Here is a 140,279-nt window from a genome sequence, read left to right on the forward strand (position 1 = left end):
ACAAAAGCAGGGAAGCTTGCTGTCTGGAATGCAGCACAAACATGTTGGAAAGCAACCAGGGGCAGGTTACCCACTCCCAGAGTGTCTGGCAGGTGGACAATTACTTGCCAAGTACCCGTGGAGTGAAGTCCTTTGCTTTTTAAGTAGCAAGGAAACTATTCAAAAGCAGTATTATAGTATAAATCAAAAAGAAATTAGCAGTCAAAAGTGACCAAGTGAGGTCCTTTTCTGATGACCCCTTGTAGTGATAGTTTACCTAGTGTGTACCTGTTCCTCATCTTGACAGTACACACACACACACACACACACACACACACACACACACAGAGAGAGAGAGAGAGAGAGAGAGAGAGAGAGAGAGAGAGAGAGAGAGAGAGAGAGAGAGACAAGACAGCAATGACAACTTTTAACACAGCCATGGGGAGGTTTTAAGGAAATGAAGAGGCACAGAGCCTTCAGAAAGTCCAGAGTCCTCAGAAAAGAATCTGAGAACGGAGTCTTCCGCATGAAGGCAACTTTGAACAATGTGGCCATTAGCACTCCCTCTACCTGTAGGTAGCAGAGTGCACAGTAGAGTATGAAACAGGAAAAGCTTGGCAGCTCCAGTGAAGCCGAAGAAGAGTGACTCTACTGGACCTCCACCTGAGAGGCCACAGATGGAACACTGAGGTGGCCATATGCTTATACTAATGGACACCGAGGGTTAATCACAGGCTGGTGAGGTGTGCTGAGCATCAGCATAGTACCTGCTTTAGGAAGAGCACCACATACTTCTCACGTGCATCCTTGAACACCTTTCAGTTGTTAGAGACACATATGGAAAGCTCTTCAATAATTAGGTATTCCCAGAACCCAGCTTCCCCTCACTCCCAGGAAGCACCTATCACCAAACAAACTGTCTGAAGCCACAAAAGCAACAGATTAGCATGGTATGGAGACTACAGTCCACAAGCCTGGGCGAGTGTGGTCTCCAAACCTGAGCACACTTGTCAGGCGTCCACTTTCACCACATCCTAGGGATTAACACATTCTGTCCAGAGACTTGCTTAAGCCGGACCATATTGCTCTTAATCTATCCTTTTAACTAAATGCCCTTCCTCCAGAAATCCTTGAAAAAGAAGCTGAATGGACAGACTTCAGAAATGTCTAATCCATGTAGCTTTGTACTTGTCATTTAAGTCTCAAAATACTGATACAGATAGTATTCTCATTTTCTAGTAATGAAAGTGAGACCAAGGACCACTTGGCATTTAAGACAATGACCTTGTCTCTAAGGTGCCTCACATGCCACAGCTGCTGGGGCCAGACCTAGGCTAGAGCATGGGACAGCACAGCGTTTCCCACTGACAAAATGGAAGCATGTAATGAACACAGGCAGCAGCTATGCTCACAACTATGCCACCAACATAGAAGTATGCTTGGAACCCAGGACACTGAGTGTTGGTGTGACCACCTCCTGTCTATACCTACCTGTATGGGCTTTGCTCCAGTGAGAGGCAGAGCAGGTAGAGAGAGAGCAACTTGCCATGGAGAAGCACAGGGATTGGATTTTGACTCTGGGGAGGCCTGCGAAGCAACGGGGCACATGGTGTAAACAGAGGTGGGATGGAAACAAACCTCTGTTCCAATTTCAACATAGACCAAGGACAAGTATGAAAAAGGCCCTGAAGGAGCTTAATCAGACCACATCAAGTACACAGAGAAGACGAAGCAGGTGTTCAAGCAGTGCCAGCAGTTTGAAGCACTTGCACTTCATCTGAGAGGGCTTGACACGCCACATCACAGATGCCCAGAGGGCCTGTTTGCAGAGCCAGCATACAGCATAGCCTTGATAGGCTTAAAACAGGGAAGGCATGGGGGACTTGATGCTGCCAGCTCAAAATGGGTCTGGGCAGCAAGTGAAACTGTTCCGGTACCACAGCCAAGACCAGCATTCTGAAAATCCACTTGGGCTGGTGCAGCATTGGCCAGGCCTCAAGTCTTCTGCCCCCAGGACAGTCCCTTGTAGACGTCTCATCCCTGCTGCCAGCTTGACCATTGACATCTTGGTGACTGTAGGTCCTGGGGAGGCCAGAACGGAAAGACACTCCAGTTTGACTTATGACATGGTGTGCCTGCATCAGGAGAGACCCAGAAAGCAGGACAGATGATGGGATAGAAATCTACTTCCTTCATCCATCTGACAGAATCGTTGAGAAATGAATGTCAAGTTAAAGCTTGTTGTCAGCAGAAAGTGACATCCCCTTTGTCTCTTCTAAAAAGATGGTGAAGTCATGGCTGCTCTGCTGTTATTTCGTCTCTGTGACATCCTACAAAGTAGGCAGAACTGAGCTGATGAGGAAACTGAGCTGCTACATAGCTTTTATGGGACAGGAAAAGAGACAGGGCTTCTGTGTGTGAGGTACCTTCCACTGTGTTTGTACTTGGCTGTGGCAAAGGCCTGAATCAGCACAGCCTGTCTCTGTTCCAAGGCACGGGGAGAGGGATGATACACGATGTAGTCACTCCTAGGGCTGCTGTAACAGAAACTGGGCAGACAACAAGGGAAGCTCGCCACTCAGTTCTAGAAGACACAAGTCAAAAACCAAGGTGTGCCCACACTCCCCCTGAAGGCTAGAAGTGCCTCTTCTAGCTTGTGGGGTCTGCCACAGTCCTCAGCTTTCCAGACAGCTGCCCACTTCTCTCCAGTCCTCTGGCCATCTTCCCCTGACTATCCAGTGTAGATTTCTCCTCCTTTATAAGGACTGCTGTCCTTATAAAGGGGCTGATTTACTGAACCTGCTTTAAGTTGTTTTCAGCAAAGGTCACTCCCCAAGGTTAAGACTTCAGTCATTGTTTTTGGAGAATGCAATTCAATCCCTAGATATTCTGCACTGAAGGAAATTGAGGCTCAGAAAAAGTAAAGACCCACCTATGTAGATAGTAAGTGACCTATCAGGTCCAGCCAAGACCATGTTTTTGTTACAGGAGGCCGGACCGGGCCTTGTAGTTCTGCCCTCCTCCCATACTACCTTTCACTTGGGGAGGGAAACCTCCAGCTCTCCTGAGAGCAATGGAGGAGGGGACATTCTGACATTCTCCTCTAATGGCTTCTTCCTCAACATGACCTGAGCCAGTGGGACTGCGCAGTTGCTACCCACATAGCACTCCCAGGATCCGACGCAGGGCAAGTCTCAGTGTGCCACCTGGTTTGGTGTGAAACTTACTTGTTGGTGGGTCCCAGGTTCTGGAGGATGGTGTCTGCATCTGTACATGTGACAGCCCAGGAATGGCATTGCTGTGTCTGGGAAACAGATTTGTGCAGACGGCAGAGACCATCATGCAGGCTGTGAGAATGATGGCTGGGCCCTGCCTTTTGTAGAGCTGCCTTTCTGTGTCTGATTTAGCTACAAAACCGTTTATCAAAAGCTGGGAAGAGCATCAAAGCAGCTGATGGCTCCTGCTGACCCCTGCTTGGCTGCAGCCCAGGCAGCAAAAGATCTGCTATGCTGGCCCACTAATATCCTGGTCCTACCTGCCTCTCTGCACACTGATGACCATCTGCCAGCCACTCTGGGTGTGAAGTGAGTGCTGGAAAGCAGGGTACAGAAGCTACTTCAGCCTGCAGTTCTGGCTTCCTGGTCCTGCAGCTCACATCTGTCTGCAGAGCCTGTGTTTTTCACAGTAGTCTAGGTGTCTTGCCTGCTGTCCTTCTTCCAGTAGGAATGGCACTGTCATCCCAGCTACAAAAGGAACTGCCTCTTGTCTCCATGGGGTCATCAACACACCTGCAGGAATAGGAAGGAAAATGATGATGGGGTGTTTATTTTAGGTCCTAATCTGGGTCTTGTTTCTGGGTGTGCGGCACACGTCTCCTCTGCCCAGTCATGCACTGAGATAAATAACATCCACATGATGTGGCCAATAAACAGGGACAGATATGAGGTGTCATTTCCAAGGTCTTTGAAGTGACTGTTAAACCCAACCTATTTTCTCTTTTGGGGGCTGTAGGAAAGAGAGTACTGTATCATAAGAGTTGCAGTGCTACACAGAAGACGGGAACTTTAGACCAGTGGTTCTCAACCTTCCTAATGCTGCAACCCTTTAATACAGTTCCTCGTGATGTGGTGAACCCAACCATAAAATTATTTCATTGTTTCTTCAGAACTGTAATTTTGCTACTATTATGAATCATAATGTAAATATCTGATATGCTGGATATCTGATGTATGACCCCTGTACGGGTTGCAACAGTCACATGCACCCAAAGCTAACTTGCTAGACACAAGAATAAACTGCTTTATGCTGAGCCCCCGAGACTTTGAAATGCTTATCAGAACATGACCTGGCTTATATGCACAACACAGGTCCCCCTCAAGTCATAGACTTAATTTTCTTCTAGTACTGTAAACGGATGCTCCTAGGATCTAGCTGCCAATCTCTTCCCTGGTCACTGTGTTCAATATGAATCATGTAAATGTCACTCACTGACTTTCTGGAGTTGATACAAAGCTACAGACCATGGACCACTGGACCCTTCTCCAGAACTCTTGCAGTGTGGTCCGAAAGTACCCTTGAAGAGATGCTGGGCCTCTGGGTTGGTTTGCTCCTTGTCAGCTGAGCATCATTAAAGGAAAGTATCACTTAGAGAATGGTACTCAATGCCGCACTCCATCCTGTGTGATGAGGGAAAAAGATGCCCCAAGAAGTTGTAGCACTGTTAGCCAGGATAGAATGGAGGCAAGAGAGATGTTCATGAATGGTGATGGTGGTACCATGACAGTTTGTGATGGAAAAAGAGCCCAGGGGGATGGATGTGTCTCCAGAAGAAGATGGATTTCACAGGGATCTGAGGAGAGAGACAGAGCCCAGAGCTGAGGGTTTAGGCAAGGAAGGGTGATAGGAAAGAATGCAACTGAAAAGACTGGAAGTTCACAGGAAGCACCAAGCTCCATGTTATAAAGGGTCACAAGAAGATGGATGTGCTAGATCAGAAGGGCAGAGAGCCAAAGACAGACAAGAACCATACCAAACCTGGAAGAACCTGGAAGAACTAGGTCAGGAACCAGATGGGCCAGGATCATGGTAGAGGTGCTAAGAACAAAGACATTCTTTTCCTGGCAAAAAAAAAAAAAAGCAACAAACAGAGGCAGATAAACCCAATGTCTGTAGCAAATAGGGGATTTCATAAGAAGCATGGAGAGAAAACAGAACTGCTAAATGTGGCCACGTCTTCTGTGGCAAGAACATTAAGAACATGTCTGTTACATTATTCCCATCCACCCAAGTAAGAAGATGTGAAATTTGGTTTTTTTTTTTTTTTTTTTTTTGGTTTTTTCGAGACAGGGTTTCTCTGTGGTTTTGGAGCCTGTCCTGGAACTAGCTCTTGTAGACCAGGCTGGTCTCGAACTCACAGAGATCCGCCTGCCTCTGCCTCCTGAGTGCTGGGATTAAAGGCGTGCGCCACCACCGCCCGGCTAAGATGTGGTATTTGAAGTATCTCTGGCTTTTAGCTAGAAACCCACCAAATACTCCTTTGCAGTTGAATGGATCAGCACCTAGGCTCTGGATCTATCTGAAGAATAGAGACAAGAATTATTGTTCAAAGAACAGAAACCAGGACAACCCGAGGAAATAGAAGTAAAATCAAAGAAGGGTTCCCAAGGACCGAGTAGTTGCTGACTTTCACATGTATCAGGGCTTTTCTTTAAGGGCCCACGAAAGGACTAAGACCAATTCACTGGCAATTATACAAGCTACTCAGTAAGTGCTTTCTAGGGGTCAGAACTAAGATAGGGGGTAACAGGGAAGGACAAAGCTCCTGTCCCTGTTTATGAGACAAACTGGTACACAGAAGTTGTTTTGGGTTCAGGACCCCATAGACCTTCTCAGTGAGAGGCAAAAGTCTAAGAAGCTGGTAGGCCCCTGAAGGGCATAGAGGAGGTACTAACACTAATAGGGGGTGGAGTCGGTGGGCTGGAACCTCTGGGCTCTTTAAGACTGTTCTCACACCGAAGTGTGTAAGTTTAGCATCACTCCAAGGAACAAATATTCTTCACTTGTATGAGCTTATCCTGGAATGTAGGGAGCATTAGGATCCTTTCAACTACCCTAGAGAGAATACCACCTTGTATAGGTGCCCTGAGCAGTCCACACATGAGTCTTCCCAACTCTTCACTCATCCACGAGAGCCTTTCTATGCTCTGGCACCGCACCCTGTAGGAGATAAGAGGCAGTTCCTTTTGTAGCTGGGATGACAGTGCCAATTCCTACTGGAAGAAGGACAGCAGGCAAGACACCTAGACTACTGTGAAAAGCACAGGCTCTGCAGACAGATGTGAGCTGCAGGACTAGGAAGCCAGAACTGCAGGCTGAAGTGGCTTCTGTACCCTGCTTTCCAGCACTCACTTCACACCCAGAGTGGCTGGCAGATGGTCATCAGTGTGCAGAGAGGCAGGTGGGGCCAGGATATTAGTGGGCCAGCATAGGGATACCTAGTCACTCACAAGCAACACTCTATACCAGCCAGCCTGCGCAGCCATTAGGCCCATGCCAGGACTCAGCAGCTCTACCCATCGCTGACCTTCACCCAGCGTGGGCTTTGATTTCTGGGTCCATTTTTCCTTCATGCTCGTCCTCACACTGCACCTTCCTCCCCTCTGGACACATTGCTACAGGTCCCCAGGAAAAGCCTCTAGCAGCTAGCACGCTGTCTTGTCGTCAGGCACGCCCCCACCAAAGGCCATTTGGACTCCATGGGGCTCAGCAAACAGTCCAGTTTCATTATTTTGAATGCGGTATTATAACAATGCATCATTTATAATCTGGAGATAATGGAATCCACTATAAAATATGTCCCCTTGCTTAACAGAAACAGCACTCTTCCATAATTTATAATATGCAAGTTCTAATGGCTGATGAATAATTTGGAAGCAGTAAAAGCACTCTGTGGCACTGCCATGCTGGCTTTCAGAGTGTGTTCACTTCATCTCTGGTGCCAAATCAGCCAATCCAATCCTGCTCTGTCCCTGTGGCCATCAAGTGAACTAGAGCGATGCTTCTGTCCCTAAATAACCTGCAGGTCACCATCTACGTGGCACCAAAATCTCTCTGCTCCACATCCAAACACCCAGGTTTCAAACTGAAACTGGTCCCTGGCACAGTGGCCTTTGGGGCTGACCCTTCTGACTGAGCCAAGAAGAGAAAGGTTCCTGAAAGCTCCAAGGCAAATACAAAGGTTGACCCTGACTGCGGACAGTACCATGTTATGGGACAATGCACATAAAGTTAGGCCAGTGCCCATTCCCTTTATGTCCCCTCTGTCAAAAAGGGTTAAAAAGCTTCTACCACACTCTCCTTGCCACTATGATAGTCTGCCCAAGCACGTAGATCAAGTGACTATTGATAAAACACACTGAAAGGGGCTGGAGAGATGGCTCAGCACTTAAGAGCATTGCCTGCTATTCCAGAGGTCCTGAGTTCAATTCCCAGCAACCACATGGTGGCTCACAACCATCTGTAATGAGGTCTGGTGCCTTCTTCTGGCCTGTAGGCATATACACAGACAGAATATTGTATACATAATAAATAAATAAATATAAAAAAAACCACACTGAAACTGTGAACCAAATAGCACTGACAAAAACAAACAGACATTCCTATCTAGCAATTCCACTCCTGCCTATCTAATCACATTAGATATCTGTGCAACTATTTTCAAAGCATTATTACTAAATCATGGAAACAACCAAATTGCCAATTCCTGGATGAAAGGATAAAGAAAGGAGATGATACATGCAGTGGGACTTTACTCAGCCTTCAGATGGAGGGAATTTTGGCCTCTTTCACATAAGCATGAAGCGTGAGAACAAATACTTGAAAGAGAATTAAGATGTTAAACCATGTGTTATGAACATTTATCACAAGAAGAAAAAACTGGGACAAATAAACTTGCACCAGCAACCAAATCTATCAAAATTTTAAAAAGAGACAAGAAGCCAGACAGTTGTGGTGCACACCTTTAATCCCAGCACTCAGGAGGCAGAGGCAGGTGGATCTCTTTGAGTTCAAGGCCAGGAATGAGCTAGTTCCAGGACAGGCACCAAAGCTACAGAGAAGTCTGGGAAAACCAAAATAAATAAATAAATAAAAAGAGACAAGAACATGACCATGCACTCCAAAATCCTTAGACCACAGTCTCAGACAAAACAGGATGACTAATAATCTTAAATGAGTAAGAATATACAAAATTGCTACCCTTTCTTAATAACAACCTATTTAGTTATATGGCTATTTATCCTACCACACCTTTACAGTCTTCTTTTTTTAAATTAATATTTATTTATTATGTATACAATATTCTGTATATTTTGTCTGTGTGTATGCCTGCAGGCCAGAAGAGGGCACCAGATCTCATTACAAATGGTTGTGAGCCACCATGTGGTTGCTGAGAATTGAACTCAGGACCTCTGGAAGAGCAGGCAATGCTCTTAACTACTGAGCCATCTCTCCAGCCCTACAGTCTTCTTTAAAAAAAAAAGTCAGGTGTGATGGCATGTACCTTTAATCCCTGCACCAGGAAGGTAGAGGGAGGTGGATCTGGTCTATATAGGGAGTTCCAGGACAGGAGGCACTATGTAGAGAGAACCCGTCTCAATTCAAAGCAAAATTCCCAAAACAGGGTGACAGAAGTTTTAGTTAACAAAAAGGAAAATTATGTTGTAACTCACTAGTTTTCATGTTATCATGTAAAAAGTCTCATCAGTTTTTATCCTATGGGGACAAATGCTCCTTTATGGTAATCACATTGTGCCAATATTCCTTAAGTCCTAACAACTACAACAAAAGAAATTGCTCCCACAGTTCTAAACAGCCTGTCTACCAGGTCCATTTCCAGGAAAGGAATAGAGACAGGCCAGCTGCTGGAGAAAGAGGCACCAACCTGCACTCAAGGCAGCTGATGCAGACCTTGCTGGCCTCAAACCTGACTAGGGTCCTTTTACTATTATTTCACTTCACTTCGGGGGCCCTATTCTTCCCACAATGGGGCTGTCTGCTCAGAGGGCAGCAACTCTGTCTGACATTCAATGTTGTGGTTTGAATGAGAATAGTTCTGACAGGATCTTATGTTTGAATGCTTGGATTCCAGTTAGTGGAACTGTTTGGGAAGGATTAAGTGTGACTTTGAGTGGGTGTGACCCTGTTGGAGGAGGTAACACTGGGGATAGGTTTTAAGATTTAAAAAGCCCACATGAGGTCTCTCTCTCTCTCTATCTCTGTCTGTCTGTCTCTCCATGATTTAGGATGTAAAGCTCTCAGTTTCTGCTGCAGCACCATGTCTGTCTGCTTCTTGTCATGGTCATGGACTAACTTTCTAAAACCATAAGCAAGCACCCAATTATATACTTCCTTTTATAAGAACTGCTGTCTTAGGATTTCTATTGCTGTAGAGACACCATGACCAGAGCAACTCTTATAAAAGAAGACAATTAATTGGGGCTGGCTTACAGGTTCAGAAGTTTAGTCCATTATCCTCATGGCAGGAATTATGGGAGCATGTACTACACAGGCATGGTACTGGAGGAGCCCAGAGTTCTACATCTGGATTGGCAGGCAGCAGGAAGAAAGAGAGGCACTGGACCTGGCTTGAGCATTTGAAACCTCAAAGCTCGTCCCCAGTACTTCTTCCAATAAGATCACATCTCCTAATAAGTGCCACTTCCTGGTGATCAAGCACTCAAATCTATGAGCCTATGGGGGCCATTCTTATTCAAACCACCAGTTGTCTTGGCCATGGTGTCTCTTCACAGCAGGAGAACAGTAACTAGGACGTCTGCAGAGGTCCACGGTGTCAGAGTAGACTCAGAGTTGCCAATGCAGTTCATGCCCTTGGTAAAGAAGACCTTCACATCACAAACATGTGACACCACCAGCTAAAAGCCAAACAAATCCATCCACTCACACTTTTGTCCTGCAAGAGGATTATACTGAACGCCATACCTGGTATGAGGACCCCACCTTCATGTGAATTCTCAACCTTGTATGGTGTGTACAAGGAACCCCCTTCTCTCTTGAGTGTTTACTCTGCACTCTAACTTCTTATAAGGCACTGGAGGGAAAGGAATTGTTGCTTGGCTATCCCGCATCAGGCTTTTATCTTTATTATTATTATTATTTTTTTTTTTGGTTTTTCAAGACAGGGTTTTTCTGTGGTTTTGGAGCCTGTCCTGGAACTAGCTCTTGTAGACCAGGCTGGTCTCGAACTCACAGAGATCCACCTGCCTCTGCCTCCCAAGTGAGGCTTTTATCTTTAATATCAGAACTTTATTTCTCCCAAGACTTCCACACAGGCCTGATAGAAAATGGCTCCTTTTTCCAGGTTATTAATTTATGAAAGATCACATTCTAAGATTTATTTTTATAGTTATGTGTATATGTGTGAATATGAATATGTGCACATGAGTTCAGGTGCCCATGGAGACCAAAACAACAGAGGCACTGGATGCCCCTGGAGATGGTGGTCCACACAGGTGGCTGTGAGCTGCCTGATGTGAGTACTGGGAACTTATCTTGGGTCCTCCTGAAGAACAGCATGTGCTCTTAACCAAAGCCATCGTTCCAGCCCCAGTGATGCAAGGTTTAAACCCTGCTTAACTGTTGGTCTGTCATTTTACTTGATGTCAAATCAACAAAATGCTGGGCGAGGTAGAGGCAGGTGAATCCCTGTGAGTTCGAGGCCATCCTGGTCTACAAGAGCTAGTTCCAGAGGTGCTGAGGAGTTCCATCTGGATAGAACCTTCATCTGGTGATGGATGGAGATAGAGACAGAGACCCACACTGGAGCACTGGACTGAGCTCCCAAGGTCCCAATGAGGAGCGGAAGGAGGGAGAAGATGAGCAAGGAAGTCAGGACCACGATGGGTGCACCCATCCACTGAGACAGTGGGGCTGATTTATTGGGAGCTCACCAAGGCCAGCTGGACTATGACTGAAAAAGCATGGGATAAAACCGGACTCTCTGAACACGGCGAGCAATGAGGGCTGATGAGAAGCCAAGGATAATGGCACAGGGTTTTGATCCTACTTCATGTTCTCGCTTTGTGGGAGCCTAGCCAGTTTGGATGTTCACCTTCCTAGACATGGACGGAGGGGGGAGGACCTTGGACTTTCCACAGGGCAGGGAAACCTGACTGCTCTTTGGACTGGAGAGGGAGGGGGAGAGGAGTGGGGGGAGGGGAAGAAGGGTGGGAGGAGGGGGAGGGAAATGGGAGGCTGGGAGGAGGCTGAAACTTTTTTTTCCTTTTCTCAATAAAAAAAAAAAGACAGAAAAAGAAAATCAATTCTTGCTAAAAAAAAAAAAAAAGAAAGCTTTGAGGATCTGTCTGTCTCACTTCCCAATATCATGGTACTAGCACATGTATCTATGTCTATATTTTTATGTGGGTGCTGTAGAACCAAAGCCACTTTCTTGCCTGCTAAATCATCTTCCTAGCTCTCTAGATACATATTTAAATGAATGTAAAAATATACTGAAGGAAGGAAAGAGGAAGGTGAACTGTTACAACCAGGAGTACGAAATCAGATAGCAATGGAAAGTTGGATTACAGAAATGAGATGTAAAGAACGTCTCTGCATGAACAAAGAAAGTCTGAAGAATTAAGAAGTCAATAGTCATTATTTCACAATGTATGTATGCCTGCTTCATCCTAAAATAAAATGGATAGTTTGTCAAAAAAAAAAAAAAAAAGAGCTAGTTCCAGGACAGCTAGGACTGTTAAACAGGGAAACCCTGTCTAGAAAAAAAAATCAAGTCAACATAATACAAAAAAGCAAGGAAAGCCGGGCGGTGGTGGCGCACGCCTTTAATCCCAGCACTCGGGAGGCAGAGGCAGGCGGATCTCTGTGAGTTCGAGACCAGCCTGGTCTACAGAGCTAGTTCCAGGACAGGCTCCAAAGCCACAGAGAAACCCTGTCTCGAAAAACAAACAAAAAAAAAACAAAAAAAAAGCAAGGAAAGACTCACCAGATAAAACTCTAGTGAACACAAAGTGACCCTGAGCAACTGATGAAAAGAAACATCCATTGGTTATGCTTGCCCCGTTGTGATGTTGTGATTTTTGGCACTGCAGTCAAAACATACCTGAAATAAATTGTTACATTTTGTTACATATTGCTAAGAATTAATTTATATTAACAGGATGGGTTATCTTATATAACACAGCACACAACTAGCAGCCGTCTAACATTCCCACTTTAAAATCTGATAACTAGGAAACATGACCTATTTGTTTGGTACTGTGGCAGCAAGATAATCCATCTCCTTCTCTGCCTGCTGTTTTCCCCTGTGCACCTACTTGGAACAGGCCATTAACTTTCAGCAATGACTTCCTGACTCCAGGTATCACTATTGCCATCTCCTACAGATGACTGTGTCCCTCATCAGGCAAGCCAAGTTGCTGCTGAAGGTATGATGTCTACCCACCAGACCAAGGCTGATAAACAGTACACAGGCACCATGAGCTATACTATCTGCATCTCCAAAGAGTAGGATGTACTGTTTTCCTGGCCTGGCAACCTGGAGAATGTTACCTGCTACTTCCCAACACGTTCATGGTCTAGGATAAATACAGGTATATCTTCCTGGGGGTATGCACAAGCACACCCACATCTGGAGCTGGTGTGACAGCTACTGGCCTCTGAAGGAGCTCCCCATTTCACCTCCTGGCTAGATACTGTCAGAACTTCCTAGGCTGCTGACAGAGAAATTAGGCACAGACCCTGCCAGTTTAAAGGTCTGGGAGACTCTGGTGAAGATCACTAAATTAAATGGAATCTACTGACTTTAACAAAGCTTTGCCATCTCTGTTCAGGGTACCATAATATACTTCATGGAATAATTTAGTATATACGACATAGCTGAGGGACACAGACATGGCATAATTAGCTGATCACACAGATGGTTACGGCCAGTGTCACCTCCCATCTTACTCACAAATGGGTAGATTCTGATGCAGTCTAAGGAGCTCCATCTTGTATACAGGCAGTGTCTGAGCTCTTTTTTTTTTTTTTTGGTTTTTCGAGACAGGGTTTCTCTGTAGCTTTGGAGCCTGTCCTGGAAGTAGTTCTTGTAGACCAGGCTGGCCTCGAACTCACAGAGATCAGCCTGCCTCTGCCTCTGCCTCCCGAGTGCTGGGATTAAAGGCATGCGCCACCACCGCCTGGCCGTGTCTGAGCTCTTTTACACAGTACTGCTAAACTGTAAGGGGAAGCTTTTGTTTGAAATAATGTCTAACTCTGTAACTCAGGCCAACCTGAAACTTATTTAGCCCACCCAAACTAGCCTTGAACTTGTGGCAGTCCTCCTGCCTTAGCCTCCCAAGTGCTGAGACGATAGGCATGACTCACCATGGCATGCTCAGAAAAAGACTTCCAAAGGTTTGCGAAGCCTTCAAAGGCATGTGGTCCAACTTCTATGGCATGGGCAGGGCTGAAGAAAGTCACCTAGGTAGGTCCTCTCAACAGAACCAGAACCAGGCATATGGAAAAGCGCTCCACTATTAAGTATCACAGATGAGAAAGTCCAGTCTTGGTCCTGGTCAGATGTTTGGGAAGGAATCTTGTAAGGGAGCTAACTCTGACCATGTTTCATCATTGGCACCTCATTTCATTACTGGGAGAGTAATGGTATCATGGTGGTCTTCCATCACGAAGACCTAAGAGTCCAGTCACTTGTAGGATGTATTTATTACATTGTATTTACTTAAAACCAAAAAAATCTTGTCTTTCTTTTGTAATAAGTGCCATTTCTTCTTGTACATCTACTTGTACAGCTAAATAGTATGTTCAGTCATATCCCATGCCAGGATTGTACTGCAAAACAATATAAAAAGAAGAAAAGTGTCATCTAGGGTTTCAGAAATCTAAATTTTTATTTTGTGTGTATAAGTGTTTACCTGCATGTATATCTGGGCACCCCATGTGTGCCTGGTGCCCGTGGAAGCCAGAAGAAGTTTGGGGTTTCCTATAATTGGAATTACTAAGGATTGTGAACTACCTTGTTGGGTGCTGGGAACTGGAGCAGCTACTACTCTTAACCACTGAGGCATCTCTCCAGCTCAATTTTTTTTTTAGAACTTTAAACATTTGTAATAATATTGGGGCGGAAGAAGAAATGGCTCAGCTGTTAATAACACTGGCTGCTATCAGAAGACCTAGGTTTGGTTCTCAGTAGCCATGGTGGGTCACAAACATCAAATTCCAGAGAATAGGATGCCCTTTTCTGGCCTCCATAGGCACCAGGCACACAGACATACATGCAGGAAAGCACCCATACATTTAAAATAATTTTTTTAAAAAAAAACTGTAATATTATAGCTATAAATTGGTTAGCATGTTTGATACATTGGCTTTGCACTTATGGCCCCAGGTTGAGTTATCAACACAATTACTGTACTGTAGTAACAATACACTATTGTGTATGTAGAATGCATGGCAAGGAGAGCTTGGGTCTGTAAGCCACACCCTACACTACTCAACTCTTAACATCCAGCTAGGAACCTAGCACAGAAATGAGTGTAGAGCAGGAACGTAGTCCCTCTGGGACACTGTCCCTTACCATCCATCGGGCAGTGGCTCTATCTCTTGTGCAATTTCTGCCTCACTTTTTACCAAGGTGCTCGGCGTGACCAGTAAAATGTGGCAAAAGCGACAGGATACAACTTTCAAGATGGTAAACTGCGTACCTAAAGTCCCAGGACTCAGGAGGCAGAGGCAGGAAGATTTAGTTCAAGGTTAGGTGGGCATTACCTTAAAAAAAAAATAGCCGGGTGGTGGTGGCTCACGCCTTTAATCCCAGCACTCGGGAAGCAGAGGCGGGCGGATCTCTGTGAGTTCGAGACCAGCCTGGTCTACAAGAGCTAGTTCCAGGACAGGCTCCAAAGCCACAGAGAAACCCTGTCTTGTAAAACAAAACAAAACAACAACAACAACAAAAAGTACTGGCACCGACTTCTCTCTTCAGCGGGTCACTACTAAATAACCATGAATTGAAGACACTCAGACTGTGAGAAGCTCAAGTGACCAGGAACTGGATCGCGACCAGCTCGCGCTTCTCAAGTGAGGTGCCTTTAGCTCTTCCTGGGGAGAAGCCACCAAACTCGGCGAGAGCAGTGAGCGGACCGGACGTCTACCGGAGCACAACCGAGGGTTGCTCACAGGCGTGGGCGAGCGAAATCACTTCGATCCCTGCGCTAAATTCGGACGTTTACCAACTGGTCGGCTCCGCCTCCCACGCCCGCTGCGCGGTCCAGAGCTCGCAAGGCGGCCGCTACCTGGTTGCTAAGCACCGAGCGCAGGCGGTTGAAGATGGCCAAGATGTCCTGATTGTCAAGGTCCCCCATGGCCACCAGAGGATCGACAGGTAGGGTGCCCTGAGAAGACCTGAGAGGAACTGCCGACGCCTCAGGGAGACCAACGGCCGACAGGTAGCACGTGGCAGCAAACTCCGCCCACGCCCCGCCCACACTCGGAGCTCCAGCCACTCTCTCCGCCCCTCAGGCAAGCTGAGTCTCTGGCCCCGCCCCCTGCATTACCCGCGAACTCCTCGTTCTGCTCCTTGCCTCGTGGCTGCCAGCTTGGCACGCCTAAGGTGCCCTGGTGCGCATGCGCCAGGCTTCTTGGCAACCCCGGGGGAGGTTGTGAGGTAGCTGACTTAGGACGCTCCCCTCACACTGGATTGTCACTATTTTATTCTCAACTAAAGCTAAACCCTGAATCTGGTAGAAAATTGTTTGGTTTTGGTTTTGATTTTTGTTTTTTTTAATAAGAGAGATTTTTTTTTCCGAGATAGGATTTCTCCGTGTAGCTTTGGAACCTGTTCTGGAACTCGCTCTGTAGACTATGCTGACCTCAAACTCACGGAGATCTTCCTGCCTCTGCCTCCCGAGTGCTGGGATGAAAGGCGTGCATCACCACCGCCTGACTGTAGAGAGAATTTGGCGACTGAAGAGAAGTCTCAGTAAGAGTGCGGGGTGCTCTTCCAGAGGACCTGGGGTTCGATTCCCAGCATCCACATCTCAGGGGACCGAACATCCTCTTCTGGCCTCCACAAGCACGCTCAGGGTACATAGTATATATTATATATGTGTGTAGTGTATGTATAAATGATTTTTATTTGCTGCAAGAGTGCTTTGCATACACACACACACACACACAATGAGGCAGCGTTTTATGTAGTCAAGGATAGCATTATGTATTCATAAACTCATGTAGCCGAGGATGAATTTGACTTTGTGATCCTTCCATCTCCACAACCTAAGTGTTGGGATGACAGATATACATCAATACCCCTGATTTTTTTTAATTAAAAAAACTTTTCATGCAATATATTTTGACCATGCCCTCCCCAACTCCTTCCAGATCATCCTCAGTTCTTTCCACCCAACTTCATGTTCCTTCTGTCTTGGAAAAGAAAACAACCCACCCAAGATCCACAAAAATGCTATTGAGTTTGTTTCCTGTTGGCTACTGTTTTCTGTTAACTACTCCCAGGCATGGGTACAGTCTCTGGAATGTGGCTGATATACTCAATGAAACATTAATTATACATGTCTGTGTGTATGCATGTGTGTACCCTGGGACTCCTGGAGCTAGTGAAAAGGAACTCAGGTCCTCTGGAAGAGTAGTAAGCTTTCTTAAACCATGAGCCAACTTCCCAGCACCCCCAAGCTCACCTGGCTCTTGGGGCTCCATCCCAGCCTTACACAATACAGGTAGCCTGAAGATTGGAACTCTGGAGCAGGTGCCTCTTACCAGGGTGAGTACAGGGTAGTTGAAAAACGTGGCCTCAGGTAGGGTGCTGCCGTAGCAGTAAAACAGGTTTGAGAGGCAAGTTCAGCACTGCCCAGTGGCAGCCCCAGTTCAGCTGGCTGCTTCCAGCATTTTCTTCTCTAGAGGTGCCCTTTGCACATCTGCACCGCTCTCTTAACTCTTCCTAGAGACACGTGTTACGATGACAACATGACTAGACACAACATCAGACCCAAGCTTCACCCAAACCTAGCAGACCAAACCAATGACTTCAATTAGGGTCACTGACAGGAGCACGGTGGTGGTGGTGGTGGAGGGTACAAAATTATCTCACAGCAAGTGAGCAATTATGGGCAGCACCCCCAGTAATCACAGACTGCTGCCCCAGCCCCTGGAAGAGACTGTGCTTAATGGGCTCTGAGAAGTTGGGAGAGGTCTGGGGAGCCACTTTGTCAGCTGCACACAGGCCTCTTGTGGACCAGCTCATGGGGTTGCTCAGCCCTCTCCCCTTCACCCGGGACTAAGACAGCAATAGCCTGTGTCATGCCCAAGGACAGACAGAGTTTGACAATACATATAAAGGTTTAGCGCTGGAGAGCAGTTTCCAGCAGCCTATGCCGCCCCCCCCCCCCCGTTTCCACTTCAGAAAACGGAAGACTCACTCAGCCTGTTCAGTGACCAGTTGGTCCAACCGCCACCAGAATGAAAGGTGAATGTGTCCAGTTATAGACTGGATCCTCGGGAAGACACTACCAGGGACGAATGTTGACAGAGACCACAGGAACTCCTGTGTGGGTCAGACACATTGGGAAATAAACTCACTGAATTATGAGCCGCCTCGTTTGGCTGTTAACCTCTGTATCTCAGGTGGTGCACTCTTAAGACACAGAAAAATACAGTGATTTGCCAGGCAGTGGTGGTGCACGCCTTTAATCCCAGCACTCCGGAGGCAGAGGCAGGCGGGTCTCTGAGTTTGAGGTCAGCCTGGTCCACAGAGTGAGTTCCAGAACAGCCAAGGCTACACTTGAAAAACCCATCTTGAAAAACTCAACAAATAAACAAATTTAGTGATTGGTTGCTGGATTAAAAAAAAACACATTAGAAACTAACACCATTACCTCTTAATGGTATGAACAGAATAGCTTCATTAGTATATTTGTAATTTGAGGCAAAAAATAATCGACATAAAACACTGACAGAAAACCCAGTACTTTTCCTTGGCATGTGAGTGCATGCGTGCACACTTGGTTATGGTAGCTCGGGGCATTTCCCTAATAACTCCCCATCTTTTCATGGAGGCAGGGCCTCTGCTTTGAACCTAGAGCTCCCAACGGCAAGTCTAGCTAGCAGCCTGCTCCCTGGATCTGCTGTCTTCACTGTCTGAACACTGAAATTATAGGCAGGCTGCTATGTCTATCCAACATTTATATAGGTGCTGGGGATCTCAACTCAGGTCTTCGTGCTTGCAGAACAAATGCTTTATCCACTGAACCATTTTCCAAGACCCCAAATTCTGTCCTTAAGTGCGTACAATAGATGTATTTATCCTCAAATACTAAAACAAACCAAATAGCCTTCAACTGGATGAATAAATCTGTTTTTCAATGGAAGTTTCTTATGCATAGTTATAGTTATCCATAAGAAGGAACAAAGCACTAGCACACAAAACTACATGTGTGAATCTCAAAATAATAACATGGAAAGAAGACCAGTTTTCTTTTTCATAAATATGTAGTATACATGTGTATGCAGGCTCACACGTGAGTGCATGCACACGTGCAGATTGGTTGTCTTTGAATATATGTGCATGTGGAGGCCCAACATTAACATCAGGAATCTTCCCCAATTGCTCTTCTCCTTATTCTTTGAGGCAGGGTCTCTCAACCAAACTTAGGGCATTTTGACAGTTCTAGTCCAGCTAGTCACCGTGTTCCTACCTTGCTCAGAGGAAGGATTCTGCCTCTGCCTTCCGAGGTTTGAATACCTGTAGGTGGGACACCACACCTACCTGTTATGTTCTGGGAGCTCTGGACATCTTAGCTCCAGTCCTCTCAACCCGTGTCTCCATCCCCAAAGGCTACCTTTTATATGATCCTACTCATAATACATTTTGGAAATGGCAAGAACTATAAAGAGAAAATAGGTCAATACATGCTGGGCATGGCAGCTCATGCCTGTGAGGAAGCTGAGGCAGGAGGACTGTTTCTGAGGTTGAGGCTAGCCTGGGCTACATAGATAAGACCATGTTCAAGAAACAGTAGTAATTTCCAGGAAGTGAGGGTATAAAGAAGTTGACTAGGAAGATGGGAAAACTTGAGAGTTCTCTATTTTGACTGGCAGGGGCAGCAAGGGGAGAGTTGTACTGACGGGCTGTAGAGAGGAGAGGCGTTTCAAATCAGATGGCTCTGCAATTGGGGCCTCTTGGCCTAGCTGGGCGACTTTTTTTTTTCCAGACAGGGCCTCACTACGTATCTAGAATTCACCACGTAGATCAGGTTTGCCTCAAACTCGGAGAGATCCCCCTGTCTCTGCCTCCTGAGATTAAAGCTATGCCCCCGCCATGCCAGGCTCCGATTGCCATGGGAACCAGTGCATACAGGCAAGGGGCCGAGTACTGTGTCCTCCGAGGCAGGTGCTACCAGGCCAACAATACAGTCTAGCTTGAAGGAGCCTGGGCTATCATGCCTGATCTGAAGCTTACTGTTGGGTGGCAGCTTTTATACTTTGGTCAAGTTGCTTCCCGGTGATCCAGTCTCCTTATCAATACAATAAAGCTAACACTACCTAGTGTGCTGGGCTGCCATGAAAATGAAACGAGTCAGTAGATGTAAGAGTTTAGGATAGGGTATCACATGGAGTGAGATACAGATGTCTACTCCTAATGCTCCATCCTAGTGACAAGCAAAGCAAGGCTCAGGGAACTCCAGAGCTTTCTGCAAGGGCTCAGGTGATTAGGATTCATGCTTGGGCACAGGATCCTGTTATACCCGACAGCAAATCCCAGCCACTTCCTAGATGGTGCTTCCTAGCTGTGTCCTCACAGGACCTCTCGGGCCTCCTTTATAAGGGCACTAATCCTAAGAGCTTCCTTTGCCCTCACCTTTGCCAATATCCCCTTCTGAAAAACCATCACTGTGGCAGGATGTCAGAAAACAGGCATCAGAGACATATGTATCCTGTAGTGGTGGTGTTCTGGCCCTGAGTCTGGTACTCACAGGCTAGGCCAGATTGAGCTCGGCCTGGTACAGCCTGCAGTGTTTTGTAGCCATCTCTATCTTGGCTCTGGTTCTTTCCAATGTGGTTAATTTGGGTCTGGTTCCATCCTGGCCCCAGGGCCCTTCTGCCTATTTCTACTAGAGGGAGGACCACACAGGTATGTCTGAGAAGTCGCTACCCACCCATTTATATGGGTGCCCAGGGTCCAGAAAGGGGCCTCTGTCTCCCTCCTGTAGGTATGTGGAAAATGGATTGGGAGGCATAGAACTGCCCTGTCTCCCAAAAAGCTCTATGGTACGGGAACAAGTGTCTATATTCTTTCAATTACGTTTTAAATAAACACTGATTGGCCAATAGCCAGGCAGGAAGTATAGGCATGACAACTACATAGGAAGTAGAGGCAGGTCAATGAGAACAGGAGAATTCTGGGAAGAGGGAAGTTCCCTCTGCAGTCCTATCCAGACACAGAAGCAAGATGTGACTATGCTACTGAAAAAGGTACTGAGCCACGTGGCTAACATATATACTAGAATAACTGTAGACCTCTGTGTGATTTCTTTGGGACTAATGACTGTGGGAACCAGGCAGGACAGAAAACCTCAGACAACAGCTCTGGGCAAGGTCTTGTGCAACAGAGCAAGGGGGAGAGTGTTTGACCTATGCAGAGGTGATGGCGGTAAAATAGGCAGCTCAAAGAGCAGGTGTTACCCAGGGAGCCAGCCTGGCACCCAGTCATCCTAACGGATGACGCTTTACAGAAATGAGGCTCAGGTACTTGCCAGGGTCAAGGTATTGTCTGTCTGCAGTCCAGCTTGATCTCCTAATGGGAGAGTGGTGAGGGGACAAAGGACTCGGGATGCTTGGTACTGAAATTGGGGGGAAACAGTGTAAGGACCAGAAGTGCTTTGCCTCATCTGCTTGTCTTAATATCTGGAGACTTCCAGAATCATCTATGACCAGGGACATTCCCCCAGTATAGGGCTGATTTGGCATCTTCCCAAGGGTACCCACTGGTTGTTCTATACTTGGGCTATTAAAGCCTAGTACACAGTAGGTACTCAATAAATGCGGGGTGGGCCGGGCGGTGGTGGCGCACGCCTTTAATCCCAGCACTCGGGAGGCAGAGGCAGGCGGATCTCTGTGAGTTCGAGACCAGCCAGGTCTACAAGAGCTAGTTCCAGGACAGGCTCCAAAACCACAGAGAAACCCTGTCTCAAAAAAAAAAAAAAAACCCAAAGAAAAAGCAAAAAAAATAAATGCTGGGTGTGTATATTTGTGAATAACTACTTCGTGGATAAATGAGTTCATCTCCTTTCCCAGCAGGAGAGGCAACCTGATTCATATGCCGTGCGTTTGTTGTGTCCATGAGCAAGTCTCACCTTCCTCTCATGTGGCCTGTTTGCCCTTGAACCATGGGGTCTTTTACAAACCTTCTTTACCCATCCTTATGAGTTATGAGCAGTCCCCTATAGGCTTCCCCAATAGCCTGGTATAACCCAGCCACATGAGCTTCTTAGGGCAGGGTAGGCCAAGCCAAAGCTCATGGTCCCAAATAGCTGTCGTCAATCTGCAGAGACCTTTGAGGACCAGTGCTTTTGCTCTGGCTGTAGCAGGACCCAACCCAACAGGTCACTGGACCATGTTTATATTACAATAGGGAGGAGCAGAGCTGGGCAGATAAAGAGTTTTCTTGTTAGCTCCCATGGAGCTCCTGCCCAGGTAGGGTTTGGGGCTCCCTACATTCTACCTAGAGTCAGCTTGGGGCCCTAGTGCTCTTCAAGAGTAGTAACAGCTCTGATCCAGTGCAGGGGCTATGGGAGGCCAAGGGGATCCCAACCTGGGAGCTAGGGAAAGGGCAGCCAAGGGTAGTGATGGGTCCTGGTCCTCAGCCTATGTGATCATAACCATGACAAGGACTTTCTATCTAGACTGATCAGGGCTACCAAGTCCAGCTTTATTTCCTCAGTTGATCCCAATAGAAGACAGGATTCTTAGAGGTTCTCTGTGCACCTAGCACCAGCTGGGAAGGGACCTGCACTGATCACATTACACCCAGAGAACAGTTATTGGGAGAAAACAAAACAGTGGCACACAGGGGTCAACACATAGTAGGTACACACAGGTATGGGGAAGAGTGGTTGCTGGTCTTTTTGTTAGGTCAGGGGAGAGAGTGGCACCAGAATGCCCTCCACACAGGTGCCTAAGGTGCCTCAAGTCCTCAGTCTCTGGTGGCAGGAACGCTGAGACGTGGCCCTGAGAAGGGGTCCTGTGTACTCGATCTTGCCCAGTTCCAGTTGGTGAGACCCAAAGGAGACAGGTCTCGTCTATCAGCTGTGTGAACATGAGGGTGGATGCAAAGCAAAGGGCCTGTCAAACGCACAAGATCAACTGTTTATTGATTTTTTTGTTGTTGTTGTTCTAAAATACTATACATTTAAAGGAATTTCTAAAAGTTAAGGACTATAGCTTAGGAACAAGGATTTCTGCTGATAAGCTGTCATGACAAACATCCACAGTGCGACAGGGCACTCACGGCAACACTGCCCACTGTCTGAGCTAACAAAATAAAGGCCCTCCCTGAGCTTATCCCTGGGGCTCAGGACAGTCCCACTGGACTTGAGAATAAGGGTACCCACAGGGATGTGTGCTGGGGGTAGAAAACCCTCTAACTCTCCAGTGAGTGGCACAGGGACTGTGCAGCCTGTGACGACTGCAAAGACCTAGGAGCTGGAGCTCTGGCCAGGGAGAATTAGTCTTCTCAGCAGCCTCCACTCAGAGGCCAGAGCCACATCTTAACTGAAAGGAGGCTGTCGGCCAGCCATGCCTGTGCCTCAATGTCATGGGCTTCAAGCAGTTGACAATACCTGCTGTCAGAAGCCACCAACTCTCATTTCAACAGTAGGTGAACTTTATAGATCCTCTGATATCAAATAATATACACAGATATACATCAAGACATGAGTCTAATGTAAAGCATCTTAATCTATAGATGCAGCTGCTCTGAAAAGTTAGTCTTCTTTTAACTTTCCAAATCACTAATAAACTGTTAACTTGAAAAACTGAAGCAAGAATACAGTGAAAGTAATTTCTAAATATGGTGATGCTGGGGAATGCTGCATAACACTACCCCTGGAACTGGCACTGCCATTGATCCCTGCTGCAGCAACCCCACATCTGGACAATGCAGAGAATTGAAGACACCTTACATGGAGAACATCTCAGATCAATCTAGGCCATAATTTACATGACTGGAAGAGCATATAAAAAAGTGTAACTGTACATTGCCTTTAAATTAAAACCTCAAACTCTTTACTCAGAAAATGGCGTTGAAGTCTGTTCACTGAACTTGCAGGTAGGGACTCATCAGAGAAAACAATCAGTGGAACAAGAATCAGTGTGATCCATCATTGACTCAAGAGAGGCAAGGGCAAGAAGGTGCAGATCCATGATACAGAGAGCTGGTAGGGATAGGGAGGGGCTTGGCTTTTACTGTTGGACCGTGTTTTCCTGTGCCTAGATCTGCCCAGATGTGCTTGGAAAGGGGCCAAGTCCCCAGTGAAATCACCAGCTCATCTGCCTTCAAACCACACCAGGAAGCCAAGAACAACAGAACCATCATCTTTTGCAGGTGGAGTGGATGCCTACATGGCTGCTGGGGGCGCTAGAGGTATCACTGCACAGGTCAAGGCTAACGGAGCTCCTAAATTGCCCACTTCCATCTCTCCGCCAGCCTGCCCATGCATGGCCTGTCACTGGATCGCCTCGACATAGTTGGCTGGGTATAGGCCAACCTGGCCGCTGTCCAAGCGTCCCTTGCACCAACCCTGTTCATCTTCATCCTCTATCTTGGTCAGCTCATCTCCTGCAAGACAAAAAGAGGGTAGCCTTAGTGACAGGGTGGGTGACACTGACCACAGAAAGTCACCTATGCATCCAAATCCTGTGTGGATATAGAACATGCTTCTACAAGAATCCTCAGAGGTTCTCCAGGGTAGAGGGTCAGGGAGCCTCCTGAAGGTGGGACAAGACCATGGATATTTCACTACTAAACTGTACTCGTTGCTTTTGTTCCAGAGACCACTGTGATCTGAAAATGGCAGCTCTCAAAGTAATCCTGGAGCAACTAGCAATCCAGGTGGCAATAGCACCAGCCTTGCACCTATCCTGTGTGCTCCAGGCTGCCTTGCTTAGCAACATGTCCCCATGTTTTCATTTTGTGTGGTGGTTCAAAGTATCCTCTGGCCCTGAGGTTCTTCTTCTTGAGCTACTGCTGGCCTGGCAGAGTCCTGGATCTTCTCCCTAGATACTTCCATCCACAGATGAAAAGACCACCAAGGCCTGAGTGCTAACACACAAGGTGCCCAGAATGCAGAAAGCATGAGTGAAGGGAAAACTGTCTTGGCTCACAGTGAGGATACAGGCAAGGGGCTAAAAAGATTAGCACAGCAAAGTCTACAGTAGTGAAGAGGATAAATGGGAGGACTAGTAGGGAGCATGAGATACCCAAGGTACACGGCTAAGAGGAGGGACAGAGTTCTGGATCAAGGATGGCATTCTGACTAGACCCTAAAGGCTTTGAAGGACACACTTAAGTCACTATTGTCCTTTCTTATAATCTTGCTTCTAATGACAGGCCAAATTGCAAGCATGGCTTCTTGCAAGAAGATTCTGCCTAGAAAACCAGAGACAACGAGCTAACAATAAGGTAAGTATCCAAGAGGGACTGTAGCTATAGTTTGGTGGCTTTGATAGTTAACCCTCTGCCATGGCAAAGAGACAAGTTAACCATATAAACATCAAAACACAGAGATATTAATATAATTAACAGCACACAGATACCTATAAAAGCTAGCAGACAGTGAAGGGCAATGGCTAACAAAGCACAAGTCAGACAGCCTTCAACTGGCCCCAACATGAACAACACACTATCATCTCCCTGTTGGGACAAGGGTTGTGTGAAGACCTGGCAGGGGGAAGGTACTGTAGTTAAGACCCACACATGAAACTAGAAGGAACTTTACAAGACTTTGAGAAGAAAAGACACCAGGGTGGGTACCTGGGAACGTCACCTACCAGCCTTGAAGCTCAGCTCATCGTGTTCCTGCCCCTCGTAGTCATAGAGGGCCCGAACTCGCACTTCTGTTCCTGAGGTAGTATCCTCGTCAAATGGGTTAGAGTCCCCGTTGGCATCCGTGGACGAGAAAGGGTTATTGGACTCATCGTCAGACCAGTCAGTAGGGTAATTCTGAGTCTTCTCATAGCTGCTGACACTGCAACAGAGAGCACATGAGGCTCTCAGCACGCACGGGACTGAGGGAGGATATGAGGTCCCCACCCAGAATTCCTGCCCCAATGGCAGGTACAGCAGGACCCTGAGCCTTCATGCCATCCACACTCATCCTGGGCCCTAGAGAAGCTGGGGAGCTGCCAAAACCCCAGAGTAATGCCTGCAGGTAGACCTCGACCCCCTTCAGCAGGTCCCCCGGCTTAGACTGCCTGTCTGTCTTCCTGTAATAGTGCTGCTCGGGCCTTAAAGGGTTAACAAAGGACAGAGGAAAAGCAACCAAAGAGTGTTAGCTGTGCCCTCCCAGAGAGGTGGAGAGGCCTGACTGTCCCAGCAGGTCTGGAATGCAGAGGGCAGGTGCCCAGGTCCTGCAGGACTTATGCATTGCTGAAGTGCTGAGGGGTGAGACCCCACGAGACCCCTGGATAGAAGAGAAAGGAGACACACAGAAAGCGAGGTGGAAGTCAGAGCGAAGTGTGTGTTCACCAACTTTTTGGCCTTAATGTCCTCCTTCTCACTGACGGTGCTGCCCGTGTCGTCCTCATCCTCGAAGGGGTTGTAGCTGGGCTGTAACTGCGTGGACTGGGCAGGGTTGCTCGGGACACTAAGGTTGCTATGGGGGAGAAAGAGAGCTTTCAGGGATCACAGTGTGGGGCCCACTGGGGGCCCTGGTGACTCCAGCTGCAGAAGATAGTGACAGTCTCTCTAGAGTTATAGCAGAGCCTCCCTCATCTGATAAGGAGGGTGCTGTGTGACTAACAGATTATTTTAGTAGGACATGTGGCTATATTTCGATGTGTCACTATACTGCGATCATCTATAAGTCTACCACAGGTGCACAAGTACTTCCGGGCTCAGGGTTTCTCCAAGTCTCCCATCCCCTCATTCCCACATAGGGCTTAGTCAGTAGGAAAAATTGATGGAGGAGCTCCTAGGAAGCAGTAGCCCTAGAAGGACTGTATTCATGGGGTAGTGCCCCCCCTCCCCCCAGCTCTCCAGTGCTCCTTTTAACTACTAACTAGGCCAATGGCAGCTCCCTGGTGCTGGAGTTTCCACGGTCAGCACTAAACTTTTTTGCACACAAGGCCCTCTAGTGCTCTGGTGTCAAACCTTCCTTGTAACTTTGCCAACTATCTCCCAGCTTAGTGTTAACCAGAGAGACACTAGATGCTAGGGAGCGGGCTGTTGGGGCTGCAGAGTGTAGAGCACTATCAGGGAGACATTACAAGAAAAATGTACAGAGTCACCCTGGGCTGATGTACTGGCTCCCTCAGCTACAACTGCCACCCACACCAGTGACCAGGGCTTTGGGCAGCATTAAACCTGAGCAGCTACCACCCCAGAGCCACCACGGGATGGTGGAAAACCCCTCAGATACCAGAGTGACCTTGGCTGGCAGTGTGCTGGATACCACCTGACCCCTCTTGCCCTCCTGGGCTCCTCATTCTAGCTGACTTTTCTGAGGGACTTGGTGCTGTGCACTAACTAGTGCATTCTCCACAGGATCTCCTCTGAGTCCCAGTTCCTTCCTTCCTACCCCTAGCACTGAGCACACTGAAGAAAATGGTTTGGTTCTGAGGCTGAGCCCTCAAGATAGAGCTCTCACAGACTTCAAACACAGCAGCTGAGCAGGGCCAGCCATGTGTGACTGGGGAGCCTGGGATTGTAGTGTGCTTAGTGCCTTAGTTATACTCTAAGCCTATTTATTAACTAAAACCTGAGCTATGGTGACGATTACCTAAGCACAGAACAGAGGCCTCTAGCCAAGTTCTACAGCACATACTCTGCAGAATGTTCTAACAACAACAGTTGGTACTCCTCTTATCCACAAGTCTTTTTAGACAATGAAGTCAGAGATTTCTGTCTTGAGGACAAGGGAGTGTTCTGTTCATGATGCTGGAACTGAACCCAGGGCCTTTGCTTGCCTGACAAATGATCTGCTGCTGAGTTACACCCCAAACCTATTCAGAAATAACTATCACTAAGTAAGGGGACATGTAAGCACTCCCCATTGTCCTACATCTACTGGCACCTGAATACAGCAGTCCCAACAGGATGAAGCCACTGGCATCGTGTCTCTATCTGCTGTTTCCATCCAGGGCTGCACCATGGACATGAAAACAAGCAGTTAACACTGGCATCTCCCTTACCAGGACAGGCACAATGAGCAAAAGGCATTCTCTAGATCTTTCAGGAACTCCAGCAACGAGCAGAAAGAGAATCGAGAGATGCTTCACCCAGAGCTCAGAGTTCCCAGAATATTTGTTCTTGGGGTCTCCGTCCCATGTGAAATCATCCAAGTGTTCAAGCTGGTGGCATCCCAGGACCAGCAGATCTCAGATGGTCAGTTTTGGACTGGAGCTATGCCTGACGCTCACCTTTCAGGCTTGTTCTGCCCAGACTGGTCCCCTGTCTGGTTGATCCCCATTAGGGTGACACCATCAGCAGCCTTCTTCTTCTCTCTCCGGCTGAGAGTTCGATTCAGATCTGCAGACCACTCCTAGGCAAGCAGCAGGCCACGGGAAAGAAATGGGAGGCTCATTTCTGGGAAAGCATAGTGGTCCAAAATATCTGCTGAGCCAGCAGCTGCCCACCTTGAGCTATTAGTAACATTCAGTCTTGTGACCTCTGCTCTCCTGTTTCCCAGCAAACCTCAAACTGCCTCTTGGGCCTAAAGGCTATGAAAATCAGTACCCATTTAACCACAGGACCCTGACAGGAAATAACAGACTTTATAGGACATGACAGTGACAAGAGAACCAGGTCTGAGGCTAGGGAGGTAGTTCAGTAGTAGAGTGCCTGCCTAGCATACAGGTAATCCGTATGGTCATGGATTCTATCCCTAGCAACACACACACACACACACACACACACCACTGAAACATACAACCATGGCTGATAATGCTTACTGTCCTGAAGAGCCTTCTAATCCATTCCCTACTCACCACGGCTCTTAGGAGCTATCACCCCACCATGCCATGGGCTCTGGGGGACTCGAGCCTCTCATGCAGGCAAGCCAACCCGGTGGGAAGCCTGAATAAGGGACACAGCTTAGTCTTTGAGGATCAAGGATCTTTTCCATTTATGCTCTCTGAAGGGTCCTGAGAATGCCTGCCACATAGGAAAACTGAAGCCAGAACTACAAATGAAACCAGAGGCTAGGTGGCTATGGCACAGCAAATGAGACTGACAGGTGGGCACTGAATGCTCAGGTCTCCAAAGGGGACCTTTAATCATGTTTAATCAGAGTGGCATGCTGGCAGCTAGCAGAGAAACAGAGGGTTTGTGTCCCCACAGGTTTTCTGTTTTCCTAACAAGGGACTTTCACCAACTGTTGAAAAATATAGGTGAAAAGGGGGCTAGGTCTTGATTTTCCAGAAAAATCCTGTGGATTTATGCACTTAATAATTTCTCCTTACACCCCATCTCCATTTATCAAACAAGTGTGATTATAACCCCGTGAGATGGCTGATCAGGTGAAACAGAAAAGTATTTGCCTTGAAAGAGTAACAGCTCAATTTCTATCTCCAGAATCCATGTAAAGATGGAAGGGGAAAAACCAACTCTACAAAGTTAACTTGTGGCACTCCCCCGAACCCTTCCCCCCACTCCCCGCCACCACACACATACTTTAAATTTAAAATTTTAAATCCAATTTGCCTTAGTGTACAGCTTTGTTCCATCTTACAAAATATCAAGGTCACAGGGCATTTTAGCTACATTAAACCAACCTTTTGATTTGTCAGGTGGGAAAATAGAGAGGTCAAGAGAGATTAAGGTCCATAAAGAGTGGCTCATAGCCTTGGGCCACTGACCTCAATCCAAGTCACCTTATCTATTAATGGGTGTACTGATAGAAATAGTGGGATAAGAACTCAGATGGAATCTCAAGTTCTCCAGTGACCTCTGAATATGAGTGGACTCTCACAAGGCAGCTCTTGGGAACTGGTGGGATCAGTGCCAGAACCTTTGGAAGAAAGGACTAATGTCACCCTCTCTGCCCATAGAACTGGGGCCTCTACGGATTAAGTGGGCTGACAACATGCAGCAGAGAGCTTGGCAATCTATAAGTTAATCATAAAACAGAAACTTACTTCATCCTTGTGGCATGAAAAATGAAAACAACTTCATTAGAGAAAGTCAGAGACAACCCAGCAACAACTATCAACGTGAACACAAGGAACACAGGAGGGTTGGTTCCCCAGCCAGGGACCACAGAGTGGTCCACAGACTCTAGCCAGGGTACTCTCTCCAGGAGGACAATTAGCCCCATCTTCCTCACTGCTGCCCTCTTTGAAATAGTAGCCACCCTGGAAGGAGCAGGAAAGTATCCTGTGCCACTCTACAGCAACAAGCAGACTGAAGCTGAGTAGGAGCTATACCTCAGGTATCACTCAGCATACTTCTTCCCAGGGCTGTGCCACTAGAAGAGCTGTTTCCTCTATGGCCATGCCTAAGAGAAAAGATCCTGGACTCAAGTGTCTCCTAGGGACCCTCACCGTCTGCAGCCTCTTGTCCAATAGACAGATGCAGGGGATGCAATTTGGAAAAATCATATGAATTTCTAAAAAATGTTAGAGTGGGGGTGAGGACAAATACTGGTCAAAAAGGGCTGAGGAACTTGCAGGGAGCCTAGGTCTATGTGATAATCCAACACAGATCAGGCTATGACTTTCAATAACCCCAGGTTGCTATTCATACTTTAACATGGAAAAACTAAGCCACACAAAGGGGTAGTTGCTTGCCCAAGTCCCACTGCTGCTAAGGGGTAAGGACAGATGCAGTCTAGGCTGTGGCTACTATCAGGCCAGAGAAGCCACAGCCACCCTAGAGGCATGTGCCCAGCTTGGAAGACTCCTACTAGCAGTTGCAAGGTCAGGGCTCACACCACACCAAGTAAATGAGGAGAGAATGCCTTCCTTCAGAGAACATGGCTTGAGGGGCTTCTGGCCAATTTTACACAGCTGTCAGGGAGCTGGGTGGGCCTGGTGATCAAACCCTAGCCTAAAGATACACAGACCTTTGGATTTTGTAACATAAAGATACTGCAGCACTAAGGCCCACAAAATGGGAGAATAGGCAAACTAACTTTGAGACAAGCTTCGTGGATTTACAACCTAAGGCAGGAAAAAGCCACCAAAAAATAGACAAGGAGAAAACCTCAGGGATATTGGCAGCACCTGTGTGTTGCGGGAGGTCCTCTGCTCCTCCAGCCTATAGCTGCTGAGATACCAGCCCATTGGGGCGTGGTCTCTCTCCCTTTAAAAAAGCGGCCACTTCCCTTTCCTCTCTCTCTTCATTTCCTGCTCCGCTTCTGGCAACTAGACTCCCTTCCTGGTTGCGCAGGGGGCTGTTGTCTGGGACGGTGATCTATAAGTTTTTTCCCCTTTAAATAAATACCACCCTATTAATCATAATTCCAAACTGGTGTGGCATTGTTTGTGCCTTACGCCTTCACCTGTGGTCCAACATTTGGCCTGAGGGACAGATTGGGCACTTCAGTTCCTGGATACGTTGGCTGGGGGGTAAACACAAGTTTTTGTCTGGGACAAGAGGGGACGCCAATGGTGAGTGAGAGCAGCTGAGGACTTCAGATACAGCACTGGGACACTAGACACTGCTCCAGTCATGACTACTGCATAGACAAAGTAGGAAGTGAGAGCAACATTCAAAGCTCAACTAGAGGGGTAACGGTCACTTCCCAGGTGGGCAGAGTTACAGGCGTACAAAACCTCCTTACCTCAAACTGTGGCCAGTTCATGGCCATGCCTGGCCCATGGTTGGCTCGGAACCACCTAAGGTCCTCTACGGCATCAGCTGCTTTGATGTTCTGTTCCAGCTCTCGGTAAATGGTTTTGTAGCTAAATCAGAGACAAAAAGGCAGCTCTACAAAAGGCAGGGCCCAACCATCATTCTCACAGCCTGCATGATGGTCTCTGCAGTCTGCACAAATCTGTTTCCCAGACACAGGAATGCCATTCCTGGGCTGTCACATGTACAGATGCAGACACCATCCTCAAGAACCTGGGACCCACCAACAAGTTTCACACCAAACCAGGTGGCACACTGAGACTTGCCCTGCGTCGGATCCTGGGAGTGCTATGTGGGTAGCAACTGCGCAGTCCCACTGGCTCAGGTCATGTTGAGGAAGAAGCCATTAGAGGAGAATGTCAGAATGTCCCCTCTTCCATTGCTCTCAGGAGAGCTGGAGGTTTCCCTCCCCAAGTGAAAGGTAGTATGGGAGGAGGGCAGAACTACAAGGCCTGGTCCGGCCTCCTGGGGCAAGAACACGGTCTTGGCTGGACCTGATAGATAGGTCACTTACTATCTACATAGGTGGGTCTTTACTTTTTCTGAGCCTCAATTTCCTTCAGTGCAGAATATCTAGGGATTGAATTGCATTCTCCAAAAACAATGACTGAAGTCTTAACCTTGGGGAGTGACCTTTGCTGAAAACAACTTAAAGCAGGTTCAGTAAAGCGGCCCCTTTATAAGGACAGCAGCCCTTATAAAGGAGGAGAAATCTACTCTGGATAGTCAGGGGAAGATGGCCAGAGGACTGGAGAGAAGTGGGCAGCTGTCTGGAAAGCTGAGGACTGTGGCAGACCCCACAAGCTAGAAGAGGCACTTCTAGCCTTCAGGGGGAGTGTGGCCACACCTTGGTTTTTGACTTGTGTCTTCTAGAACTGAGTGGCGAGCTTCCCTTGTTGTCTGCCATGCAGCCCAGATTCTGTTACAGCAGCCCTAGGAGTGACTACATCGTGTATCATCCCTCTCCCCGTGCCTTGGAACAGAGACAGGCTGTGCTGATTCAGGCCTTTGCCACAGCCAAGTACAAACACAGTGGAAGGTACCTCACACACAGAAGCCCTGTCTCTTTTCCTGTCCCATAAAAACTGTGTAGCAGCTCAGTTTCCTCCTCAGCTCAGTTCTGCCTACTTTGTAGGATGTCACAGAGACGAAATAACAGCAGAGCAGCCATGACTTCACCATCTTTTTAGAAGAGACAAAGGGGATGTCACTTTCTGCTGACAACAAGCTTTAACTTGACATTCATTTCTCAACGATTCTGTCAGATGGATGAAGGAAGTAGATTTCTATCCCATCATCTGTCCTGCTTTCTGGGTCTCTCCTGATGCAGGCACACCATGTCATAAGTCAAACTGGAGTGTCTTTCCGTTCTGGCCTCCCCAGGACCTACAGTCACCAAGATGTCAATGGTCAAGCTGGCAGCAGGGATGAGACGTCTACAAGGGACTGTCCTGGGGGCAGAAGACTTGAGGCCTGGCCAATGCTGCACCAGCCCAGGTGGATTTTCAGAATGCTGGTCTTGGCTGTGGTACCGGAACAGTTTCCCTTGCTGCCCAGACCCATTTTGAGCTAGCAACATAAAGCCCAACATGCCTGCCCTGCTTAAGCCTTCTTAAGCTCTACAAATAGGTCCTCTGAGCATTCAGAAAGTTGTGTGAAAAGCCCTCAGGGTGACTGTCCCAACCCCCAAGGCTGCTATGCAACACCTGAGTCTATTCAATACCAGCCTCCCCGTGTCTCACATGGATGGAATTTTTTTCTCTCTTTTTTTTCGCCTCAGGGAAACTTACCTAGCCACATTGGACAGGTCCAGGTGCTTCTGAACCTCCAGTAGAACCTCCCGGAAGAAGCGCAGGCGCTTCTCTTCAAACTGCTGGCACTGCTCGAACACCTGCTCCATGTTCTCCATGTACTGAGGTGTAGTCTGATCAAGCTCCTTCAGGGCCTTCTCATACTTGTCCTTGGTCTATGTTGAAATTGGCACAGACAGAGGTTTGCTTCCATCCCACCTCTGTTTAACCACGGTGCCCCGTTGCTTCTCAGGCCTCCCAGATTCCAAATATGGAAGCCGGAGTTCTGAGCCTAGCATTCTCCATCCGGGAACTCCCTGTTATTCTCCATGGCTAGTCACTCTCTCTAAGCCTGCTTTGTCTCTCACTGGAGTCAAGTCCAAACAGGTAGATATGGGCGAGAGATGGTCAAACCAACATTCAGACGGGATACTGACTGGCTTATAAGGGCTCTAACTTCATCAAAAACTTCACAGCTGAATGGATTATTGGGAGACAGGGCCCAGTTTGAAGAAGTAAGTCTCAGAGACCATGTCTCTGATGGATCTGTCTTGTCTCTCGATCCTTCCTTTCTGTGCTGTTTCTGCCTGCCAGAGGTAAGCAGCCTTCTCTACCACATGCTCCCACTATCATGGTGTTCTTATTTGCCCCTAGAAAGTACAGAACAGAGCCAGGTAGACCTTCCTAAAGCCTCTGAGACTGAACAAACACAAACTGTTCCTCCTTCAAGTTGTTTCTCATGTATTACACAGAGCGACAAGCACTGACTACCTGAGTGGTCAAGTGCCCGTGTGTGCTGCTGACGGGTACCTTCCAGGATGAAGTGAGGAACTAGAGTCTAATCACTGATTTGTCACAAGGTTTTACATCATGAGGCTATGAGAGCTGAAGACAGTTATTGGTCTGCCTGAAACTACTTTTGCTCTACACAAATGCGCACACACTTTCAGGCAAACACCCAAGCCACTGGAACAACTTCCCTGTCTTCTTACATTGGGCAACAAATCTACTCCATCTACCCCAGGACTCAGACACCCCTTTCTGTACATCCTAAGGAGACTACTCTTCTGGGAACTTTTACTGACTTCCTGAGGCAGGTTCCACCCACATTTGGGCCCCATTCCCATTTCTGCCCATCTCTTGGCATCTGGTTCCTTGCTCTTTTATGAAAAATGGTCAAGCTGGGTCCTCTATAAAGAAAGGAAAGGTCACTTATGCAAGAACATACAGACCCTCTGGCTACAGCCTGACATTTTTAGCACTATCCTGTGCTCTAAACTGGAAGCACTGTGTAGGAGCCCTGGATCATAAACCCTCACTCAGTACTGAGGAGCAGGAGCCTTCAAAGCACAAAGCTTCTAGAAGCCTTTGGAGAACCACAGACGTTCCTCTTACTGCATTCCCCTCTTCCCACTTGATTATACTGAGGCTATGTCCTGTCCACAACATTAAGCAGGGACCAAGCAGGGTCATCACTATTGAGAAAATCCACTAGCAGAGATGTACAAAGTTCCCAATGGCCCCTCAGAAATGCTGTACCCCTGGTGTGATCCTCCTCTCTGACAAACACTGCAAGATACATTTCCTGCCTAGCCAGGAAGGAAGTCTGTGAGCAACAGCTGTTGTTAGCTGGCATCCCCTCCAGCATTCTAGGGCTACACGGATCATTCAGGCTCTGAGACCACCTAGGGAGAGTGAATTCCAAAAGGGAAGTCACTACAAGTGTCTGTCTCCTTAACTGACACTTTCTAAGTTAGACCTCTCATACTCTAGGTCTGTTCTGAGAAAGCACTGTACTGAGCAGAAGAACCTATCTCTGTATGGTGAAAAACAACAAGGCTTCTCTCCTTCCTTTACATAGAAAGACAGACATGCACACATGCACGCATGTGCTTTACTTTTCTTCTAAACACCTTCCTGGGCAGCAGATTCCCTGTGATCCTAACAAGGGCTTTAAGCATTCCCCAGGCCTTATGCTTCTTGAGCTCAAGTACCCACTCCATGGAGGTGCTGATCTCTCACCTGAGGCTGTTCCAAAAGTTCCTCAGTTCCTGACCCCCAGTGGGCTGTGGGCTACTTGAGTCACAGACCCTTATGGAGATGACATTTCCCCTTGCTAGGAGTGAAGGTTTTGAAAACATTAATGCAGGCTCTGGAGTCAATCCCTGCTCTCACATTAGAGAGCAGCATAGTGTTTGTCCTCGTTGATCTTGGCTCCTTATTCACAAAGCAGGAATGCCATCACACAATCCAAAGGGATGCCAAGCCTTATCAAGTACGGCAAGGGTATCAGGTAGGTAATCTGCTCAGCACTCCCACCTGCCAACTGTTGAGACAAAGCCTGCTGTGAACCCCCTCATCTGCTCCTATAGACTCAGGCTGAAACATGGGCCCTGCGCCATCACTTTTAGAGCAGTGGCCAAGGGGATTTTAGAAGTCCAGCCCCCAGGAACTTCTCAATGACAAGATGCCAGCTGGTATTTAATTCCTGTGACTCGGGGATCTTCGAAGTAAAAGCTCTCTCTGTACTAGTAAGGCACATCAGATTAGAAAGTGCTCTGACAAACTCATGTCTGTGTGACCTTCTCATTGACCCACTGAGATAGGACCGCCTCACAGCAGAAGAGGAGGGCTACCAGGACATGACACTGGATATTAAGACATATGCTCTCTTCTTAGCTAAAAGACACTGTCCTGTCAAACCTAGCTCTTGTGACCTTTGCTATCAAGGCTTGCTATTGGTGTGGTCACAGGACAACTGCCTCTCTCTAATGTCTACCTGATGTGGGAAGGTCATTTGTCTATCTGTTGATTTCATTGGTTAATAAAGAAACTGCCTTGGCCCTTTGATAGGACAGAAAATTAGGTAGGTGGAGTAAACAGAACAGAATGTTGGGAAGAAGGGAAGTTAAGCAGACGCCATGCCTCTCCTCTCTAGGGCAGATGCCATGGAGCCGGCTGCCAGGTCAGACATGCTGATTCTTTCCCGGTAAGCCACCAGCTCGTGGTGCTACACAGATTATTAGAAATGGGTTAATCAAGATGTGAGAGTTAGCCAGTAAGAGGATAGAAACTAATGGGCCAGGCAGTGTTTAAATGAATACAGTTTGTGTGTTATTATTTCGGGGCATAAGCTAGCCAGGCGGCCGGGAGCCGGGTGGCAGGAACGCAGCCCGCTGCTTCTTCTACATCTGCCTTCCTTATGAATTCCCAGACATACCCTCCTTCCAAGCTGCATCTAATCCTCAGATCTCTGCAACCTTCCCTTCACATCTCGAACCTAGTCTGACCAGCCTTCAGCCACACTCTTCCCTTTTCCTTGGCTCTAGGTCTTCCTCGGTATATGCAAAGCTCCTAGATCTGCCTGGTTATGAAGAGCAATGGTCATTCTATGCTCTAGCTCTGGTTATGTGCTCATCCTCATTTCTGCACTCTGAACAAGCTGCTCTTCCCTCTATCATCCCAGCTGTTCTCAAATGTATCTGCTGGGAAGCCACCTAAACTAACTTGTTCCCCTGAACACAAAGACCACACTCTCCCACCTGTCTGGCACTTGGCTCTGTCCTTAGCTGAGGCAGATACAATGCCTATGCTAAGATGAGGCTCAAGTGCTCATCTGTAAGGACACAAGGACAAGGATGCTTTATTGTCATTTATCCTCATCTAGCCACCAAATCAAACAGTTCTAAAAGGCTCACTATGTGCAACATGGGAGAATAAGCGACACTGACATCAACATGACAGACAAAGCGAGGGTGGGGTTTACCTTCAGGACATCCTGCTTGCATTTTTCTATCTTGTCTTGCAGTTTCTTCAGCTGTTCGGGATTTAGAGATGGATCTGCTTTGCTGTTGGCTTCTCGAGAGATGGCCAGTTTCTCCTCTTTGCATGCTGTGTGGTGGGCTTTCTTTGCTGCTTCTACCTACAGGGAGAGTAGGTTCTGAATGCAACACTGTTGCAAGTTCAGGTCATCAAAGACTGCACAAGCTATAGAGCTGCATGTGCTTTAGGACAAGAGGGAAAGGCAGGGACAAAGTGTGCTTTGTTACAATAACAACTGGATGGAACAAAAGACCTCACTCTGTAAATATTTATCCATATGTGGTTCTAGATACTGGGAACACAGAACAGAAGTTGACCCATGACTTAATTTGGAGATTTAAATTAGGTGGTGAAATGCAGGCATAATTAAGTGTTGGGGTAAGTTAGAAGGGGCTAAGTGTTATGGATGAAAATCAGGCAGGAGGGAGATACTGGGAACAACAGAAGTGTAGGGACAGAATTCTATAGAGAACAGTAGTAAAAAAGCCTGAGATTGTTTGGAGTAAAAGGAAGAGGTGTGGATACCCAAGAAAGCACATGTCAGGGCGGCCAACAGAAGGAAGTTCCAAAGGAACCCTTGCCTGGCGTGGTGGAGCATGCCTTTAATATCCAGGCAGATTTCTGTGAGTTCCAGGTCAATCTGATCTACATAGTGAGTCTAGGCCAGTCAGTTAGACCCTGTCAAAAAAAGGAGATCCTCGGTGGGAGGGGGGAGAGAGGGAGGGAGGGAGGGAGGGAGAGAAAGAGAGAGAGAGAGAGAGAGAGAGAGAGAGAACACACTCTCAAGAGACAGGAATGGGTCACAATTTCTGAGGATTCTTCTTTTGTTTTTGTGTTTTATAGTTGTTTGGGCTTTTCTTTTGAGAAAAGGGTCATGATACAGTGTCCATCCTGATCTCAAGGTCATGAGCTTAGAGCAGTAGCAGTGGTTCTCAACCTTCCTAATGCTGGGACCCTTTACTATAGTTTCTCACATTGTGATGACTGCAAATCATAAAATTATTTTTGTTAGGATTGAGCCAGCGACCTGACACAGAGTCAGCGATCTCCACCAGAACCAGAGTGGAACAGAACCAGCTACCTAGGACAGAGAGCGAATAAGCTCCACCGGGAGCAGAAGCCAGGAGCAAATCCAGTTCTGGGAGCCAACCCAGTCCAGGGACACTGGCGGATCAGGACTGAGCCAACGAAAAGATCCAGAGTCAGCGATCTCCACCAGAACAAGTACAGGAGAGTAACTGCTGAGCGAGTGAGCCAGAGACTTCTGAGGGTCGGCGTGAGTCTAGGACCTCATAGGAACTAGGCCTGAGCCAGGACCTCTGCCAGTCTGGGTACGAGTGAACCTGGGATCTCCGATGGAATAGGTGGGAACCAGACATCTTGGTGGGGCCAGGTGTTGAGTCTGGGTCCTTAGAGGGAGCAGGCCTGAGCAGGACCTCTGTGTGTCTGGGCATTGGTCTGAGACATCAAAGGGAATAGGCAGGAACCTGGAACCTCTGCGGGTCCCAGCACAAGTCTGGGACCTCAGAGGCCAGAAACCTTTCCAGGTCCAACTCCAACCCAGGGACTTCTGCAGGAGGGAATCCAGATGAAGACTTACAGATACAAGTCAAAGCCTATAACCTAAGCCACATTTGCCACGAGGCAAGGAACTCTACCTTGGGAAACAAATTCCACAGGAGTGGCTCTGAATGAGCTACCTAGGACAGAGAGAGCCTGAGGAAACAAGCTCCACTGGGAGCAGAAGCCAGGAGCAAATCCAGTCCTGGAAATCAACCCAGTCCCGGGACACTGGTGGACAAGAAGAAGTCAAACTCTCACTGTTTGCTGATGATATGTTTACATAAGTGATCCCAAAAATTCTACTAAGGAACTTACACAACTCATAAACACTTTCAGCAGTGTAGCAGGATACAAGATTAACTAAAAAAAAATAAAATCAGTAGCCCTCCTGTACACAGATGATAAAAGGGCTGGGAAAAAAAAATCAGAGAATCAACACCCTTCACAATAGCCGCAAATAGCAGAGCAACTCTAACCAAACAAGTGGAAGACTTGTATGACAAAAACTTTAAATCTTTGAAAAGAAATTAAAGGAAAGATTTCCCATGCTCTTGGGTAGGCAGAATTAACAGAGTAAAAGTGGCAATCTTACCAAAAGCAATCTACAGATTCAATGCAATACCCATCAAAATCCCAGCAAAATTCTTCAAAGATCTTGAAAGAACGGTACTCAACTTCATATGGAAAAAACACAAAAACCCCAGGATAGTCAAAACAATCCTGTACAATAAAAGAACTTCTGGAGGCATCACAATCCCTGACATCAAACTCTATTACAGAGCAACAGTACTGAAAACAGCCTGGTATTGGCATAAGAACAGACAGGAGTCTGGGAGTTCGAGGCCAGCCTGGTCTACAAGAGCTAGTTCTGGGATTGGCACCAAAGCTACAGAGAAACCCTGTCTCGAAAAACCAAAACCAAACCAAAACCAAACAAAAAAAAAAAAAAAAAAAAAGAACAGACAGGAGGACCAATGGAACCGAATAGAAGACCCAGATATCAATCCACACATCTTCGAACACCTGATTTTTGACAAGAAAGCAAAAAATATCAAATGGAAAAAAGAAAGGATATTTAACAAGTGATGCTGGCACAACTGGATATCAACATGTAGAAGAATGAAGATAGACCCATATCTATCACCATGTACAAAACTCAAGTCCAGATGGATCAAAGACCTCAACACAAAGCCAGCCACACTGAACCTCATAGAGGAGAAAGTGGGAAGTATACTGGAACGCATTGGCACAGGAAACCACTTCCTAAATATAACCCCAGCAGCACAGACACTGAGAGAAACTATTAATAAATGGGACCTCCTGAAACTAAAAAGCAAAGGACATGGTCAACAAGACAAAACGACAGCCTACAGAATGGGAAAAGATCTTCACTAACCCCACATCAGACAGAGGTCTGATCTCCAAAATATACAAAGAACTCAAGAAACTGGACACCAGAAGATCACATAATCCAATAAAAAAAAAATGGAGTACAGACCTAAACGGAGAACTCTCAACAGAGGAATCTAAAATGGCTGAAAGACACTTACGGAAATGTTCAACATCCTTAGTCATCAGAGAAATGCAAATCAAAACAATTCTGAGATTTCATCTTACACCTGTAAGAATGGACAAGATCAAAAACATTGATGACAACTTATGCTGGAGAGGTTGTGGGGGAAAAGAAACACTTCTGAATTGCTGGTGGGAATGCAAGCTGGTACAACCCCTTTGGATGTCAGTGTGGTGATTTCTCAGAAAATTAGGAAACAGCCTTCTTCAAGACCCAGTAATACCACTTTTGGGTATATATCCAAAGGATGCTCAATCGTGCCACAAGGACATGTGCTCAACTATGTTCATAGCAGCTTTGTTTGTCATAGCCAGAACCTGGAAACAACCTAAATGTCCCTCGATCAAAGAATGGATAAGGAAAATGTGGTACATTTACACAATGGAGTACTACACAGCAGAAAAAATACTGACAGCTTGAATTTTGCAGGAAAATGGATGGAGCTAGAAAACATTATTTTGAGTGAGGTATCCCAGACATAGAAAGACAATTATCACATGTACTCACTCATAGGTGGTTTTTAAACATAAAGCAAAGAAAACCAGCCTACAAACCACAATCCCAGAGAACTTAGACAACAATGAGGACACTAAGAGAGAGAGTCTTACATAGATCTAATCTACATGGGAAGTAGAAAGTAGAAAAAGACAAGATCTCCTGAGTAAATTGGGAGCATGAAGATCTTGAGGGAGGGTTGAAGGGGGAGGGGAGATGCAGCGAGGGGAGCAGAGAAAAATGTAGAGCCCAATAAATATCAATAAAAAAATTTTAAAAAAGGAGCAAAAAAATTATTTTCATTGTCGTTTCATAACTGTAATTTTGCTACTGTTAAGAGTCTTAATGTGTGCTTTTTAATGGTCTTATTTGAGCTCTGTGAAAAGGTCATTTGACCCTTAAATGGGTTGTGACCCACAGGTTGAGAACCACTGGATACTCCTCCCAGCTCAGCCTTCTAAGTATCAGCAACAGTATGTGACTTCCAGGGTTCTAGCAGCTATTTCTCCCCACCCCCACCCTCTTTCTCCTGCCTTTCCTTCCTCAGAGATACATACATACTTAAAAGTGACTTACATATTTGAACCAAAGTCATAGATTAATTCACTCTAGGAAAAAGAGAAGAGTGTAGTAATGGACCCATGGAGGGAAAACAGTTCCATTTACCAAGGTTCATGGGCAGGAAGAAAGAGATGGAGACGTGGTAAAAGTCAAGATGTAGAGAGAAGGAGAACAAGCAAACATGAAGGCATGTTCTGGATGATTCTGAGCAAAGTAGCACAGCTCCTGAGAAAGGTAGAAGGGGCAGCATTCCAGTGAGAGGTGGAGAGCACACTACAGGCAGGAAGTGAACACGCTGAGGTCAGAGTAGTCAGAAGACATCTACCAGTTAGTTAGCCAAGGCCATACAGGACTCATTGAGTTTGACTGGTGCTTTTGAAACAGTGGGGGATCAGTGTTGTATGCCAATTTGGGAGAAAAACCCATATAAAGAAAAGGACCATTCTGAATTAAACCTTTATACTAGTCCAAAGGTCTCCTGAATCTCTGGCACAGACAAGTCTCTAGGCTGCGGAGAGAAATGGAGCTGGGTGAAAAGTGTGAGCTTAAGGCTCTGCCAGTAATATGAAGTTCTGGTCCTGTCTGCACTCTATGATGAGCTGCTATGGATTCAATGCAAAGAAAGCACATAAGGCAGGGTCTTGGCCCAGAGATAGCCTGTTCTCCACCAGCTATGCTCTCCTGTGGCTAAGGTGAGTTTCTGGAAGTGTAGAAGGGAGCCCTGTCAGTGGAGAGAGGCACAGCAGGGCCAGAAAAGGGAGAGAGGCACCTCTTTCAGCTTCTTGGCCCAGGGCTTCTGGGCCTTCCGGAAACCATCCTCTGCTTCCTTGGTCTCCTTGAAGCCTCCCATCATCTGTTTGTGAAAGGCTTCCTTCTGCCAGTTCTTGATCTTCTCAAAGTCTTCATTCATCAGTGACGTCTTCACTTCTAGGTGCAGCTCACTCACCTTCTCTGCTTCGGACATGACAGCCATCCAGGCCTTCTCCACCGTCCCATACTGTGGTCCTGACACAGGAGAAGAATGTTAACTCAGACTCTGCTCACAGCAGGATTTCTGTCACCCCCACATCTATCCACCTGGGAGCAGTCCAGCTACAAACAACTTTTCTAAAGCCTTTGAGCTCTCGTGTGTGCGCACAGATATGTGCATGTACATGTGAGTAATGTGTATATGTAAGAGCAGTACAGGTGATATGCATACATATTTTACATGTAATTGTGAGTGAATGTTCACATGATGTATGTACCCATTTTACATAGAGAACAAGGCTCACGTTAATCTTCCTTAGTCACCGCTGTTTTTTTGAGACAGGGTCTCATGGAACCTGAAACTCATGGATTCAGCTTGACAGGTTGGTCAGCAATCATCCACCTCCTCTCCTCTAGTCTCTATTACACAGAACGGGGATTACAGGTATGTAGTGCTGTGCTTGTCTTTGTAGAAAGATTTACTTTTATTTTGAACATATGTAAGTACTTACATATATGTACGTATACTTTGTGCACACCTGGTACCCAGGAAGGGGATATTGGCAACCCTGAAACTGGGCTAGAGGTGTTTGTGAGCTGCCATGTGGGTGCTGGAAATGAAGCCAGGTCCTCTGAAAGTGCTAACTACTAAGGTGTCTACCGAATCTTGCATCTGACTTCTATGTAGAAAGGAGTTGGGAATTAGGCCTTCTGTGTGCACATAAGTGTTTGTACAGCTGAGCTAGCTCCCCTGTTCCCTCTGCGGTCTTTTAGACAACCCCTTCTGCATTTTGGAGATCTCAATTTGTTTAAGGTGGCCAGCAAAGGGTGAACTCTCTGAAGTGAGCTGCCAGCCTCTCAACCAAGAACTCTTTTGCTCCCATGACAGCCCAGGATTGTGAGTGGCCTCCCTCAAGATGGAACACCTTTATTCACTCCCATGAGCCTAGAGGACAATAGTGCCAATGAAGACAGGACAGGGAACATCTTGTAGTCCCCAAACCCCACTCCTCACTGGCTCAACTCAGATCAGAGAGTGCTGGTTGCTGTGAACACTTCAATAACGCAACTGGGTTTCACCTATTTCACCAATGGCTTTCTTCTTGTCCTTCCTACCCAGACCCCTTATCCAAAGTGACAGTCCTGATTAAGAGTTCCCTTCCTGAGCCTTGGGGAATGAGAACAAGAAGGGAATGAACTGACATAGTGTCCCTATACCATCCAGATATTTCCATGTGGGCCTGTGTGGTTTCTCTTTCCTCTCTTCCCTCTCCCAGCACAGACTTCCTTCCTTTCTGCTGAGGCCAGTCCTCTATCCTACAGGCACTCTCAGGCCCTCAGCAAGATGCATTCCTAACCCACTTGTGAGCAATTCATCAGGGGATCCCTGGAAAGTGAGCAGTTAGTACCCATGCCCAGGGTTACCTTACCTTTCTCCACAAGCTGCTTCCAGCGTCGGGCCCACTCAGTGAGCTGCTGTGCATATGCCTTTTCAATGCGTGCCCGCTCATGCAAACAGTTCATGAGGTCACCACACAGCCGGTGCCCATCATCAATCCGCTTCACAGTCCGTTTGTAGTTCCCGACCTGTGAGACAGAGCTTAGTGTTACGGTTAGGCACATACTTAGGGTGGTTGTCCACCTGCTATACCCTCTAGCATGGTTAGCCTATCTGTTGCTATCATCTATTATATATAGGGTCCCCTCACATCACTCTAAGGGCCATCCCATCTCCCCACCCTGATGGCTACCCCTGGTTGCCAGTCAAGATCCTCTGTTTTATTACCAACAGGAATAAATAAGTCAGCCAACTGGAGTGTCTGCGTACATACCACCAGGTCAGGTCCTGTGGCAGAAACCAACTGGGAGATCAGGGAAGGAGGCAAATGAGAAAGATGCAGGGCTGAGTGAGGCTGACAGGTCTTTAGACAGATGGAGGAGCAGGGGTGGCTTCCTAGAGCAGGTAACATGCAACTAAATCCTCACGCAGGATTATTACTACTTCCCAATGACAGTAGCACATATTTTTTCCCACCCACTGAGTGCCTACTATGTGCCAGGCACCTTGATAGGTATTTCACACAGTAAGTGGCAGCAACTGCCCCTATTTCACAGATGAGGAAACTGAGGCTTAGAGATGCTAAGAACTGGCTAAGACTGCATGGTCACACTGGCTGGGATGAACCTCAAGGGAGTTTTCAAAATATTTTCAGGTAAGACAGCCTGGACGGCAAACCTCAGATTCTAATCTGCTTTGTAAAGGGCAAGTTTTGGCTACTCCTTTTCACATACGAAGGGAGAAACTAGATTACCTAAACTAGAAATAGCTATGAAAATATTTTTAATCCTGTGTGTGTAGTATATGCACACACGTGCACATGTGGGTGGAGGCCAGAAGTCAATGTCAAGCATCGTCCTCAATTGTTCTACTTTTTGTTCTTGTTGTTGTTGCTTGTTTTATTCTTTGAGACAAGATCTTGATGAACTTGGTGCTCACTCATGGATCTGGCTATATTAGCTGGCCAGCAAACCCCAGGGATCCTCCTGTCTCTACCTCCCAGCACAGAGTTCCAGGCATGTGCCATCACACCCAGCTTCTTATGTGGGTGCTGCAGAACTGAACTTAGGTTACCATGCTTGCCCACCAGTACTTTACCAACCAAGTTAACAACTCCTCAGCCTGTTTCACCCTATAGCTTCAGCAGCAAGTCATAGGGGAAGGCCCATGGAGAACAGCACAGGAAAAGGACTAAAAATGTTTTCATCAGTTGCCTACCAATGTGTTCAAAACTCTTAAACCACTATCTTATGTTTTCTAACAGTCTCTCCAGTACGTTGTTCAGTCTGAAAGCCTCCAAGGCAGGCATGCCTGCGCCTGCTCTACACAAAGGGCAGCCCTCTCTTCAGTGTTGAACTCCCAAGTCCTCCTTCTCCAGTGCTGAGCTAGCTAAGGGAAGAGGTGCTGGAGATGACCTGCAAGAGTTTGGAAAAGGATAACACCTTTGGAGAAGGACAAACATGCAGGCACTGCATGTAGATGCAAAAGAGTGAGAGATGGTGGCTACTGTACCTAGTGGGAAAGGCTGTCCCTTGGGCCAGGGCTCTAGGCAGGCCTCCTAGATGACCTCCTCCTGCAGGGCCCCGAAGCCTGCTGAAGAGCTAAGACCCCCAGGAAGTCAGACAGCCTAGGGATGCCAGAGGCCCAGCATGATTTTGGCCACCTACTAAAGGGCAGGACTTTTAGATCCACCATTAATCGTGTGCCCTCCACAGAGCCCCTGCAGCCCAGGCAAAGCCTGACTCTTCTCAGCAAGGCTGGGAGTTCAATACATACAGCTGAAGCTGGGCTGTGACTTAATCCCCCGGCTTTTCCTTTTTTCTTATTGCAAAATGGAAAACAAAAACAGTCTCCGCAACCCACCCTGAGGCACTGACACACTTGCTCTTCTTCAAATGGGCCTTTGTGGTCACTTTCAAATTTATAAAAGAAAAAAATAACAAAACTCAACTTAGTACTACTGGGATGGTGGCAAGAGGAGAATCAACCTGATTGAGTCGCAGTAGCCACATGGAACCACACAGAGACAGTTTTCATCTGTCACAGCAGTGCTCAACTGGAGACAACCATCCAGATGTATATGTTAGCATCTGGAAACCTGTTCACCTCTTCAGTGTTCAAAGCCCAGGGGAAGACTTCAGGAAAGGAAAGAACACCTGCTAAGGAGCCACAAGCTGTGCAGGCCAATGGCATGCAGCAGCTGCGACCATGCTGAAACAAGAACTCCTGTCAATTGAAGGGCAGCCTCAGCAGGCAGACATTTCAGGTTATTAATGGGCCTTGAGGTGGCAGAGAAAACTGAACTGGTTCTGGGATTGCTTCTGGGGACAGGTGGTCATCTAGTCAGGCAGAGAGCAAAGGGAAGAAGGGAGACAACATTTAACAGTTCAAAGACTCAGGGAGAACCTGTGGCCCTAGTATGACCAGAACCACCTGTCAAGCGCATGTTCACCTAATTTGCCTTGGTCCTGAGATACTGAGGAAATTCCTACCTCACATGGAACCCAAACAGAAAACATTTCCTGAAACCCCAGAGAGGCTTAGCTATCACGAGGCTGACCCACTGATCCCCAAATGAGAGGGGTGGGAGGCAGTGGTCTGGGACTCATGTCCCAGACTACCCTGTTCTCCTCTGGCCAGACAATGGCCATCCTTGTCTCTGCCACAGCCAAACTCACTTCCTGCACATCAGGCTTGGGTAGATCCAGGCAACAAAAGCTTTACCATGCATAAAGCACCTACACCCTACAGCATGTGTACTGATGTCTCTGACCATTTTTCTTTCTCTAGGCTGTCCACACAGCAGGCTTTTAATGAAAACATGAGCAGTACAACCACAGAACAACCAGAAGAGCATGTAGGCCAGTGCACCTCTGCAAGTTAAAGTGACACTCTTTAAATAGCATTTCACAGATTTAAGTTACATGAATGCACATCCACTATCCCAACAAAAACTAAAGATATCTGTTCAGAAACAGACATCCTAAACAACTGCAGACTTTAAAAACTATCTCCTAACTGTTACATCTAAAATCAACAGGGGGCGCTGGAGAGATAGCTCAGCCATCAAGACCTTTCCAGACCAAGTTCAATTCCAGCACTCACTCACACCAAGAGGTTCACAACTAACTCACTCCAGCTCAGAAAGAGAGAGGAGAAAGAGACAGAGACTATCTCTTAAAAATCTGCCAGCGATTTAAGCTGAGAAGCTGTCACCAAGTCCTAGCCACCATGATGAAAAAGGCAGGACTACTGCAAGGAGCACTCAGGGAGCTCCTTACACCCAGAGTATTAAACCTCATAGAGAAAGAGAAACCTCAAGTATAGGGTAGGGCTGGGCAAAGACTCTTGCTGGATTAACTAGTAGAAAACAGACTTTTTCAACAACCAGGAGGTATTGAAGTCATTAGGGACTTCAATATTCTGTTTCAGGCTAATACCCCGACATTGCAGGCAGATAGACTATTCCCTACGATATGAGAAGATGTGTGGCACAGAAATGAACTGGAAGTGAGGACTTACCAAAGATTAGAAGCTGATATAAATCACAAATGCTTGTACACAAAGCAGGGATAAAAAGCTTCAGAAATGTGACTATCAAATCTGCACCACTGGAAGGGAGGAAGCAAACAGGTTTCCTCCTGTTTGGGAAGTAGAAAAGTGCAGAGCGGGATCTGAACTGCCCAGCCCATAGTACCTTGTCTGACAAATGGCTCAGCCAGTCTTCTCCACCGATGCCTCCCTGGCAAGACCACCTGCGAGCACTTGCATCACCTGCATCCTTCGGCTGCTGGAACTGATTTCTCCAACATGGCTCCTGCCAAATGTTCCAACTGGGGACCACATGTGCCCTTGAGAACATGGTGCCCATAGCCACAGCTTCTCTGAGTTACCCCAGGCACATTGGCCTTGGCCCTTAGCTGGGCTAGACTCTCTTAGCAACAAGTGACACATCCTGTCATTATGCATTACATCACAATGTTTGTGTTTTGCCAGGCAGGGAGTGATAACCCATCCCATGCATTCTCAGTGGGTGGGAATATTAGTGTCCCCATCTAAAGGATAAGGAAATAGGACTGAGGAGCTATGGTCACCCATGTTCATACAGATAGAAAGAAACAGAGACTTACATACCACGTCCCCCCCTCTTGGGTCAATCAGAGAGGGTAAAGAGTTGCAGGCTAGGGCCAGACCCCACTCCTGTTTCCACTGTATCCCAATGGCACTTCATCCCAGGAACCCTAAACTTATATGCTACTAAGACAACTTGCCAAGGGTAACCTTGGTTTTACCCTTGTAATAAAGGCCTAAGAACCACACTTGCCCCCTCTCAACCCTGGAAGAGGAAGGCATCTGTGCCAAGTTGCTCAGCAGAAGGCTGAATGTCCCTCCAAGCAAGTCCATGCTCTGGAACTCAAATGTCTAACCCAACACACTGATAAAGGATGCCTAGAAACTGCAGCCTTCTCTGCTGGGTTGGAATACACAAGAAATGGCAGGCCTCTGGAGGGCGGTGCTTAATCACAGCTCTGTAGGTGGCCACAAGATGGACTAAAAGACCTTCTGACTTTGTGTTCAAGCCCCTAGGCTCTTTTGACCTTCTTTCTACTCTATCTCACAAGAGCAGCAGTACAGATCTGGCTCTGGCCCAAACATGTGATCTGGCCAGGCTTCTTCTCTGCATTTCTGACTCTCAAGCTGGAAAGGGGGTGGTAACAGAGCACTTATGTGCCAAGTGTCCTAGAAGCTTACACTCCAGGTTGGGCTTCCTCCCTGCCAGCTCTAGTCTTAAGTTACATGGCAGGACCTAAGTTGTTTTCTGGCTATTTCTTCATCTTGTCCACACAGTAAAGGAGTGAAAAGCAGCTTAGGTGACCTCAAGAGGCCCTTCATGGTTCTGGAATCTTGAAACGAATCGTATCTGCCACTGCCATTAGCCAGCTAACTCCAAACAGCCAGTCAAGCATTCCTAACTCTCAGCTTCTGATGTTCTGGCAACTCCCTCTTGCCATCCACAAAAATTTAATAAACATCTGCTGTGAGGCACATATAATATCACAGTGAGCAAACCATCACTACATTGGCCTGATGGGACTTATGGCTAGATGAATACCATAGTTTTTTTGGAAAGGAATATTCCTCAAGTGGTCAGAGCTGGCCTGGAAACATGTGAGGTGAGAATGAAGGACCTTAGACTTCTGGAAGGCTTGGGACAGGAAGTCACGACCCACACAGCACGAGCTATGCACAGCACCACTCCTCTGACATCTATCCTGCAGCTCAAGCCACCCTGATTACCTTGAGTGGACATCTGCTGCATACCAAAACAGTGTCCATACTCTCTATTCTCCACGCCTATAGACTGGGCACTCCATAACGTATTCTCAGAGCCCAATCTGTCTGGTACCTAGATCTGGATTCTCTTTCCACTTGGAGAGGTAGAGGTCTCAGAAGTTGCTAGGATACTTCCCATCATGGATACTGAGGCATTCTGGAGTCCTTTTTCCACAAAGTTTTCAACCCAGGAGAGCTATAAGAGCCCTTCCCATCAACAGCCCAAAAGAATCACATTGGCAGATGGCAATCCCAACTATTGCTGTGATGAAACACCATGACCAAAACAATTCGAAAAGTAAAGGGTCTGTTTCACTTACAGATCCATATAACAGTCCATCATCAAAAGCAGTGAGGGAATGAACTCAAGTAGAGCAGGAACCTGGAGGCAGGAGCTGATGCAGAGGCCATGGAGGGGTGGTGCCTACTGGCTTGCTCACCATGACTTGTTCAGCCTGCTTTCTTATAGAACCCAGGATCATAGGCACAAGGGATAATACCACTCACAATGGGTTGGTTCCCCCAGAACCAATAATTAAGAAAATGCCATCATTATTAGGGCATCCCTGACAAGATAGCAATGCCCAATAATGGGTTGGTAAAAGGCATGTAGATAAGATACCAGCTACTCAAATTACTTCAGAATTCAGTGTTGAGACTTCTGGGGTATGGTATGCCATGCGTTTTATATAGAAACACAGTATACCAAGTAGGCTAGTTGCCAGGTCATGCCTGCATTTTCTCCTACAGATCCCTCTTCTACATTATTTTGCCTTCCTAAGAGCAGATGAGCTGATCAATGGAATATGTCAATCAATATATTACAACTAAAGAGATAATAACAAAGGTAAATAGATTAAAACCATTTCAAAAGTAAAGAAGGCATCTGGGGGTGGGAATGGTTATCATTCCAAATTATAGAATTTTCGCTTATAGGACCCTTATCAGGAAATAGGTTGGAGCCACTGGCAAACAGTTAAGGACAAGGTCCTCTGGCCTCCACCCCAATAACAAGGGAGGGTTAGGTACCAATGCCCAGTATTTTCAGTGCAGACAATATTTAGAATCAATAAACAGCAGAGCAGGATAGGTGTTGGCTGCTGTCTCTTGCAGATGCCCAATTTCATCTGCTTAATTGCTGGTCTCAGCTGTCCAGGGTTTGGTGAGCCAGGCTGGGGATCCAGATGGGCTGCAGAAAACCTCTCCCAATGATAAGTAATGGGGCTAGTGATTGGCATTTACCCATTATTACATCTTTCCAGGTCACAGAGGTAAACTTGTAGACCCTGAAAAAGGTGCTCAATGTGTGTGTATTGCTTCTTACTTAGAAACGCCGCATGCCAAGAAGACTGGCCACCAGGTCGTGCCTGCATTTTCTCATATAAGAAAATGCCTTCCAGCTCTATCTTATGCAGGCATTTTCTTAATTGAAGTTCTCTCCTCACAGATGATTTTAGTTTGTGTCACGTTTACATACAACTCTCCAGCACATCCACGAAGGGGAGCGAGCTGCTCCTTAGCCTCCACACTGCTAGAAGAGAAGCGAAGGCACAAGTCAGCAGAAGAGCTCTGCTGATCGCTGCTCTGTGCTCCAAGCATTACACAGTAAAACAGACTAACTCATGGGAGTAGTGAGGAACCCGATCTGCACCTGTCTTTTGAATAGTCGCTGTCATTTCTGTAAAAACCTTGTGAAGCCATAGCTTTCCTCCTTTCCATAGTGGGATTCATCCCAAATAACTCCAGTAGTGTACTAATTACTAGGCATAACTTCTTTCTGTATTGACAACTGGATGACCTCTCCCCACACTGTGGGGCCCTGGTGTGAAGTATGCACTCAGTCAAAGGAACCTTTGTTCTCATAGTCAAATCTACATAAAGTTAGCCCCCCACAATTATCCTTTATGGCAGGCATCTGACAAGGAAAGGAGCCTTGCTAACAGACCAAATGAGAACCTCAAAAGACAGGCCTTGAGCAGGAGAGAGAGCATGTCTACCCTTACTGATAAACAGATCTGGGAGGCCCTAAGATCTCTAACAGCTGACTCAGGAGAATGTAACCTACTGGCCTGTGCTCTACACTAAGAAGTTATTAATATTCTGTATTTACTTTCACCTCGGTTTCACTGACACAAGATCTTGGTCTAGAAAACTTTGTGCCTTTACCCATAGAAATACAGGGGAAAAGCTTAGGTTACTAAACAAGCCCCAAAGGAAGGAATTCCTTCCCGCCTGGGTATCAGAGGATACAGCACCTGTAGAGCACCCTGTTGGTTAGCCCTGGGAATTGGGGGGAGGGAGAGAGGTACACAGTGCTATCTGCTTCCCTCTTTGAGGCTTACACTGGTTGCCATGGATACTAGAAGTGCTGTGTTCCCAGCTGCTGCTTAGAGAGTGCACAACAAGGTACCGTTTTTTCTTCCCTACTTCTTTACATTTATCAATTACATACATCTAGCTTAACTAGTTACATTCAAGAAATGCAGTTAGTATACAAAAAAAACCCTTTCCCCCCTCTTTTTAGAATTCTGTACTGATGTAAAGCCCCATCCTTAATTAATCCTCCCAGTATCTGTCAGGGAGCTTCACAGCCACGCCCCCTCTGTGACATAAGTAAGACAATTGGCCACTGCTTCATCAGTCTTATCCATCTTGTTGGCCCTAAGAAATGCATGCTTGATATTATTGTTATTTACCAAGAATTTTTAATTATGTCTGTGTGGATATATAAACTAAAAACCTTGTGGAACATCAAGAGAGATCACTGGGAGAACATTGAAAGAGCATTAAAGAGAACACTGGGGAGAAGGTAGGAAGAATAAATGGGACATGATGAAAAAGGTAAATATGAACTGACATTTCTTTCACACTAGGGAAACTTTAGTCAGTCTTTGCTTTCCTTCCAAATCCTGAGAAGTTTAGAGGAGGTTGGTACCCCAACATAAATCTTGATACATTGCTGAAGCCTATAGAATCTTTGGTGATATCTAGGGCCTGAATATTTTACCCCAAGCCCGCAGTATCTCAGTGAAGCTGGGAGGATTGTAGAACATTCTTTCTTCCTAATACTACAACCTGCAGCATCAGTCCCTGTCACAGATACAGCATGGTATATACACCTACAGGGAAACCTCTGGTAAAGCACAGGGCCTCCATCTCAGCAACTTCCTACAACCCATTAAACTCCCACTGTGACCCTTGCAACAGGGATGAATCTTCTGGGTCTTCCATTCCTATCATCTTCTATTGATTTTTGGGTTTTTAACTCTGGGGCACTTGTGCTTAAAGAAACCAAAATGTAAGGGGGTATCTCTAAAAAAACCTTTCATGTCTGAATCTTGCTTTTCAGGGGCCAGATAGAGCTCTCTCATCCTCATTTCTACAAGATTCTGCTGGTTTCACCCTGAACTTTCTTGTAGTTTCCAAAGTGCCTCTACCTTGGAGAGGAGAACCTAGGGGCACCTTGGTAGGATGTTTTCCTGAACCACTGGCCTGTGTCATACCTCACTGGGTTCCCTATCTGCATGGGATGATGCTCCTTGCCTGCAGAGCCCTAAGACAGCCCAAGGCTGAAGCTTATGCCTGGGTCTGCTGGTGCCTCTACTGCTTTATAAACAGGCAGTTTCTGTCCCAGCATAACAAAGTCTAAGACTTCACTTCTGTCCCAGATCCCAGTGTTTGGTAACAGCCATACATTGACTGCTGCCATCCTGTTTCTGGAATTGGTCTTCAAAGGAAGGGAAAGACAATGGGGTTTGCTACCCAGCAAAGGAAAGGAAACAGAGTTCACTGTCTAGCAAAGGAAAGGGAAGGAAATTGGGTTCACTGCCCAGTAAAGGCATCACTTGCTCTGATTGTTTATACAAAACATGAGAGAACAACTTTGCCAGGCAGTGGTGGCACACGCCTTTAATCCCAGCACTCAGGAGGCAGAGGCAGGCAGATCTCTATGAGTTCGAGGCCAGTCAGGTCTACAGAGTGAGTTCCAGGACAGGCTCCAAAATACAACAGAGAAACCCTGTCTCAAAAAACCAAAATCAAACAAAACAAAAAGATAACTGAATTATCAATCTTAAATCAAATGTTCAAACTGACAAACTTAAAAATGGATAAAGTGGAACCCTCTTTATTCTAGTTGCCGGATCCAAACTCTAAAATCAAAACACATGAAATAATAGGGAGGAAAGATGCGTTTAAATAAACCTATTTAAAAAGCTCTTTACATTTATTATTTATTTAGTGGGGGAGGGTTGTATATGTGCATACTCATGTGTGTGCGTGTGTCCGCACGCGCCTACAGAGGCCAGAAAAGGGCACTGGATTCCTGGAGTCAAGAGTTACAGACAGTTACCCAGAGTGGGTACTGGGAACTGAACTTGAGTCCTGTGGAAGAAGAGCCAGTGCTCTTAACCACTGAGCTTCAGCCCCAATGAACCTTCTCTTAACTGAGTTTCTCCACAAGGCTGCTGGCAAAGTTTGCGGCACACCATGTCCTCGGTGCATGTGGTGTGTATCATACAGTGGAGGAAGGCAGGCATCTGTGCCCATAACATGGACCAGATTTGCATGCCCTGCTCCCAAGGCCCCTCCTTGAACTCCAGGCTTCCACATAAAGAAGTATGAGCCCTCACTCACCCTTCAGCACACAGCCTAGAAAATGACAAGAGTATGTGACAGCTGTTGCCACTGGCTGCAGAGTGAGAGGCTCTTCCTGGTATTAAGTTCTCATGGAAGACCACAACCACTCCAATGTAGGAGGGACAGACACCCTGAAAGTTCTGTGACCCCTGGGATCCAAGTCAAGAGACATGTGGAAATGGGTCAACCTGTCATAAAAAGCCAAGCACCCTGAAGGAAATCAACAGACTTAAAAGTGGGGTTAGGAGTGGGATAGTAGTCCCTTTAGGAACTCTTACTCCCAGTCCCTTTACCCCAACCCTGATTGTGATCCACTCTGGCCCTGGTCCCTCATGTCCAAGCCTGGTTTATAGTTCTCACTGCCTGCCCTCTCTCAGGCTATACCTGGCCACTCAACTACCTTCCCGCTCTCCCAGCCCAAACCAATAGTCCCATGGAGCCAGGATGCTATGAGGGAGGAATCAATACCAAAGACCACTGAAATTCTAAAGTTTCCATGTGAAAAAAAAAATGTGCCCCCAACAGCTTAAACAGGTGACTGAAATCCAAAGAAAAACACAAAAGGTAAATAAGCTTCTTGACAAGCAACTGAGGGACAGCTCTCCCATCCCCTAGTAGCTGTCTGGCATTGGGAACCGTGTCTAGACAATGAAGAGACTTGTCAGCAACAAGATGGAGTCTACTTCCCCCATCTGTGTGTGTGCAATGCTCACATGTGCAGCTGAGGATCAGGGAATGCAGAGAAACAATGGCTTGGGAGGCCCTGGCCCTACCAGTGAAGAGCCCTGTGACCCTAGGGATCCAGGTACCCTAGGCACACCAGACAGCACCAACAGTGAGGAAGCACCCGGCATTGGTACACTGTTGTAATCAAAGAAATGCTATCACTGACTGGGCATCATGATCTATGACCATGCACATTAAATTCCGCATTAGATTGCATGACTGGATTGCTCCGACATCAGCAATGAGTGAGTGCGGGATGATAATGGTATGGATGGTATACATAGCACGCCTGGTCCTGGGACTAAAATGAGACAGTTTCATCAGGTGGCACCCAGCCAAACACACTACCCAGATAGCACCCTGCAGTCTTCTTGAGGGGGAGGTAAACAGAATTGGAAGCAGCTGCAATTACCCTACCCGATCACGTCTACTAAGCATGTGGAATAGCCAGAGATCTAAAAACCAGCACCAGATTGCTGAAAACAGCCAGTGCTCAGCTACCAAACTCAAGTTCCTATAGAGGATGTGCCAGGTTCTGCAGAATGGTAACTCTTAGAAGACCCTCAGCCATTTATCTCACTATCAGGCCCTCAACTACAAAGTCCCTCCATGCACCATGCCCAGTGCTAGGTGCTGGGAACACTAGCTAAACAGAGTCACTCTGACTCTGCTAGGTTACAGAACAAAAGGCGCCAACAGGTGTGGCAGGTGTGCTAGGAGCTGGCACAAGAGTACTGCCATCACTAATGTGGGACCAAGAGCTCTCTGACAAGAACTATCCTTGTCATTTTCATCTTCACAGGAAAGCAGCAACACCTCAGAGTGCAGAAAAACAAGGCTCTTCAGGACAGAGTTCCAGGAGGCCACAAGCAGGGCAGGTCTTGGAGCTTGTTTTTCTACCCATTTGAAGTCTATCTGTCTGTCTGTCTGTCTGTCTGTCTGTCTATCTATCTATCTATCTATCTATCTATCTATCTATCTATCTATCTATCTATCTATCATCTATTGGTTTTGGGGGGGACAGGGTTTCTCTGTGTAGTTTTGGAGCCTATCCTGGAACTAGCTCTTCCAGACCAGGCTGGCCTTGAACTCACAGAGACCCCCACCTGCCTCTGCAGCCCGAGTGCTGGGATTAAAGGCATGTGCCGCCACCACCCAGCCCATTTGAGGCTGTAAGCAGAGCTCACACCAGGGAGACAGCTGTGAGGACTGAAAGCAAGGCTTGGGTAGTCACTCATGATTTCTAAATGTTCTATGGGAGTTTGCCGTGGCTGTAGAAAAGAACAGAGATCCTAACTGTTTCTGGGTACATGCATAATGGGCCGTCAGAATGAATGCAACCCAGCACAGAACACACAGAGGCACAGACAACACAGCTTCATAGGTGCTTTTGTGACACTAGTGGGGTCATAGCTTCTCTGTGGTCCTGCAAGAGGGGTCTGCCTACCCACACACCTGTATCTGCAGGGGCATAGGGCAAGTCCAGTCTTGCTCCAGATGATGTCTATAGCCACAGCTCTAAAGCAACTTCCAACCTTTCCAATATACCCTGCTGTTGAGCAGCTGGCAACATATCTGTCCCTATGACCCTTGCTGCCTTAAATGTTTCCAGGGCAGAGGTGTCTCTTGCCATCCACATTCCAATTCCAGCCTTAAATGTGGCCAGCTAGTCTGGGAAGATCATGCCTGCTCCTTCTCTTCCACTCACTCGGCACCTATAGCAGCAACCCCTTAAGTCCCAAGACTTGTTCTATACATGCCCTGCCATATCCTCACAGGATCTCATACACGATCTGTTCAGTAATGCATACTCTGTTCTATTTTGTTCTGGGGCCAGGATTTTGCTGAGTTGTCCAGCCTGGTATCCCACTTGTGAGCTGAAGCAATCCTCTGGCCTCAGGCTTCCCAGTGCTAGGGACTATGGGCATATAACCACTGCATCTAGCTAAGTAGGAACTTTTAATTACATAAAATATTTAGCCAATCAGTTCTGTCATTCAGAACACAGAAAAGAAAAGTGCTAGTGAAGTTTGAGTCTTCTATCTTTTAAAACCGGAGCATTAGTGATGTCTTGTTTCCATTAGCCTGTAACAGCAGATGACATGTTAGCCCCGGCAAACACCAGGACTGCACACTCACCTTTTCCTCCTCTGGAGCTTCCTGTCAAGAAGGCACCCACACAGTGCTAAAGACTATAGCCCCATCTGGCAGCCTCTCTTGGGGGCCAGAGTTAGCCCCCTTTTATTCTGAGGCTTGGGTAAAGTGGACAACTTGTCCAAAGTCACATAGCTAGTGACAGCACAGCTGGGGTCAGAGCTGACATGCTACTTAGCTGAAAGCCCAGTCCTCCCCACCCTGTCCATGTAGCCCAAAATGAAAAGAAAGTTCCAAGGGTTTTTCCAAGAGGGGTAAATTACGGTCAAGACTTTACTTCCTTGGCTGGAGTGGAAACTCAGTGTTAGGACCCCTGCCTAGTATGCATGAGGTACTTGTTGTGTTCCATCCCTAGTACCACCACTAACAACAACAATGAGAATACAGTTGGCTTTTCTTTAACTAGTAGACAGGAAAAATTAAGTGGGCTGGGGAGAATAACTTGCGAAAACAAAACGGGTCACAAGGTAATTTCATCAGGAAGGGAGTTCCCAGGACAAAGGCTGACAGGCAGATGCTCTTACCAAGATCCTGGCCCTTTGTTCAGCCCTCTGGTCGCTGGCCTGCATTATGCAAAATAATGTCACATCATGGTCACTCATATGTAAAAGCTGCCTGTGAAATTGGTCACTGCTGTGTGTTGTTGTCTATCACACAGCGCTAGACACCCAAGAACATTGGAGGGCAAACCAGCAAGACCTTCCACAAACACATCTCAGTGAAAAATCGGACTTTCCAGACAAGTGAACTCCCAACTCCACTGAGGGCTGGAACATTCCCATAATCCCTAAAAAAATCAATGTCCTGTCTCTGCCACCACCAATTTGATGGCAAGTTCCCACCTGATTTTGAGTTAATGTTCATTTCCTTCTGACTCTACCAAAACCACAAAGGTACACTGGACGCCAGCAACCTGGGATCTATGTTTAAAAGAGGAGACATTACCTCCCAGAAGCTGTCACTGGACACTTCCACTCCCACAGAATCGTCGTAGGTGACAGACATTTCTGCAGAGGATGAGGGGATGGCAGCAGACACTCTGGTTCAGGGATTCACTTCAGATGCTCAAAACCTGTAGAGAGACCTATTAAAGAAAAACACAGACAGTTGTAGTTTCCCCATTCCAGGACAAAAAGCAAGGTATCGCTATTCAATGCATGGCACCCACCTCAGCGTATTGGTATCTCCTACCCTATCCCACCTGTCCCACCTTCTCTCCCCTGTCCCACCACTCAAGTCTCAGTTCACAGACCTCCCAGAGATGCCTCAGGAACTCAACTGACTACAGTGTCACCAGTGACAGACACCACAGAAGCTCTTCTGAGAGCCAGCCTTAGTCAAATAAAGATCAGGGCGCATTACTCACATTGTATGAAGTTAGTTACTTGGTTGTCAACTTGACTACATCTGGAATTAACTAAAACCAAAAGGACTGGGTGCATCTAGGAGGGATTTTTTTTCTAAATTAAATCATTCAAAGTAGAAAGACCTACCTTTAATCCTGATCTTTTGAAGTGGAAGATCCACCTTTAATCCACAGCCACATCCTTGGCTATATAAAGGACATGGAAGGAGGCTTTTGCTCTTTGCCTGCATGCCATTGCTCTCACTGGCAAGTCCATTCCTTCACTGGCATCAGAGACTACTTCTTCAGGATTCTGGTGTGTAAAGACCAGCTGAGACACCCAGCCTCATGGACCCAACTACCACTGGATTCTTGGACTTGCCATTGTTAGACTAGCTAGCTAGACCAGAGCCTGTAAGCCACTCTAAAACATCCTATCAGTTCTGTTCCTCTAGAGAAGCCTGTCTAATATAGTTAGCAAGGACAAATAAGAGTTACTTGGCACACACCTGACACTCTAAAAGTGTCCATCCAGTAAGCTCCCAAAAGACAGTGAGAAACACTAGGGAATAGAACATGTTTTTGCTGTTGTTGTTAGTTATTGTTTCTGGGAAAAGCGTTTTCTCTGAGGCTGTCAGCTTCCCTTACTCAGGGAAGGACCGGTGGCCACCTGCTGCCAGGAAGCTTATATGCTCTTCATGCACACACTTATTTGCTGTGCATCAAGGCTGGCCTTAAGAAACACAGAGATCTGCCTATCTCCGGATTAAAGGCGTGTGCCACCAGGCCCAGCAGAAAACGGTTTTCTATACACATCATAAATCCAGCCACTTTGCATTTACTATCTATACATCATATACATAGACACACATATCATATATAGAGACTATATCCACACATATGTATATCCACATATATCATATATAGAGACTATATCTACACATCACAGTCCCACAGTCACAGCTTATCTCCTCCTCTCTATGACTTTTCTTTTTCTTGCCTTAGTACACCAGAGGACTTCCAAAGACCAAGCTTTCAACACTTCACCAATGAGGAAGAGTAAGGCTCAAGTGGAGAATGCTGACTCAGCAAGTATAAAGCCCTGGGTTCAACCCCAGCACAAAATGAAAACTAAGTATCTGCCATTACCTCTGGCTTCAGTTTTTATTCCTTCTAGCTCCTGGAAGTGAATATTTACTGCTTTAATCCGCAGCCTTTCTCCTTTTCTAAAATACACATGAAGAACAAGAGAACAAGAGTCTCTCCACATAACGCAGGGCAAACTGCCAAGATTTCACAGGCAGGTGGCTCAAAGGTATGGGCAACAGGGCTTCCTGTATATGGGTGGTCAAAATGGGTTAACACAAATCTCATCTCTAGAAATCTGTAATTGGTGATGTCATTTAAGTGACAGAATCAGTGCTCAGGATTCAGGATCACACAGGAGCATTCTGTAGCATTGTTGGTGGCTCTCATTCATTATCAACTACTGTTGGCAAGTCTCATTTATTCATCCAATAAATAAGATTCTAAGTTTCAAGCTGGATATGGTGGCACACATCTTTAATTCCAGCACCCAGGCAACAGAAGCAGATGGATCTCTGTGAGTTCAAGGCTAGCCTGGTCTACAAAACTGAGTTCTAAGCCAGGACTGTTACACAGAGAAATCCTGCTTCAGAGAGAGAGAGAGAGAGAGAGAGAGAGAGAGAGAGAGAGAGAGAGAGAGAGAGAGAGATTGATTCTAAATCTCAAGAATGGACCAATGCCAGGGATACAAACAGATCATGGGCTACACCTCAATTCTCTTAAATAAAATTCAAAAATATAGCTGCATGTGATACTGTGTGTCTAACCCCAAGCTTCTCAGAAAACTAAAGCAGAAGGACTCCCTAGTCCAGAGATTCAAGGTTAGGCTAGGCAACATAGTAAGACCCTGTTCAATCATAAATGTTCAGTACATAAATAATTCTAGTCTAGGCTAGATTGGGAGCTAAATAAAGGACTAGATGTTAAGGTTAGTGAAATGCACACAGAAGAAAGGCTTTGCCTTTTGTGCTGTAAGTGAAATAAAACAGGTAATTATTGGTACTTACTGAACTAAAATCTAAGGATGTGGGCTGGAAAATTGCCTCAGTGGTTAAGAGCACTGGCTATTCTTCAAGAGAACCTGGGTTTGACTCCCAGCACCCACATGGCAGCTCATAACTGTCTGTAACTCCAGCTCCAGAGGATCCAACACCTACTTCTGGCTTCCAAAGATACTAGGAATGCATGTGATGCACAAACATCACACGTAGGCAAAACACCAATACACTTAAAAAAAACTAGGACGTTACATATTCATACATGATAAGCTTATTTATAAAAATAAAGCAACATATTTATATAAGACAAAAAGAGTGTGGTGGTTTGAATTTGTACAGCCTCCATAAGCTACATGTTTGAACACTTGGTTCCCAGTTGGTGGAACTGTTTGGGAAGGATTGGGTGTGGCCTTGTTGAAGGTGTTTTACTAGTGGTAGACTTTGAGGTTTCAAAAGACTTCTGGGATTCTCAGGTCTCCCTACGCCTTTGGTTGTGGATCAAGATGTGAGTTCTTAGCCTGGCACACACTCTTAATCCTAGTGCCCAAGATGTAGAGGCAGGAGGATTTCTGTGAATTTGACTCCGGCCTATCTTCATAGTAAGTTCCAGGACAGCCAGGACTACATAGAGAGATGTGTAACTGAGGATACCGAGAGCTGCAGAGAAACAGCTCTAAGGTAAAAGGAAAGGGCACAGGACATAACCAGACCCCAAGAGAACAGGGTTTCCAGCACAAAACTCTGGCTCTCTCTTCTAGTATGGACCCTAATCAAAGAGCCTTCCCTTCTGGGTGAGAACCAGCTACCAAGAAGAACAGGTAGGTTGCATCCAAAACGAGCCACACTCAACCCTATAGATAGTCAAAGACCATCAAGGAAGGAACTAGAAGAGCTGTCTGATGTCACACAGGTGTTCAGTCACAAAGTAATGACTAAATTATGCTCCCAAAGAAGGCTCTTTTTCTAGAGGTGGCCATGTTTGTGTCAAATATAGCAAGGCTGCTTTAGCCAGGTATGAGTCTTTTGTTCTACCTGGGAGTGCATGGTAAGAACATGGGACTGCATGTGCTGCACACCTCTCAGTACCAGCAGGTAGTCTATGCTGAGCTTTAAGCAGGTTTCTTGTTCCTCAGAACCCCTATACACTTTGCAGGCAGGAAGCTGAGTATCCAGAAAGCACTGGTCCAACACCTGCTGTGGTTGGGTATAGTACAGTAGCCTCCAAAGGCTCTTGTTTTGAAAGTTTGCTACTCAGCTGATAAGAGAACTAAAAACTCTGATGACATCAAAGGATTAATCCCCCCAAAACTGTTTTGCTGTGTAAGATTGAGAATATAATGGCATCACTGGGAGGTGGGCCCTACTTGGAAGAAGGTCACTGGGAACATGCCCTGGCCCCTTTCTCTCTCTGCTTCTCAGACCCTATGGAGATGAGCAGCTTTGTTCTACCACACCCTTCTGCTGTGATGCTCTGCCTTACCACAGGACCAGAAACAATGGAGCCATTGCCATGAACAGAAACCCTGAGCCAAAATAAACACTTATTGCCATTACAATGTTTGCTCGGATAACTGTCACAGTGGCAGATGCTCAAGAGGGAGCGAAAACAAAACTAAAACGCTAAGACAGTCCAGCATCTAGCAAAAGTTTGCTCCACAATGTCTGCTGCATCTCCACCCGTCCTGCTCAAACTCAGCTTGCTGCAGGCCTGGAAGGCCATTCCTTTAGAAACAGGCTGTGGTTTTGGAGCTTCCTACTGAAAGGGATCTCAAAAGCAGGTGTCCTCTCATGATTCACACCCTCCCCTGGGGGTAGGATGTAACAGACCACCTCCTGAGGCACTAAGAGACTCAGCTAGGCTTTAAGGTATGGTTGAGTGACAAAGTGAGGCACTAGGTTCAGGGATACACTGGTGATAATAGTTACTAAAGAACTCTGGAAAAGTTCTTCCTAAAGACAGGTGGGCCTGATACATGGTTTATACAATTCACACTGTCTGGCACTCAGAAACTGATGACTTCATCCTAAAGAAACTGAGTTCTAATGCTTGAATAGAATGTTCAAAGTTCTGAGGACTTCCCAGTGCTGTTGGTGAGGGAGAAGGTTACTCCAAACATTCAGTATTAAAGATGAAGCTAGCTAAATGATGAAAACACAAGGATCTGCCATTACACCGGCCAGGAGTACAAAAACACACATTATACATTAAGAGTCTTAATACCAGTCTAGGCAGGTGAATGACTTGGTGAATGCACAAGGACTCCCAGCTAAGGGATCCCTCCTCTTCTCCCTTTTGGATCTCTTAGACGCAGAGCTTCTGCGGCCACTCAGTGAGCTGCTCATCATGGGTAGGGCAATGGGCAGTGCCTCACTCTAGCTTCTCCCAGAGGCCTTAACATTTAATATCCCAGTTAATTAAGGGACAAGAACATCACAGGCTACTCTGCCCCTCAAAGGAGATGCTTTTCTACTTTTCTTGTTGCCATAACATAATACGAGACAAAACCAGCTTTAGGTGGGAAGGGTTTATCTGGGTCCATGGTTTGATGACATAATCCATCATGGTGAGGAAGACACCCCAGTGTGAGCTAACTGGTCATACTGCACCCATGGCCAGAAAGGAGAGAGCAACAAATGCTGGTATACTCAGCTGATTTTCTCCTTTTTTATTCAGTCTAGGACCCCCACTCCCCCAACCACCGGATGCTGCTGCCCACATTTAGGGTGGGCCTTCCCTTCTCAATTGAACCTGGTACACCCTTACAGACACACCTAGATTTATGTCTCTTAGGTGATTCTAAATCCAGTCAAGTTGACAATAATGATACAATAAACATGCAACCTGAGAGCAAGAAAATCTTAATTATAAAAGCCAGGCTGGTGGCCAATACTTGTAATCCCAGCACTTGGGAGGCTGAGGTAATAGGACTGCTGGGTTCAAGGCAGCCTGGGTTGTAGAACATGCTCCAGGCCTCCTGAACCACAATGTGAGACTGTCTAAAGCCAGCACACAGGGAGCCCTCCAGAGACACTCACTAAACAATCCTGTTTTAAGAGGCACTCCTTTAGAATCCAGGAATAAGGATGGAGCAAGAGTAACTAGGTCCCTGCTTCCCATGACTTCTACTGAAGGTCAATACTGGTCCCAAAGCCAGTTTTCTGCTAATGTGCAGAGGCTTAGAGGTTAACAGAGGATGTCATAGTTGCCCTTGGTCCCAGTGGAGGCTGGCACAACCTCCTTCTACCATTTCTGGCCTGATAACAGGTATCAGGTAAACAGAGGATGTGTTACATAAGACCTCTAGCTTCTCTTTAATCCCCTTAGTTCATTCCAAAAGGAAAACCAAGAGGCCGTTCTTGAGGCCTACAGGTTATTGCAGAAAGCAAGACCGTCTAAGTGCTGTGTTTGCCCGTCTCCCCTGAAAGAAGAGCAGGAAGCCTCCTCTTTGATCTTTGCTAAATACTAGCTACAGAGGGAAGCAGACATGCCCACATGGCCTTTCCAGTCTGTTCTGCAGGCCCATTGGTCACAGAGGTCTTTCTTACTCATGACCTCCACAGAAAATTCTTCTGTTACTAGGAAATGATTACAAATTTCTCTCTCTCCCTTTTTGGTTTTTTGAGACAGGGTTTCTCTGAGTAGACCAGGCTGGCCTCGAACTCGATATGTAGACCAGGCTAGCCTCGAACTCAAGAGATTCACCTGCCTCCACTTCCCAAGTGCTGGGATTAAAGTTGTGTGCCACCACTGCCCAGCTGACTGCAACTTCTAAGCTACTGTGCAGTCCTGGGGTGAGGGAGGTGGGGTGCTTACCATTCTTTAAACAGGGGCCCGTTTACCCATTCATTCCATCTACCATGCACCAGGAACTATCCTAAACTGGTGTCAGAACAGTAGCAATAAACAAGACAAATTCTGTCCCTGCCCTCCTGGGGCTGAGACTGCTCTGGGATACCCTGGCATGCAGTTAAGTGAGTCATGTAGTATATTAAATTCTAGGACAGAGGAAAAAGTCTGAGGGGCAGAGGCTTGTTGAGATAAGTATGGCCTCTGAGGGCTTAGAAAGATAGGAAGTAGGAATAGGTGATTCCTAGTAGTGAGACAGAAGGTGACAGGCCTGCCCTGCCCTGGACAGGGCAGGAGGACAGAAGAGGTCAGTACCAAAAGATCCAGGGAGGACCAATGAGGTATCCACATTACCTCTGTGCTTTGCGTTTCAAAACTAAAGACATGGTAATAACAGACATCAGGGGCCTTGAACCAAACCAGGGATTCCTTGCAAGAGCGCCTGCACGTAAAGATGTATGGATAAAGGGTTTACTGTGTGACTGACTCACTCACCCTTGGAGTTTCTATGATGAGACTTTTCCTTTATTCTTTTAAAAAAAATTTATTGTCTTATTGGGGGGTGCAGGGGCAGAGGGCAGATGTGAGGGGACGTGAGATGGGCAGGATCAGGATCCATGATGTGAAAGGCACAAAGAAAGTTAGAAAAATGCTTTTAAAAACCAAGCATGTACTGGGCAGTGGTGACACACTACCTTAATCCTAGCTTCGGAGGCAGAGGCAGGTGGACCTCTGTGAGTTCGAGGCCAGCCTGGTCTACAAGAGCTAGTTCCAGGATAGACTCCAAAACTACAGAGAAACCCTGTCTCAAAAAACCAAAACCACAATCACAACCAAAAAACAAAACAAAAAACAACCAAGCATGTGGCTAGGGATGGCTTAGCAGTTAAGAGTATGTACTGCTCTTGCAGATGATGCAAGTTTGGTTCCCAGAATCCATGTTAAGCAGTTCACAGTCATTGGAACTCCAACTCCAGGGGATCCAATGTGTTTGGCCTCCTCCGGCACCTACACCACACTCACATGCCCTCTCCCCTCACACATACATTCATATAATTAAAAATAAATCTTAAAAACCAAGCATGTATGTGTTTTGTATCTGTCCTTAGCTCTCCTCAATATGAGAAATTACTCTCTTCTAAGACACATTTCAGCTGCAAGTTTATTTTACAGATGAGTTCAGCCAGGATAGCCAAGAGCAGGTGTTTGCTGATAGACAGTGTAGCAGCAGAACACAAAACAAAAAGTGAAAGCTACTTCAGTGCCATCAAATGCTGATACCAGAGCTAGGAGAAGTGACACGGGCTGTGATTCCAGCACCAGGGAGGCTAAGGAAGGAGAACTGACAAGGCCAGCTTTCCCAACCAACAAGTTCCTGTCTGAAAAGGAAAGAAAAGACAAGAAATTTAAAAGAAAAGTATGGAAAAAGAAAAGTATGGGACTCCAGGTAGCCAGCACAAGGGCTGTGCAGAGACAGGAACTAGCAGCAGCAACATACACCCTACCTCTGGAGGACAGCACCTGGGATCTCTCAGAGTTCACAGATGCACAGTCCTCCGTGGACACTTGTGCCCCTGGTAGTGAAGGGAATGTCTACCTATTATTTACAGCCTCCTAAGCTATTTGAAATGTCATCTAACAGCACTAAATGCTTTTGAAATACAACACATGCAAAAAACAAAACATTCTGTTTCATGAATGACCTCATGTTGGGATGACAAGTGGTCCCAGAGGACCACATTCCAGGACACCCTCACAGCTTCAAGAAAGATTTTCCCACGCACTGTTAGGCTGGCCTCCCTCCCCTCTGTCAGCTCCTCTCCCCCATTTCCCTCTGGCATCATCACTGTCACCATCACCTCTCCTCTGCATTTTGCTGTCATCTGTCTCCTAGCATGTTCCCAGCACCCAGTCCCACTTCAGTCTATTCTCAACACTACGACCCTCTCTAAATCTGTCAGCCTAATAATACACTATACCACCTGCATGCCCCTGCAGCAGCCTCCACAGCTAGGGCCCTGCTTACTTCTCACCAAATTGTCTAGTGAGCAAGCCTCACCCCACCCCTCACCCGCCACCCGCCACCTGCATTCGCCACGGCACACAACTCCAACCAGGCAGTTACTTCACTGGCGCTGGCACTACCAGGTACAGTTCACTCCTCCTCTCTGCCTGGACTGTCCTTCCTCCTACACTACAGACCTGTGTGAGGCAGGCAGCATGCTAGTACCTTCAACTCCCACAGCACGTTCAATTTCTAACAGACCGCAATTGGCTTTTTGTATTTTGGGTTTTATTTGTTTTGAGACAGTCTCTCTAAATAGCTCTGGCTGTCCTGAAACTCCAAGTAGATTAGGCCAGTTTCAGACTCACTGAGATCTACCTGGCTCTGCCTCCTGAGTGTTGGGATTAAAGGTCTGCACTACCAGGCCACAAATGGAAACTCTTGAGTGGGCATGAGCCTATATCACTGCCCTCTTTTGTTCACCGCCCTGACTCTAGCATCCCCAGTTCCTCGGATACCAGTCACTCTGTTTAAACTTGCCAAAGGCTTTAGGGTGAATTGAACTCAAGAGTCTTGAGTGATTTTGACTCAAGGAGATGAGATCCCCAGAAGGAAACTAATGGGAGCCTTTATCTAAAGTGGAGACGTCTTTTATTATTACAACTGTAACACCTTTTCCATTTTACTATAGGTCTTTCCTTCAATCCTCTAAGTTTCGGGGCTCTCTTTCTTGAAGCCTAGGACTACTCTACTCATCACAAGTGGGTTTAGTAGATCAAGGAAAAACAGGCATCTCAGGCTGGAGAGATGGCTAAGAGGTTAAGAGCAATGACTGCTCTTCCAGATGTCCTGCGTCCAATTCCCAGTTACCAATGGTAGCTCACAACCATCTAGTGCCCTCTTCTGGCATGTAGACATACATGCAGACAGAACACTGTATACATAATAAATGAATTTTAAAAAAGAAAAGAAAAATGACAGCTCAAGCCCCGTTCAGAACTATAGCCATACAGGAAGCCCTATAGCCCTTCAGTGCAGCTGAGGCATTGAGCCTCTGGCTTTCCTCTGCTGCCAGCTTCAGCGTGTGTCCAGTCAGTTCTTGCAAGAAAGACAGTGTCTCCTGCATCTCTCTAGTCCTCAAGCCACCTTGCACACAGTGGGTGCTCAGACCTGAGCTGACACATGGCCTCACACTATTGGTTAAGCAGAAACACGTGTTTCAACTCAGCCATCTGCCACACCTATTTGTTTCCAATGACTTCATCTGGAAAAGGGACCATTCCTTAAAGGAAGTGATAGAGATCAGCAAATAGTGACTTCTCTCTCTGGAATGCTGTGTAGAGCATTCGACTCAGCAATGAATGGGAAACTATACATCACAACATGCTGGATTCTAAAGGTTGGGCTGCCCAGCTCTCAACCAGTCTAAATAATGAAGGTGGGAGCATAGTTTTTAACACTCTGCTTCCATGAAGCATCTCCCTGAAGACAAGAACTTGCAGTTGTCCTAGAAACAATCACCTAAAAATCAAGTTGACTAGAGGCCGCTTTCAAGCCACCACGTGACACAGGCGAGCCCAAACTACAGAGTGGGCTCGTAAGAGGCAGGAGATCTTAGGAGCACCACAAGGGCATGGAACCATTTTCCTGAAAACAAACTCTTAAGAATCCCAATTAAGAAGAAACGTGGGGCTTGCCTTATTTGGTTTCACTCAGCACTGCAGTGGCCTTCTTCCCACAGGGGAGGGTAGGCTGAGGAAAATCATACTTCCCTAAACTAAACCCATCCACAGACCAGTCCATTTTTCCCAACATTAACAAGTACAGCAACAATGGACTCTTCCCACTTAGAAAGAATTGCTATTGCAGCTGGGGAAACACTGCTTCCTACCCTGACCAGGACAGCTTGAGGGAGAAGAAGGCCCAAAGAGTGTATGAAAGCATAGGCACACAGACCTAAGGAAATATTATGGAGCCTTAGTAACAGAAACCATGAGGAAACTCTGCTTGCACAGAACTGTTTAAAAATAAACTGGTACTGAAATACCAGCAGAGCTACAGTGACTCACACTGTCCTCAGTGCTGAGAGAACAGCAGCCCCTTGACACACTTGTCTCCCGGGCTTCTTCCCCAGTGGCGGAACAAGGAAAAGTAAAGAGAAGCCCTGAGGTTTGTCTAATTTTACCAGATGAGTAAGATGTTTCATGTTTAGTTAGGAGTACAGAGATGAACATTCATGCAATAAACCTCAGCAAAGGCAAAATTCTAAAGCAGACCAGCACTGCGTGTGCTACACTGAGGATACCATGGCAGTACATCTGATAGACAGCCCAGGCTCAGTCACACTCATATGCTCACTGCCACAAGGACCTCTTCTTGGACATGCTCTCTAACTGCTCTCAATGACAGAAGACCCTCGGAGGACTCATACTATGGCCAGCCCTACCTCCCCAGTGGCCTCAGCCTCTGTGAACGTAGTCCAATACAACATACTGCTGCCCCAGATTGCCTTCCGGGTCAACTCCTACTCACCCTGCAAGTCCTGGTGTGAGGGTCAATCTCTCCTCTACCATCCCAGTGAAGGTGGGAGCCATGTCAGCATGAAGAGCTCATGCCAAGGTAGGACATCCCACCCAACCCACAGATCCAAGCAAAAGGAAGATCCAGCATGTCTTGGAGACCAGTCACGGACATAGGGCTGGCTCAGCTAGGCAGTCCTGGACTTCTTCAAACAAAGTACACCCACCTACCCAGCAGATTGCTCAGTTCACCCACCCTCTGCAACCCATACACATACACCCAAAACCTCATTTTGCCAAATGCTTGTCTCACATCAACCCTACGGATCAATGACATTGAAACTGAACAGAACTGTAAGTATTTTTGAAACCAACCAAATAATACCTTGAGGTAGTTCTGGGAAGATTTATGGCTATCACCTCTATGTCTGCATTAGAGATCTAGTTTCTAAACTATTTTCTGTCAGAAAAGCAGCAGAATGTGATTAGAGAATATCGGACCTCAAGAGTGAAAAATGAAGATGGTTCTGTGATGGAGGAGGTCATCTGTCTATATGTTACTTTCATTGGTTAATAAAGAAACTGCCTTGGCTTTTTGATAGGGCAGGATTTAGATAGGTGGAGTAGACAGAACAGAATGCTGGGAAGACGCCATGGAGCCAGCCACCAGGTCAGACATGCTGAATCTTTCCCGGTAAGCCACCACTTCGTGGTGGTACACAGATTATTAGAAATGGGTTAATCAAGATGTGAGAGTTAGCCAATAAGAGGCTACAGGCCAGGCAGTGTTTAAAAGAATACAGTTTCCGTGGCCGGGCGGTGGTGGCACACGCCTTTAATCCCAGCACTTGGGAGGCAGAGGCAGGCGGATCTCTGTGAGTTCGAGGCCAGCCTGTCTCGAAAATCTCACACACACACACACACACACACACACACACACACACACACACACAGTTTCTGTGTAATTATTTCGGGTAAAGCTAGCCGAGAGCCGGGCCACAGCCTGCCGCTCCTATCACTACAGTTCTGAAGCCCAGGGAAAGGCAAGTCAATCTGTTTACAGGAGGGAAATCTGAAGCAGAAAGTACTTGCTAAAGCCTCATCTTTGGAACCACAGCCAATGAAAGACGTGACCTTCCTTTCTGACTCTTACAGGAAAGGAAGCATCACAGGACAGCTGCTGCTCTCGGCCCAGCAGGCTTCAGAAGTCAGCGAAGCTCCTTCTGCCGGACTGCGCTATGTGCCAAAGCTCATACCAAGCAGAGTCCATAAACACTAATGGCCCTGCTCTGCCAGGTCCTCAGGCTCAGCTACCTCCTCCCAACAGCCTGCCACAGTTGGCATCACCTTTGGGTGATGCCTGCCCAACTACCCTGCAGCCTGTCTTCATTCCACACCTGGAGCCCACAAAGAGAGCTGGCTCTGTGCTGCAGGACACAAACCACCAGACATTCAGGAAATGGAACCAAGAGGGAGACAGAAGTTACAGAGGGTGACAGGGTGTGAGATATCAGTTCAAAAAGAAGTTATGGATTCTTCCTGTAGTAACACTGTTGCCTGGTGTACAAAGAAAACAAGCTGAGGAGCAGGTGTCTGTCACTTTCAGAAGGCCTGCTCTAGGGTAATGAATATCTCAGAAGGAATCACAAAGGTAGGAGGAAGTTCAAAATCAGAAGGTCTCAGGCCAGCTGTCAGCTATCAGCTCACCCACATGATGTTACCAGGGAAGGTCTGGGGCTCTTAAGTGGTCTCCCGAAGGCATTTTTCTTCTGTAATGGGAACAAGTCAGAGTCATGTCTAAGAATGATCTCACAGAAATGTATTCTATACCTCTGTATGGCAAGGGCCCTAGGAATGTAACATGGACACTCAGCTAAAGCTTTTTTCGACCTAAATGAGAGCTACTTTTTATTTTTATTTTTTGGTTTTTCAAGACAGGGTTTCTCAGTAGCTTTGGGACCTCTCCTGGTACTAGCTCTTGTAGACCAGGATGGCTTCAAACTCACAGAGATCCGCCTGCCTCTGCCTCCCAAGTGCTGGAATTAAAGGTGTGTGCCACCACCACCTGGCTCAAAATAGAGCTACTTTTAAAAGGACAAAAATGACACATTTTGAAACCTAGTATTAATACATAAATGCCAACAGTAATATAAGAAAATACACAGAAGGAATCCAATGGAAAGAAAAATGCTGAGAGGTGACCCAGTTAGGACTGGGTAAGTAGACTTAACTGCACAGATGCCCACAGCTCCTAAAGAGCCAACCCCATGAGGAAGCCTACACAGTTTTCACTAGAAATATTTAATCACTTTTGTCTCAAGGTTGAGCGGAAATAGAACCTTCAGTGCAGAGAATCAGGAAACCTGCACTCCAGGCCTTCACTTTGGCTTTACAAGCTGCCTAAGTAACTCCTAGGTAAGCTACTTTCCCACCAGCTTCAGATGCTCCTCCTATGAGGGAGAAATATACTCTGCCCTGCCTAGCTCTCTCCATACAAACGGAAGGTCACTGTCACTCCTCTTGAAGAGAGGAACTCACCACTCATTGTCACTAAGTACTGTCTCCTGAGTGCCTGTCTTGAGTTATTTGAGCTTTATCAGACCTCAGATAAACTACTACAGGAAACTACTTAGCATCAAAACAATGGTGATTTTTTTTTTAAGAGGAGGTTTGGCTCAGAGGGCAATGCTTGTGAATGGGCTTTACACTTACTACCAGGTGCTATCACGCTCAGTCAGCTGGAAAGAGTCAGGGCTAAAACAAAACCAAAAAAACAAAACAGGGAAGCACAAGCTCACTTAAAACCAACTACTAAAAAAAATAAAAATAAAAAATATTCTATTAGCCAGGTAGTGGTGGTATGCACCTTCAATTTCAGCAGGCAGAAGTAGGCAGATCTCTGTTGAGTCCAATGCCAGCCTGGTCTACAGAGCAAATTCCAGGACAGGCTCCAAAGCTACAGAGAAACCCTGTCTTGAAAAACCAAAAAAAGAAAAAATACACACACACACACCCCACACACAAAGCCCAACTACTGCTCAGTGGCTAGGATAATCACTTTCCTCCAAAAACACTGTTCTGTCCTCTGCAAAGGAGAGCATGTCAACAGACTCGTGATTTCTTCACTCCTGGTGGCACAGGCTTTGCTTAATGAGAATACATATGCCACAGAGGTCACCCCCAAACCCAACCCCGCAGGAACAACCACCTCACACACCATCTCCTACAGTCTACACCTTTAACTGCCATGGAAGGGGAAAAAAAGAGGATGGCTTTCAGGCCAGCAAGTCAGTGGGAAGCAATACCAGAGACTCTACCCAAGGACAGGAACAAGTGCCCATAGGGACATGGCCTGGAGAGGGAGCCACTCCACAACCTGGGCTACCTAGTGGCTTCCCTTAGAACCGCGAAGTCCCACCCACTTCTGCTGCCACTGACTAAAACTTTGTGTTTAATACTGGAAATCAAAATTTGAGAACTGCAAAAAGAATGGAATTCTATGTATATAAATGAAAAGGTCCCATTCACATTTGTCTAGCGGAGACCAAAGTCAGGATAGGGATATTACTCAACAGTAGAATGACTACCTAGCTAAGGCCCCTAGCTTCAGTCTCCAGAACCATGCATGGGTAGAGCGACCAGTGAAGGGAATTATTTAGCAAGAGACTATTGAAAACAGCTATTTCTCAGAACAACTTTTCTAAGCTACAACTTATGAATAATCTATCCATTTAAAATGAATAAAGTGATATTTATGAAGTTCACAAGTTGTGTCAGCATTACCATTCATTTTGAGAACATTTCCATCACACCAAACACATCCCATGGCCCTTAGCAGTCATGTCTGTTCCCTCTAACTCCTAACAATCACTCAGGGTTGGCCTCTCTTTATAATTCATATTAAAGGAATCTTACATGATATGGTCTTGCTTCTTCCATTAAGAACGCCTATGAAGTTCTTAACTATTGTAGCCCATATCAGTCTTTCATTCTTTTTTAATGCTAAGTAACATTTTATTGTATAAACACACTCCCATTTGTTTATGCTTAACAAGTTCTGCTCTTGGGCTATTATGAAAAGAACTATATTGAATAACTGTGTACTACTGTGGGAGCGCCTTCACCTCCTTCAGCCAATAGCCTTTAAGATACTAGCCCACTTGGGCATGGTCTCATACTATAAATGCAGCTGTAAAGCATGTGCTCGAGCTCTTTGCTTCTGGCTCTCACTTCTGGCTGCCAGACGCTGTTCCTGTTCATGCAGAGGACTGTGATCTAGGACAGTGATCTAGTAGTCTCCCCTAAATATATAACCCTTCATTGTACGTAATTCTGCACTAGTGTGGGATTATTTTGTATCTTCCGCCATCAGTGTACAGGTCTCTGCATTTCTCTAGAACGTACGTCTTCATTGTATGTCTTCATTTCTCTAGAGTACTAGGAACTGCTGGGTCATCCTGAGAAACACTACCCAAAACCACACTGTCTGACAACTCACCGGTTTGCATTACCATCAGGGGGATACTGAGCTGGAGCAGACAGAAGCAAAAGCACTCATGGGCATCTGCTAAACCAGGTGGCATGAATGACCCAGCCAAACTAATACAAAGTCTTAACACTGCCCTTTCTGCTGTGACCACCACTGAGGAGGTCTCAACTGGCAGCTATAGAGAGCAGGGTCTCCTCGATCAACCTGGCCCTAAGGTCACTGTGTACTGGACTGCACAACCAGGCACCACACAGGAACATGTGGGAGAGTTGGGGGTAGGGGACGAAAGGCCAACATTGTTGTCGTGTTCAGTACCTGAAAACTGGCACTGTTCACTAGTGAGGCATAACCTATACAGATGGGACACAGTGAAATATGAGATTAAATGGTCAATAACTTCTTGGGATGTAGCTATAAGAAACAGGAGTATACTCTTACACTGTCAAAAAGCTTTATGGAAAAATCTGGAAATATAGACAAGGCTGATAAGAGTTCCCAACCTCTGACTCTGTAGTTCCACTCTGGGGAATACGACCCAAGCAAATAAACACAAAGGAAAAAATAGCTTGAACAAAATGTTCATCCCAGTAATATTTATAACAACAAAAACTGGAGACAAGTCAAATACTCCAAAGCTAAGAAAACAATGGTGAACTGACAGGACAGACACACACGGCCATCATAAAGGACAGGCAGGACATTTCAAACTGGACATACACAGAACAGCACAGCCATCCGTTATTTGGGGACAAGGGCTATTCATTTTCTTCCTTGTCCCCAGTGCTTAGTATGACGGACACACTTAAATATTAGTCAAGTATACATGTCTGAGTCAACTCAGTGAGTGACAAGCACTGGGGGAGACGTGTGGAAGAAAACTAAGGCCCGAGTCTGGGTCCTGGAAAATGACTCAGTGTATGCCTTACAAGAGAAAGGAGAAACAATATTTTTCCTTTGAATAAGAAAGCTGGGCTGGGCGGTGGTGGCGCACGCCTTTAATCCCAGCACTCGGGAGGCAGAGGCAGGCGGATCTCTGTGAGTTCGAGGCCAGCCTGGTCTACAAGAGCTAGTTCCAGGACAGGAACAAAAAAAAAAGCTACGGAGAAACCTGTCTCGAAAAATCCAAAAAAAAAAAAAAAAGAAAGAAAGAAAGAAAGAAAGCTGGGTGCATCTACAAGATGGGCTAGGCCTTTCCACTGAGAAATGCGCCTGTGGTTCATGAGGCTGGCAGGCCGCCTGTCTTATCTGGTACAGAGGAAAAACAGGGTGGGGCTCTGGGAGGTCCTTTCATGGGCTACCTGCTTCATGAATGTCAAAGTGCCTCCCAGAATGTTGGCTACACACACACACACACACACACACACACACACACACACGACATTCCTCTCTCCCTCAGACTTTGCAGGTACTGTCTTAAACCCTCAGTGCTTGTTTTCAGAGAGCCCTGCTGATAGTCATAAAGCCTGCTTTTGTCACTGAAGAAACAGGTTTTCTTTTGAATTAATGCTCACATTCATGAGGAAGAGACACCAGAAATTCAAAGGGTTATAATGTGAAAATTCTTTCTCCTCAGTGTTCTGTGCTATGGCCTGGAACCCACCACATTTCTTCTCAATAGTCCTGGGCTAACCACTGCCACAGCTTCAGCCCCAGGGCACAGCAGGAGGACTGCCAGTTCTTTATGGTCAGCTCCTTCTTACCTGCCTAGAAAAAAGCTACCAACCCAACTGCCAGCCTCTTGCCTCGTTCTGAGCAGCCTACTGGCAACACCCAGAGACCTCCATCTACCGCCCCCCCCCCCCCCCCCCGTCTCTCTCTTCCCTGCCCTCTCTCCCTCAGCAGAGAACAAATAGCAATCAGAAGGCCCCCTGCTCCTTCCACTCCTCACTGTCACCTTCTCTGGCCAAGACTGCCATTACTGTCACAGGCCCTGTCTCCCACAGCACACTCTACCTGAGCAAACTCCTTCATTCCCATACATCAAACCACCTACAACCTTGTGTCCCATCTGTTCTTGGATTAAATCACATATCTAACTGCTTTCTAGACACCTCCAATCAACCCTCTCACATCCCTGTAAACTCTGTCTCCCTACTTTGTTCCAGACAGTGGATCAGTCTGAAAATCCCCCATCAGGAAATGGTTCCAGCACTTGTAGGCTGCTCAAGCCAGAAGTTCCTCTTCCCACACCTTGCTCACACCTCTGTACAAGGTGGGATTGACTAGGTAATAAGAGTTTCTACAAGCTATGATTGCTTTAAAAGTGGGAAAGTATTCCAATCTAGAGGCACCAAATTTTAAATGCCATATTTTCTTAGCTTCAACGGAATATACTTGATTGATGGGGGTTTCTGCCCCAAATACAAGTATCCTATACAAACAACCCAAGTAGCCACATTCAACAAAGCTTGCATTAGGCTTAAAGAACTATTCATTGGCTTACTAACATATCCACATAGGTTTGTGACAATGTGTAAATCAGTCTGCCAAAAAAATGACAAGGTAATATTCCAACAGTATTAGAATCCCTTCACCAGTAGGCTAGAGAGGTGGCTCAGAGGTTAAGAGCACTTGTCGACCTTGCAAAGGATCTAGGTTCAAGTCCTACGTAACTTATAATCTTAGGTAAACTCCAATTCCAGGGGATCCAACACATTCTTCTTAGTGTGAGTCCCAGGTACACTTTGGTACACATACACTCATGCACATAAAATAACAAATCTTAAAAAAGTATATGTGTCAGGGCTCAATAGATGGTTCAGTGGTTAAGAGCGCTTGCTGTTTGCCCAAAGGACCTGAGTTTGATTCACAGTAGCTGCACTGAGTGTCTCACAACCGCCTTTACCTCCAGATGGCCTTCAGGGACACGAGCATATACGACCTATTTAATGTATACATAAATAAATCTTTTTATTTGTGGTGGTGTGCATACTTTGAATCCCAGCACTCAAAGGTAGAGGCAGGCAGATCTCTGTAAATTCGAGGCCAGCAGGGTCTACAAAGTGAGTTCCAGGACAGCCAAAGCTGTTACTGAGAGAAACCCTGGGGGAGGTCAGGTCATTTCACCCCACACACATCTGCTAAGGATCAGAGCTGAAGAGCACACAGGATGCACCAACAGCTCGAATGGCTTTTCTCTCACTTTAGAGTATCTTAAGATCAGAATCAACAGTCTTGAACAAGTGACAGAAGGCTACAGTTACACAAGAGAGGTGTGTCACGACGCTGCCACCTGGGGTACTAGTTCTGTGGACACCTGTAACTCCGCTCCCTTCTGCTCCAGCCTAACAGACACTACCACAGCTCACTGTCAAGGCACATCAAATACTTCCCTGGAGATCCTCCAGTCAGGGGTGTCTGCTTAGTCAGTGACTTCTTCCTTAAGCTCTCATGCCCCACTCAAGAGCTTCATTTCAACCCCCAGAAAAGCCATGTGAGTCAGAAGGACTCTTCTAACCAAAGTGGGGAAAAAATACAGAGTGGGTCAGGAGGTTGTCCTCTGTTCAGAGGGACAGAAAATGGGGACATTCACCAAGGGCTGGCAAGAGGGGAAGGAGCGAGTTCTGTCTGCCAGAACAAACGGCTGCTGAATCAGGTTCCCAAGAGCAGACAAAGGGCATTATTAACAACACACATGAGTCAGAGTGTCCCAGGTCAGCCCCTCTAGCTCCTTCCAACCCCTCCACTTTGAGAGAACCCCTCTAGAAGTAGGACTTCCTGTCATACAAAGGGCCTCTGTGGGCCTGTGTCCACAGAGGGGGAGTGGATGCTTTTCCTGTGCACAGGCGGCAGTTTCAGAGGCCCTGCCCCAAAGAAAGGTCTGACAAAGCAGATAGATGCCTCTAGGAGCTGCAGTTCTGCCTTAGAGGTGACAGTCACTGAGTGGAAAATTAGACACAGCAAGGGAAGGATAATGCCACAGCACATGACCAGGCAAAGTCTCTGAAACTTGTGAGTTTGATTCTTCACAAGACCATATCTTCTGGTGGTCTGATCGTATCAGGCAAAATACTTCTGAGGCTTCAGGCAATGTTCATCTGAAAAATGGAATCCAGTCTGCCTTGGATGCTATGTGGAACCAGCAGGATTCTGCTGAAAAGTGTGTATGGGGTGGGGGTCCTCCTGAGTGGTGACAACTAGTTCATTATGCCTGTGGCCCAGGTCTCCAACACAAAGGGCTCTGTTCTCACAGGGCTCACAATCACAAAAAGAACTTCTTCCAACACAGTATGCAACCTCTTCCAAAAGCAAAAGCACCACAGGACACAGACAGGGTGTTTGAGGCAGGAATCTCACTAGGAAGCCACAGGCCAAGGGGTAAGCATCCCAGGAGCAGGAACCAGTGTGATAGCAAAAGTTCTGCAGCACACAGTTTGGCTGGCTTTTAAGGCTACTTGGTGGGAAGGGGGTTACTGTTTACAAATAGCCACGTGCATGGGCCAGATACCAGACTGAATCCTCAAGCCACCAGAAGTGACTTATGCCCCATATACCTACCATGAATTTTCAAAAGAAAACAGCACTTTGGTTCAGAGCCCACCTCCACAAGAATGATAGAAAATGCCACAAAATCATAGTACTACAATACTTTTTAGAAGTTGTTTCCAGAAAGTAACTACTCAAATATTTGTCTTGCCATATATCTTTGAAGCTTAAAAAGAAAACAGGAAAATTTGGTTTGGCTGTTAAGTGTTGGGGCTGTGTAGGAACTGTATGCATCCAACTGTGATGTCACTTTCTCAAGAACCCATTCTGCTCATCTGCACATACCAGCTGGAGCCCACAACATCCCACCCCAGAGAAGATCGCTGGACCAATTTGCAGCTGGTGCTCACAACACACTGAAAATTGAAGGAAGGAGGTGGACAGAAGGGGGGGGGGTAAGGGGAGAAGGGAAGGAAAGAGGGAAGGAGGGAGGGAGGGAGGGAGGGAGGGAGGGAGGGAAGGAAAGAAGGAAGGAAGGAAGGAAGGAAGGAAGGAAGGAAGGAAGGAAGGAAGGAAGGGAGGAGAGCTCTAACTTGATACTAATGTTAGATAAAACAAACAAAACCAGCAGTTTGGAACAGGAAACTCATTTATCAAGCAATAATCTGAAACGAACCTAAGCAAAGCATCAATCAGTAGCAAAATCCCCTTTCCATGAGTAAGGTGAGAAGAACTGGACTCTGAGTCTTGGCAACAGCAGTGATGGGGTAAGGTTTAACTTCTAGGCTTTATTCCCCGCTGTAAAATGTGGGGGAAACAAGACTCTATTTCATGCAGGAAGTTATAAATTTCAAAGACATGTGAAGTGTGAATGCCTACATGTCTGAAGCACTCTACAAACGTTGATCTCTCAAGTTCTCAACCTGTTCATCCTCAGGGTAACTTCTGTCAGCCTCTTTTGGCCAAAGCCCACCCACAGGACAGATGTCACTTAGCAAATAGAACATAAGCACCTTGCATCAAGGTTCTCTGAAGAAGGTGCACCAAAGATCCACTCTAAAGCTGGTGCAGACTGCTTGAATCTGGCTGGGTAGAGCACTGTGATTCTGGTGAGATGCTATAGGAAGGCCCAGAGCTAACTTTAGTGGTTATCTCTCTTAACTTCTGCATCTTACTTAATATATATGACGAACAGATATACTTCTCAGAAAGCACCACTTAGCTGACCTTTAGACTCAAAGCCTAAAGTTAAGAATTCTATGACATTTAAAACCTACAGAAGAAACTTTCCACCTTGGCTATGAGTTGCCTATCTGATGCTCACACCTGATATAACCAGTATATGTCCTGATAGTCTGTGACTATACGTGCTGTGTTCCTGAGCTAGCATCAGTCACGGGGGATTCTGAGTAGACTTTCCTTATCTTCCTTTAAAGCACAACTGTTGATAAGCAGACCGGCTTCACAAGTTCCCGAGGAATGCTGGCCTTTATCCAACCTCCAGAAATCCTCCTGTAGTCCAGGTGAAGCCGGTTCCCCTCTACCGAAAGGGGTCATTTATTTCCTTACCTCTGGCAGAAGGGCCAGACAGCTACATGAGGTGCCTATCAGCATATCAAAGTGCACGTTGGTATCACAAGCATCTCTCACACATTCCAAAGTCCATCCTAATCCTGGCCCTTCTCACCTCCTCCAGCTCACAGGCTCCCTTCCCTGACACACACACTCATCCTCCTCATCACCCTGCTGTTCTCACTGTGCTCACTCTGTCCTGCTTCTCTCCCTGCGTTCACTCTTCTCCATCCACTGCTATTCTCCCTCTCTCACAGATAGCTCTGGAGTCCAGTCCGCTGGCCGTGTTCAGTTCTCTCTCTCTGCTCTCTCTCTCATATCTACAGTAAAAGCTTTCCCCTTAACCATCATGTTTATACAGACCTCACTGTAGAGCCCTGGCTGTTCTGGAACTCAATATGTAAACCAGATAGTCCTGGAACTCACGGATATCCACCTACCTCTACCTATCGAGCACTGGGATTAAAGGCAAGCACCATTACACCCAGTCTATTTCAGAATTTTTTTTTTAAGAATTATACTCTAAATTAATCTTAAAAAGTAAAAATAAATGTCTATAACCTGGGGCTGGAGAAATGGCTCAGAGGTTAAGAGCATTGCCTGCTCTTTCAAAGGTCCTGAGTTCAATTCCCAGCAACCACATGGTGGCTCACAACCATCTGTAATGAGGTCTGGTGTCCTCTTCTGGCCTGCAGGCATACACACAGACAGAATATTGTATACATAACAAATAAATAAGTATTTAAGAAAAAAAAACAAAAAAAAATGTCTATAACCTCCCCCCGAGTACCAGAAGTAAGTACGTTTTGGACAACAGCAGGGTGTTATAATTTTGTTGGCCTTTCCTGTCAGTACTCTTGTTCTCTTAAAGGGTTAAGAGACAAGCTCCGCCCACTCCCAATCCTCCCACTTCCTACCAAGGCAAGCTGATCTCTGCTCTCTCCCCTTCTCTCCTCTCTCTCTCTCTCTCTCTCTCTCTCTCTCTCTCTGTCCCTCTATTCCTCTCTTACCGCATAACCCTCTACCCTTATACCCTCCCAATATCCACTAAAGAAGCTCTCCATATCTAAGCCCTCTCTGCATGGAGTATCTGTCTGTCCCTATCTGCTGCAATCCCCCATACCAGCAGTGAGACCTACCAGGGTCACTCACACAGTAAATCATAACACAGGGAGCCATACCCAAGTAGAGGGAATCATTCACTGTTTTCAGTCAATCTGTGCTTGTACCTGAATTTCAGGAGGACTCAACCAGTTTTTATAGAGAACTTTGTGAAGATTGGGTTCTAGAGATTGAACCCAGGGCCTCACACACTCCAAGCACTGGTCTGCCCCAAGAAACTTTAAAGATCCTGAAAAGCAGTGAATAAATTCCATTTTATTAACTAAATCATTTCTTTATTTACATTATAATTTTTTTAAAGTCTCTCATGCTGCCAAACCTGTCTTAAGAGTTCAAAGATGTTAGTATTCCCATGCAGGAACTGAAACACACAAATACTAAGAAACAGGAGCTTGTATTCGGGGTTTTCCTGTCATGTTTCCTCTTTCAAAGAAGAATGAAGTACTTGTCCATTTCTTTTACTAGATGTGATCTTAATAGGGTTGGCAGTCTCATCTACAGATAACATATAATGGGGCTCACTTGGCTGGGACCTAATTTAGGAGAAAGACAGGAAAAACTATGAAATAGAGAACTCTTTATTTTTAAGAAAAAGTATCTCTCAAAGACAGAACTGTCACTGCCCTTTGTACTGATAATGACCTCATTATACATTATATTCTATATTAATCTACTTTATTCATTATACGTTTAAGCCAAATAGTACTCATCAAAACTTGTTATTTAATAAAAGCTGAGTGTTTGGAAATGAAAAGGAGAAAATGAACTCTTGGGGTCAGGGCTAAGGCTCATGAGTGAGTCCTCCCGCCTTGCACTGATCTGAGAGAAGAGGGGCCATCCAAGGTTTAATGTTGAGAAAGCAGATTGTCTATCATACAAAAGTAATGACCGAGGAAAAGGAACCTTAGCTTCCAGACTCAGCTAATGAGCTGTGTGACCTTGAACGAGTCACAACACTTCTTAGTCTCAATTCCTTTGTCAAAATGATAGGCCGAGCCACAACTGCTCCAAGAGTCCTCCAACTCTAAATACCAAGCCCTTTGAAATTAAGTCATCAAATAACCTAGCATGTGGGTGAGCAAGAACCAAACAAAAAGAAGGAACAAAGAAGGCAGATTCTTATTTACTGGTGGAGCTCTCATACCTGCAAAGCACGCTTGGCTTGAAGTTATGAAACTGCTTTGTTATTTTCACAAGTGCATCACTTAAAGAATATTCAATAGAATATTCTATGATAAAGAAGGTTTAAAGAAAGAGCAGGCCACAGCTACAAGAGTAAAACTAAAACTGATGGGCCTGATTGTTCTAACATTCATATACTGTGGGAGAGTTCCCTGTGACCTAAACAGTGCTAGACATATGCACAAATCACAGCAGGTGAGACTCTAACAAGAACATGTGTTCACGTGGTGGCACAGCCTGCACCACCAGAGTGCTTACAACAGAACCAGGCCACTATCTGGTTCAATGTTCATGGCAATGGGTGATCCAGTAGAATAAGCCATGCAGGGAAGGTCACTTACGCAGCAAGTTTTTTGTTTAAGCTTTTAATTACAATTACAGCACTACAAAAAGAAAGAGAGGAGAGTTAGAATTTTCAGTTCCAGAATATGACTTTTGAGATAAGAAATAATTTTAAATGTGTATGAAGCTGCTCGGTTTTTAAAACAGAATGTCTGATATCCGATAAAAGCATAAAGTTTCTAGCACTGGAGTCTAAGATATGAGAAAAGAGCTGACTCGGGTGGGGAGGAAAAGCTCATTTGCTGGCATTTCTCTCTGTGCCTATAGATTAGCTCTGGCTTTTAAGAAAGGAACAGCATACATAATAAACATATCATCTGAAAGTCAGGAAATAAGAGCCCTCTAGTAACAAACAGTTAACTCAGGTAACTCATTAGCTAGGCAGTTAGAGGTATGCAAGCTGGCAGAAACCATGCTGAAGCAGTCCACAGTGATCCACTGGAAAAGGAACCATGTACAGAGTCAAAGATTATAAAGCACAGTCTTCATTTTTTGCTCAGGTCAAAATCTAGCACAAGAGAATCAAGCACTTACTGTCATTTTCTCAGGGAATGCAGGACAAAACATTCCATGTTGGTTAATGTGGAACTGGCTGAACACTTCCGTCAAGAATCTCTCAAACTAAGTAGGCATACTTACAAGGTGAGACTGCTGTTAATCATACGAACAAAACAACAACAACAAAAAAGCACAGAAATTCTACTTTCAGACAGGTCTACCTTAAAAATCACTCACGTTTCTGTCAGACGCTGGCTGCAGCCGCCTAACTTGGCAGATTTGCTTAGTACCTGCCTCCTTCCGACCCTGCTGGTCGGTCTGACCTCCCTCTCCCAGCCGAATTCTCCCAGCACATTTCATCATTTCCTGTTGGCTGCTGAGATAAGGTCATTCCTCACACTGCTGCATTCACAGTCCAAGCACCAGGTTCTGACTGCAGCTGGCTCCTGCCTGCCTGGGCCATCACAGAACAGCTCTCTTTTCAGAAAGTGACCCCAGGAATCTCAGCATTCCCTGAAAACCAGGCAACAAATTTATGCTACTCCTCCAAACCAAAGTGTGTGCTCCCCAACTTACCCGACAGACTCGCTTTGTCTTTCGGGTCCAACTACTTAGGACAGAAAAGAGGGATTGCCCTATCTCAGGAGCAGGTATAAAGTGGCCTATGTTCCCCACGGTTTGTTTACGTGGGTGGGCTAACCTTACTATTTCCACTTTAGCACTCTGCTCCCATGCTGCACTCTCTAATGCAAAGTAGCTAGTTAGTGGGAGACAATGGGGAACTGGATGCAGAGGACAAGACGGGAGATAAGTATGGGGCAACTGTCTCCAAAGAAGGAGGGTACACAAATATGCAAAATGAACAGAGTAAAAAGCAAAAGCCACCCCATTTCTTCTACTCTGACAAAGAACTGAAAGGAAAAGGGAAAAATTGTGTTAAAATTTTGGGTACAGTATGTACACAAGAATGCACAGCCATGAGCCCCTGCACAAAGAGGCTGGGAAGGGGATAGGGAAGTGGAAAGGAACAGAAGTTTCAGAGGGCTTCTGAGTTTCTGGTTCTTTTTTTTTCTTTCCTTTCAGTACTTGAGATAGAACCAGGACCTCACAACAGACACAGACTAGACCTATTTCTGGTTCTTGAACCATATGTACTATGCATGTAAAAATCCATGCATACTTATGTCTGGACACTTCTTTGTACACATATTATTCACCAATAAAGACTTTAATTATATGCAAGATGGCTAAGCAGGTGGAGAAACTGCCTCCCCATGCTTCCCTCCCAGACAAATTCAACCCCTTCCATACAGTCAGCTAGGACACTATGTCTAAATGGCAGTGGCTGGGAAAGAGTCACTTTAGGAATGAGCCAAGAGAAAGAATGCAGTAAAATTAAATTAGGTGACTGGTGAAATAATCCATTGCTAGGGAAAATGGTGCACGTGAGCATTTGTTATTAGTCAGTGTTACTGATGTTACTGTTGACGAGAGCATTCAAAAGTCACCTAGTCTCACCTTGTACAGATCAGTTAGAGGTCTCTTTCTGAAATCTTGTACTGGAAACCTCTTAAAAGAAAACATCAGAAAAGACCACATCAACAGAAGTTACCACTTGACCTCAGAAGGGAAAGGGGAGGCAAGGATACCTGGCAGCCTCACCTTGACAGACTTCATTACCTCCCATATATCTGGGTCCCTCCCTGAACTCAGCAAGCCCAAGAAACAAACCCAGGTAGTTAGCTGCGCTGGTAGTAAGAGTCCTCCAACTACAGGGTCCTAATTTATTAGCATTCCAATTTCCACATCTGCAGAAAGGAGACTAGATCAAGCCAGCTGTCTCAGGACAGGCCACCAGGATATAGCAGTTCTAAAACAGTAGTTCTCAATCTGTGGGTCGTGACCCCTTCCGCAAACCTCTTATCTCCAAAAATAGTTACATTACAATTTATAACAGTAGCAAAACTATAGTTATGCGGTAGCAACGAAAATAATGTTCTGGTTGGGGTTACCACAACATGAAGAACTGCATTAAAGGGTCACAGCATTAGGAAGGTTGAGAACCACTGCTCTAGAAAGACTGAGACCCATGGTCTTGTCTTTCCTTTCTGTTGCTTTCTTCTTCTTTCTTCCCTATCTGCTTTCCTCCTCCTTCCTCCTTCCCCTTTACTGAAATATTGATTTGCATAGAACTGAGTACATCACTTCGTGGCACTGACAGAATGTGTCTCAAGCCTCAAGCTCCCTGTGGCCTTTGCAGCATTCCCTGGCTTGGCAAACACTCATCTATGGTTTTTAAAGAGTAGTTTCTGTTGTTGAAACATAACCTAGCCACACAGCCCAAACTGAGCTCGAACTTGGGATCTCCCTGCCTCAACACTGGTATCTGCCTTTCTGCAGATACAGAGAATAGAATCCTAATAGTGTAAGTCTGTGGAAGCAGGAGCTCTCCCTGGGCTCCTGCATAGCTTCTGCCATCCTAGGGGAGTACAGCTCCTGTAACAGAATTTCCCACTCAGTGCCACTTCTACAGTACCCTGGAGACAACACTGACCATGAACTGCACTGCAAGGGAAAACTTCATAACATGTTAGCCTAAGTATATTGTATTGAGACTCAGACCTTAAAGTGACTGACTCTATCATACACCAATGAATCTGATGAACCAAATGGCCCACTTTCTAGCCAGCATCATTCAGCTTCTCTACAATGTCACATGAGAGTCTTGCAGAGGCAGAATTCAGTGACAGACTCAATGGCAGGCAACTAAGTAATCTGGTCTTGTCTTCAAATACCAAGTAAATATTCAATTTCAGAAACTTACTATATTACTAAGTAAAGTCATGTGGTGTTAGATCATTTGGAGAGAGGAAGGTGGTGGCTAATTTCAAATCTTAGTGTTAGTCTTTCCTATTTTTCAGGAACCAAGATAAAAATGAGTCATCTGGCTTTATTCCTCCTACATCTATGCCAAATTTCTAACAGCCTCTATAAGAAAATGCACCAGAACAAAGCTGAACTATCTTTGGCAAAGTGTTTTTTTTAATAATAATTTTTTTTAAAAAAAGGTAAAATCTCTTACATAAGTGTCTTTGCTTTTCTGGCAATTGTCCAGAGAAGGAGGCAAAGGGCGGGGAACAGAATAAGGAAGCAGCAACACCAAACTCTTTAAGCTGAAAGCCCAACTAAGGAAAGTTTCAAAGCACCAATGTGATAGAACATGCTGCCCCAAACCCACACATAGCTTATAAAACCCCCAGTGCCATCAAGAGAAACAATACTCTAGTCTTATGGGTGTTGTATGTGCACATACATGCATATATGTCCAAATGACTGCAAATATGTGTATCTGTGCATCCATGTGTGAGGCCATCAGGTGCTGTCTATTTTTTTGAGACACCATCTCTCACAGGCCTGGAGCTTGTCTAGGAGGTTAAGTGGCCAGTAAACCCCAGTGGTCTGCCTGTCTCCTCCTCACCAGCAATGAGATTACAAGCACGCACCACCACATCCAGCTTTTTCACACGGGTTCTGGGATCAAATTCAGGCTCTCAGCTTGTAAAGCAAGGACTGTGCCAACTGAGTTATCATCTCAGCCCAGCAAATACATTTTTAAGCTAACATCTTGGAGGTAAAAATGTCTTTTTGGAGGGTTAAGATTTCATATGACCCTAGGAATAAATAGTGTATGCATTCTTTGGGCAATATATTGAAAATCGAACACAATTCAAGAAGGAAGATCTGAATCAAAAATCAAATACCAAGTAAGTTTCAGTGAGTTTGGGGACATTTGCAAGACTAAAAATAAGTCATGTTGCATGAGTGCTTTACCGGTATGATTTTTACCCATTTACTTAAATTGTAATTCCACCATCTGCTATAGTTTGGTTGTTAAGGTCCCTGCAAACCATGTAATAAAGACAGTCCTCACTGTGTCACTACTGAAGGCTTATAGAAACTTTAAGAGGGGGCATGTCTTCAAAGAAACTGTGGGACCCAGGTTTCTTTCTTTCTTTTGAATCCTAGACATTGGGTATCTTGTGCTCCACTATGCTCCCACCATGTGGTACCTCCTCAATACCAGCCCATAATGTGCACTAAAATCTCCAAACTTGTAAGCCAAAATCACCCTTTCCTCTTTAGAGTAGGTAGTTGTTACAGTGATTATATAAATTACTTTCCTCAATGCTGCAACAAAATGTAACAAAGACAACTTAAGGAAGGATTATGGTACAGCCAGCACGGCAAGAAGGCGCGAGACAGCTAGTCACACTGCATCCCCAGTGAGAAGCGGAGTTCAATACTAGTGCTCGGCTCACTTTCTCTTATTCAGTCCAGAACTCCAGTTCATGGCATGGTGCCCACACTTAAAGTGGGTTGTCCCACTTCAATAACACAATCCAGAAATCCCCTCAAATATATGCTCAGAAGCTTGCCTTTCTGGTCATTCTAGCCTATCAAGCTGGCAATTTATACTAACAGTCACAGTGGTAGAGAGCTGACCCTCCACCTGACACTGTATGGGGGGTTACAGGCAAGTAGTCTGGAAGGGTAGATGGACAAATACCGGAGTCACACAGAGTGACAAGCATTGTATCTAAGGACCTAACAGGGAGCCAAGCTAAGCCAAGGAATGAGGAAGAAAGGTGGACAACGCCCCAGAAAAGTGCCCCCCAAGTTGAGGGGGTCATCTTTAGCAGCCACCTCCAAGGAGAGCTGGGCATTAGCAGAGCTCCTGACTGCATTGGCTAGTGCCTTTTAACGAAAGCAGGGAAGCAGCCAACTTTATTTCACTCACTAAGGACATGAAGGAAGGGGCTTGTTACCTCCCAATATTTTATCGTTCAAGAGCTCTTATTAATAAAGACATTCTGGGTTCGGAAAGTAGGCTCTCCAGGTAAAGATCACTCGCCACCAAGACTACTAACCTGAGTTCAATTCCCAGGATCCACATGATGGAATATGAGAACTGATTCCTCCAAGTTGTCCTCTGACCTTCCTGTGCTACAGGGCACACACACATAATAACATGAAATAACTTTTTCAACCATGTCTGTTTCTGTGACTGTAAAGACATGGAAAGTATACATTGAGGTGCTAAGCTTATTTTCTTCTGAACACCTGCATCTGTATTTTACACCATGTATTTACTGGCTTTAGAAAAGAGGAATAAGTGGAGTTTCTTTCTGAGTCCTCTAACTGGACAGACATCACTGAGACTGAGCCAAGGGCCAACCTTGCTGCTGTGCAGAGAGGCTAGGACCAATACACTTCAAAGCCACAAGCCAGCTCTCCCACCCACAGGACTTCCATAACATACACCAATTTCAACGACAAGTTGCCACCAACTAAAGCCTACCATTCTGAAACCCCAGCTCTAGAGGGAGGCTTGTCACCACAGCTGGCTTTTCTGATTATTAAACTTCATTGGGAAACAAGAACAAGGTCATTCCACACCATTTACTCCAAAAAGCCAAGTGTGAGATTTTATGACCCCTTCCGGAAGAAGCATAAACCCTAGCAAGGTTAAGACACTCAGCTACACCCAAAGGCAGGCGCACACCAGGCCAGCATGCAATTTCACATATGGCACACAAGCAGACATGGAGCCCTATCAATGGAAGGTTCCCTAATCTCAACAACATGAAGGAATTCCATGCAAGGGTAGGTATGAGAAGGAGATTTTCATGAATAAATTAAGACTTAACTTTACATGGCATACTCAGCATGGTTCGTAATGACACTGGCCACAGTGTCTCCAGCCCCCAAAAGAAAACAGTCTATTTAAACTCTCAAAGAAAGTAAGGACCTTGAAATGAAGAAGTCCCTCTGTAGCTCATAATCATACAACGTGATCAACAACTGCATGTGACTAGTAATTAATGAGAATGACAAGTGGCTTTTAAAGCATGAGGTCAAATCTACAGGGTCTGCAGGCACTGGTCAAGCAGCACCCCAGGTGGCTCCCCGCACCCCTCTTTTTCTTCCCCAACAGTCCTCCTCTCCCCAGCCTGTCCCTACAACAGTGCTCTTCATTCTTAGCACAGTTTGAGAGTTGTCTAGCTAACACGAAGCTGAAAACAGAAAATGGAGCTGGTACCTCAAACTACCACATGCCATCTAGCTTATCAAAAACTTACTTAAGAGCTGGATGGTGGTGGTGGCACACACTTTTAACCCCAGCACTTGTGAGGCAGAGATAGGAGGTTCTCTGAGTTCGAGGCCAGTCTGGTCTACATAGTGAGCTACACAGAGAATCCCTGTCTTTTTTTTTTTTTTTTAAGTTGTTTTAGGGTTTTGTTTTTTCCTAGTAGTAGTAGTAGTTTATTCTTCCTTTTTTTCCCCCTCAGACAGGTACTAAGTATGTAGCTTTCTATCTAGAACTCCCTGTGTTGTATTTATGACAATCCTCCTGCCTCTGTACAGTGTGCCTCCACAACCAGCTTTCAACTAGGGAAAATGAACTGCGACCATAGCCATGCACTGGGAACCCTGCAGCCAGGACCTCACGTGGGCGAGATAGAAGCACTCAAGCAATACTTTACCTCTGGTCTTTCCTACCTAGAGACCATGCTCAGAACCACTAAACCTACCAGTTGCTTCAGGCTGGTTAAGAATTCAGTCATGCTTTCAATTAAGCAGCCTTAGGTGGGGTTTCTCACAAAGCACCTTCCTCCACGTGAAATAGGATAGCTTCTAGAAACGAAAGGAAGCTTTGAAGGGATGGACAGCGTGTGAGGACTTGAATTCCTTCTGACTTAGATTTAAGGTGATTTTGTGGCTGAGGTCAGGACAGAGGTAAACACCTTTAACAGAACTGCAGACCACTGCCTTGGAACTCAAGCAAACACATCACTAGTGTGGCCTCCCTAGCAAGAATACCCGTGATCCTGTTTCTTCATTTCTTCAACTACAACAAAGACCAGCCTCTCCTACTTCCCAGGTTCCAAGAACATGAAATAACCTATGTGTCAGTTAGCTTCTCATTACAGACACTATGTTTTTCCTGAGAGATGTCAGAAGAAAAGATTTTCAGATCATACTTCCAAAGAATTCGGATTCTTGGCTCTGTTACTGGGCCTGTGGAAAAGCAGGGCATCATGACTGAGCAGGGAGGGGGGCTTTTGGCAGAGCAAAGCTGTTCAGCTCATGGTATCTTATAAGCAAAGAGACAAGAAGGAAACAGGGCAAGATAAAGCCCCCAAGGAGATGTCCTTTGTGACATAATTCCTCCCACTAGGCTCTACGTCAAAGAGTTTCTAGAATCTCCCCAAACAGCACCACCAGCTGAGGACCAGACTTCCTCACTCCAAATCGTGTACCTACCTGCTTCTGTCTGTCCTCTATCTTGCCCACTGACGTCGTCTGAATGAGACATGTCCCTACAGGCACTGGTGTTTGACTACTTGGTCCCCAGTTCGTAGAGATACTTGGGGAGGTCTGGAAGATGGAGCCTTCGTGCCGTTTCTTCTATTTGCTCTTTCTGCTTTGCACCAGTGGCTCAAGATATGAGCTCTCAACATCCAGGCCCACCTGCTGCCTCTACCCTGCCACTTGGGACTCTAACCCTCTAGAACAGTCCGCCAAAACAAACTCTTCTGTATGTTACCTTGGTCATGGTGTTTTATCATAGCAATAAAAACGTAACTCGTACACACTAATGGCTCCACCCAATGAATGACACAGTCAATCCCACCAAGGACACGAAACCTTTGACTTCTATCTACAGCACTTTTGTTTCAGTTTCCAAAGTTGGCTTTGAACTTGAAGCAAACTTTTTTTTTATTTTTTTTTATTTTCGAGACAGGGTTTCTCCGTAGCTTTTGGTTCCTGTTCTGGAACTAGCTCTTGTAGTCCAGACTGGCCTAGAACTCACAGAGATCTGCCTGCCTCTGCTTTCCAAGTGCTGGGATTAAAGGCGTGCGCCAACACCACCCGGCTCTGAAACAAACTTCCTTTTTTTTTTTTTGAAGCAAACTTCTTGCCTCAGCATCCCAACTGCTGGGATTACAAATGTAAGCACACACAACTCACATGGCATTATCCTGTGAACGCCAGATGATAGGCACCATGACAGACAAATGTTGTGGAATATTAACATAAGATGCGCTACACATTTCTTTGTTTGATGATGCACAGATGTGCTGCATTCTTTTATGTGGCATTTGCTTAACTCTGTGAAGCTGTGTAACTTTGCCTGCCTGAAACACCTGATTGGTCTAATAAAGAGTTAAACAGCCAACAGCAAGGCAAGAGAAAGGACAGGTGGGGCTGGCAGGCAGAGAGAATAAAACAGGAAGAGAAATCTGGGGAAAGAAGATCTAGGAGTGAGAAAAGGAGGAAAACACCATGGGCCACCCACCCAGCTACACAGCCAGCCAAGGAGTGAGAGTAAAAGATATACAGAAGTAATAAAAGGAAAAGGCCCAGAGGCAAAAGGTAAATGGGATAATTTAAATTAAGAAAACCTGGCTAGCAACAAAACTAGCTAAGGCCAGGTATTTGTAAGTAGTAATATGCCTCCTTGTGTGATTTATTTGGGAGTTGGGTAACAGGCCTCCCAAGAGCCAAAAGAGTAAAGAGTAAAAAGCAATCAACTACAAGACAAATTCACCTATTAATTGGATATGATTTTTATTTGTATTTTACCTACTTCCAAATGATAAAGAAGGTGGCCTGCTCCTGTCACCTGAATCCTCTTTTGTTCATGCACTGACTCCTCAACACAAAGTAATGGAGAGTTCCTCCTGGTGAAGGCAGAGAGCAGCTCAGATCATCCAACTGAGAAGTCATTCAGTAGCAGGCTGTGGTGATGCACACCTTTGATCCCAGTACTTGAGAGGCAGAGGCAGGCGGATCTCAGTTAGAGGCCAGTGTGCACTACGGAGTGAGGACAGCTAAGGCTATTATACCGAGAAATCCCGTCTCAGAACAAAACAAAAAATAAAGGGGGGTGTCATTAGGCAATAAAAGTGTAGCTTCTTTTCCTTCTTTCTCCACCCACTGTCAATCCAAGGCAACCATGTGGTAGATGGCCAAAGCTATCTGTTTTGCAGACCAGCTGACTTTTAAGAGGACTGGGCCTAGGCTGTGGATAACAGAATGAGCAAACCCCCTTATAAGTACTGCAGATAAACTATATTCTACATATCCTTTATATGCTGAGCACACACCACAAGCAACTGAGTAAAATCTAAAAAAAAACCACATGTATCCATACACCAATAGATATGCAGAAAGAAGGATTACAGCCACGGTGCTCATCATGGTCGGATACTGAAGCAATCCAGTATCTGCTGACAAAAGAATAAATTGTGGTCTGTGCATGTGATGGGGAGTTTTTGTCAACTTGACTACATCAAATATTTGGTCAAATAACTTCTACAAGAAATGAGATCAACATTTTTTTACTTAAAAATTTTTTAGTGATTCTTTTCTTAATGTGCCTTTTTAATTTGTGTTTTGCTTGCATGTATGTCTGTGTGAGGGTACTGGATTCCCTAGAATTGGAGTTTCAGATAGCTGTAAGCTGTCGCATGGGTGCTGGGAGTTGAACCTGGGTACTCTGAAAGAGTAATCAGTGCTCTTAACCTCTGAGCCATGTACTTAAATATATAGTATTCTCTGAAGAGAAAGAAGATAATCAAGAGAATGATGAAGGATCTAGACCACATTTATCTCTAACAGCATAAACTACTTTCTCTGAAGTATACACAATGGTTTCCTTCTCAAGCTGGGAGATTGACCCTCGGCAACTCACCAATATGCTTCAAGATCTAACTATGCAGAACTACAGAAACAGCTCAGTAGTAAGCACACTTGCTTAGCTCACACAGGCCTGAGTCTATTCCTACTGCCACATACACCTGAAACATAAAATAAATACACCTTGCATATACATCTCTTTTATTTTAGGTAAGTTTTAAGTTGCTTTAAATAAAATATTTCCAAGCCAGGCATGGTGGCCACACCTTTAATCCCAGCACTCAGGAAGCAGAGGCACGCGGATCTCTGTGACTTCAAGGCCAGCCTGGTCTACAAAGAGAGTTCCAGGACAGCCAGGGATGTTACACAGAGAAACCATATCTAAAAAAAACAAAAATCAAGACAAGAATTTCTAATACTAGAAGTAGATGACAGAAACGTCACAAGACAGACACAGGAAGAAAATCCTGTTTAGCAAATGCAGAACCAAAAGCAGGGCAGTGTTGAGACACCCGTAACCCCCGGCATCCCACCCTCAGAGCTTTCGGGCCAATCTGACAATTCAGTCTGTCTGCAGTCCTCTAATTCTTAGGCCTTCCTTTCCTCTTCCATTTTGAGAACATCCACTCTCTTGTGTGGAAGTCAGAAGACAACCTACTTTCAGGCCTCTCTCATTCATTCATTCATTGTGACCCACTGAATTTAGTTAGGGTTGCTTGCATGAGCATAGGTGGAAGATATTTGTTCTTGAGATCTTAAACTGAGACAACCATGTAAACTCAAGGGAAATGGAACTATCGAGTTCCAGAGTGATGCCCACTGAAGCTTTGTCGTTAAGGCAAGTATGATGTAAGAACCTGCAAAAGACACCCTAACTCTGCAAAACAGTCGGCTTGGCGTGACCTGAGCTGAGTCTGAAGGCTTATTACCATTACCATCTCTGCCTTTATCTTTTATTTGGCATAAGCATATAGTAACAAGTGTAGTAACTTGTAACTAAGAAATCCAATGAAATGGATGAGGAAAATATGGTACATTTACACAATGGTGTACTACACAGCAGAAAAAAATAACAGCTTGAATTCTGCAGGAAAATGGATGGACCTAGAAAAAATTATTTTGAGTGAGGTAACCCAGACACAGAAAGACAATTATAACATGTACTCACTCATAGGTGGTTTTTAAACATAAAGCAACGAAAACCAGCCTACAAACCACAATCCCAGAGAACTTAAACAACAATGAGGTCACTAAGAGAGACTTACATAGATCTACATGGAAAGTAGAAAAAGACAAGCTCTCCTAAGTAAATTGGGAGCATGGGGGCCTTGGGGAAGGGTTGAAGGGAGAAGGGAGAGGCGCAGAAAAAAATGTAGAGCTCAATAAATATCAATAAAAAATGTATAAAAAAAGAAATACAACGAAAAACACTGCAAATGGTCTTTGTTTCCATGCAAAGGACATAGGGACCACATCAGGATGGTGGCTAAGAGTCTACTTTGTCTTGCTGACAACAAAGGATCTTGGCTCCCAGGTGATGACATTCCTTTGCCCTGAATTCATCCACCCACATGGGGCAGAACTCAGGGAGGTTTCCTTGTGTGCACTGACAGTAAGATCAGGAATGCAGTCTGGCTACATTTGTGGCATTCCTAATTATGAGGTATTATGTTAGCATCCTGGACACAGCCTGGTCTAGTCTGTTACATCTCCCATTGTGGGGGCTCTACTACATTTCCCAAAGCAACTCCATGCCCAGCACAGTTCTTCCTCCTGGCACCAGCACCTCAGTTGGGCTTTAGGGAATCCCCTACCCTTTGGAAAAGATAGTCCCTCCCTGACTCCTTTTCAGGTTTCCTGCATCTGTGAGGTCACCATACCCAGTGCCTTCCAAGGACTGGCTTTATGCTCAAACTCGCTTAGATCACAAAACCCTTATCAGCTTTTTGTATTCTGACAGAGTAGAATTCTTGACTCTCTTGACCAATCCCCCTGCACTACAGCTCTCAGACCACAGGGCTCTACAAAGAACTAAAATACAAAAACTCCCAAAGCACCTGAAATGCTCTGGCCACTGTCCAATGCCCAAGTACAGAAACATGTGTTTGCATCTCTACCCAGGAACTGAGAGTCAATTAAATATAAAGACAGTCAAAAACACATAGATAGATATCAATGACCTTGGCTAAATGCCTCCCCTTCACTATGCTGTGACCCTTCCTGCTGGGAGCAATACATTCAATTAAGGCAGTGGTTCTCAACCTAATGCTGAGATCCTTTAATACAATTCCTTGTTGTAAAGATCTCTAACCATAAAATTTATTTTCATTTTTGCTGCTACTTCAAACTGTAATTTGCTACTATTATGAATCATACTGTGAATATCTGTGTTTTCCGATGGTCTTAGATGATCTCTGTGAAGGAGTCCTTTGACATCACTCCAGGGGTAGCAACCCACAGGTTGAGAACCTCTGACTTAAGGCATCTGCTTAACACACTTGTGATATAGGTATTAAACTCCAGGCACTGCTCATGGGGTATGGAACTTCCTATGAGTAGACTCTCCTTAGCCCACAGACCATATGGAAGAAAAAGATCTCCATGTTGTCCCTAAACCTCAGCTTATGACAGTTTTGCTGGTGTAAAATTCCACATATGAATATATACATAGATAGTGTTGTTGGGAGTTGGCTCAGTATATGAGCTTGTTGCTGTGCAAGCATGAGGACTTGAACTGGGATCCTAGCACCTAGGTAAAAGCTAAGTGTAGACATAACACCAGTACTTATGCAGAAGATGGGGAAAGGGGGTGCCAACAGGAAGATGGTTGGAGCTAGGTCAGTCTAACAGAAAACTAGTGAGTTCCAGGTTCAGTGAGAGACCTTATCTCAAAGGAACAAGACAGAGAATGATACAGCAGCACACACACACATTCTCATCTCAGATTCCACACACTGACCACACCACCTGAAGTGACCCACCGTACCGCTCCCTCCCTTGCTGACTACAAGACTCCTCTAGAGCTGCTGTATCTTGGGCTTCACTTGTACCACCTGTGCAGGGCGCAGAAAAGATCGAGGTCACCTTGCCTGAGCTTTGGTCCCGTTTCACCCTCTACCTGGCCCAACCCACCCACCCCTTCCACCACCACCACCACCCCCCACACACACACCCAGTCTACCCAGTATGCCAGAGGCTTTCTTTTCAAGGTCAACAATCATTTGCCCAGTAAGTCTCAGTCAAGTAACCTCTAGCTGGTTTCCATTTTCTGTGAATTACTACAGAAAGAGTGAGCATTAGACAAGGGGAGGGGAGATATAAAAAAAAAAAAAAGAAGATCAGAAGCTACCCTAGAGATTATGAAAGAGGAACATGATAGTTGCTAAAAAGAATTTGCCCAACATAAGAGGAAAAGGACCAAGGCTCAGTAAAGCAATGCTGCTATTGAAAGTGACCCCCTCTGGCCACCATCCCAGACAGTTGGGAGAAAGTAGTGTTCTTCACTCAACGGCAACAGCACAAGTATGAGCCAAAGGCAACATTAATCTGGTCAAATGAAATTAAACACACCAAAATGACCTTTCATCCCATCTCCCTGGCTCCCACTCCTTGCAGCCAGGTTCCAGATCATGATCTCACAGCTCTCACACCTGGGCTGCCAATTCACACCATGTACTCACAGAGGAACTTTCCTGGATACAATATCCAGAGAACAGAGGACACAGAAACAGACAGGTCCTGTTTGCATGATACGACCACCTGATGGAAGAATCAAGAAACTGTAAAACTCATGTGAGAACAGGACGGTCACATAAGGGAGGAGTGACAAGGCCCTGAAGAGGGGCACACTGTCCTAAAGGATGAGAGGAACCAACCGCGTGAAGAATGTTCCAGTCGCCCCCTCACAGGTACCCGCCTCTGCAGAGCATCTCTGTTCCTGCCTGTACATGGTAGGAAGACCTTCCTGAGGCTCCGGATGATCTCGCCCCACTCTTCTACTTAGAAATTCCCAGATTCCCACAGTCTGGACAACTAAGACACAGACTGTATGTGTGAGTTTTATAAATACAAATGAACAGCTATAGACACATATAGATGCTAAATTTCTGCATAAAGACTCTAACAAATCTTTCCCTTATGGCCCACAAAGACTATGACACCCAATACTTAATTCATAAACACGAGGAAAGATGAAATCCTGAATCTGCACACAACACACTGAGAGTAACCCAAGTTCAAATACTGACTCTGTCACTTATTAGGCATGTAAGTTGACAGACTTATTATATGTGTTCATGTGTGTTTCTCTGTCACATGTGTGTGAGTGCCCCTGAAGGCCAGAAGGTGTTGGATCTTCTGGAGCTCCAAGTCCCATAGGAAGAACTCCACCTCAAGCATCTAGGCAACACTCCTCAACACAGTTGGTTTTCCCTCCAGGACTTCACGGGCTACTCATTTACACCTTAAGAACCCCAAGAATGGTAAATACCCATTTCCAAAGAACATGGGAGAGGTCAAGGAATGTGGGTATGCCAGGAAGAGTAGAAAGGGTTTTTTTCTTATTTACAATCTACTTATTTGCTTGTTTGTTTGTTTATGGCTAGAAGCAGAATTGACAACAAGCTAAACTTGAAGTCATGTATGTACACCCCCCCAACCTTCTTCGTCCTTTCATCCCTCCTACATCCCCTTCCTCCTCTACACCCCTAACCCCTTAGCCTCCCTCAAACACCAGGCAGTCAAATGAGATTGTTCAATCCTGTCTCCTAGTAACTTAAAGAAGATACTATACAGTGAACTGAAATAATCTGGTTCCAGGGTCAGAACCCCAAGAGCCTGCAGGAGTATGTCTCAGGAATGTAAGGCAGCAGTTGCCCACCCCCCTCAATCCTTGAACTAGAGTAGCGCAAGAACTAAGCCAGGCAGCTGTAATGTTCCCAAGCCAAAGCACCAAAGCAGTGAGCTCCAGAGACACGGGTCTTGAGCCATGCTAGTCAACTGTGGCCCAGTCCCTATGTTCCAAAGGAACACTGCAAAAATTCAAATAAATCTTTGAGCTTGCCTTCAAATTCTAATAGCAGACACATTTAGAAAAAGCTGTTGGGCCAATGAGACAGCTCAGTGGGTTGACATACTGTTAGGAGGCTCTGATAACATGAGTTCAATCCCACATCCCACAAGGTGGCAGGAGAGAACCAACTCCAAAGAGTTGTCCTCTGACTTCCACAGGCAAACTGTGCCACATGCATTCCTGTACTCACACACATACATACACAAAAATATATGTTTGTGTCAGAGATACCAATTTTTTTTTGTTTTGTTTTTGTTTTTCGAGACAGGGTTTCTTTGTGGTTTTGGAGCCTGTCCTGGAACTAGCTCTTGTAGACCACGCTGGTCTCGAACTCACAGAGATCCGCCTGCCTCTGCCTCCTGAGTGCTGGGATTAAAGGCATGCGCCACCACTGCCCTGCGAGATACCAATTTTTGAATTGTTACTAGAGAGAAAAAATAGGCTAGGCGGTTGTGGCGCACGCCTTTAATCCCAGCACCCAGAAGGCAGAGGCAGGTGGATCTCTTTGAGTTTGAGGACAGGCTGGTGTACAAAGTGAGTTCCAGGACAGCCAGGGCTGTTAAACAGAGAAACCCTGTCTGAGAGAAAGAGAGAGAAAGAAAGAGAGACAGAGAGAGGACAGAGAGAGAGAGAGAGAGAGAGAGAGAGAGAGAGAGAGAGAGAGAGAGAATATACTTAAAAATCCATGATCTAAAAAAGACAACCAAGGAGCTATGTGCAATGGCTCCTTGTACTAATCCCAGTACTCAGAAGGTATAAGCCAGAGAACTGTCACAAGTGTGAAGTCATCTGGTACGCACAGTGAGTTCCAGGACAGTCGGACCTTATAACACAGTTAAGACCCTGTCTCAATAACAGGAAAGAGGCAAGTGGAAGGTAGAAAAAAAAACAGAAAGAAGAAAGTCAATATAATTCCCATTTAAAGAAAAAAGCAACAAAGCCAGCTCAATACAGACAACCATTTCTCAAACCATGAGATGGTTCCCACGTCAAGGGTCTTTATGGTGGCCATGCAGAGCTAAAACCTGGGTTCCATTTTTAAAAGACAGATCCTGCAGGCCTTCACCTTCCTCAGCAAATCTTCTGGGAAGGGCCGGGCGGTGGTGGCACACGCCTTTAATCTCAGCACTCAGGAGGCAGAGGCAGGTGGATCTCTGTGAGTTCGAGACCAGCCTGGTCTACAAGAGCTAGTTCCAGGACAGGCTCCAAAACCACAGAGAAACCTTGTCTCAAAAAAACAAAAAACAAAAAATCCTCTGGGAAGGGAGGAGCACTACATCACAAGGCATCCTGGGAGGGGACTGTAGAGTGAAGGCAAGGACTAAAAGGATAGGTGGAGAAAGAGAGGGAAGTCACCTCTAACATGGAGGGAGAAATGCAGGAATGTGGCAAGAAATGAGGTAAGCAGTGAACATTCAACAAGTCTGGGCTTTCACTGTGAGGATGACCAGGAGCCATGAAGAACTGTAATCCCGAAGGTCTGGCCCTTCCTTGCTGCTGCTAAGACCAGGATGGCCTTGAGACCACAATTCTGAAGAGTACAGGAATAGTAAACCAATCAATCCTTCAAACTTTAATTGCCAAACACATGCCCATGACATGTGTGCTCCGTTTCCGTATGAGGCTGGCAGAGTGTGTAGAACAGACAGACAGTGGCACTGGCAGGACCATGGCCTGTGGACCACAGCCACACCACACAGGCCCAGCGAGCCTAGACACTGCTCAGAGCCTCTGTGACTGAGAACAAACAGAGAACTTGTCCAGTCATCCAACTGGCAGAGAAGTCAGACCACGGAGAAGACAGGTTCCCCCAGCCAACAAGCAGGTCATACTACCGTTAGGCCTCTCCCACCCAAGGTGGCCTCCAAACAGCCACATCCCCAGCCTAGGTTGCCACCCTATCCACCCAGACACAGAAAGCTTATTGTACCCTCACTTCTCTATCCTAGCAGGCCTCCACAGTCACCTCTGGAAATGAGACACTGCCCAGAAGCCACCAACTGGGATGTCCATAAAGCTTCTGTGTCCAGGACTCTATGTATGTAACTCTGAGTAGGGAGAAAGCCCATGTACATTTGACTAAGCATCATCCTGCCCCTTTATAACTTGCTTCACGATGACAGGGCACTTGGCATTAGGAACCAAAGACACTCATGAAAGAAAAACACCCAGGCTACATGAAGCACAGAGAATAATAAGCAGCCAACAGGAAGAAAACTCAAGTGCCCAAAACCACAACTTCCAGACCAATTAGAAAATTTCCCCTTAAAATTTTGGGAACATTTTTGTAAATGGTGCTGAAAAACAAGATGGGGGGGCCCTACAGGGGACCTTCTTTACATATCTCCCACTATATAAAAAAAGTGGTTCAAATGGATCACAGACCCAAATATAAAACCCAGACCTGTAAAATCAGCAAGAGACAATGTTTGTGACCCTGAATTCAGCAAAGATTTTACATGAAACTTATCCCCAAACACACAAACCTGAAAACATCTACTTCATCTAGTCTTTTGCATTTTAAAGCAAGCAGGCCAGGCAATGGCTTCCTACCTGGGGAAGAAGAGGGGAGGGGTAAGTGGAGGGGCTACAAGACAGCAGAAAGGAGGCTTTCAGTTTGTGGTAATGGCAACAGTGTATGCCATGTCAAATTGTATCACACAGTAGGCTTTAAAAACAGACAGCGTAGTATGTAGTACTGTCCGTTATTACAACTCAGGAGTTTGAAATTTGAGGCAAGAACAACATAAAACACTAACCTTTTATACTGTCATACAACACAACATTCTTCAAAAGCCAGCTCCTGAGCCAGGCATCTTGCTACACATCTGTGTCCCAGCATTGTGAGCTACAAGCAGGAGGATCAGGAGTTCAAGGTCATCCTTAACTACATCAATTTTCAAGCTAGCCTGAAATAAGTGAGACCCAATCTCAGCAAAATAAAATCAAAAAATACTACCTCCTAATTGCCAACGTTAAAAGGGCTTTTTCAAATTAAAAGGATGCAACAGTACTCTAGTTATTGTCCAGAAGGATCCTCCCCACTCCTCTCTTTGCAGCATACTCCAGGTTTACTTTCAAGAAAGGAAAGAGAAGAAGGGGAAGGAAGGTGAAGAGAAACAAAAAGACCAAAACCACAAAGGTTTCCATTTTCTACTCAAACAGAACCCTCCTAAGACACACTTAAGATTCCATTGTCATTTTCTCACACAGGGGAGGGCTCAGTTTCTGACCACTTTCCAGGACCTCTAGACAGAAACACACAGGTCACACACACCTTGCAAGGCCCAGAGCAAGGCTCACTTGCTCAATCTTTAACCCACAGTTCCTCCTGGAAAGGTAAGCATCGGAGAAGGCCACGTGGACTGTAGGACAGAGACACTGCTTCCCTTCCCCTACAGAACACAAGAGCTGAGCAGTGATAAAATGTAAATATTTAAAGAACTCGCAGCTGCTGATGCCAGCAGGATAACAGCTTGCAAACTTCCAGTCAGAATGACTGTTATATCAAGGGCTGAGTCATGGCTGCAAATGCTGTTTCCTTCCATTCTTCATAGAGGAGAGGAGATTTTTAAAACAGCTTTCAGAAAGTTACTATGCCCAGTCACAACAAGAAAACACTGGAGAAAAGCCAGGGTGTACCCAAAGCTCTGCAGCCAAGAAAGGAATAATACACCATCCACAAGGAATGCATTCAGATAAGAAAGAGACTGCTGCTTAGGTCTGTAAACAACAAACAGGTGTATCTGCATCATCAAGTGCTGAGGTCCACCACACAAAGAACTGACGCATATCTCAGACATTCCCTCTCTTTGATATGACAAATCCTGATTACAAAGAATAGAGCTGGTCCAGCATAAACTGACACAGTGCACATGCTGGCATTTCTGACTCATCCTCAGGTCTGCCTTCCAAGTTCCACAACAGCACTCAGATCTCAAGCACGTGCCATTCTTCCAGATATGAGACTTGGCATTTTGCCTAAGCTCAGTTTCCTCACCTGACCTGAGAATGAGCATAACTGGGCAAAGAGAAGCAGGGGGTCTGGCGCATCAGCCCCAATAAACACTAAACTGAAAATAACTGTGGCAACCATAGTAAAATAAAAACTAGGTCAGGGGTCCATGTGATTGTACACCCCTAAAATGCCAACATTCAGAAGACTGAAAAGTGAGGATCACTCAAGTTCAAAGTGATCTCTTAGGGAAAACGGGAGGGGAAAAAACGTTAATGGTCCAACCTGGGAATGTGGGGTTTGGACATCGCTGAGTTTCAGGAGAGGTTGAATCCCTCCCCCAAGTTAGTAGAAGTCCTGTCTGATCTTAGCCTACATGAAGACAGATTCCTCCAGTCTGCAGCTTCAGAGACTGGGAGGGGTACACGAACAGTGGGGGATGGGAACTCAAGTGCCCTGGGCACTATGCCACGCTCCACAGTGAGGTAGGGACCCACAGACCCCAGTGTCACTGGACAGTGCGGTGGTATGGTTAATGACTTTTGCAAATGACATCTCTCAAAGACTGAAGGGCACTAAATTAAACAAATACAGCTAGCTTGAGACATCCATTACGTGGTCCAGGAAGCAACTTCAATCTCCCCAGAATCATCCTTCACTGGACAGAGGGATTGAGCCCCAAGAATGATGGTAACTTCTCGCAGGTCACATAGTGTCTGAAGGACAGAAGCTACTATGGAAAATACCAAGTTTATTTATTTAAATTCATGTTTTAAATATATGATTTTATGTTTTGAGCTACATTATTCAATTGTCCTCACCTGCATGCCACATATAGCCCAGAGCCAAGGGTACCCCTGACACAATCTATAATTGCTGGGCACAGTCCTGAGGGACTAAACCCTTGGTAATTACTTAGCCACAGGGAGCCTGGATCACTACAGAACCACTACAGTACTGAGCTAGAACATAGGTCCTAAGAGTCAGGAAACTTCCATACACCTGTGTGTTCTACTGTGGGATCACACAGGAGGCAGTGTGCTACATGAGTTGTGTAGGAGCCAGCCATGATAAGCTAAATATGAAAAGATCACCCAAAGGAAGTTCTTTACATCCAACCATTATCACCTACCAGAGTAGGACTTAGCCATTGATAAGTTTAATAGAGGCCTGAGTCTCAGTAATTTACCTTGAAGCAATACCTGGTAGCAGGAAGAACCATAAACTGAGATTACCAGAACACCACCCAAGAACAAAGGAAATGCCTAAAGTTCCAACCACTGTAGATAGGACCACCTGCCAGCACACACACACCAGGACACCCCTAGACAAATGTCAGCCGATCAGGGGTCCTGAACCTCAGAAACCCCTCACCCCCACCTTTACTACTATAAAAACCCAACTCTAACTGAGCTCGGGCTCTCCATTTATTCCAAAAGTTGGACATGCAGAGAGACCGAGTTTGCAAAGTTGCATAAAATAAAAGCTCTTTGCTTTCACATACGGGACTAGGTCTCCTTGCTGGCTTTTGGGGGTCTGCGAGGATCTGGGCCTAACAGCGTGGTGCAGCAGTTATTTACCCACCATATGATAACCCCATCAGCACCCCACTAGAAAGGTAAAGTGGGGGCTGCAGAGGTGGTTTAGCTGTTAAGAGAGTTTACTATTCTTTGTTTTTGTTTTGTTTTGTTTTTTGAGATAAGGTTTCTCTGTGAAATAGCCCTCACTGTCCTGGAACTTGCCTTGTAGACCAGGCTGGCCTCGAACTCAGAGATCCCTCTGCCCCTGCTGGGATTAAAGACGTGTGCCATGCTGCCATCACCCAGCAGGCTTACTGTTCTTGAAGAGAGCCTGGGCTTGGTTTGCAGCATCCACATCAAGCAGCTCATGACTGCCTCTTACTCCAGTTCCAGGAGGCCCACAGCCTTCTTCTGGCCTCTGTGGCTACCTGCACAAATGCCAGGCATATAAACTCACACAGGTACACATAAATACAAATATACAAATGAGAAATAGATCCCACAACAAACAATACAGCCAAGGTGAAGTCAGAGCAACCTAACAGCAGAACTCCTAATGAGACACCACACACTCCATACTCCAAAGCATCCAGCTGTGTCAAGACCCAAACTCAGAGGCAGCTATTAAATTTGGAAACATGGCCCTCCTACAGGGTGAGTAACCTAGGCCCTCAATCTGGACAACCCCCAGCAACAGCAAGAGTGTGCAGAGAGGGTCGGAGTAAGGTTTGCAGCTTTTGTAGGTCCTGGAAGGACTGGCAATTCGCCAACTCCATGCCAAAGAGGGAATCTATACAGTCCCCAGTGGGCTGAGCTTGTACTCTGAGTTTATACTGCCTTCTGGAAGGCAGGGTTATGAGAAGTCCCTCTACACTCATAAGAAAGAGCATAAACTATCTTATAATAATGAACTATTATATAACATTTAATAATATTAAATTATTTCTAAATGTCATAAACATAGACGTTCCCAGCAGAAGTAGAAGACAGAGCAGCTCAGGTCCAAAACAGTAATTCTGGAAATGAACACAAAGAAGAACTTCAGGGAAGACAGGCTGGCTGAGCTTTTAATATAGGTGATAAACAGCTCTCGGCTCCAGCTCCCATCAAGCAACTTGATTTACACCAATTTACACCAATAAGAGTAAAAAGAGCAGGGCGGTGGTGGCGCACGCCTTTAATCCCAGCACTCGGGAGGCAGAGGCAGGCGGATCTCTGTGAGTTCGAGACCAGCCTGGTCTACAAGAGCTAGTTCCAGGACAGGCTCCAAAACCACAGAGAAACCCTGTCTCGAAAAAACCAAAAAAAAAAACAAAAGAGTAAAAATGTATTTTTCAAAATGAAATACAAGCTGCATGTTGTGAAATAGCAGGATTGGTAAGTAGAGTCAGGAGGTAAAGACACTTGCTGTCAATCTTGATGACCTGAGTTAGATCCCATCAAGAATCACCTCCACATGTGAGCCCTGGCACTCCTTCATTCACACACATATATAAACAAATACCAAAAAAAGTTTTTAAGGACAAGATAATAAAGGATAATATTTATTACAGGAACCACTTCCCTTGGTCTTCTTAAAGGAAAACCCATCATGGACGCCTGCGACCTCACCATACTCATTTCCCCATAATATACGGTGTTCAGGTGTAGCCTTCTGATCCTCTATAAGGCCCTGTTTCCATGACAGACCCAGCCTTTAGGCCCAGCTGTTAAGAAGCACAAGCAGCTTCATAGAATAGCAAGAGAAGTCCTTGCCCCAGTGTAGAGCAAAGCCTCAAGCTTCAGCAAAGAGCAAAGCCTGGGTTAGGAGCTGCTGGAGGACTGGGTCCGCCCTGTCCCATACCATGCTACCCTACTGAGCTGAGATTTCTCAAGAAAATAAAATGGTCTCTAGAGACAGCCACAGGGAGTGACACTGGCCATCCAATTTAGCTGAAAAGTTCCCACCCAGCCCCTGCCAGAGCCTTTGCCACACACAAGCAAAGTTCAGCCTGTTGCTAAGGCAACAGAGACTCAGACATGTTTAGGCATCTGTAGAAACCAAGCCAAAGTACAATTTCCACACTTGTGATAAAAACACAGGCTGCCAAGCACACAGCCAAGCATTATTCTTAAATTTTGGACTTATTGACAGAATAAACAGGGTGGGGAAGCAGGAAGCTCCCAGTGCCTAGCAGAGCCAACAGTCAGGCTAGCCCCAGAGTGCTGGCATTAAAAACCTGCTTGTGCCAGGGAACAAAGGCCTGTTGTGCCCCTGTGTTGTCTGAGATGGTTTCCTCTCATTTTACCTCCATATGGACTAGTCTTTTGCTTCGTTCAGCTGTGAACACCAGCTTTATGAGAAGAGGAACCAAGATTGAGAGTTTTGCCCATGGTGAGGCCAGATATGTGAAGAGGAAACTGCTTCCATGGGAGGGGTGGATGTGGGAGGTACAACTGTCCAAGGTGAGAACAGAGGTGGGCTAGTCTGGTCATAACCTCCGTACCAGGAGCCCCCACCCTATCCATCCATGAAACACGCGCGCACACACACACACACACACACACACACACACACACACCTTGTCCTTTGCAAACCCTGAGAAATGAGCAAATAGGACACTTCTTAGTTTTCCATAAGACAATAAAAGGTGAAAAAGCCAGCCAATGGGAAACGACACAGTAGACTTCAGCAAAGAATGAACAAGCAAGCAAACAGTAACAACAGAAACACGAGTAGGTTACATAACTCTGGTAGGGTGCCTATCTGTAGCAATGAAGAGAAGCTGAAGCATCTGTGAGAATGGCACCCCTGTCACAAGGCAAAGTCCAAAGGATTATGTGACTCCAGGCTGCCATGACCTCTGAATGATTCCAGTGCCAACAGCCTTGCCCAGTTCTTCCCAATTCACAGACTGCAAATGTGGAGACGTAAACCAGGACAAGCATGATCAGCTACTGTGGTTCCAAGCAGTCTGACCACTCACAGCCTTCGGGAAGAGAACCACTTGCTCACCTCACTGGTAAAAAGTAGAAGTAGCAGTAGGACGTCTTCCATCTTTTTAGTGCTTAGTGCTAGGAACTGACCATACTCACAGAAGCTCTACCACTAAGCTACAACCCAGCCCCCTCCCCCACAAAGGGCTTGCTTACTTCATGTTGGTGAAAGGAAAGCATCCCCTGCAAGAAGAGTGCACCCAGTAATGGAAGGGAATGTGACTCATTCAAGAAACCCTCATGAGAGTTTATCTCGTGGATACTGCAAGTTCCAAAGACCAAGACACCCAACAGAAAGAAATCCCCAGGGTTTTCTTTAGTCTAAAATTCTAGAAAAACAGACTTACAAGAATTCAGGTCTCAAAGCACTCTAAAGTGTGTATAGCTTTAAAGCCATTCCTGGGAATTTCTTTTCAGGAACTAATTACATAGATAGGAAGGAAAGAAGGGAAAGAGGGAGGAAGGAAGGGAGGGAGGGGGGAGGGAGGGGGGAAGGGAGGGAGGGAGGAAGGAAGGAAGGAAACTCAAATTGTCAACTACAAATTCATCTAATTAGCAAAAAAGTGGAAATAACCTAAAATGCCCAGCACCAGGGAATGTTTCAATCTCATACAGCCAACAAGATAACACTGGAAATCTTTTAAGGGGCTGGAGATGTGGCTCTCTTGGCAGAATGCTTGCCTTACAAGAGCTAGGCCCTAGATCTGATCTCCCAACAATGCAAAAGAAAAAAATACTCAATGAGAGCATTTAGGGTAGACATGGTGACATGGGGGTAAAAAAGAAAAAGAAAAAGGCATGGGCCATCTAGTATCTAGATTCTAGACAGTTGAGCAGATAAGAGCACTTGTTCCCAAGCCTGAAAATAAGAAGCTGAGCCCCAGTACCTCCATAAAAGCAAAACGAAACCAAAAAAAAAAAAATTTCTGCAAGTTGCCCTTTGGCCTCTGCATGGCATACCATGGTAGACACACATACACATGCACATGTATGCACACAGAGGGGAGGGGGAATGAAATTTTTTTAATATTCAGTCATTTGGAACAAAAAATGGCAATTAGTTCAAGCATAACCATCAAGTACCTGAGCCAAGTGTGATGATGGCATAGGTCTGTCACCCCAGCAGGATCTTGAGTCTGAGGCCAGCCTGGGCTGAACAGTGAAACCCTGTATCTGTAAGCAAAGCTACGCAGTCAGAACATATGCTCTCAGGTATCCACCCAAATGATCACCTAACATCATAAGGCAACCAAGTGAGTTCTCCCTCAGCTGCCTCCTCAGGACAACTGTGGAAGATGGAGCAACAGCACCCACCAGGCCTCTGGAACTCTGAGAACCCTGTTCCTCCACCCTCTGACCTCATCAACTGGGAGAGATGCAAGTGGCTGACCTAGTCCTAGCTTGTGATAGCTCCCTTCCTACCCTTATAAATTCCCTGGTTTTGTAAACTGTGAATTTTTAGGTTTTCTTAATTGGGTTAGTGAACATGGTCTGCCTTAAATTTGCCCCATTTCTATGTTCCTCAGAGGCAGGGAGGAATTTTTAAAGATCCTTTTCATAATTAAGGGCAAGTGACTCAGAATATTTACTCAAGGTGGCAAGATAAAGGAACACTGGTATGGGCTTCAGGGTCAGTTCTGACAGCAACCCTCTGAAGGTCACTTTTGTGACCTTTGGGTTGATTACTCCTGGATGAAGTGGGGTGTTCACCAACTGGTTGTAAGAACTCAATGGGCAGAAATATAAAACTTCCACGGTCTCTCAGAAAATCCAGAACACAGTGTATCCCACGGCTACTGGTTCTGTCACCAACCATGCCAATCTTCCCATGGCACATGCCCAGCCTCCTTATCTGATGATGTATTTGCTGGTACAGAGGTCACAAGCGCTTATAATTAAAAACATCATCATACTCAAGCTAAGCGGTGCCCAGGCCAGCCAGCTTCAGCAAACCAGTGAGCTACAAAATCCACTAATAGCGGGCTTGGAGGTCTGCGTGGGAAGAGAGCCTGACCACAATTCACAGTCTTGGCACACTCAGCTAGAGACAGCATAATTTGATATAATGAAACACAAACATAGTTTGAAGTCTGAAAATGTTCACAAACTACAATTTGAACATCATTTTAAAACAATAAAATTTCATTTCATTCAAGAGACAACTTAGAAAACTAGTCACAGCTGATTCTAGACACCATAGACTACCCTGCAGGTCCAGGCAAAGGCCCTGTGACTGTCTACCCCTCATGTGGAGTCTAGGTCAGTAGCCTCAGAGAAGCCACTGACCCTTCCAATTCTACCTCTTTTTGTCTTTCTTCTGAATCATGAACAAGGGAAACCAACAACCAATAAAGCTGTTCTGAAATCAAAATGAAAGCTATGGGAAAGTTCATAGTCAACTACCAATAGTGCACAGCCAAGTTACACTGATAACACACTTAACCTAAATTATAAAGTCAATTAAAACTTGAACATTAATTCTGAAAGTAAAAGGGTAAGAGCACAGTTCAGAGCCCCGATTCCACAGCCTGAGCTATTGCTGCTTCATGTAAGTTTAACCTTATTTCCGCCATGGATCCCTGTGCACACAGCTTGATCCTTGATCTTCTCAAGTCTTTTTTTATCTTGGATGTCCCATTCACCCAGTCACATGCTCCCTTCTCCCTAAACACTAGGTACAATCACAGCAACATTTCTTCATCACTGGGACAGGCCTGTATGACCATCACATTAAACTCAAGCACAGCATCATCAAGCCAGGAGGCAGGGCAGGGCTGTCCTCAAACACAGGCAGGATGCACCCATCTTCTGTTTGTTTTGAGACAGGGTTTCTCTGTGCGGTCATAGCTGTCCTGGAACTCACTCTATAGATCCGCCTGCCTCTGCCTCTTGAGTGCTGGGATTAAAGGCATCCACCACCACCACCTGGCTAGGATACAGATCCCTAGTCTCACTCCCATCAAGGGGACAGAAGCAAACAAAACCTCAGAGTAGTGCAATGAAGAGAACATATGTCCTGCCAAGGTCATGAGATTCCACAAGGGGGATCACCCATCCTGGTGACCCTGATAGCATCCCTGTGACCTTGAGTCACCAAAAAATGTCCTAATGAGTACTCTGGCTCAAGAAAGAATAATACATTTGTAAAACGAACTGAATAAAATAAATCCAACACAAGTACTTTAGGGTTTTGCTTAATTTACAAATTTACCTAATTATCATGCTGAGTGATACAAAATGACTAAGTACCATAGACTGAGCTCTGGGTCTGTGACTGCACAGCACCTACCACAATCCAGAGGGACCCACTCCAAATTCCCATACTCAAATTCTAGTGTCAATATCATGATACTAAGAGGTGGAAGCTAATTAGGTCACGGGGGTGAAGTCCCCAAGAATGAGCTCAGTGCTCTTTCTTAAGAGGGTACTCAGGCCAGGCAGTGGTGGCGCATGTCTTTAATCCCAGCGCTCAGGAGGCAGACATACATGGGGGTCTTTGTGAGTTTGAGGCCAATCTGGTCTACAGAGCAAGTTCCAGGACAGGCTCCAAAGCTACACAGAGAAACCCGTTCTCAAACCCCCTCTCCCAAAAAAAGAAAAAAGAAGGAACTCAGAGAGCTCCCTTACCCTCGTTCAGCTGTGTAAGAGTAGCACCAGAGGTTGGATATATACCCAGAAGAGAGCCCAGCACTATTGCATCCTCACCTCAGGCTTCCGGACTCCAGAACTTTGAGAAACAAAGGAACAAGATTTGTGTTTTTATAAGCAAATGCTAGAGCACTATGTTATAGCAGTTCAAAATAAGACATCTAGTCTCCGAAAGGTTGAACCATGTGACCAGGCGTGGCGTCTACCTGGTGGCAGACCTAGACCAGGGTTGTCTGGCTCTAAATCCATGCTTCTGACCTCTAGTTCGTTGCTGCACTGTTGCCTTTTCTCATTTGCAGGAGCCTGCCTTACAGACTTGTGAGAGTAAGCCAATCAAAACAAAAACAGGACCCAGGCTATATGAACACCCTCCTCACCCCAACAGCATAAGTGAACATTTAGACAATGGAGTTGAATCATGACTGAGGTCAACCCTCCCTGGAAGCCCCTTTATTACAAAATTAAACCACTGCTTTCTAGGAGCTGCCAAGGCAACCCTCAAGGCTTTGAAGACACTGATGAGCACTAAGAGAAGGAGAAATCAGATTCACACTTCTCCCATCCACTCCCCGACTTCTCAACTGGCCTCAGTTCTGCCAAGATCATCCTGCCCATACCCTGGAAGGCTCCCCACTGAATCCACTCTCCAGAGGAAAGTCTAGACCCTAGCCATGTCCTACAAAGAGCACATCCTGAAACTGTCCTCCCACCACACTCAACAACCCCACACACCACTTGCATCCACATTCTTGATGACTCTGGAGCTCACTTCTGGCAAAGACCTCCTTGCTGGAGTTAAGTTCTACAGCATGCTGAGCACAGCCAGACCAGTACTTCTCTATATCTCTTTCCAGGTCGACCCATTTCTATCTGGTACTGTCATAGTAAAACATAATTATTCTAGACCCAGCTGTTTCTATAAGGCTTGAGACCTTAATCCTGGAATCCTAGAGCTATGAGCTGAACCAGACACCAAGATCTTTACATAACAGTAGCCAGAATGCACCCCTTCAATCCACCTTGCCTATTCTCCCTTCACACACAGATGTCCCAGACAACTAAGATATATTCCATATGCTCTCAGGCCAAGGAGAGTTAAACTCTAAAATCGTTAAGACAAGAAGATGAGTTCAAAGCCTGCCAGGCTATGTTCTCTCTTTTAAAAAAAAAAAAAAAAAACAGGGCTATTGGGACTAGACTGGAAAGACAGCTCAAGATGGCTCAATAGTTTTGGTTTTTTGTTTTTGTGCTTTTTGTTGTTGTTTGTTTTTCGAGACAGGGTTTCTCTGTGGTTTTGGGGCCTATCCTGGAACTAGCTCTTGTAGACCAGGCTGGCCTCGAACTCACAGAGATCCACCTGCCTCTGCCTCCTGAGTGCTGGGATTAAAGGTGTGTGCCACCACTGCTTGGCAAGAAGGTTCAATAGTTAAGAGCACACATTATTCTTCCAGAGGTCCCACATGGAACCTCACAACTGTCTACAATTCTAGTTCCAGGAGCTTTGACACCCTCTTCTCACCTAATTGGACCACAGTCAAACATGTGCTACACATATACATGCAATCAAAATACTCAGACATAAAACAAATAATTAAAAAAAAACAAAGGGACTATGAAGATGGCTCTGCATAAAGGTAATCAAATACAGGACTGACAACCTGAATTTGATCCCCAATCACACTAGACAACAAATAAAAAAACAGGTTCCCAAGGGTTTTCCTCAGACCTCCACAAATACATGCCTGCAGAAAATCACACACACACATTAAAAACACAAGGTAAGCACATACCTTTAATCCCAACATTCAGGAGGCAGTGGAAGGTAAATCTCTGTGAGTTTGAGACCATATGCATCTAAGAAGAAAGCAGAAAGCCCATAGAAGGGAAAAAAAAACCCAATGTATGGTGCCAGTTCCTGATGAGAGTAAGTGGTTGTAAATATAGTGGAGTCAGTGAAGGTTTGTGGCAGGCGCATTCTGCACCCTGCTGCATAAGAGCAGCAGACTGGTGCTCCCAGGCTGTTTCAGGTCTTACTGTCAGGTAGCCTCACTTCCTCACCAGGCTCTACTTTGGATAATTATCTACTGCTTAACGTTTCAGAACTGACTATTTGCCATTAACCTCTACCAAGTTTCTCTGCAAGGTAAATCCTTTCCTGGGGAGGCTTCTCATCTCATAAAGCAGAACTGTATATGATTGCTTTGTCCTCTCTAGTATTTAAGGAACCTACCTGAAGTGCGCAGATACAGACACACCCACACTTTTTATTTTATGCACATACATGTTTGCCTGCATGTGTGTACCACATGCATGCAGTACCCACAGAAGCCAGAAGAGAACATCAGATCACCTGCAACAGGAGTTAACAAGAGGTTGTTAGCCACTATGTAGGTGCTGGGAATTGAACTCTGGTTCTCTGGAAAAGGAACAGTGCTCTTAACCACCGAGCCGTTTCTCTAGCCCACAAACAGACACTTTTTCCATGCCACAATCACAAACTAGTTGGTTGACTCCTGATAAGCATCAGGATGACATGATAGGAGGACAAGGGACTCCTCCACACTAACCATGCTTGAGGGAGACTCTACTCAATACAGTACTACAAATGCCAATGCCTGAGTAACCAACACATCTGACCAGGTTGTTTATTTTCATCAGAAATAAGCCAGTGAAATGGTGTCTTAATCACTGTTCTATTGCTGTGAAGAGACACCATGAGCAAGGCAACTCTTATGAAAGAAAGCATTTAATTGTAGCTGGCTTGCAGCTTCAGAGGCTTATCATCACAGCAGAGAGCATGGTGGCAGGCGTGGTGTTGGAGAAGTAGCTGAGAGCTACATCCTGATCCTTATGCAGAGCCTGAGATTGGGCCTGTCATGGGCTTTTGAAGCCTACCCCTAGTGACACACTTCCCCCAACAAGGCCACACCTCCTAAGCCTTCTAAAATAGTGAAACTCCCTGATAACTAAGCATTCAACTGTATGAGCCTATAGAGACCATTCTTACTCAAACCACTACAGATGGCTTGGCAGGTAAATGCACTTGTTGTGCCCATAACACATACATACATACACATGTACACAGAATAATATTTTTTTAAAAATAAGGGGAAAAACGTCATTTAACCTGGGCAGTTTTTAAGTTTCCTGTCCTTTCTTAAACACTTGCTTTTTATACAGTTGAGACTCTGTGATATAATAAACAAACAATCTGTAAAGCACTAGGAGCCTGACACAGTCTCAAGAAGCCACTGTTGGGACAGTCATGGTCACTGGTTATTTGAATGAGAAGGGCACCCTTAGACTCTTATGTTTGAATGCCTGGTACCCAGTCTATGGAACTGCTTAGGAAGAATTAGGAGGTGTGGCTTTAGGAAGAGGTGTGCCACTGGGAGAGGGTTTTTAGCTTACAAAAGCCCATGTCACCATTCCCAACATACACTCTCACACACACACATACACACACACACTCTCTCTCTCTCTCTCTCTCTCTCTCTCTCTCTCTCTCTCTCTCTCTCTCTCTCTCTGCTTCCTACTTTCTGATCAAGATGTGAGCTCTTAGCTGTTCCTACCACCATGCCTTTGCTCTGCCATCATGGATTCTAACCCTCTCTTTCAGTAAAGTTGCCTTGGTCAAGGTGCTTTAGCACAGCAACAGAAAAAAAAATAAGACCAACACAATTCACACCCAACTTCAAATTACTTGGGGATTCTGGCTCAGGGAGGCCATACTTGGGTAGGTCAACTCCATGACTTGAGTTTTTTTTTTTTTGTCTCAAGACAGGGTCTCATTGTGTAGCAGTGGTTGTCCTGGAACTCACTCTGTAGACCAGGGTGGCTTCCACCTGCTTCTGCCTCCCACGTGCTGGAATTTAAAGGCGTGCACCACCAGGTCTGACTCAATTTCTAATTTCCACTTAACATTTATTAACTTCACAGCTTTTTCAAGTGCTAAGCAACTGAGAAGTAATCATTTAAATATACTCTTTAATCAACAAAAATTAAAAAAAAAACATTAAATAAGTCTGCCCAAAGCCCTCAAATTCTACAAATTTTCCCCTCTGAAAAAGGCTAAAAACAAAAACGAGGGGGCTAGAGATGGCTCACTAGTTAAGAGCACTGGTTGTTCTCTCAGAGGACCCAGGTTCAATTCTTAGCACCTATATGGCAGCACATAACTGTCCATAACTCCAGCTCCAGGAGATCAAAACACACCCATGGTGCAAGCAGAATACTAATATACATAAAATAAAAAGTAAAGGTTAAACAACATTTAAAAAAAATAAAACAAATAAGTTCTTTGTTCTCAAGACAGCAAGATGTTTAGAATTTAAATTCCAAAGGAAAAACAGTCCTTCAGTGGACGAACAAAACTTCTTTTCCAAGTGACATTCAGGGATATTTATGATGCCAACAACTCATCATGGCAACCACCAAGGGAACAGAACCTAAAAGAAAAACCCCAACTTGGCATCCAGGAGCCCAAGTTCTGTACCCAGAATGGACTCTACAACACAATGGCCAGGACTGACACCACTTTCTTTAACACAACTCAAATCACTCAAATGTTTGAGTACAAAATAATGGGAGGACAACCCTTTGGAATATGTGTCCTCCAGTATGTATATCATCATTATTATTAGCTCCAAGATGTCAGGGAAAATAGGATTACAGATTCTCTGAGGCAAGAGGTAGCTTAGGAAGCTATGCTCACCACCCCACCATCATGTCAGGAGGAAGACGGCTTAGGGCTAGAATGTGGCAGTCCTTACCCTGGATGCTGGCCCCCAAGTTGTTCACACATGTGCTTCTTTTCCTGGGCTGGAGAGAGGGTGTCTCATAGCTGTTGTCAGAATTTCAAAGGTTAAGAACTTCTAAGTCAGGCTGGAGCAATGGTTAAGAGCACTGGCTACTCTTCCAAAGGTTCTGAGTTCAATTCCCAGCAACCACACAGTAACTCACAACCATCTGTAATGAGATCTGGTTGCCTCTTCTGGCCTGCAGGCATACATGCAGGCAGAACACTGTATACATAATAAATGAATAAATATTAAAAAAAGAACTTCTAAGCCCCTCATCTTACAAATATAAATACTGAGACCCTGAGATGCATATTATCCTAACCTCATAGTGGAGGGAAGGCTATAAAGAGTCCAGGGTTTCTGGTCTCCATCCATCTCCCACTCTGTCATCTGGTATTCTAGGAATGGAGAAAAATTACATTAAAGTAGATGTAATGGTTCAAGCCTGAAATGTCAGCACTTGAAGGGCTGAGGCAAGAAGACTGACTTGATTCTGAGGCCAAGGACAGCCACACAGTAAGTTCCTCAATATCCCAGCAAGGTTCCTTTCTAAGATGGTCACTGAGGACTCTTGATAGCTGTTACCACTGTATCCTGCTGCTGAATCTCCTTCTCCATCTAGTTCAGTGCCTGGACCCAAGAAATGTGTGAATATTTCTAAGACTGAAATTTTTTAATGAGCTAGAGGCACAGCTTAGTGGCAGATAGCTTTCCCAGTTCCAGTCCCAAAACCGAAGTGGAGGAAACCTGGGGGAGGGTGCGTAAAGAATAAAAAAGCAGAGGTTGGGAGTATGGTTCAGAAGGTAAAGGTACCTGCCATCAACCCTTACTTACAACCCGAGTCAAATCCCCAGAATCCACAGGGTGGAAGGAGAAAACTAACGAGAACTAACTCCTACAGTTGTCTTCTGACTGCCACATGCACACTGTGGCATATCCAAACACACACACTAAATAAATGTATTATCTTTTTCAAAATAGAAGTTTTTATTTTTTTAAATGAAAATTAAAAATCTGGACAGGGAAAAACAGGTCAGCAGGTAAAGACACTTCCTGCCAAGCCTGACAATCTGAGTTCCATCCCTGCTAACCACACGTAGAGGAGAAAAACAACTCCTGCAAACTGTCCTCTGACCTCCACATGTACATCATGGCATATGCATACATGCATGTATGTATATGAGCGTGTATATATACATACACATACACACACACACACAATAAATAAAATGTCTTTTAAAAAGATGCAAACCTTGGCCTGGCCATGGTGGCGCACGCCTTTAATCCCAGCACTAGGGAGGCAGAGGCAGTTGGATCTCTGTGAGTTCGAGGCCAGACTGGTCTACAAGAGCTAGTTCCAGGACAGGCTCCAAAAGCTACAGAGAAACCCTGTCTCGAAAAACCAGAAAAAAAAAAAAAAAGGATGTAAGCCTCTTGATCTTGATTTAACAGCTGTCTCAAGTAGTAACCACAAGGATGTTTAAAAAAAAAATGTCTGGTTGTGTAGAATACCTGGAGAACTAACTATCTTTGTTGAGATAGGGTCTCACTACACAGTCAAGCTGGCCTCAGACTAGGGTAGGATTACAGGCAAGTGGCCAGTGGGAGAACTATTCTGTGTGTGTTGTGTACATGTGCAGGCCAGAGGTTGATGTCAGGTACTTTCCTTGATCACTGTCCACTGCATTTTTTTAAAGATTTCTTAATTTTATGTGTATGAATGTTTGCTTGCATGCATACACGTGCACCATGTACATGTCTGGTGCCCTCAGAGGTCAGAAGTGCAAGGTCCCCTGGGACTGGAGTTACAGATCGTTATGGTACCATGTAGGCGCTGACAAACCCAGGTCCTCTCTGTAAGAGTAACAAACGCTCTTAGCCGCTTAAGCCATCTCCCCGCCCCCTCCTTACTGTTTTGTTGAGAGTTAGAACTCAGGTGTCAAGTTTCCTGACTGAACCATCCCCCAGCCCTAGGAGACCAATTCTTTTAACCAATGAATATGAAAAATCAGAAAAAATTCTCAAACAGCCATCCCAAAAAACCACTACTGAGAGCCACCAGGAACAAGTTAAGGCCCACTTAGATCACACTCTCAGAGTTACCTTCAGGTGTGAGGAGGATGAGCAGAGGTCATAAAGGACTCTGTCCCTAGTATGCAAATCGACTCAGTAGCTAAGCCCTGCCTTCCTTGGCTGCCTTCAGGTATGCAGCTGTGGTTCCAAACAACTGGAAAAACACTGAGCAGCCACTACAGCTCATGTGAACACAGTTATTACCTACATAATCTAAAGGGTGGCTTCCAGAAGGCCAAGTACAATGGGATGATAGATAAGGCAGGCCAGAAACACCTGGGTTTCAGGTGATGTTGGCCAGAGAGCACTTTGGTCTGCTTCACAAGGTGTCACAACAGTTGGCAATTTTACTACTATTATTTGATATTCCATAACATCCTGCAAGGATTGAGTGATGACCCTTTTCAGAAGCAGGAAGTCTAAGAATCAGGCCTTAACCCATGAACATGGAGTTTCAGGGAAGAGAAAAGAATAGGAAGATTAAGGGTGGCCAGGTATGGTATTACATGCATTTAATCTCTGTGAGTTCCACGTCTGCTAGTCTACATAGCAAGATTGTGTCTAAAAAACAAAACAGACAAACAAAATCCCACAAAACTAAGAGAAAATGCCTCTGCTCCCCCTAGAAACGCCTGGCCATCAGAGATCTGTGCTGGCTCTCAGTACCAAGGGAAAGCCTCTATCAGGCAGGATGGAAACCTAGATGTTCTATCTTACATACACACACTTTTGGATTAATTATTATGTTCAGAAGTAACAAGGTGTAGTTCCCCAAAACACATGAACTAAAGTACCACTTCTCTTCAAATAAGTAGTTATTCTTTAAGAATCTCACACAGTTACGGGACGGTGGTGGCGCACGCCTTTAAAACCCCAGCGCTCAAAGGCAGGGGCAGCCGGGTCTCTGTGAGTTCGAGGCCAGCCTGGTCTACAGGTCGAGTTCCTGGACAGCCAGGGCTACACAGAGAAACCCTGTCTTGAAGGGGGAGGAAGAAAAATCCTGCAGAGAGAATTGATCTAATCAGTGTTCTACTCCTTCGTGATCAATTACTTTCCCAAGCAATAAGTACCCATCAGCCTAATGGTCAGTTTCTTTAACATCACACAAGTGTGTCTTTGTAGTGGCCTCATGACTCAAGGAGCATAGTTTCACCAAGAGACCGCCAAACTCTACAGTTAAGTGTAAATGCACAGACCAAAGCGTTCCAAGTCAAGAGAGTCCTAACTAAGCGGGAACTCATTCAGTACTTCTGTGAAAAGGTGACTCCAAATGCCCTGCGACGGAAAACGGAGGCTAACACAAAACACTGCCCACCTGGATGATCCCTTTGCGAGGGGCTCCAATGCCCTGTCAAATGCCAGGGGCGCAAGAACAGAACTTAAGCAAACGGAAAAACCTGCAGTGGGGGGAGGAAGGTGTGAGCTCACATCCACAACTCAGGATTAAATAGATTCACATCAGGCAGGACAGAGCGGGAGTGTTTGTTAAACAGCGTAATGAGTAGCCCTGGAGACCGTCAGCAACCTACTCCCCTTAATCACAAAACCTCAGGACAGCTGCGGTCAAGGAAAGCCGGCCAGAGCCAGGAATGGTGTGCACACCCCGGACCAAAGTCATCTTCCCTTGAGAACCCAACAAGAACGCAGCATCCCTGGGGTGTGTCTCCTTCCAGGTCTAATCTCTAAAGCCATGAGGTCCCCAGCCAGCCCCTCCGATCCACTCCTGGGGGGCGGGGGAAGCAAAGCCGACCTTCTCGGGGGGGGGGGGGGGGGGCGCAAGCCTGGGGAGAGAAGAACGCGGCTTTTGAGTTCCACGGGAGGAGAGAGGTGGCTGACATTTCGGATCCAATGAGTCTAGAGAACTATCAAAGTCAAAAGGACAGCATCCAGCCTTTCCTGTCTCGCCACACACCCCTAGGTCATGTTCTCCAAGCAGGCTTGGCTCTCACCACCGCGGACACCGAGTGTGGGAAGGACGGAAATGGAAGGCGGACAGTCCGCAAAGCGCCCCCAGGAGTGTGTCCGCGCGGGTCCCGCCCGCTCCGGCCGCCCCTCAGACCTCCCAGGCTCCGCCCGCCGGCTCGTGGCCCCTCTCGCGCGGACTAGAAGTTTCGAGCGGCGCGGCCCCGCGCGCTCGGCCCCGGCGCGGCCTGACAGGGGTAGGCGCGGCCACCGACCTGCGTCCCAACCGTCGCAGCGTACCCCTCACCTCGGCCGCCGCTCGCCTCGGGTTCCGCTACGCACGCCGCCCCGGCCGGGCTGCGACTCCGACCCCTTTTCCGTTCCGCTCCGGCCGCGCTGCCCGGCCCTGCCCAGACCCGCCGCCGCTTCTGCCGCCAGCCGAGACCGCGCCGCCTCCGCCGCGCCCGCTGTGCCCTCCCTATTGGCTGCCTGGATCCAGGCCCCGCCCTACAGCTCCTTCGGCGCTCCGGATTGGACAGACCAGAGCCCAGGCGGCACGCCCCCGAGCGTGCTCAAGGGGACTACCCTGGGTGAGTATTAGCGGCCTCCCCTGTCAGTCAAAGAGAAGCGCCTACTTAAGCCGCTGAGAGGCCAGCACGGGTCACTGCCCCGGAGCCGCCCGGTAGGATTTTCTTAGGCGGGCCGGAGTAATGTGGTTTTCCTAGCACCCGGGAGCGTTGCCGTGCCTGACTGGGAATTCAGATAAGGTGGACTTTCAGAAAGTTTCCTCGGATCTGGAGAGAGTGCTGCTTTTCCAGAAGACCCGGATTCCATTCCAAGCACCCATAAGGCGATTCATCACCAACAGGAATTCCAGTCCAGGGAATCTGACGCTCTCCTTGTGGGCACCAGGCACGCACGCGGTGCGGACAGACATAAGCAAACATACACATAATTCTTTTTTATTTAAAAAGTTTCCTCCGGGCCAGGAGTGGTAGCACCAGCTACCAGGAGGCAGAGGCGAGAGGATGTCTTTGCATTCTGGGTGTTCCAGGCTAGCCAACGCTAGCTAACACATAGTGAGCCCTGTCAACAAAAAAGAGGAAGTGGAGTGGAGAAACTTCCCTCCAGAGGACAGAGATAATGGCCCTCAGGGCACCAGGCAGAGTACAGACCTTTTGGTTCTTACAGTAGCCCTACTAACCTGATAAGGCCTTAGCCCCTGGAGTCAAAATGGCTAATGACTTCCTGAGCACTGCCTCACCCATCTGAGAAGTTGAGAGCAGGTAACTTTCTGGGTACTGTGGTGTAAAGAGTTAAATAGCAGTGGATAAGGGCTTCTGATCCCAGTACTCAACAAGCTAACACAGAAGAATGGCTGAGAGTTCCAGGCCAGCCTGAGAACAGAATAAGACGCTGACTAGAAGAACGAAAAGGAGTAAATGGCCAGGCAAGCCAGGGTTACATTGCAAGGCACTGACATAAATTAGTAAAGGCCCGGTGGGAGGTGCCTTTAATCCCAGCACTCGGGAGGCAGAGGCGGGTGGGAGGCAGAGGCAGGTGGATCGCCTGGCCGTCTGGCAGATCGCTGAGTTCAGCCTGCCTGGTCTACAGAGTGGGTTCCAGGATAGGCTCCAAAGCTACACAGAGAAACCCTGTCTCAAAAAAGGAAAAAAAAAAGTAAATGAAGCTAGATTAATTAGATTAATCCCAGCACTTGGGGAGACAAAGACAGGAGAATCATTGAAAGTTCAGAGTCATCCTGGGATACGTAATGAGACCCAGTCCCAACCTCCCTGCAAACAAAACAGTACAGAAAAGGCAGGTGTGGTGGCGCAGCACTTGGGAGGTAGAACAGCAGGGTCAGGAGTTTTAGGTCATTCCAGCTACCTACGAAGTCCAAGGCCAACTTGGGCTAGAGGAGACCCCGTCTTAAATGAAAATGTGCTGGGTTTTTGCACACTCTTTTAGCCCAGAGGCAAAGGCAGGTGGATCTCTGAGGCCAGCCTGGTCTATGGATCAAGTTCCAGGACAGCCAGAGCTACACGGAGAAACCCTATCTCAAAAAGCCAAAATAGTAATAAATAAATAAATGGCTGAGGAGATGCCAAAATAGTAATAGATGGATAGATAGATAGACAGACAGATAAATGGCCGAGGAAATGCTCCGTGGTTAAGCACTTGCCATGGACATGGACGAGAGTTTGAACCCCCAGGGCCCACACAGAAGTCTAGCCAGCACAGCCTGTCTGAAGAGTCAGGGCTGGACTAGCTGAATCAAGAAGCTCCAGGTTTAACAGGTGATCTTGTCTCAGTGAACAAGAAGGAAATCCAACAAGGAAGAGAACTCGATGACGACCTCTAGTTTCCACAGGCATGCACATACACATATGAATGTGCACACACATGCACACGGAGAGAGAGAACAGTGATGGAGCTCAGTAGACATAGTAAGTGCACACAGGAGGATCTTGAGTTTGAGGCTAGTCTGAGCAAGGTCAGCTGATGATGCAGACTCCTGTCCCTGGAAGTCCAAAGTTTCTCCCAAAGGCCCAAAGGTCTCTAACTCCGTCACTGTCTAATCATCATACCATTACACATGCAAATAATCTTGTTTCACACCAAGGCCTGGTGAGTCTAACCTCACCTGGACACCGGAAGTCACAGAGAAGTGTCAAGTCTGGCGCAGCCCACCAACCAGATACTTCCTCTGTCAGATGTAAATGTCTGCACAGACATCTCACAGTTTGGCCAAGTCCCCTTTACTCACATCCAACAGGTCTACTTTGCCCCTCCAAACAAAGGATTTTCCATACATCACTGATGCTCTTGGCACCTCTGTGTCCTGATGTGTGGCCGGGATGGAAGACAGAACCAGCTTTTCAGAGTTTGTGAGTAGGCGCTTGGAGAATGGCTCTTGGTCTCCATCTGTGACTGCCCTGTGTCTGAGGGAGTGACCAAACACCCACACCCCTTTGCCACATCCTTCCCACATAAAGAACCCCCTGTCACAGAGCTGTCAGGGTCAGAGGATGACAAAGTTAGTCCTTTATCAGCCATTTTACATGATACAGCCTGGATTAAAAAGTCTAGTTAAAAAACACTTTGGGTTTTTTGTTGTTGTTGTTGTTTTGTTTTTCTGTTTTTGTTTGTTTGTTTGTTTTTTGAGACAGGGTTTCTCTGTAGCTTTTTGGAGCCTGTCCTGGAACTAGCTCTTCTAGACCAGGCTGGACTCAAACCCACCTGCCTCTGCCTCCCAAGTGCTGAGATTAAAGGCATGCACCACCACAACCCAGCCTAAAACACACTTTCAAGAGGCTGGCAAGATAGCTCAGAGGTAAAGGCACTTGCTGCCAAGCCTAACTGTAATAATCTGTCCTGTCCCTTTAAGAGACAAGCCCCCCCCACACACACACACCACACACACACCCCGTCCACTGAGGCAGGCAGATCTTCCTTTCTGCTTGCAGCCTGAGTCTCTTCCTTTTCCCTATCCCTCTCAAAGAGGCTTCTGTCTCTCCCGACTTCTCCCCTTCCCCCTTCTGTCTCTCCCTCTCTCTCTCTGCTCTTCTCACTCTTCTCTTCGTTCCCCTCCATAACCCACTAAATAAATATCCAGCCTCACTCTGCATGGCGTACCTATCCATGTCTCTGTCTCCTGCCCGCTGCGTGGCTCCCCGCCTAGGAACAGCCACCTTCAAAGACCTGCAGCATGGTCCAATGGTGTGCCCATCTGTCTGTCTCTCCTCGTGGCCTGCTGCAGCCACTCAGGGAACTGCACCATCCCTGCCTGGGACTGGCTGCTCTTGGGACCCACTGTTCACTGTCTGCCGCCACATGGCCCACTGCCACCACTTGGGGACCTGCAGTGTTTCTGCTGCTGCAGCTGCCAAGGATCTGCAGCATTTTTATTTAATCCATTACACTAACAATCTTAAATTTGATTTCCTGGTCCCACATGGAAGGAGAGAACAGACTCCCTACAAATTATCCTCTTGACTTTTATCAATATGTTATAGTACATGCATGGCTACACTAAATAAATAAATAAAATGCAATAAACTAAAACAAAATAAAAAGCAGGTTTCAGACTGGACATAATGGTGCCTGCCTGTAATCTCAGCACATAGAAAGTAGAGGCAGGAAGATCAGGAGTTCAAAGTCATTCCAACTACACAGAGAGTTCAAGGTCAGCCTAGGTATGTGAGACTTTGTCTCAACCCTCCCTCAAAGAGAACCCATAAAGAGAACCCACATATTTTCACAGTGACCAAAATATTTTCAATAAATAAATAGAACACCCTGAGAAAGTTGTATTGCTGGTTGATGTGGGAGTGTCATATATCAATCTGTTGATTTCATTGGTTAAGCAATAAAGAAACTGCTTGGCCCTCATAGGTTAAAACATAGGTGGGAGGAGTAAACAGAACAGAAGGCTGGGAGAAAGAAGCTGAGTCAAGGAGTCGCCATGATTCTTCCACTCCAGGCAGACGCAGGTTAAGATCATTCCTGGTAAGCCAGCTCGTGGGCTACAGCAGATTATTAGAAATGGATTAGATCAATATGTAAGAGCTAGCCAATAAGAGGCTGGAACTAATTATTAGAAATGGGCTAGTCCAGGTGCGAGAGCTAGCCTAGAAAAGGCTAGATAGAAATGGGCCAAGCAGTGTTTAAAAGAATACAGTTTCTGTGTAATTATTTCGGGTAAAGCTAGCCGTGGGGGCAGCCGGGTGCCGGAGACACAGCCCACCACTCCAACTACAACAGCTGGTAAAATAGTCCCAGTAATTCCAAAGTCTAGAATAAGGAGAGATAGCCAGGTATAGTGGCACATGTCTTTAATCCCAGCAGAAGTAGGCAGATCTCTGTGAGTTCCAGGCCAGCCTGGTCTACAGAGTGAGTTCCAGGTCAGCCAGAGATACACAATGAGACCTTGCTTCAACAAAACAAAACAAACAAAAAAAAAAAGCAGGGGGCAGCTCTCATGTGTTTGGTGACTGTAGCAAAGACAAGGAAGGGACAACAATATTAAACACAGTAACAGTTTACTGCCCAAAATTGGGTAGAGTGTGACAAAGAGCAAAGGTGACATTTTACTGCCTCAAGATGGTTAGAATATAACAAAGAGCAGAGACTTCCCAGAAAGCAGTGAGCCCTACAGGGAGAAAGGGGTTCCTCTTGGCTGGAGCATTTCAGGCATGCAAGAAGCAGGGGTGCCTGGGTAGGGAGGGTAGCTTGGCAGCAAACAGCCACTCCACCCTGCAAGTTCCTTCCCCTCTTTGGGGCGCAATTTTCTCAGCTGTAAAACAGATAAGTCCAGGAAAACCATGACTAGTGAATTTAAGCCTGCCTTGCTCTGAGGATAACCTGCGAGTACTAAATATGTCCCAGGAGCTCTACAGCCTGTAAAACTACTTCCACCTTTGCTTATTTTGTTTGAGGCCAGACTGACTTCAAGCTCACAGAGATCTGCCTCCTAAGTGCTGGAATTGAAAGATACGCACTACCAAACTCTACCCAACTTTCAATTCTTTTAAACTGGGATTGGCATCAGGAGGGATAGCTCAGTGGGTAAAGTACTTATGATACAGACGTGAAAGCTCTGAGTTCCAGTTCCCAAAAACCATCTAAAAAGCCAAATGGAGTAGCACGTGTGTGTGATCCCAGTGCTAGGAGAGAGGCGTTAGAAAGATTCTGGGGGACTTTCTAGACAGCCAGACTAACTGAAAGAGCAAGCCCCAGATTCAGTGAGAGACCCTGTCTCAAATAACTAATAATTAAATAAATGACTGACTGGCTGGATAAATAAATAAAAGCTGGAGAGTGGTAGAGGAGGAAACCCAAAGGTAATCTTTTGGCCTCTGTACATGCATACAAAGGTCAGGGCACTCGAATACACACATGGACACACACACACACACACACACACACACACACACAGAGGATTGGAAGGTGAGAACATGGCTCAGCCCACAAGACCCTTGGCTCCAACTCCAGCACCCACTAACCAATTGTTAAGATTCTGGAAACACTGAAGTGTTAACTGGTGGGGCCATCCCTGGATCTACCCAGGAATGAAGCAGGCTCAGGAATGAAGCAGTGAAAAGAATGAACGTGTCACTGATTAGAAGGCAGTCGCCCAGCCCCCACTTACTTAAATGTTTTGTTCTTTGGCCTGAGCACGTAGGCTCAGATGTAATTGTACAGGCGGGTACAACACTCCACTCTCATATGCTGTAGGCCACTTGCCCTAATCCATCCAAGATGGAGGGGCAGGGCACAACCTACGGGATAGCCTAAGAAGATGTGGTTAGCACTTGATAAGCCAGTGTTGTTCCACTTACACACAATCCTTTTTTTTCCACGTATCTATATGTGTGTGTGCATCCCACAGCATAGGTGTGAAAGTTAGGGGACAATCCACGGGAAAAAGTCTGTGGCAGAAATTCATGCTGGCCTGGTGCCAGAGGGTTAACAAGTAACCCTTGCTAGCCATGAACTCCTGCTGGGCCATACCTGGCCTAGCTCTGGAGTTAACACTCAGCCCCTTTGTGTTACAGATACCTTTTGTTGCTCTATTTGCACCTGGCATTGTATTTTTGGAAACTTCATTCAGGTTGTTCTAAGCATATGGAAATCTGTTGGATAAGTGTAAATATGGCAAAAATAAATAAATAAATATGCCAAGAGGAGAAGGGAAGGTGCTTCAGTTCGCCAAGATTGAGCCCCCTGCTGTGGCAGAGAGGTTAAGTTTATTCTCAAGTGTCTCTGAGTCTTCATTTCATGGACCTGCATGCAGCCACACACCTGTGCCGAGATACACACAACAAAAGTACACACCTACCTTGTAGGTCCTAGGGATGAAGCTCAGGTTACAGACTAGAGAGTAAGCACTTTTACCTGCTGAGCTGTCTTACTACCTTCTAAAAAAACAACAGAAACAAACTGTCTTCAAGTGTCTAAACTGGCCAGAATTTACTATATAGCCAAGAATAACCTTGAACTCCTGACCCTCCTGCCTCCTTTCCCCAGGAGCTGGGATTACAGGGATTTTAAAGGTGTGCCTCACCACGCATCTCAACTACTTCTCATGCCTCTTGACTACTTCAGGGCACAGATCCTGATAGAAACTCTTCTACTAAGTGGAAAACCCATGCGGAGGGTCTCTAGTACAGTGTTACCATCCGTGCCAACTTGGACCAGGTAAAACTTGAATGAAAGATGCAACGAGGCCCAGACTTTTTTTTTTAATATTTTTATTTATTTATTATGTATACAATACTCTGTCTGTGTGTGTGCCTGCAAGCCAGAAGAGGGCACCAGACCCCATTACAGATGGTTGTGAGCCACCACGTGGTTGCTGGGAATTGAACTCAGGACCTTTGGAAGAGCAGGCAATGCTCTTAACCTCTGAGCCATCTCTCCAGCCCCCGAGGCCCAAACTTTACTTGATAAAAGATAAAGATATAAATTCCCCAAGAAGCCAGTCATGGTGGCGCACACCACAATCTGAGCACCACACAGGTGGAAGCAGGAGGAACAAGAGTTCAAAGCCACCCTGAACTCCTCAGCCTGACTCTGCCTCTAAAGACAGCAGTCAAGTGTGGTTGCAAAAAAACCTATAATCCTAGTACTTGGGAGACAGTGGCAGGAGGATCAAGAATTCAGTTACCTGTTGGGGGAGGGGCTGCTCATTGGTCCCAACTGCCCTGTCATGAAATAATCACACAGAAACTATATTATTTGCAATACTGTTTGGCCAATAGCTTAAGTATATTTCTGGCTAATTCATATCCTAAACTAACCCTTCTTTATTAATCTGTGTATTGCCACGTGGCAGTGGCTTACCGGGTAATATTCCCAGTGTCTGTTTCACACAGAGAACCCATGGCTTCTCCCTAACTCTGCCCTTCTTTTTCCCAGCATTCTGTTCCGTCTTCCCCACCCACCTACGTTCTGCCCTGTTATAGGTCCAAAGCAGTTTCCTTATTCATTAACCAATAAAAGCAACACATAGACAGAAGGACCTCCCACACCAGTCACCCTCTACTACATAGCCAGGTTGGGTTGAGGGCAGTTTGAGCTACATGTGACCCTACCTTAAAGTATCAGAGGATGGAGGGCTGGCTCATCAGTTGAGAGTGATTCCTGCTCTTCTAGAGAACCTGAGTTCTATTCCTAACACTCTCACTGGGTAGCTCACAGACACCTGTAAGTCCAACTCCATGGGATCCCACACCATCTTTGAGGGCACCCAAACACACACACACACACACTCACACACACACACACACACACACACACACTTTTCAAAATTTAAAAAAATTTCTAGAACAATCTCTTCACATTCTTTGAGGGCAATTGAAGATGCTCTTCAGGCCAACCGATATGGAGCCTGCAAATCGTAAGATGACACTTGGGACTCAGAATGGAATCTGTGTTGGCAGGTCACCCTCCCTCTCCCTCCTTATCAACTGTCCCTGCCAGCACTTTGATTCTAAGCCTCCAGAATTGCAGAAGAGTAAACATCATTGTCTTAAACCACCCAGGCTGAGGCTGCAATCCTCTGTCAGGCAACTCCAGGTAACATTTCCACAGCATAGCAACACGAGAAAGGCCAGATGTTTGTCCTCAAATCTACTTTTTTGTCTCCCACATAGTCTACAATGAGCAATGACACCTTACGGAAAGAAGGCAGAAGGCAGGGATGGGGAAGGAAAGAGAGTAAGAGAAAATTGTGCAATAAGCCCAGGCCCAATAGTTTAACTGACATTCTGGGACAAAGGTGAACTTCAAAGCCTCCCCCACCATTCCTCATCTAAGCCAGGAGACTTTGGGCAAGCCTGTCACTTCTCAGCATCTGTAGACTTGTCTGATCAGGAGAATGAGCACAGCCCCACCTTTCTCCCCGGATTGGCTGTTGAATGAAGTTCTGCATATATGGAAAGTGCCTAGTACCATGCCCTCCATGCCCTGAAGGATCTACCTACCGATAATGGGTGCTAGCCCGGGCCAGGATGCATCTGTGCCTCAGAGCCACTTCCTGGCATCTACAAGGGCAGAGCAAGCAGCTGAGGCACCCGCCTCCCTCTCCTCACCCATACTCCATGCCTCTTAAGAGTGACTAGAGCTGGCCTGCTTAAGCCGACACTACCTGTTTGCTGTCTCTCACCACAGAGAAATACCATACATCTCTTCTTCCTCCAACTTGTCTGCCCTGTCATCTGCATTCCCACTCCCACAGCCTTCTGTACCTCCCCTTGGGAGCCTCCACCTAGACTGAGACTACTGAGCACCCACGTTCCACTTCCAACAGTTCTGTGGGGGCAGCAAGCAAGACCAACTCCATTTTAAGTTTAGGGTATTTTGTTTGATTTTTTTTTTTTTTTTTTTTTTTTGGTTTTTCGAGACAGGGTTTCTCTGTGGCTTTGGAGCCTGTCCTGGAACTAGCTCTGTAGACCAGGCTGGTCTCGAACTCACAGAGATCCGCCTGCCTCTGCCTCCCAAGTGCTGGGATTAAAGGCGTGCGCCACCACCACCCGGCTGATTTTTTTTTTTTTGAGACACGGTCTCTCTGTGTAGCACTGACTGTCCTAGAACTTTCTCTGTGGACTAGGCTGGTCTTGAACTCAGTGACCCACCTGCCTCTGCCTCCCAAATGCTGGGATTAAAGGCACACACTGCCACATACAGCTTCCACTCCACATTTAAATAATTCTACATGCATGAATGCCTGCTTATGGCCCCCACTTCCTTTTCTCTCTGGGTCTGGGGAAGCTAATGAACCTGGGTCAGGGAGATGGTTCAGTGGGTAAAAGGTGTTGCCCCGGAGGCCTGAGGACCTCAGTTAGTTTCCCAGAACCCATCTACCAGCTGGATATAGTAAAAAGCATCTGCAATCCCAGTGCTCCTGCCTATAGGAGACAGACACAGGAGAATGGGGAGAAGCTCTCAGACCAGCTAGCCTGTGAGAGATCCACAGACCGGCTAGCCTGTGACAGACCCACAGCAGCAAATAACTAGCATACCCTGTCTCAAGTAAGCTGGAGGGAAGGCAAGGACTGGGACCCATATAATGCACACACACTCCACAGATCCACATACACACTCCACAGACATACACACACCACAGACATACACACACATGCGCACACACATCACACAGATACATGGAAAGATTTCTGAGGCAGAGGATGTGGCTCAGTTAGTAGAGTGTTTGTTTGCCTAGCATACAAAAAGCCTGAGTTCAATCCTCAGCACCACATAAACCAGGCATAAAACCAGGTCTCCCACTCCCGTAAAATCCCAGGATTTGGAAGATGGAAGTGGGAGGATCACAAGTTCAAGGTCATCTTTAGATAAATATCAAGTTTAAGGAAAGGGCAACCTGGGATACACGAAACCTACCTTAAGGGGGAACAAAGGGAAAGGAGAAAAAAGAGGAAAAGAGGGCAAGAGAAGACAAGAATAGTGGGCCCAAGCATGGTGGGATACCGATGGGTTTTCAGTCATGTGACCTAGAGCTGTGCCCCACTCTGCTGTCAGGATCACGTGATGATGGATTCCCCCTTCCTCCTCAGGTGCAGATACAGTGGTGAAGAGCACTTTGCTGCTTTTGCAGAAGTCTTGGGTGGGGTTCCCCAGCCTCCACACGGTGACTCACAATCAATCATTCATAACTCAGTTCTGGGGAATCCAACACCCTCTTCCGACTTTTGAGGAACCCAGGCATTGTACATGATGCACATGCGTAGACAGCCCAGACACTCACACACATAAAAATAACATATCTAAAAAAAACACACAGAGTGAGAGTTCACACCAGATGCCACTATTGGGCAGTTAGTGACAGAGAGCCCCAGGAGGAAGATGTATTCAACATTTGGGATTCAGAACCACAAAGCCAAAAGACTGCAAAGATCACAGACCAGACAGCCCTATCATCCTTCCTTTTTTTTTTTTTTTTTTTTGGTTTTTCAAGACAGGGTTTCTCTGTGGTTTTGGAGCCTGTCCTGGAACTAGCTCTTATAGACCAGGCTGGTCTAGAACTCACCGAGATCCGCCTGCCTCTGCCTCCAAGTGCTGGGATTAAAGGCGTACGCCACCACCACCCAGCCCTATCACCCTTCCTAAGAGAGGAAGTCAAGCCTGGAGAAGTCGCAAGAGTGGCCCCCAGACCCACCCAGTAGTCAGGGACCCCTTGCAAATTTGCTCCCACTTCCCAAGTTCTCCAGTAACCCTCCTTGTAACTGAATTCAATCGACACATAAGGCCGGGTCCCTGGCTACATGACCCACCTCCCAGCAGCAGCTGCTAGCTGGGGCAGCAGAAGGGAAGAAAGAAGTGGGCAGGGTGCATCAGGTCCTGGGAGAAGCCAGAGATAAGCAAAATCTGGAAGGCTTTTAAGAGGCCAGGGGAATGTGAAGGGTTGGAGCTCCAGCACTTGACCCTCCTTCCAGGGTATGGCCAAGGCTGGGGAGGCCAGAGGGCCCAAATCCAGCGCAAGGTAACCTCAGCAGCCTTCCTCTAGGCTTCTGACTCCTAGAAGCTCCCAGGTGGCGGGGGGGGGGGGGGGGGGGGGGGGGGGGGGATCAGAACAGGCCAACACCCCCCCCCCCTTCATCCCAGCTGTCCCTTGGCAGGTTCTGGACGTGCCCTTCCTGTTGTGACAGCTCTATTTTCTGCGCAACTGGTTCCAGCCGTGGCTCCGGTTTCAGATTGCAGCACGTGCGCTCATTAAGGCTGATGGGAGTATCATGTGGGCACCGGGGAGAGCCGCTGCTGCCAAGCCTGGCCAGGCTAATCACAGGTCAGGACATTCCTACAGTGTGCTCAGAGAGCTAATAGCCGGTGCCAGACCCTGCCTGGGACTGCCAGGACCCAGCACCCATATGGCTGCCCACACAGATAGAGCTTCACGCAGAAGTAGCTGACATTTCCTTAACAAAGCCCCACAAAAATGAGAATGAATCCAGCCAGCCCTGAACTGGCCTGAAAGAGTCCCTTATAACCATCGCTAAACTTGACTGAAGTCTCCTAACCCAGCACGTCATCCCAAATGATGTTTTGAAAGTGGTTTGTTCCTTGAGGGTATATATCCCATCACTCACGACCAGCTTGCATTGCACCTAGGAATTCCACCATAGGAGATTCAGTGACAGCTGAGGCCTCTGGCGAGGGAAGAAAGGCACTGATAAGGGAATGCATCCTCAGAGGAAGCACAGACGTGGCTGGGACAAGCATCCTCTGAGCCATAGAGAAACAGGTGTCTTTCTTTTATCACTGAACATCTTAAAAAATGATTTATAAGGCTGGAGTGATGACTCAGAGTTTAAGAGCAGTGACTGTTCTTCCAGAGGTTCTTAGTTCAGTTCCCAGCAAACACATGGTGGCTCACAACCATCTGTAATGAGATCTGGTGCTCTCTTCTGGCCCACAGGCAGAAGAACACTGCATATATGATAAATAAATCTTTTTTTAAAAAAAAACGACTTATAGATGGATGTGTGGTGTACGCCTTTAATCTCAGCACTTTGGAGGCAGAGACAGGTAAATCTCTGTGAGTCTGAGTCCATACCCTTCATTAATTTTTCTGTAAACCTAAAAACACTCATTTTAAATGGCTCATTAAGGTGCTGGAGTTAAGAGTTAAGGCTTGGCAGTTAAGAGCATTTATTGCTCTTGTAGAGGACCAGAGTTTGGTTCCCAGTACCCACATCTGGCAGCTCACAGCCACCTGTGACTCCAGTCCCATGAACACTCACATGCATATGCTACCTATAATTAAGGGTAAAATAAATCATTTTTAATTTTCATTGTTGGTTTCTTCTTTTTTCTTTTTATTTCTTCTTCTTCTTCTTCTTCTTCTTCTTCTTCTCCTTCTCCTCCTCCTCCTCCTCCTTGTCCTCTTCCCTCCCTCCTTCTTCTTTTTAAGATGGGGTCTTTCCACACAGTCCTGACTGTACTGAATTCACTTGTGGAGACCAGACTGGCCTCCAACTCACGGAGATCTGCTGGCAGCATAGCTCAGTATAGTGCTTGCCTTACCTGCACAAAGCCTTCGATTTTCAACATCTCATAAAAATGAGCATGTTAGCAGACATCTCCAATCCTAGCACTCAGGATGGGGAGGCAGGAGGAACAATTTCAAGTCACGCTTGGTTATGCAGCAAACTCAAGCTCCCACCCCACCCCAGGCTACATGAGACCCTGTCTCTGACGGTCTCTGAGGCTGTAGAGGGGGAAGACAAAGGTGATTTCCCACAGGCCTGCATTACTTTCCTCTTATCTTCCTTCTACCCCTATTCTCCTGACACTTAGATCTTAGATCAGCGGGCATAGCTGTGACAAATGCCTGGCCAATGCTAGGTGATCACTATCGACTAAAGCGCACAGCGCACATTGGGGTTTGTCGTTTGTGTTGTTTTCCATGGAGCTTGACCAATTCATGAGTTCTATTCTTACCTTATCCCACTGAGTTCTTCCACTACCCTAAAAAAATCAATACTCTGTGCTCACAACTATAATCCCAGCACTGGGGAGACAGACGCAGGAGGATCGTGAGTTCCAGGATAGCCTGGGCTAACCTAGTAAGAACTTTTTCAAAAACAATTTTTATTTTTTTTTATTTTTTTATTTTTGGTTTTTCGAGATAGGGTTTCTCTGTGGCTTTGGAGCCTGTCCTGGAACTAGCTCTGTAGACCAGGCTGGTCTCGAATTCACAGAGATCCGCCTACCTCTGCCTCCCGAGTGCTGGGATTAAAGGCGTGCGCCACCATCGCCCGGCCAAAAACAATTTTTAAAGTAAAATTGAGAATTAAAACTCAGACATGCGGTGATGCATGCCTCTTATCCTAACACTTGGGAGATAAAGGCAGGAAACCTAGGAGTTCAAAGTCATTCTTACCCACATAATAAATCCAAAACTACCTTGAGCTATGTAAGATCCGATCTCAAAAAAAGAAAGAAAGAAGGAAAGCAAAAACAAAACAAACAAAAAATACTCAAAAAAACCAAAAACCCTAAGATGGGCTGGTGAGATGGCTCAGTTGGTAACAGTTACTGTGTGTGCTGGCTAACTTAATATCAGTTTGACACATTCTAAAATCGCGAGAAAAGTGAATCTCAATTCAGAAAGTGCCTCCAGAATATGCAAGCTTGTAGAGCATTTTCTATTTATTTGTTTATTTATTTATTTATTTTGTATTCTGTCTGTGTGTATGCCTGCAGGCCAGAAGAGGGCACCAGACCCCATTATAGATGGTTGTGAGCCACCATGTGGTTGCTGGGAATTGAACTCAGGACCTTTGGAAGAGGAGGCAATGGTATTAACCGTTGAGCCATCTCTCCAGCCCCCGTAGAGCATTTTCTTAATTAATGATTGACCTGGGGGAGCTCAGTTCATTGCGGGTGGTGCCATCCCTGGGCTGGTGGTCCTGGGTTCTATAAGAAAGCAGACTGAGCAAGCCATGGTGAGCAAGCAGCACCCGTCCATGGCTTCTGCATCAGTTCCTGCCTCCAGGTTTCTGCCCAGCTTAAGTAAGTTCCTGTCCTGACTTCCTTCATGGATGAACAATGATGTGGATGTGTAAGCCAAATAAGCCCTTTCCACCCCAACTTCCTTTTGGTCATGGTGTTTCATCACAGTAACAGAAACCCTAAGACACTGTGCAAGCCTTGACATCCTGACTTCAATTTCAAGAAGACACAGAGGGGCCGGGCGGTGGTGGCGCACGCCTTTAATCCCAGCACTCGGGAGGCAGAGGCAGGTGGATCTCTGTGAGTTCGAGACCAGCCTGGTCTACAAGAGCTAGTTCCAGGACAGGCTCCAAAACCACAGAGAAACCCTGTCTCAAAAAAACAAAAAAAAAAAAAAAAAAAGAAGACACAGAGGAAGGAGAACTAACACCGAAAACTGTCCTCTGACCACACACTCATGAGCCCCCCGTACACACGGAATAAATAATGTAATTTAAAAAATAATAAAAGCAAAATTTGAAACTCTTCAAGCTTGAGTAGGGAAAGACGGATGATTTATCTGGGAGGAGGGAAAGGTGACAGAAAGACAAGTCTGGCCTGGACACCGGCATGCCAGGGGCTTCCAAGGTCTGGAACCGCAAGGATGGGTAGGGACAATGGCAATGGTGCTTTCACAGAAGATGGCGGAAAGCCTCGGGAGCAAGGTGTGGTTTTAATTGGGCCTTAAGGCAGAGCAGGATCCTGTAGGGGGAAAGGAAAAACATGCCAGGAAGAGGATCAATGTGGGCTGTGACCCACATTGTGAGGCAGGGCGGCAAGGGTTGCTGGGGACGTGGATGGGGAGAGAAAGGGATGTTACAAGAGCTGGCTGTATCTGCAACCGGGAAGCCACTCCAGTCCAAGTGACCAGCCAGGCCAGGTGTGGGCTGATGCTAAGCCAGGGCAGCTGCTGGGCAAACATCTCCACTTGTCTCCCTGCTTCCTGCAGCCCTCAAAGCCTTTCTGTTTGAACTCCCTTGCTGGTGAGACAGGAGATACAGCTCCCTCCCTGCCGGATGTGGGTATTTGGTGTCACCATGACAGACACACCCCCAGCTTTATGGATATGACTCAGCCCTCACCCAGTCCAGGGCTCTCCCAGCACAGGGCAACACCCTCTCTTGGCTCCGCCATACTGGCTGTTTGTAAGCCAAGAGCCGTGGGCAGGGTCTAGAAACTGCCTGCCCAGGGGACAACGGGAAGGGAAGGGAGAGAACAGCTCCTACCAGCAGGTGTGTCATTTTCTCTGCTAAGAATAGCAGAGAGGCAACAAGCCCTGAACTGGCCCAAGCATACAAGTGCAGCCAGCGCTTCTGCCTGAGCAGCAGGCAGGGATAACTGTCACTCTCATGTCGCTGGCTTTCCCCAAGGAAACAGGCTCAGAGAATCTAAATTGGCATGGGGGTCACACAGCAAGAAGGGTGGTAGAGAATCTTTCAGGATCTCTTTAATGTCAGGGTCCAGGCTTTGAAGTTATATTCAGTAAACGTCTATTACTTCGTGTTGGCAAATGGGGGAAAGGCCCAGCCCAAGGGTGGGTGGAGCCACCCCTGGGCTGGTGGTTTTGGGTTCTATAAGAAAGCAGGCTGAGCAAGTCGTGAGGAGCAAGCCAGGAAGCAACATCCCCCTCCCATGACCTCTGCATCACCTCCTGCCTCCAGGTTCCTGCCATGTTTGATTGAGTTTCTGGCTTGACTTCCCTGCATGGGAATGGAGTAACCATGAAGGCACTGCTGGTCAGGATGGGGACCAGGGAGGTACTGGGCAGCTAGGGCTCTAGCCACAGGCTCAGCAGCCTTCCTTCTAGAATGGACTAAGATTCAGCAGCTCAGCCCTTGAGATCGCGGAGCAGTTCAGGCACTGTGGAGCACATGCCCTTTCCAGACGGGGAGGACTCCCCTGTGCCCAGCAGTCAGCCTAGACAATGGCACACAGTTGTCACACCTGAGCCTCAGCAGCAGGCTTGGTCTCTTCCCTACCCTCCTCCCTCTGGGCGGTCCCTTTCTCACCTGTTCCCTTGCAGCAAATACCTGGCTGCCTGTCCACAGCTGGACAGTAGTGAATGGCCTTTGCGTCGTGGTCAACAAAATGAAATATAAACAAAACCGAAAAACAAGCCCCAGTCTTCTGCTTGCTGGGGAAGAACTCCTATAAGCCCGGATTCCCATCGACTGTTTTGTTCAAATTTGCTATATAGTTAAGGATGAATGACTTTGAACTTCCTGTCTTCACCTCTGAGGGGCTGGGATCACAGGCATGCGCCAGCCACCAAGCTCAGCCTAGACAGCCTTTCAATTCACTCTGAAAGTACTGATTTCATCTTAATTAGAAGATCTGGGAACGGATTTCCTCTTCGTTAGGTCGCTACCTTGAAACAGTACGATTTTGTAACCCTGAGCAAATGACCTCTCCTTAGGAAGTCCCTTTGTGAAAGTCATTTCTTTGAAGGTGCCAACCCCTTTCCCACGCCTGCCCTCTGCTGGCAGCTGAGGACTGCTCCCTTCTGTCTTCCACATCCGCAATCTCCTGGGGTGGAACTTTCTCCTCCTACCCTCGGCTTCCCAGCTGCCTTCACTAAGGGGCATTCAGGACCACCACCCACACCCTCACTCACCTCTCTAAGAACACCAATCTTGCCACTCTTGCTCCTCAAAAACACTCCATGGCTGCCGAGTGCCTACAGAAAGGGTTCAAATTCTTTAGCCCGCATCTAGCGTCTTTCCTAATCTGCCCCCCTTGTCTTTGTGAAGCCATCTAGTCCCGTCCCCCCCCCCCCCCGCTCTTTCTGTCCATTCGCTGTTATGCAGGGCACAGCCTGAAAAACCAGCTGCGTCCAGAAGTCACCCCAGACAGCCCACTTCACTCCTGCTGCTCCGACCTGGAATCTGCCCTGTTTTGTCCACACGTATCTGGCCACCCCAGGGAGATGTGCACCAGGGTCTTCAAAGTTAGAGAAAAGAAAAAAAGTAACTGGGACCGAGGACTGAACTCATTCAGTATAGTACTTGCCATGCAAGCATATGACCTGAGTTTGAACCACTGAATTCACGTGAAAAAATTGACAGCTCTCAGGAGGCAGAGGCAGGCAGGTCTCTGTGAGTTCGAAGCCAGCCTGGTCTGCAGAGTGAGTTCTAGGATAGCTAGGGCTCTTATACAGAGAAACCCATGTCTCAAAAAAAAAAAAAAAACAGAAAGAGAGAGAGAGAGAAGAATTGAAAGTAGGGTATGGTGATATGTGCTTACAACCCCAGTTCTGAGAGGGTGGAGACAGGCAGATCCCTGGGGCTTGCTGGTCAGCCAGCCTAGCCTTAACAGTGAGTCCCAGGTCCCAGTGAAAGCCCCTGTCTCAAACAAAAACCAGTTGGAACTGGTGAGATGGCTTAGCAGGCAAAAATTGCTGCCAAAGCCTGATAATCTGAGTTCAGCTTGCTGGTAGAGGAGATGACTGACTTCGGAAGCTAGTCCCCTGACCACCACACAGGCCACTGGGCATGAGCGTACCCACACATACACACAGAAAATAGACCGAATAAAAACAGCAAAGCTAAGACAGACGACTTCTGAGGAAGGACCACCTGAGGTTGTCCTCTGGACACACACACAAACAGGTGCATACACTCTAACACCTTTTGTTTTGTTCGTAATTTTTCAAGATAGGGTTTCTCTGTGTAGCCCTGGCTATCATAGAACTAGCTCTGTAGCCCAGGCTGACTTTTAACTCACAGAGATCCACCTGCCTCTGCCTCATGGGTGCCAGGATTAAAGGCATTTGCCACCGCTACCAGGCCTGTTCCAGCACTTTTTAACTTGTCTCTTCCCTTCCTCGGTCATGTGAAGGAGGAGAGATTAGGCTAGCTTCTATTTGGCAGATGAGGAAGCAAGCTGCAAGAGGCTTAGTAAGTAGTTTGCAGTCACATGGCAAAGCAGGAGGAAACCGCAGGTCTGTAGATGCCTGCTCCTGCCCCTGAGCCATTAGCACTAAAATCTTCCCTAGGCGTCTTTCAGTTTCCAAACTCATACACGGTCCGTATCTCACAGTGGAGGGTGGCACAGTGCCCAGGGCTGCCTTGAGATCCCATCCCCCACTGTTCATGTACCCATCCCGGTCCCTGAAGCTGCAGACTGGAGGAATCTGTCTACCTGCAGGCTAAGATAAGACAGGGCGTCTGCCAACCCGGGGAGGGATTCAACCTCTCCTGAAACTCAGCAGCATCCAAACCCCACATTCCCAGGTTGAACCAATAAAGGTTCTTGTTTTCTCCTATTGTCCCTAAGATATCACAGGGCAGTAGGCTCATGACTAACAGCTGTCAGAAGGCGCAGACTGAAATCAGGGTGTCTCAGTACAAGGAGGGACCCACTGTAGGCTCGGAGTAGTCACTGTAAAGCTTGGAGAAAGTATAAAGTCAGGGTTCTGCTCCTGAGTGGTGCTGTGGGTGGCAGGCAGTTCGGATAGACTGTTACGACCTTGTCCACAGGGCAGGAGCCCAGAAAAGAGGCTGGGGACTGATTGGTAAGCCAGCTGTGGTCCCTGTTAGCCTAGCTGGGGTGCAGTGGGCCATCCAAGGCTTGGACGGTGGTCACACTGTTACCTGTTTTAGCATTATAGGATTAGGGGCTGGAAATGTGACTTAGCAATGGATAGTCTTTCATAGGACGCAGGTCCAGTTTCCAGCACCCATATGAGGGTTCCCAATGATCTATAACTCTGGTCCCAGGGAATCCAATGCCCTCTTCTGGCTTGCACAGGTAATGCATGAGCCTGGCGCACATATATGCATGCAAGTCACCCATACACATAAAAATACACATTTTTTAAAATTACAAAAATGAAAGAAGAATCACTGAATAGTGGAGGGGGTGGTCTTTGTGTGGTAACCAACGTCCCAGGGCCACCTTGTTCAACAGGACAACTACCAAGCTAGGAGGGCCAGGATGACTCTTGGCTCTCAGTGCTTTCTTCTTGAGAACAATGTCCCTTTAATCCCAGCAGAGGCAGATGAATCTCTGTGAATTCAAGACCAGCCTGGTCGACAGAGGTATTTCTAGGACAGCCAGACACAGAGAACCCCTGGAGGAGGGGGTAAGAGGGCGGGAAGGTAGAAGAGCATAATGTGTCAAAGGCTAGGAGCCTCCCACCCATGCTTTCTCTACCTGGAGCAGCCCATGGTGCCCCCCCCCGCCCTCTTGGTCTTTCCTTCAACTCACCAGCTGACATTGTTATGGCAGTTCCAGGCAGCGAGGGCCTGGAGTCTAGAACAAAGGTTGCACAGGACAGCTACAGAATAGGACAGGGGACAGAAGGGACAACGTGGTAAAAATCAAGGCAACTTAGTTCCTGGGTAGAATTTAGAGGTAAAGAGAGACAGAGAGAGATCCCGTGCCGTGCACCTGGAGCAAGGTGCCCAGCAGGCTGAGCAGCCTAGTAATGTGACCTGTCAGAATGGAAATGGGCCAAGAGGTTTTGGTTGAGATGAGTCAGCTAACAACTTGTTTTCAGGCTGCCAAGTCCATAACCACAGCAGCAGGAGGGGTGCCCTCAGGGAAGAAAGATCCTGCCATTCCTGCCCACGCCCTCTATCCTCTTGGAGGGCTCAGTGTCCCCAACTCTGCATGAGTGCCACCAGGTGGGAAGGGTGGGGCTGGAGGGAGTGGGAGAGATGGGGCACAGAGAGAGAGGAATGGGGACAGGGTAGCAGAAGGGACAGCATTAGGGTAATAAAAATCAAGAAAACTTGGTTCCTGGATGGAGTTCAGAGGTGTGCACGTGTGTGCGCGCACATGCGCATGTGTGCATGTCTGTGTATGTGTGTGTGTGTGCATGCGTGTGCATGTGTGTGTGTGTGTATGTAAGAGAGGGGTGCACTACAAAAGTATATGCTCAACAATGTTCATAGCAGCATTGTTTGTAATAGCCAGAACCTGGAAACAACCTAGATGCCCTTCAATGGAAGAATGGATGAAGAAAGTATGGAATATAGGAGGCTGGAGAGATGGCTCAGAGGTTAAGAGCACTGACTGCTCTTCCAGAGGTCCTGAGTTCAATTCCCAGCAACCACATGGTGGCTTATAGCCATCTATAATGAGACCTGGCGCCCCCTTCTGGCTTGCAGGCACACGTGGAAGGAATGCTATACACATAATAAATAAATAAATAAACACATAAATAAATAAATATTAAAAAAAATATAATAAATAAAAAAGAAAGTATGGAATATATACATATTAGAGTATTACTCAGCAGTAAAAAACAAGGACTTCTTGAATTTCGCATACAAATGGGTGGAAATAGAAAACACTATCCTGAGTGAGGTAAGCTAAACCCAAAAAGAGGAACATGGGATGTACTCACTCATATTTGGTTTCTAGCCATAAATAAAGGACATTGAGCTTATAATTCACATTCCTAGAGAAGCTAAATAAGAAGGTGAATCCAAAGACAAACATATAGGCATCCTCCTGAATATTAACCTTCATCAGGTGATGAAATGAGACAGAGACAGAGACCCACATTGGAGCACCGGACAGAAATCTCAAGGTCCAAATCAGGAGCAGAAGGAGAGGGAGCATGAGCAAGGAACTCAGGACCGCGAGGGGTACACCCACACACTGAGACAATGGGGATGTCCTATCGGGAACTCACCAAGGCCAGCTGGCCTGGGTCTGAAAAAGCATGGGATAAAACCGGACTAGCTGAACATAGTGGACAATGAGGACTACTGAGAACTCAAGAACAATGGCAGTGGGTTTTTGATCCTACTGCACGTACTGGCTTTGGGGGAGCCTAGGCAGTTTGGATGCTCACCTTACTAGACCTGGATAGAGATGGGCGGTCCTTGGGCTTCCCACAGGTCAGGGAACCTTGATTGCTCTTCGAGCTGATGAGGGAGGGGGACTTGGTCGGGGGAGGGGGAGGGAAATGGGAGGCGGTAGCAGGGAGGAGGCAGAAATCCTTAATAAATAAATAAATTAAAAAAAAATAAAAGGCTGTTTGAACAGAAGTAAAAAAAAAAGAGAGAGAGAGAAGGGTACACTGAGATCCCAGAAACCCAAGGCAAGAGGCAAATGGACCAGCTGCTGAGAGCAACAGGGCAGGGACACAAAGCATAAGCTGTCAGATTTGGACGTAGCAATTTGGCCTGTATCAACAGTGTGCTGCAGGTGACTTCAGACACGGAACCAGAGGCAGGGGAACTAAGCTTGAGGACATGTGGACGGACCAAATCAGGCATGTCCACAGTCACTAAGCAGCGACTGACTCAGGGAGAGTCTCTGGAGCACCCTCTCTCCTTCTGAGGAACCAATGCCTACAAACAGGGGGGACCTAAAAACCCAGGAATATACTTGGATGGTTCAGGAGGTCTGAGGCCCATAACCCGGTGTTTACAGGGCACTGTTCCCTCCAAACCTGTCTTTGTTTCTAGGCAACAGCAGCTCCAGCATCCCTTGGCTCATGGCAGCCTCACTTAAGGTACTGCCTGTCTTTGCTTAGCCTTCTCCATGTGTGGGGTCCTCTCCTGATCAGTCAGCGGGTTTTGAGCTATTTATATCTGCAAAGTCCCCATGCTGAAGACATGAGGGTTTTTGCTGTTGCTTTTGTTGTTGTTGTTGTTTTTAGTGGGAAAGGGTGTCCTGAAGGCTGTACCTTGCAGAAACAGACTCAAGGGCCAGGTTCAAGATATTTTGCATGGCACTGGAGACTCCATGCCACAACAACAATAAATACAATGAGAAAACTAAAAAGAGAGCTGGAGAGATGGACTATGGCTAAGAGCACTGCTGCTCTTCTGGAAGTCCTGGGGTGGATCCTCAGCACTCACATCAGGTGGTCCCCACCTGCCTGTAACTCCAGTTCCAGGGGAACCCATCACCTCCGACCTCTGTGGTCATGTGCACATACCCCCATACACACAATTAAAAATAATACGAATAAGCCAGGGAGTGGTGGCACACACCTTTAATACCTGCACTCAGAGGCAGAGGCAGCCAAATCTCTGAGTTAGAGGCCAGCCTGGTCTACAGAGCTAGTTTCAGGACAGCCAGGGCTACACAAAGAAACCCTGTCTCAAAAAAAAAAAAAAAAGGCAGGGTGTGTGTGTGGGGAGAATATAACTGCCATTACCCTTGGGGCCTCTGTCCTGGACAGGCTTCCAGTGTCCCTGTGCAGCTGGGTGACTGAAGAGATGGAAAGGCCCTGGTGACCCTTGATACCTAGCTCTGTGTGACAGATAGGCCAGGACTAGATCTCCTCCCTCCTGCACCCAAGCTGGTGCAGTGGCAGGGCTTCACAGCCATACGGTCGCTGTGCTGGACCCCTTGATACCCACCTGGGCTAGAGCTTCACTCTGACCCCAGAAATGAACACCGTTCAGACTTCAGCGTCCCATAAAAAGCTCTCAGA

At 46.3% G+C, this 140,279-nt stretch overlaps 1 protein-coding gene across 4 annotated transcripts; it reads right to left on the reverse strand.

Moving 5' to 3' along the window:
- Window positions 1–21,934: 21,934 nt before the first annotated feature.
- Window positions 21,935–117,804, reverse strand: Pacsin2 (protein kinase C and casein kinase substrate in neurons 2). Of its 4 annotated transcripts, none has more exons than XM_075960163.1 (11): window positions 117,669–117,804; window positions 57,225–57,363; window positions 43,300–43,456; window positions 41,670–41,905; window positions 36,653–36,808; window positions 32,887–33,062; window positions 31,026–31,146; window positions 27,664–27,785; window positions 25,776–25,898; window positions 25,075–25,271; window positions 21,935–23,863 (listed from the first exon to the last, which is right to left on the reverse strand). In XM_075960163.1, the coding sequence occupies exons 2-11, from the start codon at window positions 57,282–57,284 to the stop codon at window positions 23,751–23,753; spliced, it is 1,461 nt and encodes a 486-aa protein (XP_075816278.1). In that variant the 5' UTR covers window positions 57,285–57,363; window positions 117,669–117,804; the 3' UTR covers window positions 21,935–23,750. The 4 variants fall into 4 exon arrangements, with proteins under 4 accessions (XP_075816278.1, XP_075816279.1, XP_075816280.1 ...); XM_075960164.1 differs by lacking the exon at window positions 117,669–117,804 and adding an exon at window positions 81,947–82,214; XM_075960165.1 differs by lacking the exon at window positions 117,669–117,804 and adding an exon at window positions 81,746–82,032.
- Window positions 117,805–140,279: the final 22,475 nt, after the last annotated feature.

Source organism: Microtus pennsylvanicus, chromosome 2 (genome assembly GCF_037038515.1).
Source record: "Microtus pennsylvanicus isolate mMicPen1 chromosome 2, mMicPen1.hap1, whole genome shotgun sequence".
Taxonomy (NCBI): domain Eukaryota; kingdom Metazoa; phylum Chordata; class Mammalia; order Rodentia; family Cricetidae; genus Microtus; species Microtus pennsylvanicus.

Bases quoted from the DNA above. Each gene is read 5' to 3' on its own strand.
- Pacsin2 (XM_075960163.1), bottom strand. From the start codon at position 57,284: ATGTCTGTCACCTACGACGATTCTGTGGGAGTGGAAGTGTCCAGTGAC. The intron at 27,786-31,025 runs GTAAGGAGGTTT...CTGCTTGCCTAG, and splicing joins TGAACTGGCCACAGTTTGAG to GAGTGGTCTGCAGATCTGAA. The intron at 25,899-27,663 runs GTGAGCGTCAGG...TCTCCCCCATAG, and splicing joins GGGCAGAACAAGCCTGAAAG to CAACCTTAGTGTCCCGAGCA.